Source organism: Lynx canadensis, chromosome A1 (assembly GCF_007474595.2).
Source record: "Lynx canadensis isolate LIC74 chromosome A1, mLynCan4.pri.v2, whole genome shotgun sequence".
NCBI classification, from domain to species: Eukaryota; Metazoa; Chordata; class Mammalia; order Carnivora; family Felidae; genus Lynx; species Lynx canadensis.
In genome coordinates, this window is record NC_044303.2 from 16,515,239 (window position 1) to 16,659,417 (window position 144,179).

At 37.6% G+C, this 144,179-nt stretch overlaps 1 pseudogene; it reads right to left on the bottom strand.

The window, feature by feature from the left end:
- Positions 1-10,391: 10,391 nt before the first annotated feature.
- LOC115512692 lies at positions 10,392-67,048 on the bottom strand (annotated as a pseudogene).
- Between the last annotated feature and the right edge of the window lie 77,131 nt (positions 67,049-144,179).

Sequence of the window (144,179 nt, forward strand, 5' to 3'; positions counted from 1 at the left end):
TTTTCTCAATTAGATGAAGTTAAAAGTTGTACTTGCTATGCTATGACTGTGTCTGCTTTCCCATCTTGTTGACTTATTTATGTAAAACAATTTACATATATTTAAATTATATAAGCTTTTTATTATATGTGAAGGAACAAAAGCTTCATTTGAGTCATTCTTACCCTGTATTTATTGAACAATATTCGGCCCGGTGAGTCAATGCTGAGGAAGCTCTGTGTCCAAATCAGAAGTGCAGGGCTTACTAACAACCGAGGGAAAGAGGGAAGCTGAGTACAACACAGGTGTGAAACCAGGAATGGGCCCAGAGTAAATGTTACTTGGAAAAAATGTTCATCTGTAAAGAGGAAAAAGGATTGCTTTTGTTCTTTGGTTTTATGTGACATTTTGCAGATACAAATTACTCTCTTTTGCACTGTGTATTTGTATGTGAAACACATGAAATGGCCATGCCTGGATCAAAGGCTTTTGCATTTTGACCATAGTTTCTGCCTGCAGGCGGTCTGCCCCCTTGTCACCACTCACTGCAAAGGCCAACCTGCCTGGTCACATAGTGGCCCAGTAGATACTGAACCCACAGCCAGGCAGTGACTCTGGGAAGGGGCTTTTGACCGAGATGACCGAAAGCTACGGAGGATGCCCTCCCATTTTCTTTTGTCTACTGGCTCATATATTCAAGAGTATGGTGAAAATATACCAGCAATCTTTTGAAAATACCTGATGACTATAAAAGAGTGTAGAAATGACCAAAATGAGCCAGTTATTTTATGAGGCTGATACGCTACCTACTGTGCTAACAAGGCACCTTGAACTTGTTATTTTAAAGGGAACAGTTCATTGAGTAGATGAAAATAATAATTAGGAAACACAGAGTGTTTTAAAAGATTGTTACGTTCATCAAACAAAAGTAAGCCAATGTAAAGGTTTTGTAGTTTCAGATTTTTGATTTGTCTATTCATTTTTTAAAATCTCTGCCTATTTTGTATTAAATTCCTGAATATTTTATTTTGAGTGAGGGAATAGTTTATATATTTTTTTAACAGATTGTTTTCTTTGTGAGAATTCTTTATATATTCCAGAAAAAGTGCATTGCAAGATACAGATTTTAAAAGTACATACTCTCAGGTATGACGCTGAGCCTGAGTCGCTCAGTCAGTTAAGTGTCCAACTCTTGGTTTTGGCTCAGGTCATGATCTCAAGGTCGGTGAGATTGAGCCCTGCGTTGGGCTCTGTGCTGACAGTGCAAAGCCTGTTTGGGATTCTCTCTCTCCTCTCTTTCTGCCCCCGCCCCCAACTGAAAATAAACAAACATTAAACAAACAAACAAACAAGCAGACAAACTATGTACTCCCAGGGTGTGGTTTGCCTTTTCAAATTCACTATAGTGTCTTTGGGTGACCAAAGTTTTGATTTTGATGAACTATAATTTTTTTTATCTTATAGTATTTTTTTGTGCTGTATTTAAAATTTAAGAAATTCAAAGCCATCCAATTTCCCCCTTTGTTTTCTTCTAAAATTTTGTATTGTTAGCCTTTATCTCTTTGAAGTAATTTATATATGTGGTATATTTGATATGTAATTATGGTTTTAGTTACATTTCTCACATTTAATAAAGACATTGAGCATTTTTATATGCTGCTTGTCAAGTTGCATCTCTTCTTTTACTATTACTTTCCCCCTTTTTTGCCATTGGATAATTTATATTTTTGTTACTCAGTTGTAGAAGTTTTTTTTATAAATTCAGAAACCAGACTTTGTTCATGTTTTGGGGGGATGAATATTTCTGTCTGGTCTGTCTTACACATTTTTTTCTAATTTTTACTTTCTTAATTTGATGCAGATTTTTCTATGATGTTGATGAAGTCTAATATATATATATATATATATATATATATGTATATATATATATGTATATATATATATATATACATCTATATCTATCTATTTATCTATCTATCTACGTCTATATGTATGTATATATACCTATAAACAGATACACACACACACACAAAAAGTTGTTGCATTTTGGAAAATGACCAAAGCAAAAACAAAACAAAACAAAATCTCTTGTCTCCAAAGTCATGTAGCTAGGTGCTTATGTTTTTCTTTAAAATTTCTATGTTTAGAGCTTTTATCTTTAAATCTATGATCCATATTTAATCAAATGTTCTACATCTCATATAAGATAGGAGTCCAATTTCTCTCCATTTATTTTTTCCATGTGGACATACAATTTCTGTAGCAAACTTTGTTGAAAAAATTTGTTCCCTTATTTAACTGAAGTGATGCCCTATTTAAAGTCAAATGTCTGTATAAATATGAATGTGTGTTTGAGCTATTTAGTTACAGTGAATTTTTTTGTCAATATGTATGCCAGTACCATACTATTTTATAGCTTTGTAGTAATTTTTGAGTCAGATAATATAAACTTTCCAAACTTATTTTTCAGGATAACTTTGGTTAATCCACATCTTTTAATTCCATATAAATTTTAGAACTTTCTCATCAATTTCTATAAAAAAGGTAGTCTAGTGTTTTGATTTAGATTGCATTGAATTTATAGGCCTATTTGGATAAAATCGACATCTTAACAATATTGACTATTCCATATATAAGTTCAATTACTTAGATTATATTTAATTAGGTCAGCAATCTTTTATATGCTTTAATGATGCGGCACTGCATATCTACTATTAAATTTATCGAACGGCATTTTATGTTTATGAGTGTTATTTTAAATGGTATTTCTCCTTCAGTTCCTTTTACATTTATTTACTGCTGGTATTTATTAACCTTGTGTCATGAAACCTTGCCAGATGTATTCACTAGCTCTAATAATTGTTTTTAGGGTCCTCAGAATTATCTGTGTGAATAATCATGTCAGTTGCAAATCAGTTTTACCTCTTCCTCTTCAGCTTTCATTCTTTCCTTATTGCGTGAGAGTATATTCAGTATATTGCAGGATAGAAGTGGTGGAAATGGGGATCCTTTCCTTTTCCCTGATCTCTCTAGGAAAGGTTAGGAAAAGTTTCAATAGTTCAATATTAAGTATTACTTTTTTCTTTAAGTATTTATTTGAGGGAGACAGAGAGAGCACAAGCAGGGGAGGGGCAGAGAGAGAGAGAGAGAGAGAGAGAATCCCAAGCACACTTTCCACCACCAGCACGGAGCCCAATGTGGGCTTGAACCCATGACCTGTGAGATCATGACCTGAGCCAAAATCAAGAGTTGGACGCTCAACCAACTGAGCTACAGTATTAAGTATTACTATTAAGTATTACTTTTAACTGTGGGCTTTTTATAAATGCTTTTTTATCAGATTGTGGAAGTCTCTTTATATTCTGACTTGATAATAATTTTTTATCTGTTGAGTTTTGCCATATGGTTTTATAGCATGTATGAAGGAAACACAGGTTTTTATCCTTTATTCTTTTTATGGTAAAATATACGGATTGATTTTCAAATGTTAAATAAACCTTGAATTGTTGGAATAAAAGGTTTTTGTTCATAGTATATTAAATATATACTACTTATATATATATTAATTATATATATTAGTTATTTAATATTTTTAAATATTGCTGGATTTGATGTGCTAATATTCTTTTCAGCAATTTTACGTTTATATTTATGAGAGATATTCTGTATGTTTTAATGTATTTTTATTATCTCTGTGCTTTTTGTTCATTTTGTTATATCTTGTTAATTTTAGTGTTAGAGGGATGCTGGTCTCATTAAACATGTTTGGAACTCTTCCTTCCTCTTTTGCCTTCTTGGAAGAGTTTGTATGGTGTTTGTTGGTGAGTTTTTAAATGTTTGGTAGAAGTCATCAATGAAGCCACCTGGGCCTATCATTTACTTAGCTGAAAGAATTTTTGTAACGTATTACATTTCCCTAATGTGTCCAATGATGTTTTCATTTTCTTTCTTTCTTTTTTTTAATGTTTATTTATTTTTGAGAGAGTGTGTGATTAGGGAAGGGGCGGAGAGAGGGAGACACAGAATCCGAAGCAGGCTCCAAGCTCTGAGCTGTCAGCACAGAGCCCGACACGGGTCTCAAGCTCATGAACCATGAAATCATGACCTGAGCCGAGTTGGACACTCAACCGACTGAGCCACCCAGGCGCCTCTGTTTTCATTTTCTCTTTAATTTTGTATCAGTTTGGGTACAGTGTGGTTTTTGAGGAATTTTTTTCTTATTTTATTTAATTTGTCAAATTTATTAGCTAACAGTCATAAAGTTTCATATTGTCCTTTTATTGTCTGCAGTATCTATCCCAGTTCTTAAGCTTTTATTTGTAAGGTTAGTAATTTCTAATTTGGCTAGGTGGGAGTGCATCATTTTTATTACTCTTCCATGAAAGCATTTTTGGTTGTTAATTTTTCTCTATTATTCATCTTTATTAATATCTCTATTATTCATCTGTTCACTGATTCCTTTTTTAAGTCTATTTATTCTGAGATAGAGAGAGACAGAGAGAGAGAGAGAGTGCTGGCAGGGGAGGGGCAGAGAGGGAATCCCAAGCAGGCTCTGCAATGGCAGCACAGAGCCAGAGGCAGGGCTCGAACTCACAAGCCTGAGCCCAAACCAAGAGTTGGATGCTACACTGACTGAGACACCCAGGGGCACCCTATTCACTGATTCTTATTATTCTTTATGATTATTTATTTTTCAGAGACAGAGAGAGAAAGAGAACACAGCAGGGAAGGGACAGAGAGAGAGGAAGATACAGAATCTGAAGCAGGCTCCAGGCTCTAAGCTGTCAGCACAGAGCCTGACATGATGCTTGAACCCAGGAATCATGAGATCATGACCTGAGCCGAAGTCAGAGGCTTAACTCACTGAGCCACCCAGGTGCCCCCACTGATTCTTATACTTATCTTTATTTTTTTCTTTTTTCTATGTTTTCAGTTTTTGCTTTGCACAGGTGCGTCTAAAGCCATACATATATCCCAAAGCACTGCTTTTCCTGTATCTTGCAAATTATGAAATTGTATTTTCAATATCATTTAATTAAAAATATTTTCTAGTTTATTTTGTGGTTTTCTCATTATTATAGATTTGTTGGAAGTATTTTGTTTTATTTCCAAATATTTGATGTTTTCCTGGATATCATAAAATTATTGATTTCTGATTTCACTTCATGATGGTCAGAATATCTGTATGATTCTGTATGATTTTAATCTTTCAAATTTATGGATATCTGTTTTATTGCCTGTCTGTGGGCTTTCTTAGTGGATACACTATGTGCTGCTGGAAAAAATATTCTGTACTTCTAGGACATATTGTCCTGAAGTATTAGTTTGGGCAAGGTGGTTAGTCATTTTGTTTAGATCATTTCTGTCTTAATGATCATTTTTCTTTCAACTACTGAGAATACGGTGCTAAAACTCCCACCACGATTGTAAAGTGAACCAAATTAAATTCTTTTAATTGTATACTTTTTAAAAAATGTGTTTTGAAGTTATTTTTTAAGACACATACACTTTATGGTTTTATGTTTTGATGAAAAATCTCTTTTTATCATTACAAACTGTTCCTTAATTGATATCACAATATACTTGGCCTTGGATCTATTTTATCTCATATTAATGTAGGCAACACTTACACAGAAAAGCCTTATTATCCTGCTTGAATGCTGTACACTTCCATCAATTTTCTTTCAACCTCCGCGTGCATTTATATTTAAAGTCAATTTATTTAGAAACCATATTGATTGGTCTTTATGTGTATATATATATATACATATATATATATACATATACATATATATACATACATATATACATACATATATATATATACATATACATATATATATATATGTAAAATTCATTCTGTCAGGCTCTGCCTTCTAGTTGTGTTTCCATTAACACTGAATGTGATTATCAATAAAGTTGGATTTTATTCTGCCATTTAATTATTGGTTTCATTTGCGTCTCTTTTTATTTCAACTGTTTACTTTATTACTAATAAAATAAATTGTTTATGATTATTTCTTACTAACTTATTTCGTTTCTTTTAACTCCCTTCTCTAAATTCCTGAGTTGAATAATCAAGATCATTTGTTTTCAATTTTTAATTATTCTTGATAGATACTTAGGATTTAAATAATGGAGTATCCTTGAAGACATTTGCTATCTTGGTAATTACATTTGGAATTGCAGTATATCTAGGCCCTTTATAGCACTCAATTGTATCTAGTATGAGATCTCATGATGAATTTAAAGGACTTTGTCAGAATTATACACAAAACCAATGAGTTCGGAAAAATAAGATGACAAATTCAGTATATTATCCTCTGGGCATGAAGAGAAGCAGCAATAATTAATTGTAGGCACAATATTTTAAGCATCACTTTTTATGCTATTTTACAGAATATGTCCATTAAAGCCACTGGCTTGCCCTACTTACTAATTGTCTGCCCTCCATGATTTATTTTTTTCCTCTCTCCTTTGTTTTCTTCTTCTCAGCTCTTACATCATTTAAATACTCAGTGATTAGTGCCATCATCACCTCTTTTTCTTCCAACATGTTGATTTAATTTAGCATGTGCAGTTCACAGCTGCATGGTTATTGATACAATTTTGAAAAACAAGGACAGGTTTATTTTAGTACTATACAACTGATAGACACTTTACAGTTTTATGTGTTTCCATTGCAAATAAACTGCCAACAATCTTATTTTTCAGTTGCATTCATATTTCTTCTACCCACAGCGTGTTTAACATTCTAAAACTCACCTAAACGGTACCTTCCCCTAAAAGTTTTACTTCTGAAGTTAAAAAATAGCCTAGAAAACTCTGCTGGATTATGCACATTATTTAGTGACAACTTATTTTTGTCAGATACATGACAGAATAATCTGTTCCCTTTTTATGTGTTATTTGCTTGTATATTAATATTCTATAAGGTATTGCTATCAATACCTTCCCAATTCATGAGTTCTAAAAATTACATAGATATGATTTCATCACTTCAGTAATTTCAAGTTATGCTTTATGACTGTATAAAAAACAATGGCTAACTTCCTAGAATAAGCAGGTTGGTGAATGAAAATAAAGACTAATTATTCTGACTTCTTGACATCAGAAAGTGCATCATTATTAAAATAAAATGGTTATTCTGCATTGACTTCTTTTCAAAATACATTTTGTCATATTCAAAGCTTGGAGGCAGTTAAAGAACGAATTAGAGAAAAAGATCAAGTAAATTGGGAATTCAGAATTTCTCAGCTTTCACTCATATCCACATTTAAATCTCTCTGAATGTTTTTCTTTTACTTCAACAAATTCGAGAAAGTGTGTCAACCAAGTAATTCATGCATAACATTTTCTGTTGCCTTCACTTATTAATAGAAAACTGCATTTAGATATCACTTAAGTTTTGCTGTGACCAATAATAGAAAATCAATGCAAAAGCATACATAAAACAGAAGAACACCAAAATCAAGATCTTATGTAGATTTCTAAAGTGCATTTATTCTGGGGCGCCTGGGTGGCTCAGTTGGCTGAGCTTCCGACTCTTGGTTTCCGCTAAGGTCATGATCTCACCGTTGGTGACATTGAACGGGGCAACAGATCAGCACAGAGCCTGCTTGGGATTCTTTCTCCTTCTCTCTCTGCCTCTCCCCCACTAACTTGCATGTATGCGCACACACTGTCTCTCTGTCTCTCTCTCGCTCTGTCTCTCTCTCTTGTTCTCTCAAAGTAATAAATAAACTTTAAAAATAAAGTATATTTATTTTCCGTTTTCTTAAGGTTATTAAAACCAGTTAAGGGGCGCCTGGGTGGCTCAGTCGGTTAAGCAGCCGACTTCGGCTCAGGTCATGATCTCGCGGTCGGTGAGTTCGAGCCCCGCGTGGGCTCTGTGCTGACAGCTCAGAGCCTGAAGCCTGTTTCAGATTCTGTGTCTCCCTCTCTCTGACCCTCCCCCGTTCATGCTCTGTCTCTCTCTGTCTCAAAAATAAATAAACGTTAAAAAAAAAATTAAAAAAAAAAACAATTAAGGAAAAACTATAGATAAAAATAGAAATATCACAAAGCAAAAAAGAAATAACGGAAACCAGCACTACGTTTTCTATATTCTGAGCATATTACCTAAATAATAATAATAAATATTAATTTAATCTTTACCTATTCCTCACAAAAACCAATGCATAGGTACATGCCTATTTTACAAATGATGGTAAAATTAATTTCATAGAGGTTAAGTGTTGTTCAAGTCACATTACTGCAGGTGATAGAATCAGGATTCAAAACAAGTCTTTCTGTCTCCAGTCCATGATGTGTCCACTGTACAGTAAGGGAAAGGGAAGAAGAGGTATTGGATGGAAAGAAAGACAGATAAAGGGTACAAGTAAAGCACAAACTGAAGTGCCAGCCAATTTTACGTACAATGATTCATTATTTTCAATTTAGTTTTGTGTTGGCACTTCCATTGATTTTCAACAAATTCAAAAACTGAAATTCAAGAATTAATCGTTGTGTCCTGGGTCCAACCGTTGGGACAGGGTGGAGCTAAGGTTCAAAAGCAGATATTTCTGCTCCTGTATCTTGACGTCTTTTTTTCCCCTAAATTCAAGGCTCACATACCAATTAAAACTCTATAATGCCTCATGTGGTTCAACATAAATATGTCTTAAACCATCTCCACATCTGAAAACTCTCACCGTCCTCACTGTGTTTTCCCTAGTTTGGCGAATCATATCATTATTTACCCGGTGACACAAAATGTGAGCTGCACATGAATTTCATGCCTGTAAGTTATATATATGTTTTTTATTTGAGTATAGTTGACACACAATGTTACATTAGTTTCAGGTGTGCAACTTAGTGATGCAACAAGTTTATAAATTATGCTCACCACAAAAGTACCCTATTTTCATAATGTCACCCTAAGAAGATAATATAAAATGTGAATCCAAGCCCCTCTTGAATCCTATAAAATTTGTCTTACCTTTCTACAAACAGAGAAAAATATGTCAAGGCACATAATCACTATACACGAAAGTAATAACACTAATAATATGCTAACACTTATAAATTGTTTGTTGTGTGCCAGATACTGTACTTTAAGAGTTTTATTTCAATAATTTTCATATTACAGTAAAACCTTGGCTTGCAAGCATAATTTGTCCTGGAAACATGCTTCTAATCCAAAGCACTTGTATATCAAAGCAAATTTCCCCATGAGAAGTAATGGAAATGCAGATGATTCCTTTCACAACCCAAAAATATTCTTATAAAAATGATTTCAATGCTGTAATATAATACAAAATAATAAAGGAAATACAAAATATAAAGAAAAGTAAGCAAATTAACCTGCACTTACCTTGGAAAACCTTCATGGCTGGTGTGATGGAGACAAGAGTGAGGAAGATTATTGTGTAGAATGACTTTCACTATCAGTAACAGAATCACTGCTATCTATTGGCTCAATGGAATCTTTTTCCTTTTGTGCAACTTTAACAAGGAACCTATCCAATGACACCTGCTTTTGCCTCTTTTGGAGGATTTTATGTATCTGTGACATTGCATTGACAATAACCCACAATCCCACAGTGAGAGAAGAACTAATTGTGATCATGTGACATTCAGTGCCACATACTACTTGTATTGCAAGACATCGCTCATTTATCAAGTAAAAAGTTGTTAAAAATGTTTGCTCATCTTGCAGAACACTCACAGAACAAGTTACTCACGATCCAAAGTTCTACTGTATTACAATTTTGCAGATAAGGAAACTGAGATAAGATTGAGTTTAAGTAGTTTGCTCAAAGACAAACTTCCTAGGAGGTGAGTGGTCAAGATCAAAATCCAGACCATTAGCCTCAAAAGCCTATGGTTTAGCCTCTATGCCATACTGATTTAGTGATTCGAAACAGGTTAGGTTGACAAAATGGCCCATTCTAGTTCCAGGAGAATAAGAATGTGGAGTCTATTTCTTTTGAACTTAATATACTGAGTAGAGGACCAGGGAAAAAGTCAATATAACTACAGAGTGAGCGCTTGTGTGGCTTTAGGGAAGCTGCTAAATGTTTCCTAGTTAGCAGTGTCATCATATGTAATATGACAGATTTGGTCCGATAACCTTTATGGTACCTCTGTGTACGAAAATTCTGTATTAAATAAATATATTAAGTCTATTATTTTCTTAAATCAGTCAATACAGGCATACATCAGAGATATTATGAGTTCCATGCCTGCCAGACCACCACCATAAAGCAAAATCACAGTAAGCACCTCAAACGAATGCTTTGGTTTCCTAGGGCATGTGAAACCTATGATTATACTATTAGGTGTGCAATAGCATTAAGTCCAAAAAAACAATGTAAATGCCTTAGTTAAAAAATACTTTATTGCTAAAAAGTGCCAACCATCATCTGAGCTCAGCGACTTGTAACTTCCGCTGGTGGAGGGGCTTGGCTCCATGGTGATGGCTGCCGACTGATCATGGCAGTGCTTGCTGAAGGATGAGAGACTCATTTTCTTAAAATGAGACAACAATGAAGTTTGCTGCATCGATTGACTCTTTTCTCATGAGTGATTTCTCTACAGCGTGAGATGCTATTTGATGGCATTTTACGCACAGTAGAACCTCTTTCAAAATTGGAGTCAATCCTCTTGAAACCTGCCACGGCTTTATCAACTAAGTTTGTGTGATAGTCTAAAGCCTTTGTTGTTGTTTCAACAATCATCACAGCGTCCTCACCAGGAGTGGATTCCATCTCAAGAAACCACTTTCGTTCCTCGTCCATAAGAAACAGCTCCTCATCCGTTCACGTTCTATTATGAGATCGCAGCAAAGCCATCCACCTTCACACACCACTTCTAGCTCTAATTCTCTCGCTTTTTCCACCACATCTGCAGTGACTGACTCCACTGAAGTCTGGAAGCCCTGAAAGTCATCCACGAGGGTGGGAATCGACTTTTGCCAAATTCCTGTGACTTCTTCCCATGAATCATCATTGTCCTTAATGGCATCTGGGATGGTGACTCCTCTCCAGAAGGTTTCCAATTTACTTTGCTTTGATCCATCAGAGGAATCACTCTCTCTGACACCTATAGCTTTACAAAATCTATTTCTTAAACAATAAGATTTGAAAGTCAAAATTATTCCTTGACCTACGGGTTGCAGAATGGATATTGTGCTAACAGGCATGAAAATAACATTAATCTCATTGTACATCAATGAGTGCTTGGACCAGGTGTGTTCTCAATGCACAGTGAAAAAGAATCTTTTTTTCTGAGCAGAAGGTCTCTTCAATGGGCTTAAAATATTCAGTAAACCATGTTGTAAACAGATGTGCTGCCATCCAGGCTTTGTTGTTTCATTTATAGAGCACAGGCAGAATAGATTGAGCATAGTTTTTAAGAGTCTTGGGATTTTCTGAATGGTCAATGAACATTGGCTTCAACTTAAAGTCACCAGCTGCATTCGCCCCTAACAAAACAGTCAGCTCATCCTTTGAAGTTTGAAGCCAGTCATTGACTTAGCTTATGCTGTGAAAGTCCTAGATGATATCTTCTTCCAGTAGAAGGCTGTTTCATCTGCACTGAAACATAGCCACCTTCACTAATTGCCTCAGTGAGATCTCCTGGGTAATTTATTACAGCTTGTACATCAGCACTTGCTGCTTCACCTTGTACTTGTACGTTGTGGAGATGGCCTCTTTCCTTAAGCCTCATGAGCCAACCTCTGCCAGCTTCAAACTTTTCTTCTGAAGCTTCCTCATCTCTCTCAGCCTTCACAGAAATAAAGACGGTTAGGATCTTGCCCTGGATTAGGCTTTGGCTTAAGGGAATGTTATGACTGGTTTGATCTTCTGTCCAGACCACTCAAACTTCTCCATATCAGTAATAAGTGTTTTTCACTTTTTTCATCATTCATGTGTTCACTGGGGTAGCACTTTTAATTTCCTCCAAGAGATTTTCTTTTGTGTTAACAAGCTTGGCTGTTTGGCACAAGAGACCTAGCTTTGGGCCTCAGTTCTCAACATGCCTTCCTCACTAAGCTTCATCATTTCCAGTTTTTGATTTATAGTGAGGGATGTGTCTCTTCTCTTCACTTGATACTTCGAGGCTGTTCTAAGGTGATAACCTTATTCTGGCCTATTTCCTTATTGTGTCTCAGGTTATAGGGAGGCCCAAGGAAAGAGAGACGAAGAAACAGCCAGTCAATGAAACAGTCAGAACACACACATTTACCATTAAATTTGGCACAAGGCTCCTCTCTTAGTCCGTTCAGTGTGTCATAGCAAATACCACAGATTGGGTAGGTAGCTTATAAACAGCAGAACTTTACTTCTCACAGTTCTGGAGGCTGGAAAGTCCAAGATCAGGGTAACAGCATGGTCTTACAAGAACAGCTTTGCCAGTTATTGTCTAGTCTGTATATTCTTTTTGGGAAAGATTGTTCTGCAAGATGGAAACAGTTGTTTAAGTGTGAAAGCACTCAATGGTCTCCTACCCACCGTTTCCTCCTTTCAGTGACAGCTGGCACTGAGACAAAGTCATAAAAAATATAAACATGTTTTTATACGAAGTCATGTACAAATTTTGGTCTAAATAATATGAACTTTTAACAACAACACCTCTTCACCTGGTGTAACTTATTAATTGACCTCACGGACATCATCTCAGACATAAGAAAGATAGGTTCTATTTTCCCCAGTCTTTTTTACAAAACGGAAACAAATATGTTGGAAGACCACTATGTACTGGGCATAGTTGCTGTTGAAGAAATAACAAATCAAGTATCAGAGTAGTGACTAGTTTTGAGAGTGAAAGTGCTCAGTTCATTCTGTGCTATCAGTGTGGATAGGGAAGGATGCAGAGTCCACAGGGGAACACATCATTTCCACACTGCTGATTGTGTTCCTGGGTGTGAAGGAGGTCACTCTTTGTTGAAATTAATGAGGTCACACCCTGAGCTTCCAGAACCTGGAGCACCATCGGTTTGATATCTGGGCAGAGGCTCAGGTAAACCTAACAACATGGGGAGAAGGAAGAATTTTGCTCCTGTCTGTACACATGAAAGGGTGCTCAAAACACTCAGGTTGCAAATGAGTGATCAAATCTGTGAACATTTATTTGGAGATAGAGGAGATTCATTCAAAGTTTCAAAACAAAGGTGCGTGCGTGGCTCACTCAGATAAGCATCCAACTCTTGATTTTGGCTCAGTCATGATCCCAGGATCCTGGGATCAAGCCCTGTGACGGGCTCTGCGCTGAGCACGGAGCCTGTTTAAGATTCTCTCTCTCACTCTCTCCCCCTCTTCCCTGCTTGTGTGCACTCTCTAAGAAAAAAGAGTTTCAAAACAATATATTTTATATTAATATTTTTATGGATGTAACTATATATATAAATATACATATATTACTAGTGGTAATAATTATGAACTATCATATCCATTTATTAATACTGTCTTACACGCTTACCTACATAAGTTATAAGATAGAAGAGCAGGTTAGCTTTATATATCTGTAAATTTCACTTATAGTTTTAGAAAGATGTTTTATTGTTTTGTGATATTATTCCGGTCCTCTCTGTTCCAAGATTGGTTTGGGTTTTTCTCCCACTGTATTTGTTCATGACACATTTGTATATTGCGTTTTTGAAACAGAAATTTGATGACATAATATCATACTTAATTGTTATGGCCATTTGGTTGATACACATTATCATTCATATCATCTTTACCTGGGATTTAAATTTAACAGTTTCAAACTGAAAGTAAGAATCCAATAACTTTTGTTTTTTTTTTTTTAATAAGGAGCATTCTGTACCCTATAGATTACATTTAAATGACACTTTCACAAGTTCACCACCTGACAGTTTCCTACTTCAACACATTTTAAAAATAAAGTGATATCTTCTATAGTAAGCTTTATTTGGAATGTACAGATCCGCAGAATGTTTAAAGGATTTTCTTTTAGTTTTTTTTTACCTTAATTTTAACTTCTACATGCATATATATTATGTCTCCTTATAATATGGAATTAGAATAATGTAATCATTCCCAGATATTTAATAGGTTCCATGTGTGAGATACTAAGTAATGTGATTTTCACATATTTAAGCAACAGAAAAAAAATAAAAAGAATTGAACAGTCTTTTAAATTCAGGATATTTATAGCACAAAGACCTTGCTTGCCTTTTAGGATGATGATTTAGATATTTTTTCTTCTGAATACCTGTTACTAAAATATTTTACCAAATTTGTTCTGGTGAGAAAAATCAAGAAGGAATATGATTATTTTAAGGAGTTTGGGAAGAAACAATTCCTATGCCATTTGGTTTAAACTAAGACCTTGAGTAACAATGAGCAATTTTGCACTAAAAAGCATCTAAAAGACCAGTGAGAAGGTTTTCATCAATGTTCATACGTGCCAAATTGGAATTATGCTAGGGATATTTAAAGTACTATTTCCTTTGATCTGCAAACGAGCCCTGAAAGGTAAATAGATTCGCCCATTTTACAGCATGAATCTGAGGCTTAGAGACACTGCGCATCTTGTTTAAGGTCAAGTGGTTGTCCAAGTACAGCCGGAACTCCAGCCCAAGTTCTAACAAACCCAGAACATTTTCCACCATGTCATAACCACCTGCTCTTAGGAATTGCTAACATATCCCTGGGTATTAGGACTATTAAGTTAGAGTTGCTTAAAGTATTATACTTTCCAAAATTAAAGGAGAGGATAGAGCTTTCTTTTATTAGAGTATAAATGCAAATGCTTTTCCAAATCATATACCACCAACAGGAAGCCTGCAGGAATTAATAATTGTGCCAGCTATCAATCTTTTCATGCATAAAATTTAAAATTTGTTACTCTGCCTACAGATGAAATGTCATTTTATAAAAAGCTAATTATATGCACCCACAAGTCTGCCTGTCAACACCAAGGAGCCAATGGCAATCTGCAAGACTTAAAGGTGAGTATAATATTAAAATCACTTGAACATAGACATAAAATTACATAGTTTATTCAAACCATGTTGAATATCAATAGAATTTAATTTTAGAATGAATCATAGGCTTTCGGAGTCACACAATGAAGGATAATTTGAATGACACTAGAGCTCATCCTGACTTACCTAACTGCAAGATCAAGGACTCTGAGGGCCAGAGAGAAAGTGAATTGCTCCTGCCTGGGTAGACGTGGGCTGACAGGCAACCTTTTTTGGTACTTTCATCTCAGGGATTAGCCAGTATTTACTTCACCTTTAATCCCCACTCGGTGCCTGAAGTTGTATAAGGATTATTCACTTATGTATTTAAATCGATTGTAAGTCATTCCAGGAAATAGCCAAGAGAGTTTACAAACACAATTTTAAAATATGGAATAAACTTAAAAGTAGGCGTAAAAGAAGAGATAAAAACAAGGATTGATTTACAAACAGATCCAGGAACGAGATAGCAAAACGCATGCAATGAAGACCTACGCATGTTTTATTTATTTATTTATTTATTTATTTATTTATTTATTTTTTTAATGTTTATTTATTTTTGAGACAGAGAGAGACAGAGCATGAACGGGGGAGGGTCAGAGAGAGAGGGAGACGCATAATCCAAAACAGGCTCCAGGCTCTGAGCTGTCAGCACAGAGCCCAACACGGGGCTCGAACCCACAGACCGTGAGATCATGACCTGAGCTGAAGTCGGACGCTTAACCGACTGAGCCACCCAGGCGCCCCTACACATGCTGTTTTAAATTGACTTCAAATTTGGCTGTAAACTTCGTGGTACAAATGCAAGAATTAAAAACTGATCACGGGGCGCCTGGGTGGCACAGTCGGTTAAGCGTCCGACTTCAGCCAGGTCACGATCTCGAGGTCCGTGAGTTCGAGCCCCACGTCAGGCTCTGGGCTGATGGCTCGGAGCCTGGAGCCTGTTTCCGATTCTGTGTCTCCCTCTCTCTCTGCCCCTCCCCCGTTCATGCTCTGTCTCTCTCTGTCCCCAAAATAAATAAACGTTGAAAAAAAAATTAAAAAAAAAAAGCTGATCTGGTAAGTAGTTTACCGTATCCCTGAGGCAAGATGCATGCTTACTCCTGATGACAGTGACGTGCAGGAGCTGAATCACACCAGCCCAACCACGTCATGGGACTCTGTTACAAGCATCTTTTCCAAACTCTGAGGCCAGTGACGTCACACTGGTATCTTGGAATCAGCTACCGTGAAAGAATCGGCACATGCTGCAAATGAGGGGTTCTTGTTCCCTAGAGAGATAGGTGTCAAACATTCACCAGCACACCACTACTTAAAGGTCTTTTCAGGACACACACAGACGCACACCTTATAGTGTCCTTTACATTAGCGTAAGTCAAAGAGACAATTCAGTAAAAAAAAGTCTCGTGGGGCGCCAATGTGTTGTAGCCTGGATACTCTCATCATGGTTGTAAGAACTGAAGCGTAGATGGTAGATTCCGTGGAAAAAAAGTGATGAAACGCATGTGCTTCTTTAAATGTTTTCCTCTAAGCTGAGTATCAGTCAATACCGGGCAGTAATCAGTTCACACAATATCTACCTGTGTGTGTGTGTGTGTGTGTGTGTGTGTGTGTGTATCAAGTTGGATTGGATAACACATGGATTATGTATGGAAGGCGACTTTTATTTTTCTTCATTTTAATTTTTTTATTTTTTTATTTTTATTTATTTATTTATTTTTTTTATATATATGAAATTTATTGACAAATTGGTTTCCATACAACACCCAGTGCTCATCCCAAAACGTGCCCTCCTCAATACCCATCACCCACCCTCCCCTCCCTCCCACCCCCCATCAACCCTCAGTTTGTTCTCAGTTTTTAACAGTCTCTTATGCTTTGGCTCTCTCCCACTCTAACCTCTTTTTTTTTTTTTTTTCCTTCCCCTCCCCCATGGGTTCCTGTTAAGTTTCTCAGGATCCACATAAGAGTGAAACCATATGGTATCCGTCTTTCTCTGTATGGGTTATTTCACTTAGCATCACACTCTCCAGTTCCATCCACGTTGCTACAAAAGGCCATATTTCATTTTTTCTCATTGCCACGTAGTATTCCATTGTGTATATAAACCACAATTTCTTTATCCATTCATAAGTTGATGGACATTTAGGCTCTTTCCATAATTTGGCTATTGTTGAGAGTGCTGCTATGAACATTGGGGTACAAGTGCCCCTATGCATCAGTACTCCTGTATCCCTTGGGTAAATTCCTAGCAGTGCTATTGCTGGGTCATAGGGTAGGTCTATTTTTAATTTTCTGAGGAACCTCCACACTGCTTTCCAGAGCGGCTGCACCAATTTGCATTCCCACCAACAGTGCAAGAGGGTTCCCGTTTCTCCACATCCTCTCCAGCATCTATAGTCTCCTGATTTGTTCATTTTGGCCACTCTGACTGGCGTGAGGTGATACCCGAGTGTGGTTTTGATTTGTATTTCCCTGATAAGGAGCGACACTGAACATCTTTTCATGTGCCTGTTGGCCATCTGGATGTCTTCTTTAGAGAAGTGTCTATTCATGTTTTCTGCCCATTTCTTCACTGGGTTATTTGTTTTTCGGGTGTGGAGTTTGGTGAGCTCTTTATAGATTTTAGATACTAGCCCTTTGTCCGATATGTCATTTGCAAATATCTTTTCCCATTCCGTTGGTTGCCTTTTAGTTTTGTTGGTTGTTTCCTTTGCTGTGCAGAAGCTTTTTATCTTCATAAGGTCCCAGTAATTCACTTTTGCTTTTAATTCCCTTGCCTTTGGGGATGTGTCGAGTAAGAGATTGCTACGGCTGAGGTCAGAGAGGTCTTTTCCTGCTTTCTCCTCTAAGGTTTTGATGGTTTCCTGTCTCACATTTAGGTCCTTTATCCATTTTGAGTTTATTTTTGTAAATGGTGTGAGAAAGTGGTCTAGTTTCAACCTTCTGCATGTTGCTGTCCAGTTCTCCCAGCACCATTTGTTAAAGGGGCTGTCTTTTTTCCATTGGATGTTCTTTTCTGCTTTGTCAAAGATGAGTTGGCCGTACGTTTGTGGGTCTAGTTCTAGGGTTTCTATTCTATTCCATTGGTCTGTGTGTCTGTTTTTGTGCCAATACCATGCTGTCTTGATGATTACAGCTTTGTAGTAGAGGCTAAAGTCTGGGATTGTGATGCCTCCTGCTTTGGTCTTCTTCTTCAAAATTCCTTTGGCTATTCGGGGCCTTTTGTGGTTCCATATGAATTTTAGGATTGCTTGTTCTAATTTCGAGAAGAATGCTGGTGCAATTTTGATTGGGATTGCATTGAATGTGTAGATAGCTTTGGGTAGTATTGACATTTTGACAATATTTATTTTTCCAATCCATGAGCAGGGAATGTCTTTCCATTTCTTTAAATCTTCTTCAATTACCTTCATAAGCTTTCTATAGTTTTCAGCATACAGATCCTTTACATCTTTGGTTAGATTTATTCCTAGGTATTTTATGCTTCTTGGTGCCATTGTGAATGGGATCAGTTTCTTTATTTGTCTTTCTGTTGCTTCATTGTTAGTGTATAAGAATGCAACTGATTTCTGTACATTGATTTTGTATCCTGCAACTTTGCTGAATTCATGTATCAGTTCTAGCAGACTTTTGGTGGAGTCTGTCGGATTTTCCATGTATAATATCATGTCATCTGCAAAAAGCGAAAGCTTGACTTCATCTTTGCCAATTTTGATGCCTTTGATTTCCTTTTGTTGTCTGATTGCTGATGCTAGAACTTCCAGCACTATGTTAAACAACAGCGGTGAGAGTGGGCATCCCTGTCGTGTTCCTGATCTCAGGGAAAAAGCTCTCAGTTTTTCCCCGTTGAGGATGATGTTAGCTGTGGGCTTTTCATAAATGGCTTTTATGATCTTTAAGTATGTTCCTTCTATCCCGACTTTCTCAAGGGTTTTTATTAAGAAAGGGTGCTGGATTTTGTCAAAGGCCTTTTCTGCATCGATTGACAGGATCATATGGTTCTTCTCTTTTTTTTTGTTAATGTGATGTATCACGTTGATTGATTTGCGAATGTTGAACCAGCCCTGCATCCCAGGAATGAATCCCACTTGATCATGGTGAATAATTCTTTTTATATGCTGTTGAATTCGATTTGCTAGTATCTTATTGAGAATTTTTGCATCCATATTCATCAGGGATATTGGCCTGTAGTTCTCTTTTTTTACTGGGTCTCTGTCTGGTTTAGGAATCAAAGTAATAATGGTTTCATAGAATGAGTCTGGAAGTTTTCCTTCCCTTTCTATTTCTTGGAATAGCTTGAGACAGATAGGTATTATCTGCTTTAAATGTCTGGTAGAACTCCCCTGGGAAGCCATCTGGTCCTGGACTCTTATTTGTTGGGAGATTTTTGATAACCGATTCAATTTCTTCGCTGGTTATGGGTCTGTTCAAGCTTTCTATTTCCTCCTGATTGAGTTTTGGAAGAGTGTGGGTGTTCAGGAATTTGTCCATTTCTTCCAGGTTGTCCAATTTGTTGGCATATAATTTTTCATAGTATTCCCTGATAATTGTTTGTATCTCTGAGGGATTGGTTGTCATAATTCCATTTTCATTCATGATTTTATCTATTTGGGTCATCTCCCTTTTCTTTTTGAGAAGCCTGGCTAGAGGTTTGTCAATTTTGTTTATTTTTTCAAAAAACCAACTCTTGGTTTTGTTGATCTGCTCTACAGTTTTTTTAGATTCTATATTGTTTATTTCTGCTCTGATCTTTATTATTTCTCTTCTTCTGCTGGGTTTAGGCTGCCTTTGCTGTTCTGCTTCTAGTTCCTTTAGGTGTGCTCTTAGATTTTGTATTTGGGATTTTTCTTGTTTCTTGAGATAGGCCTGGATTGCAATGTATTTTCCTCTCAGGACTGCCTTCGCTGCGTCCCAAAGCGTTTGGATTGTTGTATTTTCATTTTCATTTGTTTCCATATATTTTTTGATTTCTTCTCTAATTGCCTGGTTGACCCACTCATTCGTTAGTAGGGTGTTCTTTAACCTCCATGCTTTTGGAGGTTTTCCAGACTTTTTCCTGTGGTTGATTTCAAGCTTCATAGCATTGTGGTCTGAAAGTATGCATGGTATAATTTCAATTCTTGTAAACTTATGAAGGGCTGTTTTGTGACCCAGTATATGATCTATCTTGGAGAATGTTCCATGTGCACTCGAGAAGAAAGTATATTCTGTTGCTTTGGGATGCAGAGTTCTAAATAGATCTGTCAAGTCCATCTGATCCAATGTCTCATTCAGGGCCCTTGTTTCTTTATTGACCGTGTGTCTAGATGATCTATCCATTTCTGTAAGTGGGGTGTTAAAGTCCCCAGCAATTACCACATTCTTATCAATAAGGTTGCTTCTGTTTATGAGTAATTGTTTTATATATTTGGGGGCTCCGGTATTCGGCGCATAGACATTTATAATTGTTAGCTCTTCCTGATGGATAGACCCTGTAACTATTATATAATGTCCTTCTTCATCTCTTGTTACAGCCTTTAATTTAAAGTCTAGTTTGTCTGATATAAGTATGGCTACTCCAGCTTTCTTTTGGCTTCCAGTAGCATGATAAATAGTTCTCCATCCCCTCACTCTGAATCTAAAGGTGTCCTCAGGTCTAAAATGAGTCTCTTGTAGACAGCAAATAGATGGGTCTTGTTTTTTTATCCATTCTGATACCCTATGTCTTTTGGTTGGCGCATTTAATCCGTTTACATTCAGTGTTATTATAGAAAGATACGGGTTTAGAGTCATTGTGATGTCTGTATGTTTTATGCTTGTAGTGATGTCTCTGGTACTTTGTCTCACAGGGTCCCCCTTAGGATCTCTTGTGGGGCTGGTTTAGTGGTGACAAATTCCTTCAGTTTTTGTTTGTTTGGGAAGACCTTTATCTCTCCTTCTATTCTAAATGACAGACTTGCTGGATAAAGGATTCTCGGCTGCATATTTTTTCTGTCTAGCACACTGAAAATCTCGTGCCAATTCTTTCTGGCCTGCCAAGTTTCAAAAGAGAGATCAGTCACGAGTCTTATAGGTCTCCCTTTATATGTGAGGGCACGTTTACCCCTTGCTGCTTTCAGAATTTTCTCTTTATCCTTGTATTTTGCCAGTTTCACTATGATATGTCATGCAGAAGATCGATTCAAGTTACGTCTGAAGGGAGTTCTCTGTGCCTCTTGGATTTCAATGCCTTTTTCCTTCCCCAGTTCAGGGAAGTTCTCAGCTATTATTTCTTCAAGTACCCCTTCAGCACCTTTCCCTCTCTCTTCCTCCTCTGGGATACCAATTATGCGTATATTATTTCTTTTTAGTGTATCACTTAGTTCTCTAATTTTCCCCTCATACTCCTGGATTTTTTTATCTCTCTTTTTCTCAGCTTCCTCTTTTTCCATAACTTTATCTTCTAGTTCACCTATTCTCTCCTCTGCCTCTTCCATTCAAGCCGTGGTGGTTTGCATTTTGTTTTGCATTTCCTTTAAAGCGTTTTTCAGCTCCTGGTGACTGTTCCTTAGTCCCTTGATCTCTGTAGCAAGAGATTCTCTGCTGTCCTGTATACTGTTTTCCAGCCCAGCGATTAATTTTATGACTATTATTCTAAATTCACTTTCTGTTATATTATTTAAATCCTTTTTGATCAGCTCATTAGCTGTTGTTATTTCCTGGAGATTCTTCTGAGGGGAATTCTTCCGCTTGGTCATTTTGGATAGTCCCTGGTGTGGTGAGGACCTGCAGGGCACTTCCCCTGTGCTGTGGTGTATAACTGGAGTTGGTGGGCGGGGCCGCAGTCAGTCCTGATGTCTGCCCCCAGCCCACCGCTGGGGCCTCAGTCAGACTGGTGTGTGCCTTCTCTTCCCCTCTCCTAGGGGCGGGATTCACTGTGGGGTGGCGTGGCCCGTCTGGGCTACTTGCACACTGCCAGGCTTGTGATGCTGGGGATCTGGCGTATTAGCTGGGGTGGGAAGGCAAGGTGCACGGCGGCGGGGGGGGCAGGCTTAGCTCGCTTCTCCTTAGGTGATCCACTTCAGGAGGGGCCCTGTGGCAGCCGGAGGGAGTCAGATCCGCTGCCGGAGGTTTGGCTCCGCAGAAGCACAGAGTTGGGTGTTTGCGCGGAGCGAGCAATTTCCCTGGCCGGAACCGGTTCCCTTTGGGATTTTGGCTGGGGGATGGGCGGGGGAGATGGCGCTGGCGAGCGCCTTTGTCCCCCGCCAAACTGAGCTCTGTCGTCCGGGGGCTCCGCAGCTCACCCTCCCTTTGTCCTCCAGCCTTCCCGTTTTCCGAGCAGAGCTGTTAACTTATGACCTCCCAGACGCTAAGTCGGGCTTGCTGTCGGAACACAGTCCGTCAGGCCCCTCCGCTTTTGCAAGCCGGACTCGGGGGCTCTGCTTGGCCGGCGAGCCGCCCCTCCGGCCCGGCTCCCTCCCGCCAGTCCGTGGAGCGCGCACCGCCTCGCCGCCCTTCCTACCCTCTTCCGTGGGCCTCTCGTCTGCACTTGGCTCCGGAGACTCCGTTCTGCTAATCCTCTGGCGGTTTTCTGGGTTATTTAGGCAGGTGTAGGTGGAATCTAAGTGATCAGCAGGACGCGCGGTGAGCCCAGCGTCCTCCTATGCCGCCATCTTCCTGTCGCCTCCCATTTTAATTTTTTTTAAATATTTATTCATTTTTGAGAGAGAGACAGAGTGGGAGTGGGGGAGGGGCAGAGAAAGAGGGCGACATAGAATCCGAAGCAGGCTCCAGGCTCTGAGCTGTCAGCCCAGAGCCCCATGCGGGGCTCAAACTCATGAACCGTGAGATCATGACCTGAACCGAAGTTGGACGCTTAATGGACTGAGCCACCCAGACACCCCTGGAATGCAACTTTTAAAGTATATGCCACCATGTTTTTTATCTCCAAAATAAATAATCCAATTAAAAAATGGGCAGAAGATATGAAAGCACATTTTTCCAAGGCCAACAAAAACATGAAAAGATGCTCATTGTCACTCATCATCAGGGAAATACAAATCAAAACTACAATGAGATATCACCTCACATCTGTCAGAATGACTAAAATCAACAACACAAGAAACAACCGGTTTTGGTGAGGATGTAGAGAAAGAGCAACCCTTAGGGGACCTGGGTGGCTCAGTGGGTTAAGTGTCAGACTTCATCTTAGGTCATGATCTCATGGTTCGTGGGTTTGAGCCCCATGTCAGGCTCTGTGCTGACAGCTCAGAGCCTGGAGCCTGCTTTAGATTCTCTCTGTCTCTCTCTTCCTCTCCCCCACTTGCAATCTGTTTCTCTCAAAAATAAATAAACATAAAAAAAAAAAGAGCAACCTTCTTGCACTGTTGATGGGAATGCAAACTGCTACAGCTGTGGAAAACAGGATGGAGTGTCCTCAAAAAGTTAAAAATAGAGCTTCGCTGTGACCCAGGAATTTCTCTACTAGGTAGTTATCCAAAGGATACAAAAATACACATTTGAAGGGGTACATGCACCTTGATGTACATAGCAACATTAGCTATACTAGCCAAATACAGAAAAAGTCCAAGTTCATCAACTAATGAATGTATAAGGAAGATGTGGTAATTTATATATATATAATATATATATAATATATATATAAATTATATATATATATAAATTATATATATATACACATATATACATATGTGTGTGTGGTGGAATATTAATCAGCCATAAAAAAGAATGAAATCTTGATATTTGCAACATGAATGTAGCTAGAGAGTATTATGCTAAATAATAAGTCAGAGGAAGACAAACATTATGTGGTTTCACTCATATGTGGAATTTAAGAAACAAAACAAATGAACAAAGGGGAAAGAGAGAGAGAAGCAAACCAAGAAACAGACTCTTAACTAAAAAAAAAAAAGAAAGAAAAAAAGTAGAAGCCACCATGTCTTTAACAGACACCCTCACAGGAGTGAAAAGACAATCCACAGAATGGAAAAAAATATTTCCAAATCATATATCTGATATGGAACTTGTACCTAGAACATGTAAGAAGACCTTATAACTCAATAATAAAAAAAGATCTAAAACTCAATTTAAAAACGGGTAAAATATGCAAATAGACATTTCTTTAAAGAAGAGATACAAATGGTCAATAAGCCTATGAAAATATATTCAGCAATATTAATCATTAGAGAAATGTAATTCAGAACTATGAGATACCACCTCACGTATACTAAAATGGCTATAACAAAAAAGATATTAACAAATGTTGACGATGAAGTGGGGAAATCAGAACCCTCGTATGCTGCTGATGAGAATATAAAATGCTCCAATTCATTGGAAAACAGTCTGGAAATTCCCCGAAAGTTCAAATCTAGAGTTACCCTATGAGCCAACAATTTCACTTTTAGATATACACCCAATTGGAATGGTAACACGTTAACACAAAAACTGGTACATGAATGTTCATAGCCTCATTATTTATTAAAGCCAAAAAGTGGAAACAACCAAAACGTCCATCAACTGAACAGGTGATGAAAATGTGGTATATCCATATAGTGGAATATTATTTATCAAGAAAAAGAAATGAAATACTGATACAAGCTATAACATAGATGAACTTTGAAACTATTGTGCTAAGTGACAGAAACCAGTGACAAAAGAAATCACATTGTATGATTCCATTTATATGAAAAGTCCAGAATTGGCAAATATAAGACAGGAAGTACATTAGTAATTGCCTATGGCTGGAAGCAAAGGTATAATGGAGGGTCAGTACTAATGGATATGAGGTTTTCTTAGGGATGATGAAAATATTTTAAAATTTGTTTTAATGATGGTAGCTTACCTTTGTGAAGATATGATGTCTATGTATACTAAAAAGTATTGATATTACCCTCTAAATGCATGAATCATAAGGTACATGAATTGTTTCTCATTAAAACCATTATTTATTATTTTTTTAATTTTTTTTTTAAATTTTTTTTCAACGTTTATTTATTTTTGGGACAGAGAGAGACAGAGCATGAATGGGGGAGGGGCAGAGAGAGAGAGGGAGACACAGAACCGGAAACAGGCTTCAGGCTCCGAGCCATCAGCCCAGAGCCCGACGCGGGGCTCGAACTCACGGACCGCGAGATCGTGACCTGGCTGAAGTCGGACGCTCAACCGACTACGCCACCCAGGCGCCCCAAAAACCATTATTTAAAAAAGAGTCAGTGCCATCAGTCTTCCAAGGAACTTACCGTCACTATTATGGTGATTCCACTCAATTCACATCATTATGTTCTTGAGTCAACCCTGTGTTTCCAGATAAGGTAGACATAATGACATAGAAAGCACAACATCTGAGGTAGAGGAAATTTATTTTTTATCCTGGCTTTTCTGCTTAGTATTTGTATTGCCTTTATACTCATCTTTGTAAATTATTTCCCTCCCTTGGTCCACTCAAATGGAAAACAGGTCAATTAAACTACATGTTTTCTAAGATGGCTTCTAGAAGCGTGGAATACCATAAAGGATATGGTGGATGACCAGAGTTAAACAGTGGATATTTTATAGCCTTCAATAGTAGATCTATATCAAAAGTGGTATGAAACTGATATAGACTCCTCATTCAGATACGTTAAGAGGCAACGTTATTTTCTTGTCCCTGAACAAGTGATAAGGATATTTTTAAAGATAAAAGTTAACTTCTTTGTCCATTTATTTGTCCATTTATTTTTTTCCTATTTTCTTCCGTGTAGATCTCATCTCTGCCATTTGCCATTTGCATGACTACCTATTAAATGGGGATATAATTGTACTTGATGAATTATCATGATGACTAGTTGAGATAGTCCCATTACCTGAGAAAGGGTAGGTTTTTGAGAAATGTTTGTTTTTATTACAAAAGAAAAATCTTCAGTCCTAGGCTGTCCAGTACAAAAAAATAATTCCATCCTACATAGGACATTTCGCACTCAGTTTCACTTACTGGGGACCAAGCTGACTTCTAGGTTTGCGACAAAATCTGAGCTAAACATTAACATCTGTAGGATTCCAAGGACCTAAGCCAAAACCTCTCTAACTGGCCTCCGATCCAGTCAACTATCCAGCCAGCATCTTGGCGTGCTTAAAGAATACTTATATGAGTTTACAGAGGTTGCTTGGGTATTTATATTTATTCTTTGGTTATTCAACAGTTCCATGCGAATCAAAGCTGTGCCATATTGTAAAAACTTTATATACTTCCTGACAACTTTTTCAATAATTAGTCATAACTTCAGATATTTAACACTTACATCAATAACTGAGAAAATTTTAAATACATTTTGCAATCACATGGAATTGGAACTATTAAATAATAATAGTTCATTTATAAAAACATAAGTGTGAGTATATGTAAATACTTTGAGATCCCCGTTTCAATTCAGTACTATTGTAGATCCACATAAATGGTGTGTTTATTAATCAATTTTATTGGACTTTCTGTATTTAACTGCTTAAATGTTTCTTTTCCTCAGCAACGTTCTTTTTTTTTTTTAATTTTTTTTTCAACGTTTTTTATTTACTTTTGGGACAGAGAGAGACAGAGCATGAACGGGGGAGGGGCAGAGAGAGAGGGAGACACAGAATCGGAAACAGGCTCCAGGCTCCGAGCCATCAGCCCAGAGCCCGACTCAGGGCTCGAACCCACGGACCACGAGATCGTGACCTGGCTGAAGTCGGACGCTTAACCGACTGCGCCACCCAGGCGCCCCAGCAACGTTCTTGAAAGTGAGATTTCATGTTTTAGTTTTTTTTCAAAATGTTGCATATGTTTAATTATTAAATATATTTAGAGATAACACGCATCTTCTGTGTACCACATAACTTGATGTCTATTTGATGCACAGTAAATTAAAAGGTAAGCACGACTATCTCTTTGCGATGTCTACCCTATTTCTATAGATCAAAATTGTTGAGTGCTTAATTTGTTAGAAAAAAATCACTAAAAATCTACCAAAATTAAACTTAGTATAATTTATCAGTGACATAAAATGTTCAGGGATATTTTATATGTAAGAAAGAGTAACTTTATTTTTGAAAATAAAAAGAGGCTGGAACGTGATCCTCTTGAAACCTATTTGGTTTTTAAAGTAAAGAGCAATATCAATGGAGTTAGAAAACATGGGTCTTAGTGTTGATTTTTATCACTAAGTAGATGTGTATCACTGAACTGATAAGTGCCTCAGCTTTATTATGTGTAAATGAGAGAATTAGACAAATTCCAAATTTCATGCTGCCTGTAAAATTTTTATTATTTGATATAAACACTTTCTTAAAAAATACTCTTTTTCAGTTTCTTTCTAAAAAATTTTTTTAAAGTATTTATTTATTTTGGGGGCACCTGGGTGGCTCAGTCGGTTTAGCGTCTGACTTTGGCTCAGGTCATGATCTCACGGTTCCGTGAGTTCGAGCCCCGCGTCCAGCTCTGTGCTGTCAGCACAGAGCCCAGTGCAAAGCTCCAACTCAGGAACCAGGAGATCATGACCTGAGCCACCCAGGCACCCCACCCTTTTCCAGTTCCCTCCAACTAAACACTTGTCCCCACTTCTCTAGCTACATTGGCTAAAAAACAAAACAAAACAAACACAAAAACAAAAAAACCAAAACAAAACCAAGAAAATTCTCCAGTTAGTTTAGATCTCTTTCATCAGGAAAAGAAAACCTAAATGGAAATTGCTTATCAAAATATGAGCAGGGGCCACAGCACGCTATGACAGGTGGCACTTGCCTTCCAGAGAAACGAAAAGCAGCTCATACTTTCATTTTTAAAAAAAGGTGGCAGGTCACAGTTGCAAAGCCAACTTTCGGACTTTTGAAATGCTTTCATTTTGGAGCTTCCCACGAAGAAACGCAACCATCTTCCCCGGGAGCTATAGCCGCGGGGTGTGTCTACTCAGGAACACAGAATGGAAAAAATAAAGGTACATGTGATTGCGTACACAGAATGACAGGCTTCATGCTGCCTTATGCACTCTGCTGCTGTAAACAGAACCTATAATCTCAGGTGGTGGAAAGGGGAGAGAATACATGCATGTTTTAGGAAGATCTTTAGATTCATCCCCCAAATACATTTTTGGTTTATAAGGCAAGCTTTAAACGAAGCTATTTAAATGTGCCACATGACTGTATTCTCATTAAGCATACCCATACATTTCATATCTAATCATTTTCATGTTGAAAATTCCCAGTTTAAAGCGAGAGAGTGATGATTTTAAATATCTTTCTGCTGTTTAAGTTGGATTCTTTTCCAGATCATTAATGCCTCCTGGGGAGGAAAAAAGAGGAGTCAAAAAAAAAAAAAAATCTTATTGAAGCTGTTCTTGTAATTAGGGTGAAATATAAAGTTTACAATACCACAAAGACAAATGAAAGAGCTAGTCAAAAGTGAAGGAGTAATACCATTCATTAAAAATAAGCCTCAAAAAAACAAAAAACAAAAAACCAAACAAAAAAAACAAGCCTCAGCCCCTTACACCGCAGCCCCTACGCAGTACTGTGGAAATTTCCTGGAAGCCTCTTGAAGCAGCCTCCCGGAACCCCTGTTTGGACTGTGGTCTAGAGATTCAAAGGTTTCCCATAAAACCCAGCTAACGAGAGTCCTTTGGGATCCACCGTTTAGATGAGGTTCCTTAGTTATATGGTTAATTATAACTCTTTTATCCCTCACTTTGATCCTCCCCCCCCCCTTTCCTATGCATGAACACACAAAACTTCATTAAACATAGGAGTGTGGTACATCAGAAAGTCATACAATAGAAATTTTTAAATATGTGGATTTTTTACTATTTTATTCATCACTAACCAGGCGTGATATTTACTACAAGCAAACTAGCTCTTTAAGCCTCCTTTCCTCCCTTCAAAATAGAGACATATTTTACATTCCTTCATTAGGGTGTTGTGAGGCATGCCTGATAATATGGCATTACTGAGAACCCTGAGTCAAAACACTCATGCCATAGAGGAGAAAAAAGACAGTGACTCGTATTCTCAGGATACAAATACAAAGGCGGTTAAGCTTTTCCAATATTGTCTCTAATAGAGTATCAGTAAAATATTTCTATAGCTTAATAAGTAAAATCTACCGGATACTGCTTAATTTTGTTTTGGTGATTCAAGGTTTGTTGTGCCGAGAAATCATAATGGTGACTGTTAATCTTTCTTTTATAATTCTGCAGATGTGAAAAATCACTGGAGATTGGATTGGATATGTATGGACTCCAGGTCGTATGCTGAAAAATATTTCTCTATCACTATACAATGTGCGCTTTTTTCCTTCGTATTTATCTCTTTCCTCTGAAGACCTTATTATTTCAAACCACATAGGACTAAGATTTTCAAGCCACGTAAGACCTGGCATATTAAAATATATGTCTTGGATATCATTAGATTTTCCTTAATGTTGTCACAACCAAAATGTATACAACGACTGCTTGTTGGTATTGGAAAGCAATCAATGCAGGATTATGGTTTTGAAAGAAGGAAGCATTGGAGGTTAGGACCACATGCATTCCAGCTTTCCTTCAAGATCATTTTTCAATTATTAAGTTGCTACATAGAGCCCAAGAGTGGAAGTCTCACTAGGCAGAGGGAAGAGAAAGAGTGTTCCAAGGTGCCCAAGTCGTTGGAATAGTAGGGGAAGGATGGGAAAAGGAGCCACAAATTCTCCTTGGGTCCTTGGCCAACTGGTAAATTGTTAATGCACAGTGAGAAATTAGAGAAGGCCTAGCATAGAATAGCTTCTAGAAGATGGATATCCTAGCAAAGATCACAGAAACAGTACCTAGGGGATGAAAGATGGCCTTGGTCCCAGCTACAATGGAAAGAATTTGATGAATACCCTGATCTTTAACTTGAGACCCAATAGGACCGTTTTATGAGAGTAAGAACCAGTTCCTTGGAATAAGGGCAAAACAGAGAGAGTGTCTCTCCCCCCATCCCCTCCCCACTCCCAGTAGAATGCCTTTCAAAAACCCAGAATAAAATCTTGAAAGAATCAGGAAAACATGCTTGGATTCAACTGTTTGCCAGTACAGAAAAAAAAAAAAAAAAAAGTCAAGAGAAGGAGACCCAGAAATGAGCCAGATGGTGGAATTAGGATAGAAATGACTTCAAAATAACTCTGATTAATATATTTTTAAAAACCTGAGGAAAACATAAACAATATAGAAGAAAATATGTGAAGTCATTCATTAACTGAATTGATCTGACAGCAGATTGGATACAGCAGAATAGTTAGTGAATTCAAAGACAGACTGATAAAAATTATACATACTGAAGCAGAGAGAGAAAAAATAATGAAATACAAAAGAAAGCACTAAACATATGAACCATGATCAAATAGTTGAATTGTGATTGTTTCTCAGAAGAAGAGGATAGAAGACATGAAATAGAAGACATGAAATTTCTCCATTTGGAGAAATGCTGGTCTAGAATTGTTTTGATTTTTTTTAATGTGTATTTATTTTTAAGAGAGAGACAGAGTATGAGCGGGGGAGGGGCAGAGAGAGAGGCAGACACAGAATCCGATGCAGGCTCCAGGCTCTGAGCTGTCAACACAGAGCCCGACGCGGCGCTTGGACTCACGAGCTGCCAGATCGTGACCTTAACAAACTGAGCCACCCAGGCGCCCCTGGTCTAGAATTTTTTAAAATCAGATGAAAGCTATCAACTTACATGTTTATAAAGCTTAGTAAGACCCAACCCAGTAAAACTGGGATAAATGAAAAGATAACTACATCTAGTCATATCATCGTCAAATCCTGAATATCAAAGACAAAGGAACATTTTTTAAGTGGTCACAGAAAAACGTCATCTTAAAAGGAAAAATAAGACCGATGGTTAAATTTTACCAATAACCACAGAAGCCAACACCTAATAAAAAAAATCTTTAAAATACTAAGAAGTAGGGCACCCGGGTGGCTCAATTAAGCGTGGGACTCTTGATTTGGGCTTGGATCATGATCTCACATTTTGTGAGTTAGAGCTCCATATCCACTGACAGTGCAGAGCCTGCTTGGGATTCTCTCTCTCCCTCTCTCTCTGCCCTTCCCCCACTCGCATGTGCTCTCTCTCTCAAAAATAAATAACCTTTAAAAAATACTAAAATTTGGGTGCTTCTGTGGCTCAGTCAGTTAAGTGTCTGACTTCAGCTCAGGTCATGATCTCCCGGTTCATGAGTTGGAGCCCGGCCTCCAGCTCTGTGCTGACAGCTTGGAGCCTGGAACCTGCTTCTGATTCTGTTCTCCCTCACTCCCTGCCCTTCCTCTCCCCTCTCTCTCTCAAAAATACATAAACATTAAAAAAAATACTAAAAGTAAACATCAATAACTACCCTGACCACCTAGAAATCTATACTTAGTGAAAATAGTCTTTAAAATGATAGAAACAATTTCATACTTGAAATAGTTCATCACTAGACAGTCTCCAGAATGAACACTTAAATGGCTGAACAAAAAAAGAATCTCAGAAAATCAAAGCAGTCAAAAAAGCATGAAACATTATCAGGAAGAGTAAACGTATTTAGGCATATGTAAATTAATATTGATAGATCTTTAAAAATGAAGGATAAGGGATTTATATAATATGTAATGTAAAATATAAGACAATAGTCGTATGATGGGAGTGGATGTTAAATAGTACTAAACTGTTTTTGCATTTTTGTGCGCTGGCAAAGTATCAAACTAGGCAGTGATAAATCAAGGCTCCTTTTTAAAAAATCTTCATGATCACCATTAAACACAAAATATAAAAGTTACACCTAAAAGGCTAAGAAAAAAGTAATTTTCCCTATATTGTTTGTATTTTTCTCCAAGTGGTTATTGCAAATATCTACAATGTTTTCCTCAAGTTTTATAGTGTTTGCAGAAGATGTGTAATCACATTCATAAAGGATATCTAGATCCTAACATCTGCTGTCCTAACATCTTCCCAAAGTACAGTTTTTCTTTGTAATATTTGCAGTACCCTCTTCCAACATCTATGAAATCCCTTTGAACACAAAGTGAACAGTTGTCTTCTTTATTTTATTTCCTTATGCTTGCTTATTTTTGAGAGCTAGAGAAATAGAGATAGTAAGCATGAGCAGGGGAGGGGCAGAGAGAGAGGGAGAATCCTAAGTGGGCTCTGCACGGTCAGCACAGAGCCCATGTGGGGCTCAAACTCACGCACCATGAGATCATGACCTGAGCTGAAGTCAGACACTTAACCCACTGAGCCACCTATGTGCCCCAAGTTGTCTTCTTATAAGAGCCACTGTTCTTGAACAGATGGTCACATCTGGGATTTTTCACTGCACTGAAACAGCGTTATGTTTCCTGGAGAGGTGGGTAGTGCTCCCCAAACTCCTCTCCCCCTCAGCAGAACTGTGTCTCAGTGAGTGGCCCCTCTCCCATTGTAAAACTGAAAACAATGCTTCTAGTCTTAACTGGTACACCCTTCTCTTTCTAGGACTCACACATGCGCCATGGGTAGATTACTATGAAAACACATCAGATAGATTGGTTTTCAACAAGGAGTGATTTTGCCCCATCCCAGGGGAAGTTGCTACTGGCATCTAGTGCCGTAGAACATTCTATAATGCCAGGACAGCCTCTGCAACAAAATGTTACCAGTCTAACATGCCAGAAGTGCCAAGACGGAGAAGGTCTGTAATTACACCAACCCCAAACTCTACCCTGAATTACTTATGGCTGAGGCTTCCTTTCTTTTTGATTGTTCCTCTATTTCCTCAGGATTAGTTCTAATCTGAGAGGCTCCTCATTCCCTCAGCATAAAAATACATCTTAATGAACCCTTCACGTCAGGATCCAACTAGTTAGTTCTGCTGATAAAGAAGTATATAAATATCTATACATTTTACTTATGCTTAGTGGCATTCCAGTTGAAAGGTTCCAGTGAAATACAATCTTTGAAGTTAATATAACGCCATAATTCAGCTAAATTAGTACATTCTACATTCAAGAAGCATTTATACTTTTTTGTGTATAAGCAACAGCTGATTGAGTACATTTCAGTAGCATTCTGTAGAAAACTGTAATTAATTTTCAAACTCATGTTCAACTGTCTAAATTAAGGTTTTGAAGAAGAGTAAGAACAGTTCATAATGGGGAAAAATGAAATGTAGTGGCTTGGAGTGCAGAATTTAGAGCCGGATAGGCTTTAACTCAAATTATCTCTGCCTCTTTTGAACTACAGAACCATAGAAGACTTTGTTAACACTCAAATTCTCAATTTCTCATTTGTAAATAAGGATAGTAATAGCTATCTCTTAGGGATGAGGCAAGGGATTGTTTTGTTTTGTTTTAAATAATAAAGGGAGAAAACAGGTACAAGATCCATGGAAAGAATTTGCAGTATCTCTTGCCTTCAATAGGAAGGTTGAGCAAGAGGCTAATTCTTAACCCAAAGCAACTGACTTCTTGAACTGTTAAGTCTTATGACAGACTATTTCTTTTGTGACCAGAGTATTGTGTATTCTTTTTCATATATATTTCCCATTAGTTTTTTTTTTATTTACTCTATTTGCACCAAATAATTCTTACTGACTGATAACTTCCAGCTTCTACCTTACTTTAGGTTGTATGTGACATGACATAGGTTCCCAGGTTTGTTTGTTTGTTTGTTTCTTCATGACTGTAGAACTGCTGATTCCAATGAACTGATTTCTCTCAATATGTTCTAGCTTAATTTCCTAGACTAAGAAATGTGACTTCCCTAGCTCGTGTTTTGCCAAAATACATAATTAAGGGTGACTTCCTAAGATTTGGACTGAATGTTGAGTCACAAATCCACACTTGGGCCAATCAGTAGATGTGTGTGTGTCAGAAGGAGGGAAGATACGGTACCATTGCTTTCTCTGACTGTCCCTTGAGTGGGGGGGTTGTAGGTGGGTTCGGGTTTTCTCAGAATTAGCTTATAGGTATCTTGACTCGCAGATATATTGAATAAATGTTAAATGAGGTAGATAATCTATTATATTTTAAGTCTATTTGTACAAGTCACCCAATAACTGTACTTATTATTATTACTATCGCAATGGTTAAAATTGCTAATTGATGAATGTTTCAGTTAAAAACTATTGTAGGAAAATACTCATTAAAAAATGTAGTTTATTTTAAAAGAGGTGGTAGATATTTTTATGCCTAAGTATGAATTTGAAGATGAATTTATCTCCTAGTGAATTTTATATTCATTCACTGAACATTAGGGAAAAGAAAACTTTCAAAGTGACTATTCCATGTACTTCTTTACTTATCTGTAAGAAGTTGTAGCTATAACTTGACGTATGATTTGTACATGTTCTTAATTTCTGGGGAACTCTAGGAAACAGCATCTTCTGGTTAGTCTGGAAATAGATAAGAAAGAGTACTTTCACCATTCTTCCAGCAGAAAATCAATTTGTAATTATAGAGTAAATATACCAAGAGTAATTCAGAGAAGGAAAGAGACATAGAATGCTCATATTAGTGAATATTTCTGTATATATAAATCAGGCAGATCAAAGTTGAATTGCCTCCCAGAGATGGTGGTAGGAACTCCCTGGAGTTATGTCCGTGCTTGGGAAATGTTGATTTTGTGACTATAAAGCCCTGTGTTTGTTGTGTCCCTTGGAACAACTGATAGCCTGCCAGTTTTCTCTGGAACGTTTGCACCTGCCTCCCCCTCACACTGCTCCACCCACCAATCAACCCAGTAGACACACAATCCTTAGTACCAGAAAAAAAATCTAGATTCTTTATCAGTTTATTTTCAGCATATTGAAGAAAGCTTGCGTTCTGAAGCCTGGTAGACATCTCCCTCCCACTTAGGTGCACGACATTGGAAAAGCCCTATAGACTATTTTGGCTTCAGATTTTCTTTTTAATCTATAAGACAATGTTCCCTGATTTATGGGACTTTTATAAAAATCAAAGTAATAAAACACACAAAGTTCCTAGCCTTCAGTAGATTTCCTCTCTTTTACTTTTCAAGGATTTGTCAGAGAGAGAAATGAAAAGTTCTATCAGAATACATGAATACAATCTGTTCATGCTTCTGGTCACATCTCTCTGATTCTGGCAGTTACGGTGTCAGACAGAAGAGACTCTAATACCCACCCCAGATATTTCAACTAAATGTTTCTACCATATTCTGCTTGGCTGGAATATTAAAGGAAGGATGTTGTCAAACTAAAAGAAAGATTTTCTATCAAACAAAGTTCTGGAGCTTTATTACCCACTAAATCAGGGTAAATAACAAGTTTTATCTAGTATCCCAGACAACAGCAAATGTTTATTACTTAGCTTCCCTGAAAAATAAACTCCATCAGGACAGAGAGGCTCCCCACCTGCTCACTGATGCAACCCCAGGATCTAGAACCGTTTTTGACACATAGGTAACACTTGTTGAATAAATGCATGAGAGCTCCAAAAAATATCTGCAGTAATTTAATGAGAAATTAGATCTCCTAAAAAGAGCAGAGATGTTTAAAAATATTATGAAAGTCTAACATTAAGAATCATTAGGATCTGGACCACATAATAAAGAGGCAAAAAGGTTTTTTTTTTTTTTTAACTTATTTATTTAAATTCAAGTTAGTTAACATACAAGTGTACTATTCGTTTTAGGAGTAGAACGGAGTGATTCATCACTTCCATGCCACACCCAGTGCTCAGCCCAAAAAGTGCCCTCCTTAATGTCCATCTCCCCCCTCACCTCCCCCAGCAGCCCCCAGTTTGTTCTATATTTAAGAATTAGAGACAAAAAGTTTTAAGTGTCCAACTTGCCTGTATTAGCACAGAGCACAATGATTGAAATTCATATTGATGAACCTGAGTCATTCAAAACGTTGGATTATATTAAGTATCTTTAATGTTTAAATCAGAGAAGTAAACATTTTATAAAGAATTCTACAACAGCTAATTTACAAAATAAATTCAAGCTTAGCTATTTAAGGGAAAAATCTTTAGTCAACACTCCATGCCTTATTAATGTTAGATAGTTAATTACAGAATTTCTGGTTGTGTGTGCATGTGTGTGTATAAAATACTTCTAAATGCAAAATGAAACGTTGTGTAACGGATTTTTACCTTAAAATAACAAGCTTTCTGATACTTCTGATGTACCGCATACTGATATTAATTACAATTTAAATTAAAATCTGGGTATTAATAATTGGAGAATTAGAGATATAGTCACACATATTTCAAATAGTACATGTGTAAATATGCAAATTATATTATTTTTTGAAATGGCAAAAAGTAGAAGAAACCTAAAAGTCTAGCATTAAGGAACAGATCAGATCAAAGACTGAAACATCCACACAAAGAAATACTGCAGCTTAAAATTTAAAAGATACCTCCAAATATATTGTTATTAACAACTGCCCTGGTCAGTCTTTTTTTTTTTTCTTTTTCCTTCTCTTTTTTTTTTTGCCCTGGTTAGTCTTAAATAAAATTACAGAGTACTAGCCAATGTGTATAGTATGCTATAATTTGCATGAAAATGAAACATACTATATATGAAATACGTCATATATATTCGCATATATGTTTCCTTCTGCATGGTCCATCTCTGGAAAGAAGGATCAAGAAACCAGTAACTTTGGTTGTCTCTGGGTACTGAGGCAAGTTTAATTTTCATTTTATACTCTCTGACAATTTTTTCTAAGTTGTAGCATGTATGTGCATTACTGAACCACATGTGGCTTATGTCCCATATTTCTAAGCCCACGTCTGGGTTCACAGGCAGTTGCAGGGAGCAGTTTTGGAGCAGAATGACAGCTTCCCACCCCAGACATCTGGATGTGTCTGCTTCTTAATTGAAAGAGGCAGAGACAGAGAGACAGAGAGAGAGAGAGACAGTGCATGAGTGGGGGAGGGGCAGAGAGGGAGACGCCCTCTGAAGGCAGGCTCCTGGCTCTGAGCTGTCAGCACAGAGCCGAACATGGGGCTCAAACCCATGAGTGAACTCATGATCTGAGCCGAAATGGGACATAACTGACTGAGCCCCCTATGATGAGCCATTCTTAAAGGTCCATAAAATCCTTATGTAATTTGTACTTCAAATAAGTGGGAGTCACTAAGGAGTTCATAAGTTTTATAAAGCATTTGCATTCCATAAAATGTGTCTACTTCTGAAAAATGGATTTCTGAAATCTAGTTACATTTAAATAAATAAATAATAAATAAATAAATGAATAACATTTATTTAAATAAATAAATTATAAATAATATTTGTACATAAATATTCTGAAGTTTATAATGGAATGCTTTCTATGCTAAGTTATTTACATTATTTCCTTGATTTAAACTGAGTTATCAAGAAAAAATAATCACAAAAATGAGTGCTACTTATGAGTGGTAAGTTTTAATTATTTTAAAATCTATCTATTTAATATAAATAGAGAGATAGTAGACATATTTCAATGGTGCATAAATAACACCACTATATCCACCACTTAGATTAAACAGACATTAATATTTTATCACAGTGACATTAAAATTATTTTTGCATTTTTAAAAATAACAAAGTTACAAACTTATATAAGTCTCTACCCCTTCTCCCTCCATTCTTTTGCTCTCCCTTAAAATTGGTGTACTGCATTTTCTTGCTTGATTTAATACTTTACTATATATGAATGATATATGTAATTTTTGTTTTTTACATATACATAAATATTATTTTACTGTGATATGGTTTTTCTTTTACTATTATGCTTTTGAAGTTTATCTCAATTGATTAATGTAGGTATAAGTCATTAATTTTCACTTATACACAATTTTCCATGAATAAAAGAGTCCAACATATAACTAATGTTAGTCGACATTTTGATGTTTTGTGTAAACTTCTGTTTAGTTTTTGGGTCATATTTACTTGGCAAATCTAGTACTACATCCTAGGTCTCCTCTCTTCTTTGGGGATGTATACTGTATTTTTTGCAAAAAAAAAAAAATGCTCATTTTCATTCCACAGGATGTCAAACATATTCACATGACACTGACAAGTAATATCAGAGATGATCGTACATATAGCACTCAGTGTAACCGCAAAAGCATCTGTAATTTGCTTTAATTTGGGTTCTGTCCATTCCTACAGTGCCTCTGCATATTTCTGGAGAGGCATTTTCCCAGGATGAATAGAAATGATGTCTCCAGACACCTAAATACAGATCTGCCTTTTTTTGTCTTGCTTCTTTAAGCCTTGCTTTGGGCTTGTCTTCGATGGTGCAATTTCTCCTTGGCAGATAACTACCCTCTTGAGCACATTCATCATCAAATAGGATTCGCTGAGCAAAGCATACTGAACAAAAGTTTTAAAAACTTCACTAATCTGGGGCGCCTGGGTGGCGCAGTCGGTTAAGCGTCCGACTTCAGCCAGGTCACGATCTCGCGGACCGTGAGTTCGAGCCCCGCATCAGGCTCTGGGCTGATGGCTCGGAGCCTGGAGCCTGTTTCCGATTCTGTGTCTCCCTCTCTCTCTGCCCCTCCCCCGTTCATGCTCTGTCTCTCTCTGTCCCAAAAATAAATTAAAAAAAAAAAAAAAAAAAAAGTTGAAAAAAAAAAAAAAACCTTAAAAAAAAAAACCAAAACTTCACTAATCTGAACACCTTCTGCAGAGGTGTTCATTAATGAGTGAAAAATGTTGAAACGGGAAAAGGAGATAGGGAAAAATCTCTCAGAAACTTTATAGTGATTCCCATTACTCCTTCCTGTACCCCAGTAATCGTCAGGATTCAAACTCAATTATAAGACGAACTTAAAATATCTGCTGCACATATGAGAGGAATACAGTAAATATCTTGGAATTAAAGAAGAAAGAGTGTTCCTATTATGATTTTATTCCTGATATGCCTGGACCTATGAAATCTATTTTCACTCTCATGTTTAATCAAATGTAATCAATTGAAGAATGTTGAGTCATGAAGCTTAACATTTGTTGAATGGAGTACTATGGGCAAAATTTGCATTGCTGTCTTTTGAAAAAATAGGGGATGATAACCTTCTTTCTAGCTTGACTAGTATCATGGCCGCTGCCCATTTGGGAAATAGGAAGCGAACCCACTTGCTCATTCATGCATTCCTTCATGCATCTGTGGGTTGATTCTTTATGGCATGCCATAGGAATATGTTGAATACAGGTGATTTAAAGCAGAATAAGAGACACAGTTCCTGGTTTTACACTTTATCGGGACAGAAATCATTTAAATAAATATTTGTACATAAATAATATAGTACAATCATTGCTCATCTAAAATGAACACAGGTTGATGTGAAAATATATAAAAATGTCAAATGATATTAATCTGAAATGTTGGGAAAAGTGCCCCTGATGCAGTGTCATTTGAGATGTGACCTGAAGAAAAGTAGCAGGCTGTCATGTAAAGAATACTTAAAGCAAAGGGCCAACTTCTTATATGAAGACCCCAGTGTAGGGAAAGCTTCTTATTTAAAAAATTTTTTTAAAAATATTTACTTGTTTTTGAGGGGGGGGGGCAGGGGAGGGGCAGAGAGAAAGGGAGATATCCAAAGCAGGCTCCAGGCTCTGAGCTGTCAGCACAGAGCCTGATGCAGGGCTCGAACTCACAAACTCAAGATCGTGACCTGAGCCAAAGTCAGATGCTTAACCAACTAAGCCACCCAGGCGCCCCAAAAGCTTGTTATTTTTGAGGAATGAAACAGAGGCTGTCATTTTCCTCCTGCACAGAAAATCTTGATTCTTATTGGCATTAATATACCTTATTTGAAAAGTTAAATAGCTGGTTTCCAATCTTGTATATAAGGAGGCTGGAAATCATCATGCTCATCCTCACAATGAGAAATAAACTGAACAAATTGAAAATCAACAACTTTTCCTAAGTACACTGGAGGACCGAGGTCATGGGGCAAATTGGAAAGGCTGGTAGGCAGACACAGAGATCACAGCTGGATGGAGTAGAAACCTAGAGCAGCAACTTTCATGGGCACCAGTACTGGGGTAGAAAAACAAACCATGATTTGCTCAAAGCTCAGTGCAGCCAAGTTTGAGAGTAAAACCCCAGGCTGAACTAGTCTTAAGGGGAACCCCACACTTCTGTGAGCTTTATCTCCAGGAACCCTGCTAAGGTCTCACAGTGATCAGGAAAAAAAAAAAAAAACAAAAACCTCATTCTCACAGGTGGATAGAAAATTGGCCATTTAAAATGGCCTCAAAGGAAACTTTTTTATCGGAGCCTAACTGCCTGGAATTTTACTATATAACCCAACCAACCTGAGAAACAGAAATACCTAAATTTAGCGTTTTCTGGTCTTCAGCATGGGAGAAGGGAAATACCCAACATAGCCTCTTCTAGCCTTTCATGTGGGCAAGGGAAATGCCCAGGTCTAGCCTTTGTGTCCAGCTTAAGGGTGTTAAAAGCAAAAACAAAAATAAAACCAAAAGCAGGACCCTGAGAAGCACTTGTGAAAGAAACAGACCAGATTCAAGGAAAGAATGGGATCTCTGTAGGAGAGCACACAAGGAAAGTCTCTAAGGAAACACAAGGACAAGAGGGAGACAGACAAGAATATCTGAGGACATTTTAGCCTCCGACACTTAAAAGTACTGCAAACAGTAAACACAGCTAACTCTTAGTGAGATACATATAAAACCTCATGCTAAAGGTCTATTTACTACATTTACCTTTACCCAGCACATGTCTGGGTAGAATAAAAATTTTCAAGAATATAAAAAAAACAAAAACAAAAGCAAAATGAAATAAAGCAACAAGAACAACCCCTCCCCCCCCCCAAAAGGGGTTGAACAAAAAGACAGAGCAAGCATCAACCCCAACTCAGATACAGAAGAGATGTTGGAATTATCAGATGAAATTTAAAATAGCTATGATTAAAATGCTAAGGGATCCATCGGGAAAAAAAAAGTATACAACCTGCAGGAACAGATGGATAAAGTAAACAGAGAGGGGAATGCTGAGAAAGAATCCAAAGAAAGTGCTAGAAATCAAAAACACCGTACAGAAATGAAAAATGCCTATGATGAGCTCTCAATGGATCAGACATGGCCAAGGAAAGAGTCTTGAGCTTGAAATAATGGCAATAGAAATGTTCAAAACGGAAATACAAACAGATACAAGAATTCAAAAGACTGAACAGAATATCTAAGAATTGTGGGATAATTTCAAAAGATAAGTTGTATATGTAATGGGAATATCATAAAGGGAAGAACAGAGGGAGTGTTTGAAGCAATCAGGACTGAGTTTCCCCAAATTGCTAACAGACTGAGACCACTAGGAAACTTAGAAAACACCCAGGAAAATAAATATTAAAAACTCTACATCTAACCATATTATATTCAGAAAATCGAAGACAAAGAAGCCAGGGGAGAAACTTTACATATAGAAGAGGAAGAATAAGAATTACATGAAACTTGTCTTCAGGACACATTCAACAAGAGAGAGGAGGGGCTCCTGGGTGGCTCAGTCAGTTAAGTGCCTGGCTCTTGATTTTGGCACAGGTCATGATCTCATGGTTCATGAGATCAGGCCCTGCGTGGGGCTCTGTGCTAACAAAGTGGAGCCTGCTTGGGATTCTCTCTCTCCCCCTCACTCTCTGCCCCTCTCCTGCTCACTCATACACATGAGTTCTATCTCTCAAAAAAAAAACAAAACTAAAATAAAAAAAAAAAAAAAAAAAAAAGAAATACAGCTGATTTCATAAAAAGAGAGATAAGAGTAAAATATTTAAATTGTTGAAAGAAATTTAAAAAAACTCATCAACCTAGAATACTGTATTCAGTGAAATTATCTTTAAAAAGTGAAGGAGAAATAAAGACTTTTCCCAACAAACAAAAATTGAGTAAATTTTTTGCCAGGAGACCTGTCTTGCAAGAAACATTAAAAACAATTCGTCAGGAAGAAAGAAAAAAAATATGTCACTCACTCAGAACTAAATAGAGAAAAGAATATCATTAGAAGAATATGAAGTAAAAGAAAACCCTTTATTTTCTATTCTAAATTGTTCTAACAGGTAACAGTTTGCTCAATATAATAATAGCAACAAAGTATGTGGTACTTACAACTGGTAAATAAGTTAAATAAATGACAGCAAGGGATGGGAGGGAAGAATTGGGTATATTTTGCTGAGTTACTTGTACCGCCCAGGAAATGCTGTAATGATATTAGAAAGAAGTCTTGGATTAGTTGGAAACACTTATTGCAAACCCAAGAACAACTAGTTAAAAAAGTAGTAAGAGATGAATAATTGTCATGCTAACAGGGGAGATGAAATGAATCATAAAATCTTATAAAATGCATAATTAAAACCAGAGAAGACAGAAAACAGAAGACACAAAAGAAAAAAAAAGCAAAAGAAAGAAAGAAAGAAAAAAAGAAAGCAAAAGAAAGGGCAACAAGAGAAACAGAAAAGTGTAACAAATATGGCACATATTAATATTTACCTGTTGTATTAACACGTCCAACTATATCAATAATCACTTTATGTTAGTTTCAAGTGTACAACATGATTCAATATTTATATACATTGCAAAATAATTACACTCTAAGTCCAGTTAACATCTAACACCGTACCTAGTCATACATTTTTTTTATGATGAGACGATCATAAGATCTTCTTTAAGATCTACTCTCTCAGCAACTTTTAAATATGCAATACGGTATCCCTGTGATTTGTTTGTTTTATACCTGGAAGTTTGTGCCTTTAACCCCCTGCACCCATTTCACTCACACCCCATCCCCCGCCTCTGGCAACCACCAGTCTGTTCTCTAAAGCCATGAGCTCTTTTCTTTGTTTTTTGGTTTGGAGGTTTATTTCTAGGGTCCATATAGAAGTGAGGTCGTATTGTATTGTCTTTCTCTCTTGGATTTGTTTTGAAGTAATCTCTGCTAGAAAGACAGATATATGGAAGGATAGGTGAAAAAATACTTGGCACATTTTGCAGCTTGTAACTAGGATCCTGGCAGAGCCCTTCTGCTACTTATGTAACAGGTGCTTTGGGCCACCCTAGTAACAATGCGTCCACCTAGAAATGTCTTTCTTTAAAAAAAAAAAAAAAGGAAATTAAGAAGTGAACATGTGTGCTCACTGCCCCCGCACGCACACACCCAGGTACATACACACCCGGGTACAAGTTGGTTGGTGCAGTGATGAAATTCTCGTATTTCAACCAGAGTAGGAGCTTTCATGTCTGAAGACCATAGCCCTAGTCCATGGCTAGCCATCAGTCATAAATTCTTATGAAACAACTTATACAAATATATAATTCATCTTTTAGGGCTCTTCTCATTTCAAAATAAAGTCAACTGAAATGGAAAAAAATGAATATTTAAACATTTTTTTCTCTTTCAAAATAATGGGAGGAATGTATGAACATTTATAGGAGATTCAGGTACAAAGTAAACAGTGCTCAATGTTCCCTCCTGAAGAACAAAGCGAAATGAGTAGAGGGCAGTGTGAAACTGACATTTCCCAAAGAAAAGCTCCTCTGTTAAAAGCTGTGTGGTTCCATCAAATTTACGTAAAAAACAACCCAGCGATGAAGAAAGGTAACAATTTGGTCATCACTGCCCGTTCTTTTGAGTCAGAAATAATGGTCTTTAGGATTAAAAATATCTTTAAGCTTAACTTTAAAATATTTAACAGAATTTCTGAGATTCCCTCAAACCTCTTCAGCTCAGCAAAGAAGCTTTGCTATTCTATCATATCCGAATTTCAGCCATGATAACAATGTGTACTAAGTGCTCCTCCAAAACATTGGGGGTTCTGCAAATTGTTACTATGGACCTGATTAGTCCATTATATCTACCATTTTCTTTGATGTGTCTTGTTTTAAAAAATATCCTATGGATGCCTGGTGGCTCAGTCGGTTAAGCGAATGACTCTTCGTTTCGGCTCAGGTGGTGATCTTCCAGTTTCAAGAGTTCGAGCTCCACATCAGGCTCTCCATTGACAGTGTGGAGTCTGCTTGGTATTCTCTCTCTCCCTCTCTCTCTCTTGCCCTGCCCCACTTGTGCTGCTTCTGTCTCTCTCAAAATAAATAAACTTAAGAAAAGGAAATACATCTAAAAATATTCTATATTTCAACTCAAAAATACAAACTGCAAGTCATAAAGGAAACAGTCATCCTTTCCAGAGAGACTTAATCATTGCTTTATTTGTTTATTCTGTATTCTAGTGCCTGAAAAGATGTAATGGATTGGTTAAAATAAGACTATTCATCATTTTTAGGAAATGTCTCTGATATAAAGTGGGGTATAAGTGTATTTTAGAGGACTAACATCCACCCTGCATTTCATTGATATAGGAGGAGAGGATAGCTGAATGGGCTGTATACACAGGTTCTTGAGTTCTATTTAATGGGTTTGAAACCAGACTCCTTCCACTTACTAACAGTGTGAAATTGGACAAGTTACTTTAACCCGGCTGTGCTTCAATCACCTGTCTGTAAAATGAAAGCAACAACAATATCTACCTCATAATGTTGTCATGAGGATTAAGTAAGGTCATATAAAGTGCTTAGGTTAATTCCTGGCACATAGTAAGCGCTTCATTAACATCGGTTACTCTTACAATCTCTGCTATTTTTGCTATTAGCACTATCGGTGTATTAAGTGTGAAAACTAAGAAATAGGTACATGCATATGGACATACATAGTTGATCCTCATTATGCATGAGTTCCATTTTTTGTAAATTTGCCTACTTCTCAAAATTTACTTGTAACCCCCAAATCAATATCTGGGTTCTTTTGCTTCATTCATGGAAGGCATAGAATACAAAAACAATTGAGTTGCCCTGCATACACATTTTAGTATCCATTTTCACTTTTAAAATGGTATCTTTTAAAAAATCTTTAATATTGTCCAGTTTATCTTTTTTTTTTTTTTTTCCTTTTTGAGTAAATGCTTTTTAAATCGTGTTTAAAAAATCATCGTGTCCTTGAGTATCATGAAGATACGGGTCTTTGTTGTCTTCAAAAAACCTTAGGTTTATATTTCAGATTCAGTCTATACTTCATATTTTTTATCTTTATTTATTATGAAAGAGAGAGAGAGAGAGAGAGAGAGTAAATGGTGGGGGAGGGGCAGAGAGAGAAGGAGAGAGAATCCCAAGCAGGCTCCACACTCTCAGCATGGAGCCCAACTTTGGGTTCAATCCCATGAACCTTGAGATTATAACCTGAGCCGAAACCAGAAGTTGGATGCTTAACCAGTTAAGCCACCCAGGCACCCGTATACCTCATTTTAAATTGACTTTTGTGTATGGTATGACTATGAGGGAAGAGTCTCTCTTTCGCTCTCTCTCTCTCTCTCTCTCCACACACATACACCCATACACATAAACCTACGTATAAAACATTATATTTCCATTTAAATATAAAATTGACATGGCACCATTTATTGTAAAGACCATACTTTCTCCTTTGTATTACTGTATCATCTTTGTCATAAATTATATTATAAATGTCTGTTTCTAGATGATATTAGGTTTCTGTTGATAGTTTATCTAGATTTGAATCAATATCATACCAAATTAATAATCCTAGATTTCTAAGTCTTGATATCTCTATTGTAACACCTTCAGCATCATTCTAATTTCTGAGTTTTAGGTATTCTTGCCTTTGAACTTGCACGTGAATTTTAGAATTGACTTGTCATTTCTACCCAAAGAACACACATTGTAATTTTACTTGTAAATGCATTAACTGTAGGGAATAATTTTGAAAGAAGCAATATATTAAAATAATTGAATCTCCCAAACAGTGCACATGGTATAATTCTCTAGTTAGTACTTCTTTTCTTTCATTCAATAATATTTTGTATTTTTTAGTAGAGAGCTCTTGCTTTCAATATACTAGATTTATTCCTAGCTAGAGATATTTGTTAATATTAGCATAAGTTGTATAAATTCACAATTTTCAATTTTTTTGTTCCAGGTATATTAAATAAATTATCATTTTTAATCTTGCTATATTGCTAAATACATTTATCATCTCTGTTTATCTAGAAAATTTTTTGGATTTCTACACACACCATCAACTTTTGATGAGTAATGCCAATTTATTTTCTTTCATCCCAATCATTATAAATTTAATTTTTTCCTATTATTGTGCTCTGACTAGACTGTCCAGCGAAATGTAAAATGAAGGGAATTATAATCTTTTCTCTTTCCCTATCTCTAGGAAGTGTTTTCAATAATTCATCACTTAGTATAATGATTCCTGAAGAATTTTTGTACATAATCATATTCAGATTAAGAAAGTACTTTTCTATTCTTGGTTTGTTTATATTTTCATTTTCATCTTTTCTGTAACATGAAGGATTGTTATTTAGTATTGAATTTTATCAAATTTCTTACATAATATACTAATGTGTAGTGTTAGATTTTAACCAGTCTAACATTTGTCTTATAATTAGGGGATTTTGTCCATTTACATTCAAAGTAAGTTCTATACTGAGCTTGAATCTATTATCTTACTACTTATTTTTTATTTGATATATCTACTACATATGCCTTTCTTTTTTTTTTTTTTTTTTCAACGTTTATTTATTTTTGGGACAGAGAGAGACAGAGCATGAACGAGGGAGGGGCAGAGAGAGAGGGAGACACAGAATCGGAAGCAGGCTCCAGGCTCTGAGCATTCAGCCCAGAGCCCGACGCTGGGCTCGAACTCCCGGACCGCGAGATCGTGACCTGGCTGAAGTCGGACGCTTAACCGACTGCGCCACCCAGGCGCCCCACATATGCCTTTCATCTATCTTTTCCTCTTTTGATTTAATTAATTATATTTAATTATTTCTTTCCTCACTCTATTAGCATATTGATTGTACATTCCTTTGCTATTTGTCCAAAGGTTAAACTAAATGTTATATCATGCATTTTCAAACAATTAGAACCTAATATAAACAATTAAATATTTCCCGATTTTTCTAGATCCTTAAAGTACTTAATCCATTTACTAGCCTCTCTTTTGTGTCACTATCTTGCAATTTAATTGTATGTAATTATTTCAATCCTATGACATTATCATTATTATCACAACTACTGTGGTTTTGAATTGATATTTATTTAAATTTAGCCATCTATTTAACCTCAAAGAATTGCAACGTTTTGTCTAAAATCCTTTTTCTTTTTATTAATGAATTATTTTAATATTTCTTTTGGTAATGCCATGGTAGCGATACATTCTTTGTGTTTGTTGTTCATTGTTTTCTTCAAACATTTTAAAAATATCATTCCATTAGCTTTGGGGTTCCATTATTGCAATTAAAAAAAAAAAATCCATTCTTGTTATTTTAAAGACAATGGATTTTTTTCCTGGCTGCCATTTTTGCATTTTTATCCTGATGTGCCTCCGAGTGATTTACTTATTCCATCTAGGGTTTAAAGAGATCCTGAATCCTACCTTAACGTCTTAATTTAGCTCTGGAGAATTCTTGGTGATTTTCAATATTTCTTTGGTACCTTCTTTTTCTCTTCACCTTTTAAAACGTAAATCGATCATAAGTTAGACTCTTTCATTTTGTCCCATATATTCCTTACTTTCTGTTCTGAATTGTCTATACAGTTTTTTTCTTTGGCCTAGATTCTAGAGTTTTTGAATGATCTGTCTTCCTATTTATTAATCAATTATTCTATCTGAACTATTAAGTTCTTAACTTCAATTATTTTATTTTTAAGCCCTAAAATGTCTATTTTACTAATTTTTATACATTTCAATTCTCTGATGAAATTCCTCCTTTAAACTCTTTTCTTTATTGTTTTCTTTATACTTTGACCATATTTACCACAGTTATCTTAAGATTATTGTTATTCTTTTCAATATCTACATCACGTATGGATGGGGCCATTAATTTTTCTATTCTTTCTGTGTTTTTAATTATCTGGCCCTGTCTTGGTGTCCCTGTACTAGTAAAATTTCATTGAAATTTGAATATTGTGCATAAAAATTATAGTGTCTTAACACTATTTTCTTATTCTAGGCAGAATTTATGTTTTTCTCTAGTAGACTTTGGGGCTATTCATCTTAAACCAATTAGAGATTGAATTGTCATGAGGCCAAATTGCTGTTTTAGTACAGCTCCGTCTACTTCTACTACCTGACTGCCAAGGAATAACCTTCTAGCACTTCCAACTCTGAGCCTGAGCTATTAACTAGCCCTTTCACGTTATGAATTAGGAACTGTGCCTAAGCACAGACTACAAGACTACAAGAGTCTCCTTCTTCCTTTGCCAAGCCTTTTGCTTAGTTTCTAGACTCTCATCTTGTACTTTAGATAATGGCAAATAAAATCTGAGGAAAAAAACTGACTGTATTGAGTTAATCATGAATTCCTGAGCCCTCAAAAGTTCTTTTAACTGGACTAAAAATCATATTGACATGAAACAGAGTAACAGTAGAAAATACAATTTAATAGGCATACATTAATCTACATAGACATGGAAATTCCAAAGGCAGACAAAGTGAGGTATATATGTCATTCTGAACTCAGGAGAGGGAGTAAGGGTCTGGGATTTCAGAGGAAAGGAATGCACTTCACAGGATGATAAGAAGAGGGTATGTTTGGGAGTTAAACATTTGCCCTGCCATACAGATGGGTCACTATGATAAAATTTATCTGTTAATAACAGAGATATTCTGATACTCTGCAAAAGACCCCCAATTTAGATTCTTCTGTGTGGTTAAGGGAGGGACAAAAGTTTCTCTTGAGCCCACAGTATCTCAAGTTGCTTCAGGTCAAAATAATCCACATGTCAAAGTGGCATATTCTGGGAGGGACTGTCCTTAACCCTTCATGTGTCTTTTTTTTTCTGTATTTTTGGTGCTTTGACATGTTGGGAACCTGCTGAAGGACTGCTCCTCCCAAGACCAGCCAATTCCTAGAGACAGTAAAGGACTCACATACAAACACGTCTTTCCTATGCAAATAAACAAATCCAGAACTCACCCCGCCCCCCAGACAAATTCCTTACTGGGCTCTTACACTCTGGGCCTCTGTCCCTCTGCCCCAATCACTCCAGCGTCAAGTACCAGGCAACTAAGGACAGCCCTTACACCCCAAACCTTGCTGATATTATTCAAACTAGTCAATTCTAAACCTGCTTCCCCTTTCTTGCCTGTTCATTCGCATGAAAGCCACAGTGAAGTCTCTTGAGGATATTTCCCTCTTACTCCCTCGGCCCTCTGACCAATTCCGGTGCTTCTCCATGTGTGCCCTTTCCCCGTGACATAGCGTCGCCCCTCTTTTAAAGATCTGTGAGTATAACAAACTATCTTTTCAGTGGAAGGTATTCCCTGATCTCTTGGCCCCACCATATGTGAATAATTATAAAACCTACATTTTAATATATGTATTGAATCCTTTCTTTCCTCCTCTCTTCACATCAGACTCCTAACCCCTAGAGATTCCAATTCTTCTTCATTTTTGTGAGAACAGAGACTCGGATATTTTCTGTGCCTTCCAGGAACAATCCTTTGTCTGAGTCTTTCATTCAAAAGTTCACCCACTTATTATTTTTCCAGACCTGGAAAATGTTCCAAGGAAATGGTGGCTAGAAAATGTATGGCTGCCCCGACAACCACTCATCAGCCCTGAACTGTCCTGCATTTTGGCATAATAACATTTTCCTCAAGTATCTGAGTACTAGGTCTATTACCAATTTTCCCCATATGTTTCAAACACTATTCGGTTATATAAGCCAGAGTTTCCCCTTCTACGTGACCCCACCTCCATCCACCATAGATGAAAATGTCCTTTGATCAGCATTCTAGAATTCCCAACTATCACTAGCATTAGTATTTTTGTTACCATCTGACTGATGAGTAACACAATTCCAGAATCCTATTCTCAGGATATGCTACCTAGGCTAGTTTTCAGTGTATTTTCTCCCAGCCCATATCAGATTTCTTATTTCACTTATATCACTAATTGATGGCATCAGTTTTTCAATTAAGAAAAATACAGATTCAGAGAATGGTCACATATCCCTAATATTCACAGGCTTGTATCTTAAATGTAACATAGCAATCCTGAACATCTCACTTCTGTAAAATCTGTTGCCTAATTTTGTTACTTTTCCATGTGTAATTGATACTGACACCCCTTTGGCATTATCACAGTTGGTGTACTAAACAATTCATGAGCACTGGAAATTTGGTGCCCTTGAAAATCGGTAGTCAGTCACTCTGAAATTATTACTTAAGCTGTCTCCCTGCTATAGCAGTAGAAAAATTTTTTTAAGTTTTTTTTTCAGCGTTTATTTATTTTTGAGAGACAGAGAGAGACAAAACATGAGGTGGGGAGGGGCAGAGCGAGAAGGAGACACAGAATCCGAAGGAGGTTCCAGGCTCTGAGCTGTCAGCACAGAGCCCGATGCAGGGCTTGAACCCACAAACCATGAGATCATGACCCAGGCCAAAGTCAGCCACTTAACTGACTGAGCCACCCAGGTGCCCCTAGACAGTAGAAATTTTTAATTATATGATACTTTTTCTTGATTGCACCACTTAACTTCAGGGTGAAATGCCTTATCCGTTTATACTTTGCTTCGTGTTGTAAAATAATTGGCTGGGACAGGCAGAAATACACATTTGCTGTCTTTTCCTAAAACCATGTTCACTTTCCTGCTCATTATCACAGTGCAATCTAAAGGAAACTTTATTATTTGATATTCCACAGCTAAAGCTTGTGACAGGGATTTGAAAGTACTGATTTTATGGTAAGTCACATGCATGCCAGAGGTTGGGATAGATGATAACACATCAGGAGGGAAAACGTTTTCTTCAAAGTCGAAGACAAGTTATCATACCTTGCATCTCCTACCCTGAAATAAGGCACAGCACTTCATTAGCCTTTTTGGATTCTGGAGAATGCATATTCCATACTGTATAATACTTCACTAACTACTTACTGAACAATAGAAGACTTTTAGTTTTGAGTGGGTGTCAGAACAAGGGGCTCTGTAGCAGCTTCAAGCTGAAGTGCAAACAGCCTTACTTATCAGATAAGTAAGTAATGTGGGGCATATGACTTATCAGATCCAAAGGTACATGAGGTACTTGTAATCCCTCATAGAAGAGGTACAGCATGGGACGAGGTGCCGCCACGTTCTCTGTACCATTTTAGAGGCAATGTATGGTGTGCTATTGGGCTCTAGCAAAAACTGAGTACCTGACCACGGGATGTCAAGCGACTATGTGATCGGAGTGTCCACCATGAGCTGAATACTGTCAGAACCACCAGATACGATATCATGCAGGGATGCTAACAATACAATATACAAGAAAAGCAAAGCATTCATGATCAGCCTCAACAAGATTTGGAGGGCACGAGTCAATTACTTATTCTGGTGTCCCAGACATAAAGATGACATACAGTTGAAACATATGTTTCCTAGCACATGACCTTTGGTCATTCATGGGGATGAGTTATCTATACCTACCACAACTAGCTAAAGAAAAAAGAAAAAAAGAAAAACAATCCCAGACTTGGACCACGGATGGATAGGCTTGATTTGCCAATGTGAGCCAGACATGGACTGCTATCACGGCTACATTCTGTGGTGATTCTAAAGGATTTGGTGAGAGAAAGTCCTCTCTCTGAGCAGAGATTCTAGCAAGATACATAGTTACCAAGCTAGTGCAGTGGGAAAAGTTGTCTGAGATAAAGATAAATATGGCCACTGGGCAGTTGCAGATGGCATGGTTGATTGGCCAGAAGACTGGAAGGAACAAGTTTTAAAGACGAGAGACAAGGAAATATGGAGAAGAGACATGTAAATGAGCCATGGGAAAGGTCACAAATTGTGTGGCTCTTTGTTCTAACACGAATTCTTGCTGGATAGTATACTCCACAGAGAAGGATCTGAACAAACAACAAGAACACTGTATGGTTTTTCTAGGGGAATTCAGACAGTCTCTGTCCTTGGAACACCATTGTCGTCACAATGAGCCAACAAATGGAGTAGCCATGACAGCAGGGATGAGAGCAACATAGGTATTCAGAGCATGGGCTTCCTCCTACCGAGACTGACCAAGCTACTTACTGCCTTTGTTGAATATACAAACTGTCAGTATCAGAGATCCATGATGAGTCCTTGCAAGAGTATTATACCTCAAGACAGTGAACAAGCTGATTGATTCACACAATTCTGCCTCAAAGAGGGAAACAGATAATGATACTATTTGTTTCCAGGAATTTTTAAGGTGTTTTTAGCATTGATATACATTCTGTGTGGAGGTTTGCCCTTCCTGTCCATAGTAGTTTAGCTAGAATTACTATCTAAGGGTTTGTGAGGAGTTGTATTTACCATGATGGTCTATAGTATAGACCAAGTGACATTCTTTATAGTGAAGGAAGTATGAAAGAAGATCCACTATTTCTATTAGATCCTCTTATACCACATCACCAAATCCTGATAGACTTATGGAAATAGACTCTTGAAGCCAACTTAGTTGAGAACCAACTAAGAAATGACACTCCATGGTATTGTGACACTGTTTTGTCAGATGTGGCACATATTTGAAACCCAAAGCCATTGTATGAATCTGTTTTCCTTAGAGCTAGAATTCCCTTCTCACCAACATTCCCAGTGGCATATATGAAGAATTTATACTTCTTGCCATTACAATAGAATGTTCTGGATTAGAGTTCCTAGTTCCTGGAGAGAGATGATATATGAGAGAACACAATGAGTGTTCTGCTAAACCTGAAGCTACAGCCACTGCATCAGAGTCTTTTCATGTAGACAGACCAGTAGACAAACATAGGAATTTTCTACTGGAGTGGGTGATTTACCACAGTGATCTTCAGGACATAAGGTTTTACTTCTGTAATGAAGCAAGTTTGAATATTGCTGGAATACGCATTGAGGTGACCCCAACTGCTTACGTGACCTCTGAAGACTACAAGTAGAAATTTCAGCAACTGTGGCCACACAGGGTCATGGTAACCAGGAGCATGGGCCATTCAGAGAGGAAAATCTGCCCTGTCAATCCACAAGTCAAACAGTTTCGATGAACTGAAATGCTGGCCATGGATGAGGGAAATGAAGAATGGGTGACCAAAAAGGGTGATAATAGTGATCAGTTACTGCCTTGGGCCAACTGTGGCAGTGGGGACCATCGCTCTGAAGCTAAGTCTTATTTTTATTTTTTTATCTTTATTTTTTTTTAATATTTATTTATTTATTTATTTATTTTCTTTTAGAGAGACAGTTGGGAAGAGGGGCACGGGGCGGGGGGGGGGGGTGGTGCAGTACGGCGAGAGAAAGAGACAGAAGAGAGAGAGAGAATCCTAAGCAGACTTCATGCTCAGTCCAGAGCCGGATGCAGGCCTTGATCCCATAAGCCAGGGACGACGGCCTGAGCCGAAATCAAGAGTTGGGTGCTCGGGGCGCCTGGGTGGCTCAGTCGGTTGAGCGTCGGACTTCGCGCAGGTCAAGATTTCGCGGTTTGTCAGTTTGAGCCCCGCGTCAGGCTCTGTGCTGACAGCTCAGAGCCTGGAGCCTGCTTCACATTCTGTGTCTCCCCATCTCTCGGCCCCTCCCCTGCTCATGCTCTGTCTGTCTCTCTCTCTCTCAATAATAAATAAACGTTAGAAAAAGAAGAGTTGGGTGCTCAACCGACTGAGCCACCCAGACTCCCTGTTGAGTCTTATTTTTAAACTGTTATCACTTAGAGAATCAGAGACGGGCAGAAGTAGTCAGTGTGGGGTCCAAGTGGATCTGAGTAGCTCCGGGGATGGTCTGTGGCCGATATCGCTAATGCCTCATCCTCATTCCCTTGACAACTTACTCTCGCATTGCCTACCAACAGCTTCTTGATGTAAGAATCTCCGACTCTGAGCTGAAAGGGTTTTTGCAGACACATGGGAGTATGCTTCACCCGTGAGTGGAAGGGTCTTAAGTGCCAAGACAACACCCAAGGGGCAGCCCTCAATCAAAGCTGAATGCAAATTGGTCGATGTGACCTAGCTTCATCGCACGGTTGGTTGTTGTGTACTTGACCACCCACCGCATTTCCCGTCCCTGTATTTGCCACTCTATTCACCTGTAGGAGGGCCTCAGGGTCGCCTTCCGCATAAACTACTTGAACTCAACTCTTAGTCTTAGCATTTGCTTCTGGGGGAACTTTAAGGCAATGACTAGAGAGATTGAAGTCAAGAGACAAGTAGCTCATCGCAGTGCTCTTTATTTTGTGGTTATACTGTGACTTTCTTCTTTTTCCTAATTTTATAATATTGAAAAAATTATACTCTTTGTTTTCAGGAAATTTTAAAGTATTTCTAGAATAGAAATGCTTTAATATAAAATAGAAGTACTCTGACTAATAAACAAATATATATATAATAAATAATAAACGTAAATAAATAAATACTAAAATAGAAATAGAAAATAGAAATATTCTGAATGGAAAACCAGATGGACTTTTAAAATACACACACTCTACTCATTTTTTTTCCTTTCCAGTAAGATTATTTCCATTTTTTTTCATCTTCTCATCAGACAATCCTATTGTTTTTTTGTGTTTTTTTTTTTCAGCCTGAAATCAGGTCAGAAGGAGAATAGTAGTTTACTAGAAATTTAAATTTTAAATGTATAATCCATTTCCTCTGGCCCAAAAAGAAAAATAAATGAGCTCACTAAATATGTCAGTTCAGGGGGAATTTTTCAAAATCATTTATTACATTGTTCTGTTGAGGTTGATAATGGTTGTATTTCTAATGTTGATAATAATGGAGACAAACACTTTGAAGTTCAGAGAAGGCTTCATAAGAACTGCAGAATGAGGGATGCCTGGGTGACTCAGTCAGTTACGTGTCCGACTTTTGATTTCTGCTCATGTCATGATTTCACAGTTCCGTGGGTTTGAGCCCTGAGTCAGGCTCTGTGCTGACAGCAGGGAGCCTGCTTGGGATTCTCTCTGTCTCCCTCTCTCTGACCCTCCCCCACTTGTAGGCTTTCTCTCTCAAAATAAAGAAATAAACTTTAAAAAGCCCCTGCAGAAAGATTATTATAATGCTCGCCAAAAGGAAACAGAACATGCAAGACAGATGACATGATTAACTAAGATGTGTTCAAGTCTCTATTCTACCAAATAATAAAAATAAAAATATTCAGGGGCACTTGGGTGGCACAGTTGGTTAAGCGTCCAACTTCGGCTCAGGTCATGATCTCACAGTCTGTGAGTTCGAGACCCGCATGGGGCTCTGTGCTGACAGCGCGGAGCCTGAAGGCTGCTTCGGATTCTGTGTCTCCCTCTATCTCTGCCCCTCCCTTCCTCATGCTCTGTCTTTTTGTCTCTCAAAAATAAATAAACATAAATGTTTTTTTTAATAAAATAAAAATATTCAATAGCAAACATTCATTAAACATCAATGTTTTACCAGATACTCTGCTCAGTTTGGTGAATATAAAAATTACTTATGTGTGGTTCCATAGCTTATGTCACACACAGTGGCTTCATTTCTTTATGAAGTTTATCTTTGCTTTTTTATTTATTGACAGACACTTGAATGACAAGAAAGTACAACAAGACTGCCGCTACAATATTTACCTGCAACTCATGCTTCTGATGCTCTAGCAAAATGAATAACAAGCATTTTCAAAATTTGGGCAATGCAATTATTTCTTGTACAAATCGTTATAGCTACTATACCTAGAGCTGACCTAGATGTGAATAGCTTGATAACTCCAGAGGTAAATTTAAAAAATGTATTACAAATTATTAATGCATGAAATAAGGTGTATAAGTGACATTATTGTGTCTAGGAATTGGTCCCTCACTGCAAAATCAGGGGCAAGGATTTAACTGCGGATAGTTTATTTGAGGTGCAATCCCAGAAGGCAATAAGAGCAAAACATATAAGGAGTGAATTATTCATTTGCTCGTAAGAATAGAAAGTCATACAGACACAATAGAAGGAAGCATAGCAATTTCTTAATGACCTAGACATTCAACTAGGATAAGACTCGGCAAATGCAATCCTCAGCATTTATACCAGGGAAATGAAGATTTGTATTCACACAAAAACCTGTGCATTGGTGTTTATAACAACTTTCTTTGTTATAGCTGAAATCTGGGGACAATTCAGATACTTTTCAGTGAGTGCATGCTTCAACAAACCGGTACCTGCGTACCATATGAGACTATCAGCAATGGTAAAGGAGCAACCTCGATAACACAAACCACCTGGATGAAACTCCAGGGAATTATGTTGTGTGAAAAGAGGTCAACCTTGCTACGATCCCATACATGTAACATTCATGCAATGACAAAAGTATAAATACGGAGAACAGGTTAGCGGTTTTTAGGGGTTGGGAAGTAGGGAGTGGAGCCGAAGCGGAGGTGGTCATATAAACGCCAATGTGAGAACTCCTTTTGGTGACGGAAATGTTCTGTGCCTTGGCTGTATCAATGTCCACATCCTGTTTTCCAAGATGTTACCACTGGAGGAAACTGATAAAAGGTACATGGGAATCTCTCTGTATTATTTCTTGTATTTTAAAACGGCATGTGAATCTACAGTTGTATCAAGATTAGAAGTTTAATTTAACAAAAGACACAAATGCCTATACACACAGTTTACACTCTAGTGAAGAAATAGACAATAGACCAAACAAACCGATGAACATGTGGGATGTTAAAACAAGATAAGCAATAAGGACATAAAATATGGAGAGAAGTGAGTTAAAGGGTACGAAGAATAGGGTGCAATACTAAATGAGTGAAAAATATCAGAGAAAGTGATAAAGTGATGAATTCCTGAAAGTAAAGGAGTGAGTTCTGGATTTATCTGTGTGTAGAGCTGTCCAGAAGGAGGGAACAGCACATGGAAAGATCCTAAACAGGATATTCTGACCAGACAAACATAATAGAGGGACAGAGTAATGGAGGAACCTGGGAGTAGATCACATAGGGTTTTCTAGGATACTGTAAAGGCTTTGGCTTTTTCTACCTGTGAAATGTGACAGTTAAAAGGAAAGAGGTGAGAGATTCAAAGAGGGTGCTTAAAATCTAGAATTTATCCTGATCCAACGGCCAGTTCCCCAGACTAAGATCCAGTTTAGGTGATGTGAGGCCCCACTCTTCCTGTTAGATTCCCTCTTGTTTCCACACGCTTCCTTATAATACCCACCGTATAACCTCACCTGTTCTTGCGTTTCAAGCAAATCTCTGTGCCTCTGTGAGCATAAGGACTTCAAACAAACAGGCAAACTACCACAATAAATACAATATAAGGGACATCATGACGCACAAGACAGATTTATTTTTTTTTCCAATAGCATTCTATAGTCTGGTAGAGAAAAAAATTATAAAAGTGGAAAAAAGTGATAAAGCAAAATGTGGAGGTGACCTAACAGATATCAACCATATTCTCCAGTGGGAAAAAAAATAGGAAAAAATGATTAATTCCAACAGAGTAAAATAGGCAATTCTTCATGGGAAGCCATTCAAATCGAATCTTAAAATGTATGCAGGATTTCACCAGGCATAGATGAAATGAAAGCATATTGAATGTGCAAGTTTTGCAGAGATGAAGGGTTGGAAACACAATTACTTTCCAGAGTAAATTTGGCTAATATTAATTTTGTCATACATTTTTGTCAGCTTTGACATTTTCACTATAAGATTAGTGTGTGGATGTTAAAAGTAAATTAGGTAGAAATAATGACAATTACAAGAAATACTACTTTGATGAGTTGCTAAGTTTGAGAGAAACCTTAAAATCTTTACTTAAGAATAACTGTTAAAAATATTTGCCTTGGAGAACAAAATTGTGATTCATGGAAATTTTTTTATAAATATAAGAATTTGACGAAACAAGAGCCTGAATATGGTAGCAGAAATATTGCTCTGTTTATGCAATAAATATAATATGCCTTGTTATGACAATATAATTAACTTTCATGTAATAGCTTTAGGAAGTAATTCTAAACTGCACTGTGCAGAACAACACAGAAAGATGCCATTAATCCTCCTTATGGAGTAAATTCCAGAATATACCAAAAAATACACTAAACAGGAGGAATTACAATCTTTAAAAATTCATTCTTTTATAAAACCATTCTCTCCTGATGCCATTGTAATATTCTAATTAGTTATAAAATACATAACAGAAACTTTCCCTTTAAATTTATTTAAGAACGACCACTAAGTCTGATGATGAAAAGTGACCTGAGGCAGCTTGGGAGAAAATTCTCCATCACTCTCTCTGACATTTACACATTTTGTGTGCAAGGCAGTAGCTGCTTTGTTTCTGGTCATCATTTCAAGAATGTTTGTATAGCAAATAATCTTAGAGGAAATAAATAATGTCTCCCTTCAGAGCAAAGGGCAAGTTTATTTACAGGCTTAGAGATATAGATAATGCCCCCCTCTGGAGCGAAGGACACTGTCCAATATAATAAAGACAAGTCCTTTTGGAAGATAAGTAAGGTGTTTTCTTCTGTCCATTAAAAAAGATTTGGGGCCAGGATTCCTCCCCTGGAATACAACCCATTGTCTATGCAGGTGCTAACTGGTCCTTCCCATGCCACTTGGTGGGAACTGGGCTCTGCAAACGTGTACAGGAAAATTCGAATACTCTGGCTACTGCTATTGCTGTGAGTAATAAAGCCCTTTGTCTCAAACCCAGGAGTCTTATATCTTCTGCCAGTATCCATAAAACTGGAGCAGGCTATTTGTTAATTTCCAAGTAGGGTGAAAATCTCAGACATTTCACTGTTCTTGACAAGGTAATTTCTATCTTGGTATTGAGAGGTTTTTTTTTTTTTTTTTTTAATTGAATTATCTTGATATACTTTCCCCAACACATTATCAGTTCTCAAATTGCAGCAATAATGCCCTTAGATTTCTCTGTCATCCAGGGTTTTAGTTATAGGATTCAGACCCACTTGCTTCCGACTTGATGAAATGGCACCACAACGGGTTTTAAGGATTAGCTGGCTTTAAAATAACACCTCCTCACTTTCTGGCCTAAGGCTCTTGATCTGTAACAGAACCAATTTACTTTCTAGGAGATTTTCAGCCCACTGGCCTTGAGGAGTGAAGGACCAGAACTTTCCCAGGCCGGGAAAGCCAGCAAATCTGTCTGAAGCTATCTCAGCTTTCTGATGAACCCAGCATTTCTTAGCAAAATGTTTTTCTTTTTCTGTAGATCACACAAATGATTTTTCTAACATCTCTTTGTGTATCTGTGGACCTTGACCCTCCTTTGCAAAAAAGAGCAAAGTACTCTTGCACATCACAAAACAGAAACCGGGCCTCCCTGAGCTCTGAGATAATGTCTATAGTTGGCATCATCGAGTCTGCACAAAATCAAGAAATGTTGCAGGCCACAGCACTCCCTGGACTGATTACCCTAAAACCCCTTGGATACTGTGGGGGGAAGCAGAAATCTCAGAGTTGGATTGTGGACATGAGTTCACCTTCTCCCCAGGTGGCCAGCCTCCTCAAATTCCTTTCCAGTCAAAACTTATCTCTTTAGTACTGACTTTTTGAGCCATCAGCACCCAAACTTGGGTTAGGTGATACTGGGAATATTGAAGACGGGTAAAATTTAGTATATGCAATACTCTTAATGTCAAAGAAACCTACTATTTCCTTATTGCTTGACCAGTGTTCTTTCATTTATAAGAATTAAATATTTGACAACCTTGTGAAGAAACCAATGACCTGGTCATCAGAGATTGGCCCAACGTTTATTAGGTACTTAAAGGCCCTAAAGAAAGAGAAGCAGAGTTCTTGCTAAGAATTTGCTAATAAATAGCTTATATATAGAATTTGTTAGCTTTTCTTAAGTTAAAAAAATTACAGTACACTAATTTCTATCTCATCTCTATCAACCATAAAAACACATTTCACAGACATAACCAGATTAGAAATTCTCCATTCCTGTAGATTTTTAAAAATCAGGGCATTTAGGATTTTTCCAGATTAGGATATGAAACATATGCTTCTAATTTAATCTTTCCTATAAAATTACAATAAAGAGAGGGGTTTTTTTTAAGACAAAACTGAAAAGGAAGGGCATCACAGAAGAGCAGACAACAGTAATAAAATTCTAGAAACAGGTATGCAGATGGAAGTATTAATATACTTTATTTAATAAACAAGAGAAAGTTAAATCCTAAAGAAGTCAGGAAATAATGAAAACCAATTCAAAGAGAATCCTTAAAATATTAGGATACAACAGTTTCAGAATCAATCAAACCTGGAGAGTTAGGTCTAAAATAAATCCAGGGGCGCCTGGGTGGCTTAGTCACTTAACCATCAGAATCTTGATTTGGACTCAGGTCATGATCTCATGGTTCTGGAGTTCGAACCCCACGTCCAACTCTGTGCTGACAGCAAGGATCCTCCTGCTTGGGATTTTCTCTCTCCCTCTCTCTCTGCCCCTCCCCTGTTCTCTCTCAAAATAAATAAATAAACTTTTAAAAAACAAATAAATCCAAAAGTTGGGTTTAAAATAAATATAAATGTTTAAAAAATGATTGACAGGAGTTGGTTCTCACGTGTCCCTTTCCCATAGGCAATCATGGAGGCTCTTCCTGGGCAGGGGTTCCCAGTGGAGTAAAAGGCATGACTGTACCGAGTTTTGTGGCTCCTCGTCTTCTGTCTCCAGTGAGCTCCCAGAAAGCCACCAGCTAGACCTTTATCCTATAGTAATAATACACAGAAAAGTGAGAGAAAAGATCACATCAATGAAACCAAAAGAGAATTCTACTCCAAAAGAAGAAAATAAGTTTTTGGAAACTCATTTGGCCAGCTCATATGGAAACCCTAATAGCAAAAGAGAAAAGTTAAAAGAGGTATTCAAAGAGTTTTAGGAAATATCTCTGAAACTAGAGCAAAACTGTGAGATTTGAAAAATCATAGAGAAAACTGAAGAAAACGTAGAGCTTGTCTACGTGTCCAAAACTTGAACCAGAAAATTTCCTCAAAGACTAAACGGAGGGGGAGGAATTGACAACACTGAGGTAGATAACTGATTTGGGTGCAAGTTATATTTCAAGAATGTAGTACAGGGAGCTGTCTTTACCAGGGGTCCCTCCCACCCCCGTATTCGTGTCATCTTTAAGCTGGGAATATTAGTCTTGGCAACATAGTGATAAACGTTGGGTCCCTTCACTTCCCATTGCTTTCATCAACTGAAAATATGCCTTTAATTCCAGTGAGGTGTTTCATTTTGACCTTCTCATAAGATCAGGCCTTCCCCACAGTAAACTTAGAAGCAAACTACGTAGAGTAGCCTAGCCTTACTGAACTTATTAGGACCATCTAGCCAGCATTTTGCTGCCTCAACAGTCTTAAAAATGTTTCTACTGTGTTGATTCATATGATTCACAAGACTCCTCGATGATACTGACCATTAACTTTTCCAGAAAGGGCTTCTCTATCAGTTGTCAGGGAAGCTGAAGTTAGATTATGCTCCAAACACTGGCTTACCCTCCCCGGAGTGTGGTAAGTTGTCCTTTCCTTACAGAGTTAAACTTGTGAGGGCTGCTCAGCTCATCGCAAGTAAACAATGTATTTTGCTGTGGGAAGAAAGTTTAAGAATTCTGTATGCTTCTACCAATGGGCTAACAAGGCTTAGGGCAGAAAGCCACCTACCGAGGAGAAAAGCATCCGAGAACAGTTAGAGGTGGGAAGCTGCAGGAGGGCAAAAGCGCCCAAGGTTAGTCAACAAATAGAACCAAGTGGAAAGCGGAAAACCGCTAGGGGGTGAAGACGCCCAAGGTTAGCTGGTGGGAAGGTGCCTTGTTGGCCTTGAGGCAGCCAGCTCAGGCAATCTCACACTTCGGAGACAACAGCTACTTCGCTGTATCACCTACAGAGAAACACTGTCCATCCGGCGTCTGGTGCCAGTTTGTCATTGTGCTTTAATCTCAACTTGGAACGCGGCTCACCCCCCAAACCCTTTGCTTCTTATGCACACAAGCTCTTGATCACCATCTTACTGTTTTCTTCTGCATGTTCACATGTAAAACCTTGAGAGCTCAATAAATACAGAGACGAAACCCCAGTTCTGGGTTCTTGTCTCCTCCCAGATATTAGCCTCTCTCATTTTCAGTTCTCTGTCGCTCTCTTGCTGGATAAGAGAGAACTCCAGACTCATAGTCTGTGACATTTTGCAAGTGTAGCTACACTGGACATAAATTATAAAGGAAAACAAAAGAATGAGCATCAGATTACTAGTTGTCCCTGGGAGTGGAGGAAGGCACAGTGCTTCTCCACATTGCTGACCTTCCACTTGTAACCTACTTAGCAAGTACATGTATAAACCAATTAAACCATGCTTATACATTCACACACTTCTCCAAACGTAAGTTATTTCAAAGTAAGACTTTGTTTTTCCCTATAAAAAGGCACTCATTTTCTGTTTCCATTCAAGTCAAGAAGGTAAATTAGGGTACTAAAATATCTCACTTTCTTTTTAGATTCTATAATTATGTTAAATAAGATCTTAAAAAAAAAAAGACAACTAGAAGTATGTACTGGCTCTTACACTTGCCAAAGAAAATCTATTGGAGATTAAAGTTAATCTATTTAATGTATAGGTTTGCCTCCATGACTTTTTGTCATGTGTGTGAACTAACAGGATTTTGTTTGTTTGTTTGCAGGCACTGAATATATGTGGAGAACAATAGAAAAATGTGGTGAACATTCTGAGGGAGGAGGACAGTTGACTTTTGCACAATATGGGAGTTAGAAGTGCTAATCCCCATGCAGTTGAAAACCCACTAATAACTTTTGACTCCCCCCCCAAAACTTAACTACTAATTGCCTACTGTTGACCAAAAGATTTACCAATAACATAAACAGTCGATTGACACATATATTGTACGTTGTATGTATTATATACTGTATTGTTATAAAAAGGACCTACAGAAAAAGAAAAAAAATGTTATTAAGAAAATTATAGGAAAGAAAAAATACAGTTATAGTATCCTATTCTGTATATTTGACAACATTTCATATAAGAAGACCCACGTTGTTCAGAATCATGATGTTCAAGGGTCACTGTCTAACTAGGACCAACTAGAATTCAATAGTTTGAATTTTTCCAGATAATGTGTTTATTATTTGTTAAAAAATATTTTGCATCATATATTTTAGAACGTTTTCTGCTCTAAAAACGTGTGCATCAATTACTGCTATAGACTAATACTGTCACAGTTTGGTAAATAGATATAAATTTAATTATTCTGACCTCTGCATAAGCACGTAATTACCTAATTAGGAAAAGCAATGGTTCATTAAGCAATGCAAAACCTCATGTCTTTCTGCTTTATTAAAAACCTGTTTTGTTTTACAAAGAGTTAATTCAAATGCCATCATAACATGTTTTAAAAGGGTTAGGGATGCTATTGTCATTTTTAATTTAAATCTATAAGAAAATGGATTTACCACTGATAAGTTAAAATCATGACATATTTGTCAAAAGTGTCTTTTCCAGTACAACTTATTATTTTGGTGGAGGTATTCAATGGTCGAAAATCTACTTGCATCTATAGCACTAATTGTCTTGCCGAGGGTGGTGGAAAAGTACTAGGCTTTGAGGGAAAGAAAAGAAAATTCCATTTTACATATTAAGAGTAACCAGATCAGTAAGAGCTTGGAATAAACTTCCAGATGAAATAATTATTTCCTTATGCCATTTGCAAAGAAATATAAGATGGGGCAAGATGATATTTAACCGATAGTGTAACAGGGAGAGAATGTATTGAATGCCCAGGGACATGTGAAATGGATTGTGTTAGTTTGGGTTTGGCCAGGAGAAAGAACTACCCTAGATGATATAAGCAGCAAATTAGAGAAAATCATATTATCGATTTCAATATTCAATGATTTTTGAAAAAAATGAGGGGGAAATTACCAAGGAATGCCTCTGCTGGTTTTAAAAACACAGGAGAGAAGGGAATGGCAGGAGGCAAATGCCAATTCTCTCAGCTGCCTGTCAAGGGACAATGCCGGGAAACTGCTGGCAAATCCTCACCTCACCAAAGCCCACGCACATTCCTGGAGGGGTTCTCTTTGCGCGCCTTCCAAAATTCATGTAACTCACATTGGTGGAATATAAATGGGACCCTGTTGGCCAGGGATAGGTAGGAAATATTTAAGATGCAAATGCACAATGATGAGCTGCGATTCAACACAAAGATAAATTAAACAGTTTTCTTGGTTAAGACTACTAAGCCACCAGTTATCAAATATAGCAAAATCCTGCCTCAGGTACTAGATAGCATACACAGTAAGCTCTTATAATTTCTAAATTGAGAACTTTGTTTGATTGAAAGCTTGAGCAATATTTTATCTCAGGCCATGAAACTCATATTGGGAAATATAAAATATGATTAATTAAAATATATCTCCAGATAGCTAAGAGCTTTTTTTAAACTTAATTATAGATAATAATACTTTTTACCAAGACAAATTTGGTATAAATTTGATATACATGAGTCCTCTTAAAACAGACATAGGAACAGGATTCTAGTTGATAAATTTAGTAATTATTATAGTCAATCGTCTTAGACATTTACGACAATATTTTAATGACCGATCAAGTGACAGCCAATTAATACAATATTATTAAACAGGCTTGTGGAAACTATTCCTGGTCATTTAGAAGGTGGCATCCTAGTCCAAATGAATTAGGAACACCATGAATGTTGTTTATTTATGGTTTTACTCATACTTCATTTTTATTTTTTTTAATGTTTATTTATTTTTCAGAGAGACAGAGACAGAGTGTGAGCAGGGGAGGGGCAGAGAGAGAGGGAGACACCGAATCCCAAACAGGCTCCAGGCTCTGAGCTGCCATCACAGAGCCCAAGGCGGGGTTCGAACTCACAAACTGTAAGATCATGAACTGAGTCGAAGTCAGACGCTTAACTCACTGGACCACCAAGGCGCCCTGGTTTTACTCATACTTTATTGTTTTCTTTCATTTGACCAAATGATTGACTATTTAACTGGCTTCTGGCCCTAATCCTCCATTTTTCTTTACTTTTTAAAAATCTGGTCTATCATTGGTATGACTATGCTGACATTTATTTTCAAAGAAAAAAAGTCTCCTGGGAATCTACTTCACCCACCAGAGGGAAAAGATCACACAATCCCTGATGCTACTCACCACGGAAATGCAAGGATGCTCAGATTCTTCTGAGAGTTCAAATTCTCACAATCCTTTCTGCCTGTGGATCCCTGATTCGTGTGATTAGTGTGAAGAGATTGCTCACTTCAAATCTATTGAAAAGAAACACTAAGTTTTAAAAATGAAGAGAAAGACTAAAACCAAGGGGGAAATCAAGGGACATAATTTTGTTTCTTAAGTTTGTTTTTATTTAGTTTGAGAAAGAGAGAGAGAGAGCATGAGCAGGGGAGGGGCAGAGAGAGAGGAAGAGAGAGAATCCCAAACAGGCTCCGAGGTGTCAGTGCAGAGCCTGATGCGGGACTTAAACTCACGACTGTGAGATCATGACCTGAGCTGAAATCAAGAGTCGACTGCTTAACCAACTAAGCCACCCAGGCACCGCAAGGAACATAAATTTTTTGAAGAACTAAAATAATCTACCCTCAGTTCTTAAGAAAAATGAATAGAGGAGCCACAATCAAAGATACGTTCAGAACTCTGGATGGGAAATGAAAGCTCTTTAGGGATACTTCAAGTTCAGAGCCGAGAGTTGATGTATCATTATTACTCCTATGTTCGTTTTTTTTTTTTTAAGTTATTTATTTTTGACAGAAACAGAATGCGAGCATGAGCTGGGGAGGGGCAGAGAAAGAGGGAGACACAGAATCCAAAGCAGGCTCCAGGCTCCAAGCTGTCAGCACAGAGCCTGATGTGGGGCTCGAACTCACGAACTGGGCCAAAGTCAGACGCTTGACTGACTGAGCCACCCAGGTGCCCCATTACTCCTATGTTCTTACTCCTCTGTATTTTAGTTGTAGTTATAGCTTCTGTGGCATTTTCTATATTGTGGAGAAAGCAAAAACTCTACCTCAGCCTTTTCACTTTGCCCAGTAGGGATGAGTATCTAAGTTTGCTCTCTCTCTTTTTTTAAAGTAATCTCTACATGCAACGTGGGGCTCAAATTCCTGATCTCAAGATCAAGAGTCACATGCTGCAAGGACTAAGCCGGCCAGGTGCCTCCTGACTCTTCTCACTGAATAATACCCTAGGTCCTTTCATTCGAGGGAAGGTTCATAACTGTGTTAGTTTCTGTCTCCTAAAACCTGAAGTCCTCCGAAGACATAAAAATGAAAATGGAGGCCTTTAGAGGTCAGGTGAATGATCTCAATAGTGCAGATTCATGCCAAGCAGTCTTCAACTGTGTATGCAGAGTGCATGGTGGGTCTTACAGAAGAGCAGTAAAGGTTGCCTCTCATCGTTGGCAAGTTCCTGTCGGAACTCCAAAAGCAATTTTTCCTATAAGGGATTTTGGCAAACTTTAAAAATGATGTGAGAAAGCCCTTGGTGAGGGAACATAGTGGTCTCGATAAATGCTCCCAAAGCTCTTGATCGGAAATAGAGCATAGATGTGCTCACTAATTCTGAAACCACCTGCCAGAGAGACCCTCTTCACATAAACTTACCATAGGAGATACGCTGTTTAGAATACAGTGTGTTTCACATCAGTGTGTCAGAGTTCTGCAAAAAGTTGCTCGTTTGCCTGCTTCCTTTGGAGACAGATTTTTCAAGATTTTGCAGTTGAACATTCTTTTGCATACACTAGTTTTATCCTTTAGCATCTGTAAACTGAGAACTTTACTCATAGTCATGATTGTATGAAATATTGATGTCCTATTAAAAAGATCCCCCCAAATAAAGATAAATGAACATTTAGGCTCCTAACTGAAATTTGTGCAAGTTCCAATTAAAAAGTAACTGAGCGGAGGGGAAAACTGTATCGAAGAATCAACTCTCTTTTGGAATAATGAATGCCATATCCTGAAATGACATTTTTAGACAGTAATAAAACACATTATTAGAAGTTAACTGTGGTCTTTTGTATCAGGCTCTCACTCCTCCTTGCCATGGCATCAGCAGTGAGCCTCAGGCAGAAAGGAGCTCTGAGGATATACGTGGAGTGCCCATCTTGTCCTGTGTGCCCCATATTCCGCTAATCAGCACTGATCATGGTCTCATCTTTTTTTTTTTAATTCAGGGTCTAGAATAGAGATCCTTGCCTAATAAACCCAAAGAAGCTCTATGTGGGAAAAATGCAACGAAAACAAGCACATCACAGTAAGACTGCTGAAAAGAAAAAAATGAAACCATTTCAAAAGCTGCAGTTGAATCAATATATTAGTATTTATTTCAATGCTTCTGGCAATAAAATCTCTCTGCTTTTGTTTGTCTGACCTTGTTTCTATTCCTAGGGTTTACTGGGTATGGTATTCTATATGGGCAGTTACTTCCTTTCAACTTTTCGAAGACATCATTCTGTTTTCACTAGTCTTACATTGTGTCTGCTGGGAAGTGAGCTCTTTTATTGTCACTCCTTTGGAGTTTATGACACATATTTGCTTTGTTGCTAGTCTGGTATAGCGACTACAGTATTGCTTTCCTCCTCAGAAGATCGTTCTAGTAAGTTTGTATCGAGCCCTGAAAACCGCCCAGGACTTTTCTTCACACTTTATCAAACACTTAAGCAAGCTCATTTCAGTTCATAAGGCAAGGTGAAGCAATTTCTGTTTCTTTGAAGTTACTTAAAAATTTTTTTTTGGTCTACGAAATGCTTCTTGTTCGATATTTGAGTATAAGATGCTACATAGTTTTTTCTATTATTCTTTCTGAGACTATCACAGGTTTCCTCTCATAAACCATAAACTGGGAAATATGGAAATGGAAGTATTTTTAGAAGCATAAGAAAGTGGAAAAGATAACTTTTCCCATTTTATTGCAGATATAGTAGAAACTCTTTCTTGGGGTAAGTTTGCCTCAGGTGAAGTGGCAAAAGCGAACCTAGGAGGCACTATCTTTCAGGTGGAGTGATTATTTGCCTTCTTTTTAGGAGAGCTAGGTATCCACTCTTCTAGTCTCTGTAAGGGCACTCAGTTTATGCTCGTAATGGAGCTAATAATGGTGGTAAAAAACGATTACAATGACAAAGAAATTTGAGGAATTTGGATGGCTCAGTCAGTTGAGCATCTGAATTTGGCTCAGATCATGATCTCAGGGTTCGTGAGTTCGAGCCCCGTGCTGCTGTCAGTGCAGAGCCCGCTTGAGATCTGTCTTCCCCTCTCTCGGCCCCTCCCCTGCTGGCTCACAAAAACAAATAAACATTTAAAAAAATTATGAAGAAATTGGAAATAAAAATAAGAGGGAAGGTACCAGCTTATGTAACTGTATGCTTGGTGGAGTCATTTTCCGAGGTAAAACAAAACAAACCAACCCCATCTCACCCCCCACCCCCAAAAAAGACAAGTACTGACATGTTTTCAATTAGTATTAGTTTTTTAAGAGGAAGAGAATGAGTATTTATTTTGGACAAGATTTATTTGAATTGCCTCTGGGACAATCAGGAGTTGAGTCCAGAAAAAAAAAATGTCGGTCTCAATTGAGTAAAATCTAGGATTTCATTTTGGTCAGCATATAGGTAAAAGGCAGTGGCATGGTTTCGGTTTCCCTAGAGGAGTCTGCATTTAAAAATTTGAAGAGAAAAGAAAAGAAAAAAAAAGGAGAAGAGAAAAAGAGATTCCTGGTGGGAGCAGAAGAATGGCGTCAAAGCACGACATTGAAGAGAGGAGACAAGAGGAAAATAATTAAGCTGGTCTCAGAAGAACACATAGAAATTAGTTTCAGTTGCAATTTGGAAAGTTTAATCAGGATCATGCCATGTAATAGATAATGAGAACATGAAAGGAGTTCTTTAATAAAAGCAGATTACCATTAACTGGTAAAGTCCGTCCAAACAGACCTGTCTCTGCAGTAGCATTATTAGTGTGGCTTGAGGTATGAACAGGATGTGAGGAAGGAGAGAGATCCAAAATGGAGCACTGTGTCGAGCAGTTTAATTACAACATAAAGATTAGACATTGGCTAACGATGAAGTGGAGAAACAAGGTTGAGTGATTTTTCTTTGTTTTGGTATATTTTTTAAGTATTTTTGAAGCAAAGTGTAGATCTACATAAGGTCTATGATTTTCCTACCATCCACACTGTGTGACCCAAGTCTAGTGTCCAGTCATACCTAGGTCACCGCCTCCAGTTTCTCACCAATGTCAGTCACAGTCAATCAGTCAGTTTGGTTTCCTTCTTTTGGTATTGCATTCTTTTCCATTGGTTTAGAAATACGCAAAGCATTTCAGGTAATATTCTTTGGTAAATGTGGTCTCGTTGATTCTCAACCTACACTCTAGCCTTACAATTATGCCCCCATCAAAGAGTAGCTTAATAAAATGCTTAATATAAAATAATCAAAGAAGGAAAGAGGTCTGACCCTTATTATAGTCCCAGTCCTGCCCAAGACCCTATGCAAGCTTAGGCAAAGTATAACCTCTCTAAACATCAATTTATTCATCTTGAAAAACAATAGCCACAAGGAAACAAGAATGTTGGATTACATATATGAAAGAAATCTCAGATTTTTTTTCAGTATGAAATTCTAACAGTCTATTAAGAAATTATCTAAAGTACTCTCGGGTTGCCCCTGTGTTCTACCTAATGAAAACATAAATCACATTGTTTTCCATGGAGGCCATATGGAGTGCTAGTAACAATTAAGTGTTCACATGCAATTACATTTTATGTTTTGTTACGAGTTTACTTGATAGCTGGATCCTGGGTCAGAGACCTTGGTCTAATTTATGCTTGCTTACACTGAAGTTTATTTATGGCACTGAATAAATGATAGTGTAACAACACATTTGAAAATATCTGCCTCAGAGACAAGAGTTATTGCATGAATTTGCATTTTTCTTTCTAAAATTTGGATAAATGTAAGTATTTATGGAAAGAACAAATGTTACGTGTTGGCTCTAAGATCTGTCTTTGGTATGTACTAGGGTGTTTATCCTTCATGTTACCTTGATGCTGAGTTCTTTTCGAAGAGTTGCAGGGTGATTTATGAGGCAGATATGAAAGCAATGTTGACTCAGTTACATTTTCTATAATTTTTCCTGGTAGTTTGCAAAGAAAAAACAAAAACAGCTAAATCAAGCCAAATTCTAAAATTGTGACAGCCTGTGAAGAAAATTAGTGATTAATTATAATTCAGATTTACAAGACTATTTGTTTTTGAATGAAATAGATTTCCGCTAAAATGTAAACCAGGATCAACCCAAAAATTTTTTTTGATGTGTGTTTTATAAAGAAAATAATTGTTACAATTTCTAAAACCTTTGGCTGGCAGATCTATAGTGAAAAAAATCTGAAAGTGGTATTTATAACTAAAAATAAAACTCAAAAGCTTAATTTCTAATGCTTTCTCTTCCAGAAATCTCAATTGTATTCTCTCAATTGCAATACAAATTAAAATATTTCTTTTTGTGAGGCACCCAGTGTTTTTTGAAAGGAAAATGAGCTTTTATTTATTTTTTTTTAATTTTTAAAGTTTATTTATTTTGAGAAAGAGAGCAGAGGAGGGGCAGAGAGAGAGGGAGAGAGAGAATCCCAGGCAGGCTCTGTGCTGTCAGCATGGAGCCTGATGTGGAGCTCGAACTCATGAACTGTGAGCTCATGTCCTGAGCCAAAACCAAGAGTCAAACGCTTAACTGACTGAGCCACCCATGCACCCTGAAAATGAGCTTTTAGTCTAAGTACACAATAAGGGGCACTAATCCTGGCTTTGCCACGTATCAGGTGAGGGACTGTTGAAGGCACTTGGCCACTTGAGTTTACAGCTTCCTCGTGCATAAACGTAAATAATATGCTTACTCAATGGGATTATTGCATTGGTGAGCGGTGCTCTGTTTGTAAAGCATCTGTGGTAGAAATCGGCACCTAACATGCTGGGTCATGCTGGTTTCTTCCACCTTTCAGTTCTTTTGTACCCCAAATTCTCCTCTCAACCTAACCTCATGGGATGTAGACTTCCTCTTATTTTCATTGCTTCTGCTGTGACGTATCGGTTAAATATATTATTATAAAAACCGACTATATAGCAACATGTCAGCATGCATCAGATGAAAAAGAGGTGAGCGTGGGTGTCTCAGTTGGTTAAGTGTCTGGCTCTTGATCTTGGCTCAGGTTATGATCTCACAGTTTGTGAGCTCGAGCCCCATAGCGGGCTTTGTGCTGATGACGTAGAGCCTGCTTGGGATTCTGTCTCTCCTTCTCTCTGCCCCTCTCCCTGGTTGGTCTCTGTCTCTCTCTTTCCCTCTCAAAATAAATAAGTAAACTTAAAAAAATTCAAAGATGAAAAAGGGATAATGACTGGATTTCTGATGTCGATGTGGATGAGACACAGAATGAGGGAATTTGTAATGGTGGCCTGTTTAGGGTGTTAAGATACTGGTAATTATTGTTATTTATAATTTTAATACCCTGACTTCACAGTAAATACATGGTTTAATCCTTACCATCCAATGAGAAACTCAGAGAAGGAAGCCTGTTCTTAAGACCAAATGACTGGGGGGTGCCTGAGAGGCTCAGTCAGCCAAGTGACTGACTCTTGATTCTGGCTCAAGTTATGATCTCGTGGTTTGTGGGATTCAAGCCCCATGTTGGGCACTGCTCTGACAGAGCAGAGCCTGCTTAGGATTCTCTCTCTCTTTCTCTTTCTGCCACTCCCCCACTCCCATATGCATGTGCTCTCTCTCTCTCTCAAAATAAATAAATTAAAAAAACAACAACAACAAAATGACTGAGATACACAGAAGTAGGTAATTTAGTGCTACAGAGACATAGTAGTGTTATTCCATAAATGTAAAAATCAGAGATTATGGGATCAATTATGGAAGACTTCATAAATGAGATGAGTTTGAGATAAATTTTATGGGAATGAAAGATATTCTTGTAGGGTAAAGAGCAATGACAAATTTATTCAGAAGCCCTCATTGTTACTGTGCTTGGAAAAGTTCTGGCAGAAAAATCCCATGTCTTGGAGAATGTTCGCTGCTGGCCTTGTGTCCTATAGGCTAAATCTCAGTGTAAAATGGGGGAAAAAAGTAGGAAAAGTTCACAATAGGATCATTTTACCAAATTCATTAAAAAACCCCACAAAACTTTCTTTTCCTTGGTTTTAGCTCACTGTTGAGTCACACACAGTCTGTTGTTCATAAAATGTTTCATTTTCTTTCAATTTCACTTACTTGTTATTTCTTATATTTAATGCCACCTTTATATGAATAGCAATTGCTGGCTATGAAATGAATGTGACAGTCCCCTCAGACACAACACACTTTTCCGCGGCTGTGATTAATGCTGAATGATTCACTGATGTTAGATGTAGTACCTATTAATTAATATCTTTCCTGTGAGATTAACTCCATGGAGGTAAAAGCAAAGCGGTAGTTACCCTTCAAGTGCTTTTTTGTTTGTTTGTTTGCTTGTTTGTTTTTCCCCAGAAGCCAATAAACTAAACTCTAATTAAAATTGTGATGCAAGATGATATTTTTTATGGCAACTGTCGATTCCATTTCTGTACCCTTTTTGTTGTGCCTCTAGGACTAAGGGAGGGTGGCCTTTTCCAGTAGGCTATCGAAGCTACACCATTATTTCCATCTCTCCTCTCTTGCATCAGAATGCATGACTCTATGTTCACTTGCTCTATCATTCTACTTCACAAAGAGCTAATATTTAAACGAAGGTATCAAAACTGGGGATGAGATTTTATTTATTCCATGGAAGAGCATCTCATTAATTCAATAACTGTCATATAATTTTCTAATATGTTTTCACTCAGCAAACATTGAACATTTAGAATGCATGAGAATAAAACCAACTCAGGAAACGCAAAGATGAATATTACATATTCCCTGACTTCATTGAGCACAAAATGCTGTAGAAGGAAATATTTGTGAACAGGTTAACTATATTATAATATGAACAGTAATGGGGTTATACAAAAAGACTGTGGGAGACAGAAAAATGAATGTCTCCATCTGTATCATTTCAATATTTTTAGGTGCATGTGTGTGAGAACCGTGGGTACCGAAGTAATCCTGAAGGGTCAGAACTGGGCTGGTGAGAGGATGTTCCCCCAATGTAGATGAGCAGCTAATCAATCAGTACAGTATTATCCTTACCAAATAGTATAGTTTTCACATATTATATATATATATTTTTTTTAAATGTTTTTTTGTATGTTGAATCATCCTTGTATTGCAGGGGTAAATCATGCCTAGTCATGGTGTATGATCCTTTTAGTATGCTGTCCAATTCAGTTCTCTAGTATTTTGTTGGAGATTTTAACCCCTCCTCTCTTTTTTTTTTTTTTTTTTTAATTTTTGGGACAGAGGGAGACAGAGCATGAACGGGGGAGGGGCAGAGAGAGAGGGAGACACAGAATCGGAAACAGGCTCCAGGCTCTGAGCCATCAGCCCAGAGCCCGACGCGGGGCTCGAACTCACGGACCGCGAGATCGTGACCTGGCTGAAGTCGGACGCTTAACCGACTGCGCCACCCAGGCGCCCCTCACATATTATATTTTAAAAATTAGTATAAACCAAGTGTTATTGGGACCATAATTGTGTTGCTTTCTTTTTTTTAAGAGTTTTTTAATGTTTATTTTTTTAATGTTTATTTATTTTAAGAGAGAGAGTGAGCAGAAGAGGGGCAGAGAAAGAGAGGGAGAGAGAGAATCCCAAACAGGCCTCACGCTGTCAGCACAGAGTCTGATGTGGGGCCTGAACCCACGAACCCTAAGGTCCTGACCTGAGCCAAAATCAGGAGTCGGATGCTTAACCGACTGAACCACCCAAGTGACCCCATGTCTATTTATTTTTGAGAGAGAGAGCACAAGCAGGGAGGTCCAGAGAGAGAAGGGACACAAGATCCAGAGTGGGTTCTGCGCTGAGAGCAATGATCACGAAACACGAGATCATGACCTGAGCCAAAGTCCGAGGCTCAACCTACTGAACCACCCGGGTGCCCTCCCATTAATCATATCCAACCACATAACTTTTAAAAGACTTTTATTATTGGAATGTTTGCATGGTTGACCAAAGGTAAAAACGAAGCCTATGAGAAGTGGACTGGCATTGGTTCCTCTGAGACATCCTTTAGTACTCACAGCAGATGCAAATTTGGAATTACTCTCTGGTTAGAAAGTTACTGAATAGATTTCTGCATTAAAAAATGGACTATTTCTGGGGTGCCTGGGTGGCTCAGTCAGTTGAGCATCCAACTCTTGATTTTGGCTCAGGTCATGATCCCAGGGTCATGGGGTGGAGCCCAGCATCCAGCTCCACGCTGAGTGTGGAGCCTGCTTGGGATTCTTTCTCTCTCTCTCTCTCTCTCTCTCCTCCTCCTCCTCCTCCTCCTCCTCTGCCCTTCTTCCCTGCCTGCATGTGCCCCCCCCCTCTCTCTCACTTTTTTTAAAAAGGACCATTTCGAAAAGAAGACAAGAAACTATAGGTAAACTATGAAAATGAAAATCCATAAAATGTTGCCTTTTTGTCAGTGTAATTTTCATTTTTTGTGGAAATTGCAATGTTAAAAGCAAGGCTTAGTCACTGATCCCCCTGACTTGCCCCACCTTTCAGTGTACCAGAACCACTGGTTGAAATCCATTCTCCCATGTATTGGATTATGAATACTGAATGGGGATTTTCTTTATTTTATTATCAAAGGTTCTATTTCATGGCTTTTTAATTTGTGGGAATTTTGAAATTCCCTTTGTTTTAATAATCTAAGTGGTCATATTTCTTTGGGTAGCTTTTTGACACAAGGAAGTCTCAAAACCATCAGAAATCTGAATCTACCTCTTATCATGTAAGTCATTAAGAATTAGGGGCGCCTGGGTGGCTCAGTCAGTTGGGCGTTCGACTTCGGCTCAGGTCATGATCTCATGGTCCGTGAGTTCAAGCCCCATGTCCGGCTCTGTGCTGACAGCTCAGAGCCTGGAGCCTGTTTCAGATTCTGTGTCTCCCTCTCTCTCTGACCTTCCCCATTCATGCTCTGTCTCTGTCTCAAAAATGAATAAACGTTAAAAAATAAATAAATAAATAAATAAATAAATAAATAAATAAAATAAAAAATAAAAAAAAGAATTAAACAAATAAGAGAGAGACAACTAAGACTAATAGTCGACATTTTAGAATTGTGTTCCTTTTTAAATAATGAATATAGTTAGCCAGATAGAATTAATTCCCAAAGCATATTTTCTTCTTAGCACAGAATCTACCAGATGCTTACAAAGTCTTTTTATTTTTCCTTGCTGATTCACTTGTCTTTGATTTAGCAACCTTCTTATGCTTTTTTTTTTCATTTTTCTCTTCCCAACTCATAGTATCTTGGCCACATAAAATTTTTAGCATTAAATTTCTTGTTCATTTTCCCCCATTCCTACGTATATTTTATAGTCATGTATGACACAGCCATGTAATTCTGAGGTTTTATAAAAGTATAAAAACTCTTTAAATATTTGGCTTTAAAAATGAATACATTTAAACATTTGCAACATGTTATTTTAACAACTTAAGATACATAATTGTTATTTTTAAAAATACAAATGTTATTTATAATCACAATCATTTCTCACTACTTATAATACATATTTGCTAAATTCTATTGTTTGAAAAGCCAAGTTATCTTTACGTTTTTGTATTTTTCGGGAAAACCCACATGGTCACAATGTATCACACAAACCACACATTTTTTAATGAAGCCAATTTACTAGTATTTTTCTTCATTGAAATACAATCGACATAGAACATTATAGTAGTTTCAGGCGTACGACGTAATAATCATTTGATATTTGTATATATTGTAGAATTAGTAGATATTCTAAGATGATCACCACAATAAATGTAGTTAATATTCATCACCACACATTGTTACAATTTTTTCTTGTGATGAGGCCTTTTAAGAGCTACCCTCCTAGCAACTGGTATTTATGCAAAACAATTGGAAGTAGATTCATTAAATCTTGGATTTGTCTGTTTTATGTGTTTTTAAAGAATTCACTTAGGGTTTTGTTACTTTATCTCTGTTTCTTATGTCAACACTAATTTGTATGTTAATTAGCATTCTTATATTATGGACTTAATTTGCTAGCCTTTCTCTAAAACTTTGAGTTGGACATCTTTTCTAACACATGCGTTTAAATAAAACTGATCTTTGTTAGCCTACTGTAGTTGTCAAAATATTTAAATCTTCTTATTCAGATATATTGAAAGCCATTGTCTGAGCCACTACCCCTCAGTTCATGCAAGTCTTGAGCCGTGTAGACTACTTTCCTGGACTTTCCACCTCCACCAGACCCTGAATCGGTGTGAGACAAATCACGTACTTGCCTAGGGGACGATATTTAAGAAGACTCCAAAAAACTCAGTAATTAAGATAAAGAATATTTCACACAATATTTTAGAAAAACAAAATTGATAAAAATCCATGGAAAACAAAATATCAAAATTGTAACTTAAAATAGTCCATTATCGTTTCCTTATTTTAAGGCCTTGCAACAGGAACATTCATTCCCAACTGGCTTGAAGTTCTCAGTCAGCCGGTCACCAGCTGGGTGAGTTTATGAGTGTTGATAAAGGCATGCAAACAGATCGAGTGTTGATAAAGGCATGCAAACAGATCGAGCAACACATAGCATTAATATATATACATATATATACACATATACACTACCTATACACACACAGTAAAACCTTGGTTTGTGAGCATAATTTGGGAAACATGCTTAGAATCCAAAGCACTTGTATATCAAAGCAAATTTCAAGAACCTTTGGCTCAGTTGTGATCACGTGATGTTCGCCGGGCACATACTACTCATATTGCAAGACATCGTTCTTTTATCAGGTTAAAATTTATTAGAAATGTTTTCTCATCTTGCAGAACACTCACAGAACAAGTTACTTATAATCCAAGGTTTTACTGTAATTATATTTTATTGTAGAACATTTATTAGCTCTTTTCCACTTGGTTTAAAATATGGGAGAATATTTTGATAAGCCTATAGATGGGCCACAACTTTTCCTTTTGCCTCAGCACAGCTCTACCTTCTAACCTGCCTTCTAATGCCAATCAATTCCCAGTGCCCTAAGAACCCCCAAATTCTCACTTCCTAGACATTGCCATTTACATTCCCCAAGCACTTTATACATATGACCCCAAGAAGCCACTGGTAGACAACACAGAAACACCAACTATGTCACTGGTGGTCTTGCACACTGACCACAGTCTCCAAAAGTCTACATAGTAAGACAGAGCCTGGCATCACTCATAGCAGACTTTGCACCCCTGGAGGAAAAAAAAAAAAAAAAGAAGAAGCCTATCTGGCTTCTCCTCTTCAGTTTGGTTCTGAGAGATATTAGGAGGGACCAGAAAAGCTCATGGCTGATGTTAAAGATCCACCATGGGCTTTGGCCAGCCTCCGTGGTGTCCACTACCATAATGAACATTCCAGCAACAAGAGGAAGACCACATATACTGAAGGAGACTTTGGTGAGGTTTAGGACCATGAACGTGAAGGATGTGGGCTAATGTTGAATTTCATATTCATTTAATTGCCCTGGATCACGAAAAACCCTCCATCATTAACCTATCATAGGTATTAACTACATTTCTACCAATGCATAGAGAATTAATGCCTACACAGCACCTTCCCTATGCCAGGCATGATTCTAGATGAACACTAACCTATTAGGATGATGTAACTCATCATCTTCATTTTAAAGATGAAGAAACGGAAACTCTGATGGGTCATTTCACACTTGGGTGGTAGACCAACAGAACCATGTTCCCAATTATCCTCTTAAGCCACCTGTCACCTGGCCTGAAGAATTAAATGAGAGTCGAATCCATGATTCTCAAGACACGTTAAAAAATGGAGATACCAGTTATATAAAGATTTCAGATGGTGTTGTAAGTATTATAAACTTGATGAAGCTTTTGTCAGTACAATTGTTGTTTTATAGGTAATATTTCATTCCTTTCTGGGTGTTTTTAGGACTTCTTTATTTATCTTTAACATGTTTTTGGCTCAGGGGCACCTGGGTGGCTCAGTAGGTTAAGCATCCAACTTTGGCTCAGGTCATGATCTCGCAGTTTGTGGGTTTGAGCCCCGCATTGGGCTCTGTGCTGACAGCTCAAAGTTCTGTGTCTCGCTCTCTCTCTGCCCCTCCCACGCTCATGCTCTGTCTCTCTCTGACTCTCAATAATAAATAAACATTAAAAAAAAAAACTTAAAAAATGATAAATAAAACATATTTTTGGCTCAGAAAAAAGCAGAGACAGAATGCAGTAACATCAACAATGTCATTGATTTTCAGTGAATCTTTCTCTTGAACTATTTACCATGTAGTGATTATCGATTTAATTTGGGGTGGTCGTGAAAGAAGTCAGTGTTGTTTTTTAAAAGAAATCATGACAAGAATGGAGGAAACACTTAGCAAAAAAAGATTCTTCAAACACAACATCATACTAAAAATATCACTCTAAAAATCAGCAAATGGTTTGGAAATTATTAGAATTATCAATGGATGATTGCAATATAAACTATACCACTTGGTAAGCAAATTTGAATATGTAGTTTAGTTCAGAGAATGAAAAGTAATATATATTTTAAGATCTAATTTGTATGTTGGTTTTAAATTAGTTTAAAAATCCAAACAAGTCATTAAACAGTTGGACTTTCACACCAGCATTAAAGGCTAAAATTTCCCTATCATATATTAAATTATCATATTCTAGTATTGACCAGTTTTAAATACTCTTCAAATTGGTTAGGGTTATTTGCCTTATTGATTTGCAAAATCAATTCTTGTTTAGATTTAAATATATGCGTATATTTATATATATTTTTTGTTTCTGGCATCTTACTGCTTTCTGGTTCAACTTCTTTCTTCCTGAAGTATATATTTGGCAACTCTTGCATGGAAATCATATAATTCAATTTTTTTTAAAGCTCTGCTTCTTTTCTTGAAATTCTCTTTATTTTACTCTCACTTTTCAGTGATAGTTTACTTTCTCCCACAACATTGAAACTATTTCATATTATTCTGGTCTCTCCTTCAGCTATTAAAAAGCCTTTCACTGTTTTTCAAATTGCTTTTTTCTTTAAATTGTTGCTTTGTAGGGGTGCCCGAGTGGCTCAGTTGGTTGAGCATCCGACTCTTCATTTCAACTGGGTTCATGATCCCAGGGTTGGGAGATCGAGCACCACATCGGACTCTGCTGAGCATGGAGCCTGCCTAAGATTCTCTCTCTCTCCCTCTTCCCCACTCATACTCACTCTCTCGCTCTGTCTCTCTGAAAAACAAACAAACAAACAAACAAAAAAATCAAATTGTTGCTCTGTAGGTAGTCGTTCCTTTCTTTCTGGGTACTTTTAGGACTTAAGTATTTGTCTTTAGTGTTTTACAGTTTTATTATAATGTGATTATGGCATCTTGAAAAATCTGTTCAAAATGCGGAGTGATTTTCAATTTTAAGATCTATCTTTCCGCAGTTCTAAAAAAAGATTCCAAATATTTCTTTGCTTCCATCATCTCCAATCTTTTTTTCTCTGGAACTGAAAAAGGTTCTGGAAAAACTAAATACATGATTTTCAATAATTGTCCAAGCTCGCAATAAAGGAAAGGAAACATGTAGGGTCCAGCAATGAAACTGGAACTTTTTCTCTGAAAATTGTGTATTTATTTTTTTCCTGAATCTTTTGTTTTTTTTATATGGGGAAAGATTCTGGCCAGCCTGGTCTACCATTTTGCCAGAATCAGACAGATTTCTTTTTACGTTATTTTAAAGCAGGTTTTCTTCTATACTTGGGTAGATGCCATCATCCCTAATCACAGAGTAATTTGCAACGAGGCTTATTTCTGCACATGGGGCTGAAACTCTTTACATAGAAAAACACCATAATATACACATGCAAAAGAGAGTCAGATGGTGAGAGGAGAGACAATTTAGCATATTTATAACTTGCTCATACTAATGGGCACAGCATTATGTTGGGGAGACCTGTGGTGACTGCCAAGAGAAGCTGGTCTAAGAGATTGGGACTGTCACAGGAAAGCCTGAAGGGAAGGGTATTATGCTTCAGAGGCTGGTATGAGGGGAGCGCCCTGATAGGAGATAGTGCTTTTGGAAAGGAAGTCTATTGGAATCACTTTGGGAACTTCGTAAAAATAGCCATTCCAGGCCCCGAAAATTCTTTCATGTGTTCAGCTGGACCTAGGAATCCATGTTGTGATAAGTTACTCCAGGTGACTCCACACAGTGGTCTACTGAGCTGCTTTGGGAAACCAGTTGGAACAAGCAGAAGAAGAAATTAATAGGGGGGTAAGAAAACTGGTTCATAAAGTACTTCGGGGGCACTGGGGTGGCTTAGTCAGATGTCTGACTTCAGCTCAGGTTGTGATCTCCTGGTCAGTAAGTCCGAGCCCCGTGTCGGGCTCTGTGCTGACAGCTCGGAGCCTGGAGCCTACTTCGGATTCTGTGTCTCCCTCTCTCTCTGCCTCTTCCCCACTCATGTGCTCTCTCTCTCTCCCTCAAAAATCAGAATTACACCCCAAGGGCCAATATTGCATGTGACTTGTTTTTGTAAGACCAGTGAGCTAAGAATGGTTGAAAGTGTTTTAAAGGGGGAAAAAAAAGAATATGTGACAAAAATCATACTTTGGCTCCCAAATCTTTAAATACTTCATGTCTGGCCTTTTACAGAATACGTTTGTGGAGTCCCTGAATTTAGACAAACTGAAGGTTTTCCATGCAATGGTGGCAAATTAGCCACAGCGTGATGGGGGAATATATATGGAGAAGCAGCTGTATGTGAATAAGGCAAAGACAAAGTAGAACTTGACTAGAAGCCATGGTCCAAAGCGCTATCAAAACAAGATCATCAGAGCATTCAACTGAGTCACCAAAGTATCTTCCATGGCATGACACAGTGACCTTTATACAGTGAGAATTTAATCATGTTCAAGTTGAAATTCTTCATTAATTTCTAATTACCCTTAAGATAAGGTCAAAACACGGCATAGTACACCAAGCTCTTTGTGACCTATTCCAAATTCACATTCTTCAAGGTGTCATGACTGATCTACCATAATCCATTCCCATGAAAGTCCTCAAGATCCAGTGAACACACAAAATAGGTCCTCGCTGGTTTTATTTTATTTATGTACTTATTTATTTTTTGGTTTTCACAGTAATGAAGTATATAGTTTAAAAATCAAATTATACATATGTCATTATGAACATCAACTGTTCCAAACTCTACTCCCAATTAAACTCCAAAAAAGGTCTTTCTTTGTTTCCATTTTTTCCCTGATTTTACCTCCATAATTCTAATGAATTTCCTTATACTTCCTTTTTCTAATATTCTATATTAAGTATTTCCACTTAATTCTAATTGAGATCAAGATTTAGCACTCTTCCACTATTCACTCCCTCCACACAATCCTTTCCCTTTCTCCCAGTATTATTTTAGCATTTTGATACTCAGCGTGTGTGTTTGTGTGTGTGTGTGTGTGTGTGTGTGTGTGTGTGTAGGTATATAGTTTACAATCTGACACATAGTCCACATGTCCTTCCTTCTACAAAGCTTTATTATTTTTTGGTATTTATTTTTTTAAGTTTATTTATTTTGAGAGAGACAGAGACAGTGTGAGTTGGGGAAAGAGTGAGGGAGAGAGAGAATCCCAGTGCAGAGTCAGATGCAGGGCTCAAACTCCTGAAACCACGAGATCTTGACATAAGCTGAAACAGAGAGTCAGACGCTCAACCGACTGAGCCACCCAGGCACCCCACCTCCTGGCATTTAGCCCCACCTCCTGGCATTTAGCCCCACCTCCTGGCATTTAGCCCCACTTCCTGGCATTTAGCCCCACTTCCTGGCATTTATGATTGCCTCATTTTTTGGTGGCTGAATACTGTGCCTTTGAAACAAAAATTCTTCCTATGTAAAACTGTCATGTACCCCATGGGGCATCTGGGCGGCAGTCGGTTAAGTGTCTGACTTCAGCTCAGGTCATGATCTCGCGGTTTGTGAATTCCAGCCCCACGTCCGGCTCTGTGCTGACAGCTCAGAGCCTGGAGCTTGCTTTGGATTCTGTGTCTCCCTCTCTCTCTGCCCCTCCCCTGTCTCTCTCTGTCTCAAAAATAAATAAAAAACATTTAAAAAATTAAAAAAAAATTGTAACGTACCCCCAAAGAACTCCATATATTAGAGAATCTACCAAATCCATTTCTATATTTTTGGAATTATCCCTCCTGGAACTTTCTATCATCTTGCACAAACCTTTGCAAATTGCTCGCTAAGTTTCCTGTACTATTTGTCACTCCCCAGTTTTTGAGAAATTCACTTTGCTTCTCTCTTGTTCGTTGCTTTATTAAATGTTTTGCAACTACATAGCATGGATATCCAGCCATCTGTCCTGCTATATAGCTATATTTTCCACCTTCAACTAATGCATATTTTTTATCATGCTCTTCATGTATCTGTTTTTCCCTTTTCACTCATTTTCTGGCTCATATCATCCAGAAGCTGCTGGAGAAATAGAGAATGGAGGCACATTTTTAAGAATCCGCATTCCCAAAATATTTTTATGCAAGCTTCACAGTATGGTTGGATATAGAATTCTACATCGTTTTCCAAAAAAAAGTTTGGGGTCTTACTATTTTCTAATTTCCTGTATTGCTTTTGAAAAGTTCAGTGTCATTCAGATTCCTTTATATGAGAGTGTTTCTCTTTGTCTTTCCAGAATTTTTAGGACCCTCTATTTATCCTTGAATATTCTGAAATTTCATACTTACGTGACTTGATATACACTTTTTTTTTTGATACACACATTTTTTAAATTATCACGCTGGGAACTGTATTCTTCATTTTGGAAAATATCTATAAAATGTTTCCTCAGTGCTTGTGCCACACATGTAATCTTTTTGTCTTTCTGGAACATCTATTTTTCTAATGTTGGACATTTCAGATAAAATCTCTGATTTTCACATTTGCTTAATTTGCTATAATATAATAAATTTGTGCATATATATATTTGTATATGTATATACACACATATATAAAACACAGGAACAGAAAGACTAAACACAGGATCACAGATTTGATGGAACAGAGGTAGGTCTGGTAACATGAGAAAAGGTTGACTCTGCCAAGAAACGGTGATGTCGTACCTTGATTGATTGATGGAGACTCCTCAGTGTCCTAAATCTGTTCTAGATGGCAATAGAAAGGGGTGGAGTGTGGGGCACCTGGGTGGCTCAGTTAAGCGTCCGACTTAGGCTCAGGTCATGATTTCACAATTCGTGAGTTTGAGCCCCGCATCAGGCTCTGTGCTGACACCTCGGAGCCTGGAGCCTGCTTCAGATTCTGTGTCTTCTTCTCTCTCTGCAACCCCCCCCCCCCCCCCGCCCTCACTCATGCTCTGCCTCTCTCTGTTTCTCAAAAATAAATTAACACTACAAAATTAAAAGAAAAAGAGGGGTAGAGTGTGAACTAAGGTTAAATCTGATTCTTCCTATAACATGTGATCCTTTTGGATTGGTTTATTGTTTCAGTCAGTGCTCATCTGAAGTCCTGAGGGTTGCCATGATCTATTGTGAGCTATTTCTATAATTAGTAAAGTGTTAGGGGAAGAAATGAATTAGTATCAATGGAAGTTCAAAGCCAGAAAATGAAGAGGTAGGCTTTTTTTATGTGATAAAGGATGGGAATTTACTACTGGAGTAGGCAGGCTGTTAATCAGTCATTCACTAAACAATGAGTATAGTTTATCTGGCTTGTTTCGAAGCTTCTAGACCACGGCTCACTCTCTAACTTTATAGATAATCATTTTCAGGTGATCTGGAAGAGCAGTTGGGTTTCTCACCATCTTAGTCTGATATTTGCTCCATGTAACTTTATTCAGTTGAGAAAAATGTTTTTAGCCCCAGGCATTCAAGGCCTTTCTTAAGTTCCATTTTTCAATTTGGGGGGATAAAAATGATCTCTTTTTCAAAATATGCAAGGCCTTGAATTCTTGGACTTCTTCATTACCTTTCATTTCTGATTTCAAACCGGGCAATTTTTTACCAAGCTCATTTCTTCTTTCCTGTAATACTTTGCCAAATGCAGCCAACAGTCAGCAATACAATACACACTATTATGGTACAGTTTTCCAAATGTTTCCCCTAGAGCTAGAGACAGAGCAGGCACATTATCTGCATTACGAGTTACAGCAGGTAAGTTATTAAATGTCTGCAACAACATAACATGAAAACGTAGCCATTTGTCCTGGCACGTCTCTTTATTTGCCACCTGCAAGTAACTAACACTATATATTTTATATGTTGGCTATAGCAAATGCTATGTAGTTCACTTTTTTTTTTCCTACAGTAGTGTCCTAATTCAAGGTAGTAATTACTATACAGGTAATGATAGCACATAGTCTATACTATGGTAACAATTATACTTTGAAATATTAGCGGTTTATGTCAGTAAAGGTTGATATCTGCCTCACATTACAGACTAAAGCAGGTTCTCTCCACATGATGACTCAGGATCTGGGGTTCTACCAACATGTGTTTCCAAAGTAACGAAACCCTTTACATCCAGCTGCATTAATGAAAGAGAGAGAAAATACGTGGAAAGTTACACAGGGGTCTTACGCAAGTATAGATGTAACATACAATAGTTGCCCACACATACTACTAGCCGGCACTACTCAAAGAGCCCCCCTGATTGCAAAGCCCCTGGATCTGCGATTTAAATATGTATACAGAAGCAAAATAAAAATATTTTAGTAAACACAGAACAAAAATAAAACTTACAAAAAATGATTTAAGCAGTAGAATACCTGAATAATCCTACATCCATTAAAGAAATTGTAGCAGTAGATTAAATTTGCCTATGAAGAAATCTCCATGTACCAATCAATCAGAAGAATAATTAGAAACAGGCAAAGCAGAGAAGCAGAGATGGGAAAGGGTGGTGATATTTCCCAATTTATTTTTGGAGAATTTTATTACCGTGCTATTAAAACCTGACAACAAAAGGATGAAAAATGAAAGTTGTACATCAATGTTACGTATTAATATAGTTAAAATTATATTGTCAACAATAATTCAAGCATACATAAAAATGATGTCTTGGTCAAGAAGTGGTTTGCTATAGAAATCCAATGTTTACATTTGAAAATGGATTATTCTCACCTCATTACCATACAAGGAAAAATCATATGTGACCATTTCAATTTTTTTTAATGTTTATTTATTTCTGAGAGAGAGACAGACTGTGAGTGGGTGAGGGTCAGAGATAGAAAGAGACAAAGAATCCAAAGCAGGCTCCAGGCTCTGAGCTGTCAGCACGGAGCTGGATGCAGGGCTTGAACTCATGAACTGTGAGATCATGACCCGAAAAGAAGTCGGACGCCTAACTGACAGAGCCACCCAGGTTCCCCATATATGTGACCATTTTGAAAGAAAAGAAAGATAACCATTTATGAGGAAAGCTTAGAAAATTAAGAACAGAGTGAAATCTCCTTAATCTTATAATCAATATTTATAAGAAACTCAACAAGAAATATCATATTTGTAAACCATTCACATATATTTGTGAAACATTTTCCTTTGATATTATACTAATGAAGAAATCTTGAAACTCTTCTTTTTTGAGGTCAGGAATAAGAAAATAATTGTATTATCACCATGACTATTAAATATTTTTTCATTATATTACTAAGCAAAGAAGGAAATTATCAAGAAATGTGCATAAAGATTGTAAAGGATTATAAAGTCACTAATTGAAGATGTTATCATTGTGTATGTAGAAAATACTTTAAAAATCTACCTGCAAATTACTAGAATTAATAAAAGGGTCAAGTAGCCATATGTAAAACCAATATATGGAAATAAATTGTATTTTAAAGTTTATTTATTTATTTTGAGAGAGAGAGAGAGAGAGAGTGAAAGCATGAGCAAGGGAGGGACAGAAGGAGAGGGAGAGAAAGAATCCCAAGCAGGCTCTGTGCTGTCATCACAGAGTTCTATGCAAGGCTTGATCTCACAAACCATGAGATCATGACCTGAGCTGAAATCCAGAATCTGACGCATAACAAGCGAGCCACCCAGGTGCCCCGAAATCAATTGTATTTTAAATATCATTTTATTATAAAACGAGATAAGAAGAGACCATTTAAATAATACCAAAAATGAACTATATAGAAACAAATCCAATAGAGAATATATAAGACCTTAGAGAAAAAATGATGAAGTGTTTTAGAAAAAATTTGAAGCACATATTTGGATAGAAATATATACCATGATCATGGTTTTAAAAAAGCAAAAAAAAAGTGATTTATATGTTTAAGGCAATCCAAGTGCAAATACAGATTTATTTTTGTTGCAGGTGATCCGATTTTAAAATTTTTATGGATGTGCAGTGACAAAGATACCATTGAAGAAAAACAAAATGAGAGGCCTTGCTCAACCAGGTAGCTCTCTCTCTATTTTATATTTATAGGAATAAAGACAGGTTGGTATTACCAACAGCATAGGTGAGTATCCAACAGAATGGACTAGCGTGCTCCAAAACAGATCTATTCATATTTGGATACTTGATATGAGAAAAGCTAATCTTTATACACCAGATAAATGATGTTAAGAGTTTGAAGATTCATAACTCATACCATGTGAAAAATAACTCCAGTGGTTTGATGACTTAAGTGCACCAGTCAGAACTGTAAAGATTTTATAAAAATTAAACATAAGAAAATGGATTCATAATATCAAAATATGGAGGACTTTTTTCAACTATATGGGAAAATAAATGCTAATGTTAAAGAAAACATTGTTAAGTTCAACTATATGAAAATGAGGGACTTCTGGTCATCAATATATATCATGAAAAGAGTGAAAAAGCAAGAGAAATGGACTAACTTGACTGCACAGTTTACAAAGGAAAATGTTTAAATGCCGAAAACCCACAAGAAAACACGCTCAACCACGTTGCATTATTAATGGATATGAGAATTAAAAACACATCCGATAGGTGGGCAAAAATTTAAAAGTCTGACAATCAGCAAAGCTGGCAAGCATGGGAACAAACAATATAGCCCAAATGTACTAAGGGTGTGTACATAAATTCACTTAAACACTTTGGAGAACAAATTGTCATTATTTAGAAAAGGTGAAGATGTGCATATCCTATAAGGCAACAATTTAATTTTTGTTATATATCCTAGAGAATGTCTTTTCTGTATTTGCACCTTGATACACTTATAAGAACACTTTGGGTAGCATAGTTTCTGGTACACAAGAACTGACAATGAAAAAAAGAAATCACAGATTCATAAATAATAGAATGAATTTATAAGCTGTTGCATATTTTTATAATACAAAATTAACATGCAATGAAATAAATGTATCATGAATGTGACAAACTGAATGTTGAATGAAAGAAAGAAATAAAAGCATATGTACGTGCAGTGTTATTCCATTCATATAAAGTTTAAAAACAGGCAAATTAAAATATGTAATCTGGAATCCATACACCTAAAGAAAAGTGAGAAACTGGTTTTCACAAATTCAAAATAATAGCTCCAACTAGGAGAAAAAAGTTTGGAGGAAATTTGGGGGACATTATGGTTGCTAATTATGTTCTCCTTCTTGACATGAGTAGGGTAAGATATATTTTAGTTTCATAACTATCTGGTAAAATTATATATCTATGTTTTAGTTAAATTTTTTATATATGAAAATTAAAAATGAAAACAAACTAGAAATCTAAAGACGTATAGTGAAGTATTTTTTAATGTCATGCTAATGAGGGGCGTCTGGGTGACTTAGTCGGTTTGGGCTCAGGTCATGATCTCCCTGTTTGTGAGATTGTGCCCCATAGAGGGCTCTGCACTGATAACAAGGAGCCTGCTTGGGATTCTCTCTCTCCCTCTGTGTCTGCTCCTCACCTGCTTGCTCTCTCTCTCTCTCTCTCTATTTATTTAAGATAACTAAATAAACTTAAAAAAATATTATCATGTTAACTAAGAATCTAATTGCAAATGAAGAAAACTAGTTGCAAATGAGAGCAGTAAAAAAAAAAAAAAACTGCCTTTTTTTTCTTTTTTTAGTCAACCTTGTTTTTCTTTGTGTTTGTGTATAAGTGTGTATAATGTGTTCCAAAGAACTAACTATCCTAAAGCAAATGTCAGTCCAGCCTGTTTCTCTGGGGTAGTGTTTCTTCACTTTTATTGTACATATGTTTCAACCTGGGAACTTGTTACAAATACAGATTCAGACTCAGTAAGTCTGGGGTGGAGCCTCAGATCCTAGCAAGGATGTGTTCCCACTGGTAGCCCAACAAGGCTGAGAATCAAGGCTCCCAAGGACGTGTGTTATGGTTGACACTGGATGAATTAGAATTCAGTTCTTAATTTATATGTAAAGTGACTCTATATTTTTTCACTCAACTGGGACACCTTTGGGAGTGAAACAGAGCTTACATGAATAACGGTGCTTGCCATAAGGCATAAACAGGAAATTACCCCAGAACCTGGGACATATGTTTCTTCCATCTTTCAGTTGCAATGATCTTTTATGCACTCTACAATTTAGTATATTGCATTCTAGGAAATTGAGCACCGTAAACCCTCCTTCAATATCATACCAACATGAGAAATTACTAACTTGAAATGCATTAAAAGCATTCTGAAGAAAGGCCTTTGAGTTAGTGAGTAGAAGTTTATATTTTGGAAAATGCACACTAAAGAAAAAGTTATGCCCCAGTTGAAGTGGGTGGAAATTTCCCATCTGCTGCTAGCTAGACAGTCTGGACCTCAGATTCTTTTTGCTTCTGAAATGCTTGTAAGACATGATCTTATTCCATTTTAATAATATAATCTCTACTTATGGCACGAGACACTGTTTTGTTTTATCCCGTCCACATGTTTATATTTTGATTTTGTTTGTTTCTAATTTTCTTCATATTCTGTGATTTCAAAATCATTTATAAATCAACATTTTAAAAGAAGACAATAATTACCTGTGATTCAAAAAAACTCAACAATTTTAGGTCCCATGATGAAATGCTTGTATTTTTATAAGTAACTCATAATATATTTTGGGATTCTTTTCAACAGTGTAAGTATAAAAAACAGGGGTTGGGATTTTCAATTATCTGATTAATTTAGTCATATGATGCTTTTGTTGAAAATTTTAAATGTTTAACAATGACGCAAAGTTCTAAGGGACAAAAAAAGGAAAGAGCAACACAATAAAAAAAAAAGAAACTGCATTAAAAAAAAGAAACTGCATTTTTATAAAATAAAATAAAAGTAACATACATGCAATCTGAAGTTATGCCAATGAAGACTAATGCATGAATTTCAATGTATGGTAAAGTTATTTATACAATATTTCACTAAACTGACATCGGGAAATAAAGAGGGTTCAAAGATGACAATCATAATTAAAGAGTAAAAACTAAAAGTCCCTTTCGTCTTTGAAACACCAGGCCTTTCCGTCTTATCTATTAAATGTCATGGTGAAAATTTTACTTCTGCCGGTATGAAAGAGGATGTCTATGAGCCTCGTTTAATATCTCCATCCATATTCATGCAAATGTTCTTAAGTAATGGAGATGAATATTATGGCTTAAATAATTAAAAAGTTAAAAATAATGAATCATATTCAGTACTGAAAGAGCCTTAAACTTGAAGTATGATTCTTTTGATAATGACATATGGTTTTCAAAAAGAAATAGCAGAAACTGACATTCTAGAAAAACAAAACGAGTGATTCACACCCCAGCAAAATTTAATATCACTTCCAGGATATTGAAGGCTTCATGTTAGGCCAAGTTAGTCATAGATTCTGGCCTTACGGCAGGAGGCACTACTGATGTTCCTTGTTTTTCAATTTTATTATCATTATTTTGTAATTCTTATGAATCCATGAAGATGTATTCACCTATAAAGAATTCATAATGAAACAGCCTTATCACATCTGATTCATTGATTCTTCACGGAGTCGACATAAAGACTTGGTGCAGAGAGCTTCTAGAATGAATTCCCAACTAAACTATTGGCATTATTCACCTTCACAATTGTGCTCTGATTGAGAGGAACTGGGGACATCCTACCTGTAATGCCTCTGCTCAGGCTTTTGGATGTCTTTATTTAAAAAAAAATTTTTTTTTAACATTTATTTATTTATTGTTGAGAGACAGAGAGAAAGCCAGAGCGTGAGCAGGGGAGGGGCAGAGAGAGAGGAAGACACAGAATCCAAAGCAGGCTTCAGGCTCCGAGCCGTCAGCACAGAACCCAACGCGGAGCTCGAACTCACAAACCGCAAGATCATGACCTGAGCCGAAGTCGGATGCTTAACCGACTGAACCACCCAGGCGCCCCTTGGATGTCTTTATTTATTAAACAATCGATCCCACTCCATTTAGCACACATCTCTCCAGCATATTTACCAGAATCCATGGTGACTGTGAAGGGTTAACATGAGAACAAAGCGCAACCTCTTTCCTCAAGAAGCTCGCACTCACAATGACAGAAAAGGGCACATCACCACAGTTTGACAAGTGCTAGAAAGAAGTAGAAGTAGGTGCTCGAACAAAAGGGAAAACGAGTTCAGCTCCTGCCACTTTTAGCTAAAATCCCATTTCCCACGATGTACTTACTTTGGATCCATGTGTACATTGTCGTCTATAGGAAGTCAAACATCTTTTCCACGTGGCAAGTCTTTGAATTTTGTTGCTGCTGTTGGTTTGTTAGTGTTTATTTGTTTTTTTTTTTCTTCTGGCCTGACTGGACCCCATTAGACACCTAACTGGATACCAATGTCACCACCTTCTCTGAAATCTCATCACCTACTTCTCTGATAAAAAGCAGTCTGCATCTTACTTTTTTCTGAATATACTTTGTGCTTCACGAACTCCTTAAAATAGAATTATCAAAAGCAAACAGAATACCATAACATGATATGAATAATATAATTCTATAAAGACAGTTTAAGATATTATTATATTTCTCATAGTCAGTGTCGTAATACTATATTCAACCAATTTTTCTCTTCTCATCTATTTTTTAAATATGGCAAGGCCATGTAAATGCAGTGACTTCTTGTTTGTTCGCTTGCTTTAAAAAATCCTGATTTATTCCTATTAGATTACACAGACACATTGGAATCTGTTCAATTATTTGAATTTAAATTCTAACACAAAATATTTTAACTCTCCTATCAGATTGAGAGATTTGATTAGCATTACTTATATTTTGGTCCAGGCAATTATAAAAGTGCTAATTAATGTAAAGTCAAGAACAGGATCTCCTGGATTTCTAGTGCAACATAAAATAAATATCTCCAGGGAAATGCTTGCTGACTGTCTGTTCCTGAAGAACCGACTCCTACTTGGGGAGATGTCTTCTACAGGGGTCCCCAAGATACTAATCAAGACTGAAAAGTTCATCAAAGATGGAATCTACTTTCCGTATGTTTCCACTTCTAGTCTGTGTTACATCCGGTCTCTGTTTTCTCCTTTGTTTTTCCAGAGGCTTCTATTGTGTTTCCGCTCTGTTACAGTGTGTAGTTCATGTGGCATGCTCTGCTCTGGTCCCTCCTTCATCTTCTGAAACTCTTCCTTCTTATACACGTACGAAAAATACATCCATCAAATATTACGTCTCTTTAACTCTCCAGAATGACTTTGGATTTAATGATCTGAAGATTGCTCTTCATTATGTGCCCTGACCCCTCAGTTCCCACGTCCTCATTGCTTCCAAAATGATAAATGGTAATTTTTAAGAGGCATTGAGTATTTGATATGTGCAAGCACCCCCGTAAGTCTCCCTTAGGTATATTTTCATTTAATCTCGATAACAAGTTACAGACCACTGCAATAAAGCAACTGTCACAATAAAGCAAGCGAAGGGGCACCTGGGTAGCTCAGTGGGTTAAGCGTCTGACTCTTAGTTTCAGTTCAGGTCATGATCTCCCAGTTCGTGGGTTCAAGCCCTGCATCAGGCTCTGAGAAGCCTGCTTGAGATTCTCTGTCTCTGCCCCTCCCGTTCACGCTCTCTGTCTCTCTCTCTCTCTCTCTCTCTCTCAAAATAAATAAACTTAAAAAAAAAGGTTTGTAATGGGAATGCCCATCTCAGCATTATTCTCTTTTTTAATTTATTTTTTAACATTTATATATTTTTAAGAAAGAGACAGAGCATGAGTTGGGGAGGGGCAGAGAGAGAGAGGGAGACACAGAATCTCAAGCAGGCTCCAGGCTCTGAGCTGTCAGCACAGAGCTCGATGTGGGGGCTCCAACCCACGAACCATGAGATCACGACCTGAGCCGAAGTCAGACGCTTAACTGACTGAGCCACCCAGGTGCCCCTCAGCATTATTTTGTAATAAAAACCAGGAAATTCTCCAAGTGTCTATTAATAGGAGAATGAATAAATTAAACTGTGATGTTACATAAAATGGAACACTATTCAATAATGAAAGGGAATGGGCTTCTGCTACATGCAAAAACAAAGATGAATCTCACTGAAGTTATGCTGAGTATAAGAAACCTTTCACAAAAGTTAATTTATACCAGAGCAACGACATTCCCCTACTTCACTAAGGAGAAAGGAAATTGTACTTTGTACCATGCTTTGTTCTTCATGAATTCATACTGGAAGCTAGGATTTGCTTCATTCCTCTATGTATAGTACTCCAAAACAACCCAAATAATTGAAATCAAGTTCCCATACATGTCATCTACTTCCTTTTAGGAATGGGATTATTTCCCTGGATTCTGCTCATGTATCTCCTTCTCTGTGGTTTGCAGTGACTATGAAACCTGGTTCCGAACATTCTTTCTTTCCACACTCTCATCATTCTAACCTGGAGGTGTCCTGGTGGGGAAGTGCTGAAGCTCTGTGCCGTCCCCCTACCCGCCCAGCTACACTGGGAGGTAAACAGCATTGCCTCTTCCCCTAACAGTTTCAGGGAGACAGATTCCTCTTAGGAATAGGACAAAGGCAAAATGGCAGTTAAATTGTTCTGTTAACATTAGACCATCTGTTCCAAGGAACGGAACTCGCTCTTCCGGGTTCCTCTTGCTGTTTTCAACCTGGCAAAAATGATCTTTTTATTATTGTTCCTAGCATATTTTGCAAGGCTCTGATTTTTTTTTTTTTATTAGCTTTCCTATTCGGTTTCATGCAACCCTTACATGTGTGTTTAAATCACTTCTCTGCTTTTTTCTTTCTAAATATACAGTCACTAAAGAACCCTGCAACATCACAGATTTCCTTAGAAACTATCACATTTTCTTCTCTTGAGACTTTTTTTCTTATGCAGGCTCTAACTGTGAGATGCCCCACCTTTTCTCTAAGGTTGTATTTTTTTTTCTCCAAAATTAAAACAAACAAGCAAAAAAAATTATAGTTGGAGACTTGAATGGATGTGTCCAGTTGAAATTAGAATGAAGTCTGAGAACTGAGAAAGGCTTTCATAAAATTACCTTTGATCACTCCTCCCTGTTCAAACCAATGATGGGATATTTTCTCTCTAAAGGAAGAAATTATTTTGTAAGTTTATGATTTCTTGCTGTTTCTTTCTTTTTTTACTAACAATGACTAAGAAATTTTTCACTGAGATTTAAGTATAGGATCTGATAAGAATGGGTTTATAAATTGTCTTAGCAAAATAAATGGATAATATTTTAATATATTTTAAGCAAAAATGGTATAATGATGCTAATCAATTCCTGTGTTGTTTGTTTATTTGTTTTGGATTTTTTTAGTTGTTTTTGTTTGTTTGTTTGTTTGTTTGCTTGTTTTTTTACCTTATAGTCACAATGGTGCAAAACTCTATCAGTGTCACTGCACTACTGTCAATGACATGTTATGTGTCACATTTTCAGGATTAAATAGTAATGTTGTAGGGACTATTTAGAATTATATCAAATAAAATGTTGACAAATGTGCTGTAAATGGAACAGGGCAAGGAGCTATAAATTTCTTCCCCACTCATGCCAGAGACAGCTGAAATCAGTAGGTAGGATTTGAACTTTCACCTGTTGGTGAATTGGTGATGTGGTTTAAAATAGGTAATTTCATTAAAGCTTGTGAGAAAGAAGTCCTTCACAGTTAGGTATTCAGTTAGACATCTCTCAAATATGCCATCAGGCCCTCTTTATAGGTAATTTAAGTTAATACGATAACCTCCTAAATAGTGTCTCAAACGTCAGTGTCCCTAGTCTGTCCCTCCATGTTGCTCTAGAGAATAAATACAGTCCAAATCTCTAGGTTGGCATTCAGGATCCTTCACGATCTGGCTCCAGTCTGTCTTTTCGCAGTCTTTAAACAATTTCCCATAATCCCGAAACAATTCTATTCCATACAATCTGCTCTGAAGCTCCCTCTCAACTTCTTTAAACATAGTTATGTATAATTAAGCATATATATAGTTAAACATGCACATAGCTGAGCATTGTTACATCTCCTGACATTAGGAAGGGCAGTCATGCAGTAAGGAAAACCAAATCCATATTGTACTTTGGAAGGATGAAACACCTATTACAAACACTGCTGAAATCTTCATTATTTTGAGTAACACCATTACTATCATGAATATAGTCATGGGTCTCTCTCTAATGCTCTCCTCCCTTCAGATGTGGACTGAGAATCTGGGAGCAGAAACTGCATGTGTAGCCAAGTTCCTTTCAATCCGATCATTCCTGGCAACTGGGCACATTGCAAGAGTGCACTCTCTGTTCCTTTCCTTTCAGATATATGTTTTCAACGATGCATAGGGAGGCATGTGGTGACCCAGTTCTACCAATAATTTGGAAAAAAACTCCATATACTTTCTAGGATTCAATATGAGGAAGTCCACATGCCTCCAAATAAAGGAAATACTCATCACTGGCACTTCCCTAAAAATGAAAATGACCCTGTTTCTCCATACACTTTATATTTTAGACATATTTACTAACTGATTGAAGACATAGTGGAGAAAATGGTCACTGAATGGATTCTCCTTCAATCTCAATAATATTTCTCATTAATTTCCTATAAATATTAGTAGATATTCCCTCTTACAACTTGTCATATATTGTGCCATGTTTAGATTACAGTACTTTTGCCATATTTGTCTTCAATAACATTTTTTTGTCCTCCTTTCATGATCATTTTATGGATAGTTTGGATTTGATGTACCAGTATGGTAAAGTCTGCCACTCTAAAATACTATTTCTTGATCCTTCTTAGGTAAAACATGGAGGATTTTAGATTTATAATTATGTGAAAATCTGGAGTAAGAAAATGGAGATTGTCTTTGTGTTGTTTTTATTTTATTTTATTTTTTCTGAAACTGTTCCTGGATGAAGCAAAGTCGATGCTATTTATCTCACAGTGATACCTATATTTTAAAAAGGTGTATAAAGTCAAGTCTAAATAAAAGCTTGTGTGACTATCTACAGATAAGCAGGTAGCCACCTTAGCACTGAGAATGTCTCAAAAAAAAAAAAGCAGATGTGACTGCCATCCATGAAAAATTACATAGGCTCACACTCCACTATAAACATTAAGAAACATGGACAAAATACATGAGAAAAGAAGTGTTTTCAGACATTGAAAAACAGGGAGATGGGTGAAGGGATAGGTGAAATAAGTGAAGGGCATTCAGAGTGCACTTATGATGAGCACTAAGTAATGTACAGAATTGTTGAATCACTATATTGTACACATGAAATTAAAATAACCCTGTATTTAATTATACTGGAATTAAAATTTTTAAAAATCCCATTATTTCCCATTATTATATAATATATTAGCATACATCATGAAAAAGAAAGAAAGAAAGAAAGAAAGAAAAACAGACCATATAGGGTTGTAATGGCAAGTCTTGCAATTTTGGTTTCTAGGTTTCAGCACTGGGAGGCAGAACCCAAACAGAGCCCAGTGGTCTTACTGAGTTGAGGAGAAAAAGATCGCAGCTAAGGCAGACCAAGGCAGCTACACTGTATGTGACAATATAACTGATAGGAGGGATCTATACGGAAAAAGACCTCTGGATTCCTGCAGAAATGTCTTGGCAATTCTTTGGCACATGTGAATATAAGTGGGAAATTATCTCTAAAAAGCAACAAATTGGTTAATTCTTAGAGCTCAGTAGGTCTTGGAGTAGATTGATTTCCACCCATTTGGAATGGACAGGCCACATAATACAATACAAGCATCGTTGGGTAGAATGCCCAGAACAATATGGCCGCTTCAATGGGTTAACTTAGGCTTACATTAAAGTCTGCTCTGGATAGATCCATAAAAATCAAACTCTAAAAAAATCAGCCATGAATAGAACCAAGAACATCTCAAATAACTGCATAACAAAAAAGTCCGATGATCTTTTTAAAAAGTGCAACAAAATGCAGCACACAGAACAGAAAAAAAATTCAGTGTGTTGTATCTGATCAGAAATGTCAAGACCTGAGGGGCACCTGGGTGACTCAGTCAGTTAAGCCTCCGACTTGGCTCAGGTCATGATTTCATGTTCGTGAGTTCGAGGCCCACACTGGGCTCTGTGCTACCAGTGCGGATCCTGGAGCATGCTTCAGATCCTGTCTCCTTCTTTCTCTGTCCCTCCCCTGCTTGCGCTCTGTCTCTGTCTCTCTCTCTGTCTCAAAAATAAATAAATGTTAAAAAAATTTTTTTCAAGACATGAAAATAAACAAGAAAATATGTCTTTTAACCAGAAGAAAAATCAATTCATAGATACAAACACAGAACTTAAGGATGTGATGGAATTAGCCAAGCATTAAAAGAGCCATCACTAATATGTTCTATATGTAAATACTATAAATTCCACAAATTTTGATTATGCATAATTTTTGTTTAATCCAAGATATTGCTGAAAATTAATGATAAGGGATGAAAGAAAATCTTAAAAGGATCTCAAGAATAAAGACATCATGTACAAAATAATAAATCTAAGTATCATAACAGATTTCTACAGAAACAATGCAAGCCAGATTAAGGTGATAGAGAGGCACTTTTAAAATACTGAATGACAAAAAAAAGGTCAACATAAAATTCTAGAACAAGAAAAAATATATTTCAAAAATTGAAACAAAATAAGAACGTTGCAGACAAACAAAATCTGTGAAATTTATTCTCAGCAGAACAAATACGATATATTAAAAAGAATGTGCTAAAAAGAACCTCTGAAAGCAGAAAAAAATGCAACAAGGTGGAAAGTTGGATTAACACAAAGAAATGTGGTTACAAGAAATGAAAAGTATATAGGTAAATATAAAAAACTCCTATTTCTTTCAGTTAATCTCTAAAAGATTAAGAGATAATTGACTCTGTAAGCAAAACTACTGACATCGTTGTATAGGATTCATAACATATGCAGAAGGAAATTGATTAATAACCATAATACAACAGTTTGGAGCAGAATATGGAAATTTATTCATCTTAAATTTTTGTGGTATAGATGAAACACATAGGAAACAGTCACTGAGACAGATAATATTCTATGCCATTGAAAGTCATCATAAATGTAAAAGTAATGAAATCATACAAAGTATATTCAATGACATGACAGAATATAGCTACATATCGTTGCTGGAAGATACATTGAAAAATCCACTTTTGGAGATAGTTCAGGTAGGTTTCTAAATAAACAATTAGTGGCATAACTCAAAAATATTAAAGGAAATTAGAAAATTATCTTGGTATAATAATAATTAAACACGAAAATCTGTGGACTTCTTCTAAAGAGGTGATAAGAGAGACATTGTGGTATAATGTTAGAAAAACAAAGAGATCTCAATTCACTTAATGAGGGCAATGAATAGAAAATAGTTCCAAATATGATGAATATCAAAGCAACTATATAAAAAAATCACTTTAATATGAATGGTCTAAGTACACCAATTAAAAGACAGATTTAAAGTGGACTAAAAAACAAGGCCCAACTCTATGTTCTACAAGAAACTCGCTTTATTTATTTATTTTTTTAAGTTTACTTATTTTGAGAGAGAGAGAGAGTGCAAGCAGGGTAGGGGCAGAGAGGGAGATGATCAATCCAAAGCAGGCTCCAGGTTCTGAGCTGTCAGCACAGAGCCCAACACGGGGCTTGAACCCACCAACTGAGAGCTCATGACCTGAGTCAAAGTTGGACGTTTAACCCACTGAGCCACCCAGGGACCCCTGGAAAGGTATTTCTTTTCTTTTCTTTTCTTTTCTTTTCTTTTCTTTTCTTTTCTTTTCTTTTCCTTTTCTTTTCCTTTCCTTTTCTTTTCTTTTCTTTTCTTTCTTTTCTTTTCTTTATTTTTTATTTATTGTTAAAAAATATTTATTTATTTTTGAGAGAGAAAGACAGAGTGTGAGTGGGGGAGGGGAAGAAAGAGAGGAAGACACAGAATCTGAAGCAGGCTCCAGGCTCTGAGCTGTCAGCACAGAGCCCAATGCAGGGCTCGAACTCATGAACTGTGAGATCATGACCTGAGCCAAAACCAAGAGTCAGAGAAGCTCAGCCGACTGAGCCATAGAGGTGCCCCAAAACTCACTTTAAATGTAAAGACACCTATGCAATGAAAGTAAAAAGGTGGAGAAAAATATACAAAGTTTACATTAGTCAAAAGAAAGCTGAGACAGCAATATGAATTTCAAAGCATATATTGGAGCACAGAAACTTATCAAGAATAAAGAAGAGCACCACTTAATTATAAAGGGGTCACTTCTCCAAGAAGACAAAACAATCCCTAATGGGTTTGCACTTAAAAACAGAGTATCAAAATACATGAGGCAAAAAAAAAAATGATAGTTTTAAGAATAAACAGACAAATCTACTCTGACAGTTGGAGACAGTAAGACCTCTGTTAGCAACTGACATATCCAGCAGGCAGAAAATAAGTAGGGCATAGTTGAACTGAACAGTACCATCAATTAACTGGATCTACTTGACATGTATAAAATACTTCATTGAACCACAGAAAATGCACGTTCTTCTCAGGCTCACATGGAATATTCACCAATATGGGCAATATTTTGAGCCATAAAACACACCTTGATAAATTAAAAGTAAAACAAAATATATAAAGAATGCTTTCAGGCCACAATAGAATTAAACTAGAAATTAATAACAGAATGATATCTGGAAATTCCCAGAATATTTGGAGACTAACAGCACACTTCTAAATGATAATATGTCAAAAAAAATCCCTAGAAAATTAAAAAAAATTTTTTTGAATGAAATGTCCCGTGATCTAACTAGTCAAATGATCTAGGATAAAGGGGCGAAAGCAATGCGATGTAGAAAGAATTGTCCTTTCAAAAACTGGGACTGAAATAACTGAACATCCACATGTAAAGAAAAAAGAATCTAGATACAGACTTTATACCTTCACACAAAAAAATTAACTCAAAACAGATCATAGACCTAAATAAAAAATACATAACTATAAAGATTCTAGAAGATAACAGATGAGAAAATCTAGGAGACCTTGGATTTGGTGACTGCTTTGGTATCTGCAATGCCAAAAGCAAAATCCATAAAAGAAAAAAAAAAAAACAAACATTAGGTTCAACTTCACTAAAATGTAGAATGTCTGCTCTATGAAAGACACTTTTATTTTTTATTTTTTAAATATGAAATTTATTGTCAAATTGGTTTCCATACAACACCCAGTGCTCATCCGTGCCCTCCTCAATACCCATCACCCACCCTTCCCACCCTCCCACCCCCCCATCAACCCTCAGTTTGTTCTCAGTTTTTAAGAGTCTCTTATGCTTTGGCTCCCTCCCTCCCTAACGTCTTTTTTTTTTTTTCTTCTCCTCCCCCATGGTCTTCTAAGTTTCTCAGGATCCACATAAGAGCAAAAACATATGGTATCTGTCTTTCTTTGCCTGACTTATTTCACTTAGCATAACACTCTCCAGTTCCATCCACGTTGCTACAAAAAGCCAGATTTCCTTCTTTCTCATCGCCACGTAGTATTCCATTGTGTAGGGCCACCTGGGTGGCTCAGTCATTAAGCGTCTGGCTTTAGCTCAGGTCATGCATGATCTCACGGTTCATGGTTTCCAGCTCCAAGCCAGGGCCTGGAGCCTGCTTCGGATTCTGTGTCTCCTCCCCTGCTCTGCCCCTCCCCTGCTCTCTCTCTCTCTCAAAAATAAATGAACATTAAAAAAATATTTAAAAGAGAGAGACAGAAGATCTGAGCAGATACCTTACAAAAGAACATGTAGTGATGGGGTTTAAGCATATGAAAAGATGTTCAACATTAAATGTCATTAGGGAATTGAAAAGTACAACAATGAGATAGCACTATACACCTATTAGGATGACTAAAACCCAAAACCCAATGTATTAGTTTGCTAGGGCTGCCATAGCAAAGCACCACAGACTGGGTAGTTTAAATGGCAGAAACTTATTTTCTAAGCCTCGGCTACAAGTCCAAGATCAGAGCGTTGATTTCTTCCGAGGCCTCTCTCCTCCACTTGTACACAGCCTCCTTCTTCATGTGTCTTCATTGTGTGTGTATCTGTGTCCTGATCATTTTGTTGTAAGGACACCAGGCATGTGGATTAAGGCCCGCTCCAATGACTTCATTTTGATTTAATTTCCCTTTAAAGATCTTGTTTCAAAATACAGACCTATTTTTCTCATTACTGGAGGTTAGGATTTCAGCATATGCATTTCAGAGGAAGCACAATTCAGCTCATTACACCCTGACAACATCAAATGCTGGTGAGGATGTCGGGAGCATCAGGAACTCTCATTCATTGCTGGTGGGAATGCAAAGTGATACAGCCACTTTGGAAGACAATTTGGCCATTCCTTAAAAAGCTAAACATAATCTTATTGTATATTCAACAATCAGACTCTGATACTAACCCAAAGAAAATGCAAGTCATACTCACACAAATGTTTATAACAAACTTGGAAACAATCAAGATGTCCTTCAGGAGGTGACCATTCACCTAAATGAACTGAGATACATCAGAAAATGGAAGAATATTCAGTACAGAGAGACATGAGCGACCAAGCCATGAAATGACATGGGTGAAACTTGAATGCATATTACTAAGTGAAAGAAGCTGTTCTAAAAAGTCTACATACAGTATAATGTCAACCATATGACATTTTGAAAATGGCAGAACTGTAGAGAGTAAAGAGATCAGTGGTTACCAGTGGTTGGTGGGAGAGGGCAGAATAGGTGGGGCACAGGGAATTTTTAGGGTAGGATACTATATGTTCATCAATAACACACAGAACTATATACCACAAAGAGTAAATCTTACTGTGAACTGTGGACTTCTGGTTTAACAATAATATATCAATATTGGTTCATCAATTGTCTCAACTGTACCACACTGATGCAAGATTGTAATGATAGAAGAAACTGAACGTGTGTGTCTGTGGGATGGGGGTGAGGCTGCTGGTGAAAGAGGAGCGGTAAAGGGGACTCTCTGAACTTTCTGTACATTTTATGTATTTTTTTATAAATCTAAAACTGCTTTTAAAACTAAAGCCTATTTTTTTAAAAAACCTTAAAGAACTAAGAACAAATAAAAAGTCACTAATACTCATAAATGAATTTCGAAAACTGCAGGGTGCAATGGATATTTACAAATCTATTGTATGGCTATGTATTAGCAATCAGTATTTGGACACCGAGATTTTTCACAGCTTTAAAATCACAAAACAGAAATAAATTTAACTTAATAGGCACAAGATCTGTGCCTCAAAAACTACAAAACATCATTGTAATAGCTAATTCTGTGTCAATTTGACTGGACCATCAGGTCTCTAACTCTGGTTGTCAGACTCTGGTTGTGTCTGAAAGGATATTTCTGGATGAAGTTGACATTTTCAATGGGTGCACTTGGTAAAGTAGATTACCTTCCCCAATGAGTAGTGTTCATCAAATCATCGGAGGCCCTGGCTAGAACAAAAAGTGGAAGAAAGGAGGATTCACACACTTCCTCTATGCCTGTTTGACAGGGACATTAGTCTTCCCCTGCCCTTGTTCTGAGATTTGTACCATTGTCTCCTCCTGCTTCTCAGATCTTCTAACTTGGACCGGAATTACCCCTCCGGCTCTCCTGGGTCTATAGCTTGCAGCCTGTAAATCATGTGACACTCAGCCTCCATAATTGCCTGAGCAAATTCCTCATAATAAACTCTTTTATATAACATCTATCCTATAGGTTCTGTTTCCCGGGAGAACCCTGACTAATACAATCATTGAAAGAAATAAAAGATGAACTAAATATGTACTATGTTCATGGTAAAAGACCCAGTATTATCAAGGTGTCAATTTTTTCCAAAGTAATCTGTGGCTTTATGAAATTTGGAGAAAAGCAGCAGAGATATTTTTTGGAGAAATTAATAATCTTAAAACTATGTGATAATAAAAATGACCTAAAATTGCTTTAAAAATATAGAAAAATAAGAACAAAGACAGAAGGGTTTACACTACTGTACTTTGAGACTAATTATGAAACTATACCAAACAACTTGGTGTGGGATTGACCTATAGAGTAATTTATAGATAAATAGAACAGAGTCTAGAAATTCTCATATAGGTCAATTATAGATGATCAATCAATTTTGGTTTGAATGAAAAAAAAATGAATCACAAAAGAAATAAATGATAAATTAGATTCCATTGAATTTAGAAAATATAAAAAAGCCACAAACTGCTAAACTACCTTTAGAAAACTTACATGTGTTATAATGCTTGTATTCAACACCTACACAAAGAACACTTAACATTTATTAATAATAAGATAAACAACTTGATTTTTGAAATGTAAACAAACATTTCTCCAAAGATGATGTGGAAAATAAGCATGTAAAATATGGTCAGCACCATTAGTCATTAGGGAAATGCAAATTAAAATCACAGTGATATATGTCTCTACAAGACATATCACTATAATACTAGAAAGGCCAAAATTTAAAATTCTGAAAATATCAAGTGTTGGGTAGAATGTAGAGTAACTGAACTTCCCACACATTGCTGAGTATAAATGCAAAATGGTATAGCCACATTGGAAACAGTCTGGCGGTTTCCTTTAACACTGAAAATTCACTTTTCTTAAAATTCAGCATTCCCACTCCTAGGTATTATTCAAGATAAATTAAAACATTTCTACACAAAAACTTGTATGTGAATTTTCAAAACAGTCCTATTCATAGAGCCCCACCCTGGAAGCAATTCAAATGGCCAACTGGTAGAGAGATACAAATCATTACATGCCTATTCAATGGAATGTTACTCAGCAATAATAAGGAACAAAATTTTGATATAGGCAACAGCTTGATGAATCTCACAAGTATTAAGAAATTTGAAGGAAAGCTGATATAACACACTACATACTATATATATGATTACATTCATAAGAAATTACAACAAAGACAGGGGCACCTGGGTGGCTCAGTTGGTTGAGCATCTGACTTCAGCTCAGGTCGTGATCTCACAGTTCATGAGTCCAAGCCCTATGTTGGGTTCTGTGCTGAGAGCTCAGAGCCTGGAACCTGCTTTGGATTCTGTGTCTCCCTCTTTCTCTGTCCTCCCCTGCTCTCTCTCTCTCTCTCTCTCAAAAATAAATAAACATTAAAAAATTAAAAAAAAAAAAGAAATTATAGTAAAGACCAAACTTGTCTACAGTGGTAGGATATCTATTGTTGCCTGTGGCCAAAGATGAGTGGAGCAGACTGACCATAGATTAACATAAGGAAATTTTGAGGTGATGAAAATGTCCTGTGCCTTGCTTGTGGATATTGATAAGGGAGGCAAAAGCAAGCTGAGAGCAAAGCACAAGCTAACAACTCCCCTGCCCCCACCTGCAACCCTCTCCAGATATGTGTGACATTCCTCAGGCCCCTCGTGGAGCCCAAGAACAAAGCAAAGGAAGAAATAAACAGTTCACTGATAGAGATCGCTGTCATGCGGGACATAAGTCTCCAACAATTTACAAGTGTCTTAGTAAATTACAAGAAAAAGGCAGTCTTATCAATAGCCTAACCTCCAGAAACCTATAGACTCAATTTCCAGGTGCCCTAACATCACCCTCCCCTCCATGGTGATGTGGAGAACAAAGGCAAGATGAAAATATAAATAAAACTAAATTTCTTTATAACCCAGCCCATTGACAAATACTTGAAATAGGCAGAATAAAACATTCCTCCAATAAACTCCCAACAGTCTTGTCTAAATGTTAATGCCTTGCTAGAGGGAAAACAGCCTTAGCCTGACAATAGCTAGGCCTCCAGTATGATTCCTCTTTAGCATATAAAAGTCCTTTTGGAAACCTCCCTTTTGCCTTCACCTCCCCCGTTCCACAGTCTGTAGTCAGTCACTCCTTACAACCCTTGTGCGGCTCTTTCTGCCCAAACGTACTATCCCTGTGCTTCAATAAAATCACCTTTTTGCACCAAAGATGTCTTAAGAATTCTTTCTTGGCTCTCAGCTCCAGATCCCCACCTCTCCAAAACCACATCAGTATGGCTACACTACTCTAATACATTTGTCAAAATTTACGATATTGTCAAAATTTACAATATTAAAATTAGTGGATTTTATTATATGAAATCTCTGGTGGCAAATACAATTAAAACTATATAGACAAAGAGAACAAAAATAGAAGTTTTGGAATCTAGCCCTGCTTCTTAACTAGCTGAATATTAAAATTATTCTCTTTCATCCTCATACAGTTCATCTATAAAATGGTAACAAAATTGCTTCCTCAATCTGACCCATCAGTTAAAAAAAGCAATCTAGCTTCCATTTTCAGAAAACATACCTTCCATGAATGTGTTTCATAAACTAGAAAATATCCCTTCACACATATTTTGATTATTGTGTAATATGTGTTTAGTGAGTCGTTGAGTAAGATACCTGGGGCTATGTTTGTGCTTGTGGGAAATGATGAATGTGTGGCAACCATTCATTTTCCACTTTTTCTCACATTTATAAAACTGATCTGTGGATTACAGCCACAGGTGTTATTTTCAAATAACTTCCTGTCTGAAAAAGCTACCATCATCCCTTTCCAATTAATTTGAATGAAACCTTTGTTTTAAAAAGCTGTCCCTTTCCTGATTTCCATGCCTTGGGCAGAGTTACTGATGCTTTGCCCCTAAGTCGCTCACACATAATTCACTGCTTCCTTGTAGTTAATCAGCTAATGTTGAGCACCTACGGACAGGCGCCCAAGGTTTGAGAGATACAAAGGAGAATAAACAATCGTGTGTATTTGTCTTTTCACTAAGTTACCTTTACTGCACTCCCTTTGCTTTCCTATTCCACTGCTAAACCTTCATTCAGGCTTCTGTTATTTTTGTCCATTTCCTCTCCTGGGAACCCCATCTCAATTTCCCTGAAGGTTACTTCACACATCTAACTAAAGCTCCTTTGTGATCATTCCATTCTTCCCTTCACAACCTCTCAGAGAATCTCCCACTGCTTATTGATGCATAATGAGCCAGTGGAAAGGAAATTTATCTTTGGATAAGATGAATCTGAGTTTAAATTCTGATTCCTGCTGAATGACTCTATGGACAGGTAGCATATTCTTTCCAGGCTTCAGCTTCCTTATTTGTATAAAACCAACGGTAACACATCTTGTAGCAGATACTGTACATCTGAAGAGCTCGATACAATGTTTGGCCCATATAGTAGGTATCTGGTAAGTGACAGTTATCATTTGAACAAGCACTTTGCAAGTCTTGCAAAGTTTATCATTAAAATTTGTTTGGCCAGGTTTGTGCCTCTAACTAGTCTTTATGTTCAGCCTCCTGAGTTATGAAGAGATACAATATGAAGTATTCTAGAGCTATTTATGATCCCAAGGATGTACATACAATGCAACGCAATGCACACGTCAAGAAATTAGTTATCTTTTTATCTGGAGGGTTTTTTTTAAGTGTACTTATTTATTTATTTATTTGAGACAGACCGAGACAGTGTGCGTTGGAGAGGGGTAGAGAAAGAGGGAGAGAGAATCCCGAGAAGCCCCAGACACAGGGCTCGAACTCAGGAAACCATGAGTTCATGAGCTGAGCCAAAGCCAGACGCTTAACCGACTGAGCCACCCAGGCCCCCGCAGGCATCCCTATTTCTAATGGGAAGGGACACCAGTCAGCAACCTTGTGAAGGGGAAATCCCTACTTGTCACTGTCTCTTCGCCTTCACTACAACTTTGTCAAATCTCAATTACTGACTCAGCTCTCCCAACTTTTATGTTTCCTTTCTTCCTAACAAGTCCCTTCTGACCCTTAGTGTAATGTGAATTTGCTTTGTTATTTAAGCCCATTCAATTCTGTAAAAAATAAGAGAACAACAACAAAAAAAAACTGCTGATAAATAAAAGTAAATATAGAAACAAGTAGCTTGCGAGCCAGTCAGAATTCATGGGACATGTTAACTACAGGTAAGTAAATCAGTAAATATGACAGATTAAGCATAGATAACACAGGTAAACCATTATGTGCGAAACATACACATGCAAAGATCAAGTGGCACTCAATATTCATAATATGGTAAATATACTCAAGGCATGTAATATTGCAGATACACGAAAACTTCATGAGGCTCATGGAAGCATTTATCCGTTTTGAAATCGGCCAACCATCCCTACCCATGGCCCTACCCATGGTCTCCCAAGACACATAAATAAAATCCACAGCTTCCCATCAAGCTAAATGACAAACGGCAGATTGTCTCTATCTCTCTGATAAAACACATCTCAGGACTCAGTTAAGTTCTTCCTACCCTGCTTGTACTCCATCCTAAGTGTGTTACCCTACCAGTAATCTTTCCCTTTGGCTCACATTGTGTGTTTTCTTTGTTATTTGAAAATCTCAGTTTGGTCAATGAGTCTTCCTGTTCCTTGAACTCTAGGATAGATTTCCTGGTGGTATAAATAGAGGACACCTATGCATTAAAGGAAATCGTCACACGAGAGCTGACATGCTCATTAATACCGTAAGCCACATTGGACTCCTTGAAAACAGCAGTTGGAGATTTACAATGGTTCCTGTGGGTTTCTGTCAGATCCAGTGGGCGACGAGAATGTAAAGACGAGCTTCCCAGAGGCTTCAATCTGTCTGTACCCAGAGTCCGTAACAACTTTGCTCTGGTTGGCAGAGCTCACACAGCGTGTTTTCGTTTGTTTGTATGTTTGTTTGTGTTGGTGTTGTCACCCTAGATGTGTCTGAGCGGGCCCAGACAAACAAGGGCCCAATGCACTAGCCATCACTTTAACTTCCCTTTACCACTTGGTTGTATCTGTCCTTACTCCTGATTTGTTTTCTTCCCAACATAGAGCTCCCTAAATCTTAACATATCATGGGTTTGTGAATACTTTTCTATACTTCATTGTCTGCCTCGGTCTTGTCTAGTGAAGCTGGGCTTCAGTAGGCCCTGGTGAAGTGATACCAGCAAAGGCGAGAGATGGTACAAGACCAAAGAGTTACCGCGGAATCAAGCTGAACCTGCATCTCACACAGACAGGCTTTTATTTGATCAATACTTCTGCTTGCTCAGCGGTGTCTGGTGGGCCCTGTGGCAATGTGACCATTTCCCAGGGCTTTAGTGCCCCTAAATGACTTGACATAGTCGGTGACAAAATTTTAAAGCCATCTCCTAGATTCATTGTTTTCTTTTCTAGATTCACTATTTGTGATGTTTCTTCTTTTCCTCCTTCTGTCCCCGCCTCTCACTGTACTTTCTCTTTCCTTTCTTTTCTTCTAACCCTTTCTCATTTTCTTCCTTCTTACATCCCTGCCCATTTTTTCTTTGCCTTTTCAAAATATTGATTTATTTCTTTTCAAATGTCAGTGTTTCCAGTCCTCTTTATGTATTCTCTGGTATAAAACCCTAAGATGACCAAGAGCTAGGCAGTCACAAAAGCTGAAAACGTGTAGCATTTTAAAAGAGAATTTATACAAATTCCAAAGAAAGGTTTAAAAGAAAAAGCCACTCGGAAAAGGCTTACCTTTGTGTTTTCTTGTGCGCTTACACTCTGAGACAAGGAGTTACTTTTACTGAATTTGTACTTTTGCCGATAGCACTGGCTAGCCAAGAACAAGTAGAAACTTTAAGACTGAGTATTGTTTTCTGTTTTAAACACACCGCGGATCGACTTCTATATTTAGCAACTTTGTTATTTTAAATAACCTCTCTTTCCTGGGGGCATCAAAGGGGGTGTCAAACACAATACTTGTGCATATTAAAAATTGTTGGTTCTAATGATGATAATTTCCTCTTGAAAGCAGCGTCATTAAGAGGTGCGTTTTCACGGAGTGGTTTTCCAAGAAGTGTCCTTTAAAGTGATGATAACAGCTGCTGGTTGTATTTTAAATCTATGCTTTGGCCGTCTTGTTAATCAGGGTCTACAGTAGGAAAAATTAGAAAAGAGGCAAGTTTCTTCATGATTTCTTTGGTTCCCCTTCCATTCTCTTCCCGTGATTCTTCGGTATCATAACCACCACCCTGAATACTTCCCTCTCAGCTCTGCTTTTAGGAAAGGGTCAGACATGTATCATTTAAACCTATACGCTGCCTTTTGTCTCATTTACAGGTGAAGCATCCTCAATACTTAATCTGATATTTCAGTAGATGTTACTTGATCAACTACCAACCAGGAGACACTGCCTTTTGGGATTTCACAATCCTATCAAGTCATAAGGAAGAGTTCCTGCCTTCAAGGCACTTCAAATGCACAACACAAATGCGGAAAAAGACGACGGCCCCACCAGTCATAAAATAATGGGTGATAAGTTCCTGGTAAGAGGCAAAAAATATGGGTTTTTTTAATGTTTATTTTCCAAGAAATATATTTTCTCTGTTAAGGGAATTTCAGACCTCGGATAGTAGCTAACGTGAAAGCAGGGTTTTGTTTCTGCTGCAAGCTCCCTTGCCTGTGTGCTTGGCTGTGTCAGGAGTGAGAAGAGTATTGTTCAGGAACACGGCATAATGGAAGACAAAGAGCTTTGGGCACAACACCTGAGAATTTTATCTTAGTTTGCTAGTTATTAGTTGTATGACTGGGGAAAATCCATCTCTATGAACATTAAAATTTTAATTAATTATCTAAAAAAATTTTTAACATTTATTTTTTGAGAGAGACAGAGCATGAACAAGGGAGGGGCAGAGAGAGAGGGAGATACAGACTCGGAAGGAGGCTCCAGGCTCTGAGCTGTCAGCACAGAGCCCGATGTGAGGCTCTAACTCATGAACCGTGAGATCATGACCGGAGCTGCAGTCAATCTCCAACCTACTGAGCCACCCAGGCGCCCCTTAAAATTTTAATGTATAAAATGAGGAAGACAATTCCATCTCACAGGCATTTATAGAGCATAGTAAGTTCAATAATTAATATAAATAATATGTGTTTAATAAGAAGAAGCTTTTTTCAACAAATGACAACAATTATCATTAATTACTGCTTCTCTAAATGTAAAACGTCACTTTGAGCAGAGGGGAAAACTTGATACAAGACATATGTAAATACATTCAGTGTATTTCTATATTAGAAATAAATTGTGAATTTTTTTTTTGAGACAGAGAAAGTGAGATAGAAAGAGAGAGAGAGAGAGGGCATGAGTGGGGAGGGACAGAGAGAGAGAAAGGGAGAGAGAAATTATCCCAAGCTGGCTCCACACTCAGCATGGAGCCCAGCTCAAGGCTTGATCCCAGGACCCTGGGATCATTACCTGAGCTGAAATCAAGAGTCAGATGCTCAAGTGACTGAGCCACCCAGGCACCTCATAAAAGACAATTTTAAGATTATGTGCCTGTTCATGCCCTAAATAAAAACAAAAAAGAGTTTTACTTTAACAAATATACTTGAGTTATTGATTGATTGATTGATTTAATGGTCCATGAAAGTGTTGACATATCTTTCTAGGTCCAACATACAGCTGCTCCTGCCCAAGGTGGCACATCAGCAAACTGAAACTCAGATAACTTTCATGCCACTGTGGATATTTGCTTGACTAGAAATGTAGAGCTGTAAATCCAGTTAGCCAATCCCTAAACACAAGGCCAACTCTGGGCTCCATAATTACTTTCTGGTTCCTTCTCACCCCAAACAAGGTTGACTATGTGGCCCCAACCAATCAGATATTTTTTATTTATCTCTTCCTTTATTGTTCATTACTCTTTATCCTACAAAAGCTTCCTGCCTTCCTCTCCTTCTGCAGTTCTCAGAATGAAGACTGCCGTTTCATGAAGTATTAACTAACGTTTGCTTACATCAAGATAAAATGAAATAATACAATACAATACAATACAATACAATACAATACAATACAATAGAAAAATTAGAGAGAAACACCCATCTAATCAAGTTTCTATCAATACCGCTATCTGTCCGCCCTCTGAATTCTATTCACTCACATCCTGTCAGGGATCTTGCCTTAATGATTACATTGTTTCTTCTGCATCTTCTTTCTTTTCTTTCCTTGACCATTTTGACAACACATTAAAGATGTCTGCCTATTTAAGTCTCCTCCATCTTATAAAATAAAATAGTTTATAAAAATAACTCATGCCACTCTGCCCTCTAGCCTTTGTTCCCCCCACTTCTCCCTCCTTCTCTCTCTCTTTCCTCACTAACAAAAGTTAATCCACACTCTGCTTATTTTCCTCGCAACCTATTCCTCCTCTACCATGGATCACAACAATACCTTTTTCTGGGCTTCCTTATAAATTTCTTGCTGATGCATCTAATGACTGTTTTTTCATTCCCATTGGACTTGACATCTCAAAGGTATTTGTCCTTCTGACCATCCATTCTCAATGTCTTGCACTCCTTTGTGCATCTTTGGACATAGTCTTCTGTTCTCTTTTTTTAAGCCTTTCTTGCTGCTGCTTTTTTGTGTCATTTTTTACCTTTTTTCTAAAATCGTTCCCCAAGTATCAGAGTATCTCTGGGTTCTGTCCTACGCCTTATTGACTTCTCACTCAGCAACTCTCTATGAGTACAAGTACTATTCCCATGGCCTCCAAAACTTTCTAGCTAATGATGGTGCCCAAATATCGATATATTTTCCAGATTTCTCAAATAAGCCTCAGACCTACATGTCCAGCTGATTTCTGGGCATCTCACCAAAAGGCCCACAGCAACTCAGACAGAACTCATCATCTCCCTCTTCTAATATATCTGTTCTCATAATGTGCTTTCTCTTTCTTTTAGTTAATGAGTATACCAGACTACCCTGTTTCCCAATCCAAAAGAGAGTCTCATCTTTAATTTCTCCCTTTTATTCACCCTGTATTCAAATTATCAATAAAGTTGATCCAAACTTCAAAATATTTCTTGATTCTCTCCAGTTCTCTCCAGCTCCTAAATCTTTATAAAGAGCAGAGTCATGTCCTGCTTTGTCATAAGTGGATATGAAAGTATTACCATTTTTCCCTGTGAATCCGCATTTCACTCCCTATTAAATAATACAGTACTTGATTTCAACCAAATACCCAGAACTGCTTCTTGATTACGCACACCTACTCTATTATTATTCACTTTCACATTTAAAGTTCCTCTTGAGATCAAGTGCTGATCTCTAAGCCCACTACTGCCACTCCAGTCCATTTCTTATCAGGACATCTGCAACAGCTCCTAATAGGACTCCCTGCTTCCATTGTTGCCTCTCAACCCGTCCAAAGGTTAATCTTCTAAAAAATGCAATGTCATTAACCTTTTCCCCAGTCACATTCTCCATCGCTTACTCTATCTTAGCCACACTAGCTACTTTCTGTTTCTTACAAAAACCAAGCTTGTTTTTGTCTCAGGCTATTTCCTATGCTTTGAATCTCTCTCCTAAGATCATCTCTTCATTCTTTCATTTAATTCAGAATTAAATACCACTTTCTCATAGAGGTCTTTCTAAGTATCTTATTACAATGTTCCACCCCATTCCATTGTAACCAATGCACTCAACTCTTGCCCCCTTATCATGCTGTGTTTCTTTCATAGCACTTAACAGCACCCAGAACTTGGTCATTCATTTTATACTTGTTTATTGTCTATCTTTGGAAGATAACGATTCACTCTTTAGAAGGTGAGCTCCCTGAAGGAGAGATGGTGTCCATCTTAATACTGCATCAGTGATAGAGTGCAAAGCCAAAGTCTAACGACATGGTAGTGGGTCCATACACTTTTAAAGGAGTGAATGTTAATTGACTGAGATGTTGAATAAAGATTTTAAACTCTCTTTGTTTTGGATTCGTCTCTTGTAAAATAAGAACATTGGACCAGAGGATCTCTGAAGTTTCCTTCCAGCTCTAAATCGCCATCTTCCAAGGCGCTGTGGCAATTTCCTCTCCAAACAGGTTCCTTTGTCACGGTCAAAGGCAGACACAGGTCATGCAGATAAAATGCGTAGAGCTTTTGAAGCAAGGAGTCTTAGGTAATGTTATCTCTCAATCTACTTCATGAACATAGAAGCAGTTTCTTTTATTGAAATAGTAAATGGAAGTCCTCAGGGACTCCTTCTCTCTGCATTTCCTCACCGGATGCTACATCACTGCGGCCCTTCACAACTCTGAGGAACAGGACTTGAAAATGACTGGCCTACAGGGACATTGATGTATTGTTGGACATCTTGCAATAAATTTGGTTCACAATCTCTCAAAAGCGGAATAGAGTAACTGATCAGAAGAACCATTCTTGGTGGGGCGCCTGGGTGGCACAGTTGGTTAAGTGTCCGACTCTTGATCTTGGCTTAGGTCATGATCTCACAGTTTGAGAGTTCAAGCCGGAGTGGAGCCTGCTTGGGTTTCTCTCCTTCTCTCTGACTCTCCCCAGCTTGTGAGTCCATGCTTTCTCTTTCTCTCTCTCAAAATGAAGAAAGAGAAGGAAGAAAGAAAGAAGAAAGAAAGAAAGAAAGAAAGAAAGAAAGAAAGAAAGAAAGAAAGAAAGAAAGAAACCGTTTTCGGGTACACATGGAATTAGTAGTTAAAAAACAATACAAAAATAGTGAAATATTCGCTGCCTTGGATAGCCCATAAGTAACTACTGGAATCTCTCCATTTAGAGTAATAATTTCCATCACTCATTAAAAGTTTTAGACAATATAACTATAACAATGTGCTGGACCTTCATTTGGTAAAATTCATGAATTATTCTGATTTGTATTTTATACTTCCATTTTGAAATGTATGATAGCTCCACTTTTTTTCTATAATTTACAAAATCAATACCCAAAACAATGAAATGAAATTCTTATTTTTCAAACCTAAAAAGGTATTGGCAGCTATGACTAAAATGGGGTGAGTCTAGAGACTGTGATGTTAATGAAGACTTAAGTTATGCCAATGGCAAATTTTGTCAAAATGTTAAAAAGAAGCTTGTTAAGACAAAACAGATAGTTCTTGTGACAGAATATATACTACCTTTACAATGATTTTATAAGGCATTTTCACATCACAAGAACTAAATAATAGGGCCATGTCTTTAATTCTATAAATCTGATTTCATTTAATGCTTATTATTTGGAAATATTAATGGTTCCATTTTTGTCTACATTTAAAATATCCAGACATTTCCTTTTATTTCTGTTTATATTTATAAACTACATCCTAAGAGATCCAAAGGTTAATGATTTTTTTCAATATGAAAATGTGCAATGTATTTTTAGTGATACTTAATGCATCAACATGAAGAATTCTGCCAATAATATAGATTACACTACAGCAGATTGTACCATTATTTATAGGACAACTGTCTGAGGATCCAAATAAACCCTTAGAACATTTGCCACCACAATAATTTGAGATACGCTGAAGTGCACAATTCTGTACATTGATCGACTAGATAGATAATAGATAGATGATAGATAGATAAATACTTGCATTTGAGCCAACCATCTAAATGACGATGACTACAGAGATCACTAAACCGGCAGGCATGAGTTGGCCTCTGTTGAGGACAGAGAGTCAATGAGTTATATCGGGTGGTCTTTATTATACACATACTTTTTAGTATTAATTGATTATGAGGAGACAAAGGATATTTCATGATATTTGACAGTGATTAAAATCTCCTAACCAATTTTCTAACTTTAAATAATGCCCTCTAATAGTGTGTGGGCACACACAAGCAAATGCATAAGATGACTTTCTTTGCTGTTCATGTCTGAGATTGTAACTTGGTAGTTTTTCCTAAAGGATTTTACTATATATATATATATATATATATGCGCATATATATATATATAAGCATATATATATATATAAGCATATATATTTAATGGTCATATATACAATTCTAATTCAGTTGTGACAGGTATGTTTATTTTCTATGATTTAGGGCCCTTTCAAACAGCAATAGGTGGAAGAAAAGCAAAAACATCCAAGAAATGGGGTGGGGGACTGTTGTTGAAGAACCGTGAGTATGGTTTCCTCGCTGCAAGACTTCTCCACGGTCATTGCTGAAGGTTCTATCCTGCTTGCTGAGAGACCCCTGAGGCTGCCAAACACTGTAAATGTGCTCTCCCGGTGCTTCTGGATATGTTTGTCTGGTGTACAATTGCAGGACAAGAGCCTCACAACCAACTCTGAGAAGGAACATTTTGCAGTACGGATCTCTTGCCAAAACCGGTGGTGACATTTGATTTATCATCAACCCCAGATGCAAAGCTCTGGCCCCATTTGGTGACTGATTTGAAAAAGATAGCTGCTCTGTGACAATGTCACAAGTTGCCACTTGCAAGAGTTTGACTTTTTGGCAAAGAAGAGCAGTCAGTTGCTGTTGAATTTCCTTAACAATCTGGATGCTGTTTTGAAAACTAAAGCAATGGCTTTAACTATCAAGCCTGGGATTTGTTAATAAATTCAAAACAAAATAACGAGGGCAGTTTTATAGTTATTAATGCAAACACCAGTCTAAATTTATGGTTACAAACTATTTCTTCTCATAGCATTTTGTTTGTTTGTTTTTCTGATTGATAAAATCGTGTTTGTTCAATGCAGAAAATTTAAATATTTGGCAATTACAAAATATTGGGAAAAATAAGGTTGTACATCATTCCTCCACCATATATATATATATATAATTTACATATGAGTGTATGTTTTCCTATTCTTTTCAGTGGATTTGTGGATGAAATGGGTGTGTAAAATACCTAGCTATTTATCAATACATATTTTTATTGAAAATTGTTGGTCTATGTTCTCAATATAGTGTCACATTGTCCATTTTTCATGTGATAATGTTTACTCATGGTATTATGTTTAATTAAAAAAAAACAACTTTTTTTGTTGCTGTAATAATTTTCCAAGTGATATCTACACAACACTTGATTTAACCAATCTCTGTTGTTAAACTTTTCTATTGTTTCCTTTTTTTTTCTTTTTTTTTTTTTTTTTTTCTTTTGCTTTTGAGTACACTGTTTTTTGGTTTTTTTTTTTATTATTTTTTTTTAAATTTTTTTTTTCAACGTTTATTTATTTTTGGGACAGAGAGAGACAGAGCATGAACGGGGGAGGGGCAGAGAGAGAGGGAGACACAGAATCAGAAACAGGCTCCAGGCTCTGAGCCATCAGCCCAGAGCCTGACGCGGGGCTCGAACTCACGGACCGCGAGATAGTGACCTGGCTGAAGTCGCAGGCTTAACTGACTGCGCCACCCAGGCGCCCCGAGGACACTGTTTTAATACATATATTTGTATAAACTTTCTGTACACATGTTTATTTTCCTAGGAAATTATCTTAAAGAGAAGATATTAGTATTAAAGAAGGTGAGTTGTTTAAAAATGTATGTGCTTTATTTATTTATTTATTTATTTATTTATTTTTGTATGTGCATTTTAAAATTCTTTTCCATACAGGTTGGACTAATTTTTATTTTGACCAGCAGTGAATAGCACTGCTTGTCTCACTGCCATGAGAATCATCTAATCTTAGCCAACTTGATATGTGTAAAATGGTGTCTCAGTACTATTTTAGTCGAATTCCTTTGCTTACTAATGAAGTAGCACATTTTCCACATATTGAATAGTTATTGGCTTTAAAACTGATTAGCACATCTAATGTTCCACTTCCCTTTTCATTTTTATGTTGTCTTATAAATATGTGGAAGTTCAATGTATTTACATTCATTTAGGGGTATTGGATATTTTATTTTATCCATATAGTTTAGAGATTTGAATTTCAAATGGACAAAACAAAAATGAGAAGAATGTCTTCACAGGTTGGTATTTTATGATGGTAATTTGTGAACTGGGACAGCCTAATCCTCTGCTGTACAAATATGACCATAATTCTTTCCTGCTTTCATTTGCCCACTTAATTTCATTTGTCCAATTAGTCACTTAAACTTTCAACAGATTTTTTTTTTTTTAAGCAGAAAGCTCAATCTTTCTCAGGCCAAATCCCTCTTTTGTTTAATTGTGCACAGTGCTCACTGACAACTTACATCTGCTCCAGTCATGTTTCCAACACCAAAAGGAAGCAAGAGAACCGGAATATCTCATCGGTCCATTAGAGTTTTTTTAATCAGTTCTGGCCACAGCGAGTATTCTTGAACATTGACCCTACTTGATATAGTGATACTTGCCCCGCACTGGAGGTATACCATGGCTATCTTGGATTTAATGCTAAGCTGCAAGTTTTTGACTTGTATACTTCACACTCGCAAGCTTAATCACTTCCGAAAGCATCACCATATGCCAGGTAGATGGGTCTGGAGAGGGTTACAAATCTGATTGCATGCTGAGTCTGGACAAGCACTCCTGAGAGTGTTTGTGGTTGATTCAGATCAGAGGGGCCTCTTTTTTGGTTGTAGGAGGGGCCAGATGTGATCCCCTAGCCTTCACCTTGAAAGGGACATCTCAACATGCCCCCAGACCTCTAGAAATTTAACTGAGGTAGAAAGACCCTGAATTTTTGTCGTATTTATTTCCCACCCTCTGATGTGCCGATTTATTACCAGTAAGTCTGGAATAGTTGCTACTTCTTACTCAGCAGGTTCAATCAGCATAATTTCCTCAATGTAATGGGCCATGTGATATCTCCCGGAAAGGAAAGGTGATCAAAATCCCCGAGAACTAAACTATGACGGAGTGCTGGAGAGTTGATATACTCCTGAGGTAGGATGGTAAAGATGCATGTTGGCTGTGCCAGTTGAAAGCAAATTGACACTGATGGTCTTTATTAGGAGGAACAGAGAAAAATTATTTGCCCAATCAATAGCTGCATACCAGACACCAGGGAACATGTTAACTCGCTCAATCAATAAAACCACAGGTGACACAGGAGCTGCAATTGGAGTCACAGATTGGCTCAGCTTGTGATCATTCGCTTCATTCTCTAGGATTCCCCTGTCTTCTGCACAGCGGAATAGGAAAACTGAATGGAGATGCGGTAGGAATCGCACCCTGTGGCTTTCAAGTCTTTGGCGGTGGTAGCAATCTCTGCACTCCTTCCGGGAATGTGGTATTGTTTTTGCTTTACTATTTTCCTGGGTAAAGGCAGTTCTGGCAGCTTCTATTTGCCCTTCCTACCTTAATACCCCTCACTGTCACATCAGGGAACCCGTGTTACGATTTTGCAGGTGCTGTGTCCGTCTGTTCCAATTGTGAATCTTAAAACTGGACAAATAACCACAGAATGTGTTGGGAACCCACTGGGATGCACTGTACAAAGCATGTAAACTAAAACCATTGATAATCTGATCTTCACGAACCACTACTCTGATGGGGCACAACAATGTTTTACATCTCTCAGTTCTAAACCAGTATCCAATAGTGCCCCCCCACCCCGTCTCCCGCCACCAAAATCTGATCATTGACTTTTCTCCAATGCACAGTTGTTCAAAAGTTGTATGTTCCTTGGATAAAGGCTGTGAGAGATATAAACAGTATAAATTTTTGATGGTGCATGAGGTCATTTCTTCAGAGGACCTAGCCTCCCCTTCGTTCAAGTGACTTTGGATCTATAAACTGGCGCAAGTCTGGGAGTTGATTGAGGGCATTTGGGTCTCTGTTTTTACATTTCCAGTTAAGTTTTATTCACTTGACCTAGAACTTTTTTTGCTTTTAAAGATCAAGAAAGAGGGGCGCCTGGGTGGCTCAGTCGGTTGAGCCTCCGACTTCGGCTCAGGTCATGATCTCACGGTTCGTGAGTTCGAGCCCCACGTCAGGCTCTGTGCTGACAGCTCAGAGCCTGGAGCCTGCTTCGGATTCTGTGTCTCCCTCTCTCTCTGACCCTCCCCCGCTCATGCTCTGTCTGTCTCTGTCTCAAAAATAAATAAACATTAAAAAAATTTTTTTTAAAAGATCAAGAAAGAATGTAGTGGTCTTTCTATCTGTTTCACTTCTAGCCAACATCATAGGTCTCCGCTAGTCAGAATATGCTGATTGCTTCTTTGACTCCATTGTTCCTTGTAGTAACCGCACCCACCTTATCTTCAGTGTTGAATGCTGTCCCAGGATCCAATTACTCCCATTGTATTTATGTTCCTTAATTCAATGGCTGCACCTCCCACTGTAAAGTGGGACTTACAGAGAAGAATGATCACAGAGGATGCTGGACTCCCCTTGAAAACTTACGTCTCAAAGTTGTGGTGAAATGTGTGCCTTCCCAAACCTCCCAGGGCAGGTGAGTTTTAAATGACATATCCACATTAACATACCAATCTCCCTAAACCTTTTTACCCCAGCTTTATTGAGATAAAGTTTACATACAACGGTGTGTAAGTTTAAAATGTACAATGCGCTGACTTGATATGCCTATATAATTCCCTATGATTACCACCGCTGTATTAACCAACACCTCCATTACATCACATAACATTTCTCTTTTTTTGTGGCGAGAACATTAAAGATTTGCTCTCTTAGCAATTTTTAAGTTGTATGGAGGTTTCTCAAAAAAGTAAAAATAAAATTACCATATGATTCAGCAATCCCACTTCCAGGTATACATCCAAAGGAAATGAAAACAGGGTACCATTGAGATATCTGCACTCTCCTGTTCATTGAATTATTATTCACAATAGCAAGATATGGAAACAACCTAAGTGTCCCTCAACAGATGAATGAATAAAGAAGATGTGATACACTGCCCCAACACACACACACGCGCGCACACACACACACACAATGGGATAGTAGTTTGCCATGAGAAAGGACAAAATCTTGCCATTTGTGACAAGATGAATGGACCTTGAAGGCATTATGCCAAATGAGATAAGTCAAATATTGTATGATATCACTTATATCTGGTGTCTAAAATATCTCTGAGCCTTTAAATCCTTTCTCCTACATTAAACCAAGGCAGGTCCGGCATTTCCAATTTGCTACCTGTGGCCCATCTTTTAGTCCAAGTTTCAGCCAACCAATAAAAGCAGATGATAATTCATAAAGCAAATAAGTCTGATACATTTGGTACTCAAAAGAAGTCTTTCTGGTTTTCACTATGAGATTCTATGTCATAATTTTCAGATCATTTTCTTCATATTTTGTTTTTAGAGTCTTTTTAAAAATTTGATTACCTGTGAGTAATAACACTGATGATAATAGCAACGATTGTGACAGGAACAGCTAGCAGGTGTTACTAGGTGCCTGCTCTTTGGTACCACTTTTATCGATGCTTTTACCAGTACTTTATAAAGAATTAACCCATCAGAACTCAACAAAAGTCCCTAGAAGCAGCAACTCTAAGTGTCTTCATTTAAAAAAAAAAAGTGTATTTCTTTTGAGAGAGAGTGTGTGAAATTGGGGGAGGGGCAGAGAGAGAGGGAGAGGGCAAATCCCAAGCGGGTTCCCCACTGTCAGCATAGAGTCCAATGTGGGGCTCGATCTCAGGTCTCGCAAACTGTGAGGTATTGGCTTGACCTGAAATCAGGAGTCGTGTGCTTAACCACCTGAGCCATCCAGGCACTTCTGCCTTCTTTCTATCCATCTTCGTGGCACGACTGTAAGAAATCTGCTCCACGTCCTACAAGTAGTGTGGCACACCAACTGAGAAGAGCACGCAAACTCACACTGAAACCTCACAACCTTTCACAAGCACCCTGTGAATATGAATAAGGCACAGCGGTCATCACTAGTTTGCAGCAACAGCAAAAAGGCATTAGGTTTTACAAAGGTTACGTCACCATCCCACTGTCACTAAGCGGCAGAATTTGACCTGAAATTGTATCCTCTGGCTGGAGCATCTGTGTTCAACATCTCCACGTAACACTTCCTGCCTTGAGGACACAGAAGTCGGGGCGGGGCCCACATTAAACAAAGGCACAGGTCAGCCCACTTTCCATGAAAAAGACCAGAGAGTAAATATTTTAGGCTTTGAAGATCAGTGTCTATCACAACTACTCAACTCTACCATTGGAGCATGAAAGCAGTCATAGACAATAAACAAACAAATGGCCAGAGCTGAACTCGGATAAAACTCTATTTACAGAAATAAGCACTGGGCCAAGTTTGACCTGGGGGTGACAGTTTGCTACCCATGCTTCACAGCACTGAGAATTAACAAACCGTCACTGCATGCCAACAGTAGGGAAGAATCTTGTAAATATAATGAGTAAATGGCCAGATGCAAAGGAGCACATACAGTTTAAAATCATCCATAAAAAATTCAAGAGCAGGCAAAACTGACCCGTGGCTATAAAAGTGAGAAGAGTGGCTATCTTTGGGAAGAAATATGACTGAGCAGGACTAAAAGTGGGACATTTGAGATGCTATAAATATTCTATTTCTTGGTACAAGTGATGTTTACATGACTCTGTTCACTTTATGAAAAGGAATTTATCAGTTGACTCAGAATATGGGCACCTTTTGAATGTACACTTTAATATTAACTTAAAATGGAATTAATAAAAAAAGATGTGAAGTCTTAAAGGAATTCAATTATTCAGAATACCAAAGCCAAGAATATGAACCAAAATGAGAATGTAGGAAATGTTAGGGGGAAATATATATATATATATATATATATATATACACACACACACACATACAAAATTCTCACTGTAAGAATAGTAGCTAATACATTTTGAGGATTTATTAGTTCCAGGAATTATATTAAGCACCTTATAAAGATTATCTGAGTGAACTCTGACTATAGCCCAAATGGTAGGAAATATTATTAATGGCATTTTTTTTCCAGTTAAGGAAGTAGAAGCACAAAATGTGGAATCGTTTTCCCATAGTTACACAAATGGTTAGTAGTGGAAGGAAGTGCAAACCTCAGTCAAGAGAAACAGTAAAAGAAAAAAGGAAGAGAAGAAGAAACTCAGCATGATTGGAAACTTGTGAAATATGAAGACATACTTCAGTTAGGGAAATTCCAGTTGTTTTAGAAAACTAAGATTGTAGGAAAACCCTGTAAGCAGTTTTAGGGAAGAAACCATGTGTTTACAATGGGCCATTCATTTCTGGTCATCAATTCCTTTGGTTCGGCAAATAGCAGAGGAACCTCTATACCACCACTGGCCCATAAGGAGGAGAAAATTATCCAGAAACACGATATCCTCTAGTAAATCATGCAAGAATATCAGAGTAATCTTATTTAAGGGTTTGTCATCAGAACAAGTCCCTAAGTGTTTTACATCCCTTTTCATTCAGTCAACAGTAGGAATACAAGCTTCTGAGGCTGTACATAATAGCTTTATAACCATCTTCATACTGCCATTAAGAGATGGGCATCATTTAAACTGATCTAATCACCACATACTTGGAAATAGTAACCTTGTTTTTAAATCCTTCCTACTTGACTTTCTTCTCCAGGTATTTGCTTATGTTTTCCATTAGCTTCGAAAGAAATCCAGCTCGTTCTACCTAAAGGGACGCTCCACACAAGTTACTTTCTATCTTGCCACATTGTTTATTTCAATACATCCACATATCACTGTTTCTTATTACTTATTTGCTTTCCTATTTCTTTATCATTATTATTATTATTGTGAGAGAAAGAGAGAATGAGCAGGGCAGGAGTAGAGAGAGAGGGAGAGAATGAATCCCAAGCAGGCCCTGTACTCAGCGTGGAGCTGGATGAAGGGATCAATCCCAGGACCCTAAGATCATGATCGGAGCTGAAATCAAGAGTGGGAAGTTCGAATGACTGAGTCACCCAGGCACCCCTCCTGCTTCTTTATCATATGAAACTCTGGCTGTAATATGAGCCCAATGTAGTCACTTGTCTTGCCTTATTTACTCCTATAATGTGCTTTTCAAAGTATCAGGCAGATATATGGATTCAGGAAATCAAATGATTCTTAAATGCATGCATGCATGCATGAATGAATGAATGAATACCCTGAATAGTTAAGCCGTAGGTATGCTGTCTTTGCCTTTTGTCTTCTCTAAGAATCTTAAATTCCATCAATTGCTTGCTATCTTTATGGTTTGAGTCGCAAATAAAGGGATGTTTTAGAGATTATGAAGTCTTTGGCAATTAATAAAGACAAGTATTCACAGGTGGTGTTTTCAGTTATTGTTCCCCCTGGCAATTGGAACTCTGGAAGAGAATGAAATTTATGGGAACAAAAACACTGGGTATGAAAATGGAATTTTTTAAATGTGCATTTCCAAATTATGACTCAAGATACCAGACTGATACATTCTGTCCCTTGCCAATAAGCTATGTCATTTATATAGAAAAAGTATTATTTCAGCGATAAATGGCTTGATAATGAGGAATTTAAACCAAATTTGTAGACAGATGGGAAAAAATACTCTGGGTAAACACATCAGTCTAGTTTCTAGGCAAAGAGCAAGTTTAACACAGGAAGTAAAAAAGAGGAGAAGCAAAGAAATTCATACAAGAGAACAATATTATCTGATATTAACTGAGTACAGATAGGCAACTTCAATTCTAGATAGAATGGATAATATACAAATGCAGAGTCCATCACAGCAGTGCTCATGTTGTTCTCTAGGGATCAAGAAATCTAGAAGAGTTTTGACTGGGTGCTAGAAGATGGCAAGGAGAGAACATGCAGAATTGCAAAGAAACAGCCCTGTTAAGAAAGGACAAGAAAGAGAACTGAGGTCTTAGTTAAAAAAAAAAACATATAGACATGCAGGAAAATTAATGCAACTAATAGTGAAATCAACCCAGAGACTATGGATGACACCGAAATAGAAAGGGAAAGAAATAGTATCGTATTAATGTTAGTTTCTTGAGTTTGCGCTGCAGTTACAAGAGAACGTACTTGTTTGGGGAAAATAGACACTGAAGTATGTAGTGGTAAAGGAGCATCATGTCTGCAGCTTACTCTGAACCGTTAAGAAAACAAATCTGTATTTTTGCAGAGACACATACATATGGAGATAGGTTTTCTTATACTATTGCTGCAGTTTCTCGATCTCAAAATATTTTTATTTTATTATGTAAAAATAAAAAAAATTTAAGCAGAGCACAGAATTTAGAGAAAGAACCCTGTGTTCATATTTTAGATCATGAGTTACTAGCATTAGGATATGAACAAATTCTTTCGCCTCCTTGAAACGCAACTACAAAATGAACTTCAGACTTATTTCTAGATTCACTGTGCTAATCAAATGAAATTGTACTGTGCCTTTGTAAATTACAAAGAATAGTGTTAACAACATTTGTTATTATTATAATGAAAGTGTGATGGAAATTACAGTAGACCCAGAGGGAAGATAAAGTAGAATCGGGAAATTTTAACTCCCTAGCTATCTTCTAGGATGTTTTCAGATAAAAGCAGTTTTGATTTGTGTGGTAATAGTTTAATCGCTCTAAGAATAGAAAAAATGACTAGGGGAACCTAATTCCAAACCAAATGGAAAACAATTCTAAAAAAAGTAAAAAGAAAAGATAGATAATACTTGCTAAGTTAGACACAGAAATCCCTACCATTTAATACAAGAAAGGTAAAGGATAAGCATGTACAAACTCCCTATGCATACCTTGTGAAGGCAAAACTTACAAAATACTTTAGATTTTGAAATATAGAATAATACTATGAAAAGGAGGGGTGATTGTCCATGTGTCTGCTCTAGCCCAGCCTGTACAATTTCAAATTGTCTAGATGAGGAAGAGTGATATAAAAGAATAGTGATACAAAAATCTGGCATCAGGAAAATACATTTAAGTAACAGATGTCTAAGAGTAAAAGATCTCTGATAATAGCACCTGCTATAAGCCAGGAAATATGGTAGGTGCAGAAATCCAACGTTGAAGGAGGGTCTTGGCCCCCATAGACCTTGTCTCCATCTCACACACATCATCACCTGTTAGCTTCTATATATTTTTATTTCCAGATGTAATAGAGAGCTTGAAAAATGTCTCCATGTGCCAAAATCCATATACTTTTAAACCTCAAAGAATGAAACTGAATGCGTGTGTGTAAATTTCTAAAATTTCATATAGGGGAATAAAATGTGAACTGTCACAAATAATCCAGTTTCATTACAGGTACATGACATAACCTCACTGACATGGGTGAGGAAGAAGACATGTTGATTTAAGTAATTTGGAAATGACTGGAAGCTATAAGACTAAAGCAAAAGGAAATGTAACAAAGTGCTTTCTTCTAATTGGTAAAGTTGTTTCTCACAAGGGTAAGGGTTTACTGTTTTGCAACCACTGTGCACATATATGGCATTGAGCAAGTAAGTAAATGGAGGGTGAGTAGAGTAGACAGGTTCCCACTGTTCGTATGGGTGGATAGAGATTAGCAAGGAGATAAGTTAAAACGAACCATGTGGGACTGGAATAGAGTTGGTGACATCAGAATAAACTCTTATTTAGTTTTAAATAGATACTACTGGATAGATGCAAAAATACAGATTTGCAGGTATACGTGAGTTTTATGCATACATATAGTTCCTAGCACTCTCTACTCAGATAACCTGAAAGCAATGATGCCCCAATAGCAAGGGGTACATCAGTGCCCAGGTCTTGGTTTCCAAAAACATTCTTTGATGAAAAGAACCAGGGCTTCTTGGAGAAATGGCTGATTCTAAAACCCAGGTAAGAAATATACAAAGGAAACCTAGTAGTGTCAGAAAATAAGGAAGGGACACAGGATCTAACTGAAAGATTCCCAATGGCCGGAGCTGGAGAAAAAAGAGGAACACAACAAATGAAATATAGAATTATAACCCAGAGAATAAAATAAATATCCATGAGTCCATACTGACAAAAATAGAATGATTAAGTAAAGAAATGATGGAGAATAGACAAGTCTTTTTTTTTTTTTTAATTTTTTTTTCAACGTTTTTTATTTATTTTTGGGACAGAGAGAGACAGAGCATGAACGGGGGAGGGGCAGAGAGAGAGGGAGACACAGAATCGGAAACAGGCTCCAGGCTCCGAGCCATCAGCCCAGAGCCCGACGCGGGGCTCGAACTCACGGACCCCGAGATCGTGACCTGGCTGATGTCGGACGCTTAACCGACTGCACCACCCAGGCACCCCTAGACAAGTCTTTTATACAGAAGAATTCCAAATAATTATGTAGATAATCCTTCACTGAGGAGGTGGAACATAACTCCCCACCTCCTAAATTTGGGCTCCATTTAGTAACTTGAATGCAAAGCATACAGTATGAAAACTTTACAGTGGAGGGACCTGATAATTAAGGTGAACCTGACCAGTGATAAGTCATGATGATACCATGTACCCTTGACATAATATCTTGAGAATAGCACTTCACCTCTGTGGTCTTTCCCCACATACCCCTCCCCTCCAAAAGCCCTCATAACCCTGTCCTCTCCAAAGGAAAAAAAAATTAGAAAATCCCAAATTTAGGGACAGTCTAACAAATTCTTGACCAGTGCTCCTCAAAGCTGTCAAAGTCATCAAAAGCAAGGATAGTCTAAAACTATTATAGCCCAGAGAAGCCTAAGGATGCATAATGACTAAATGTAGTGTAGAAACTTGGATGGGATCCTGAAACATAAAAAGAACATTAGGGAAAACTAATGAAATCTTAATAAAGTATAGAGTGTAGTTAATAATATTGTGCCATTACTGGTTTACTAGTTATAACAAATGTACCATAGTAATATGGAAACTGGGAAAACTCGATGCAGAGTATAAAGGCACTTTCTAGAATATCTTTGCAATTTTTTGTCAGTTCTAAAATTATTATAAAGTAAAATATATATTTAAGTACAAAAATAACACATTCAGAGCTATAGTTTAGAAAAATAGCTTATCAGATTTCACAACATGGGTTGTCTTTTTTTAAGGACTAAAATCTTAATGAAACTGACATATATAGAACAAACAAAAAAATAATAGTAACTTTTGTGTTAATAGTGTAATGATGATGGTTAATACTGAGGGCTTTAGTCTATGATCCACACTGTATACAATTATTCCCGTGTGTATGTGTGTGTGTGTGTGTGTGTGTGTGTGTGCACCTACATATTTAGCAAAATGGTTAATACAAGATTCTCAGGGGTGTTTCAAAAGTATAAGAAAGGGTTAGTTGGATTGGACAATTTTTAAGCTTTCTTGCATCTCAATAACTTTCTGATCCTAATTCCAAGCTATGAAGTGATCTTGTGGCTCCCACAAACGCTGGACTCTTACTATAGAATTCTCACGTACCAGGTAGACTCCAGAACCTAAAATTATTAAGACAAAAGATAAATGGAAACTTGAGATGTTATATATAATACATAATTATCCAAGAGGTTTGTGTTTTAAACCTGGTTTTATGACTTACGAACTAAATGTACACTGGCCAAAAGATCTTTTCTAAAATGGAAGTGACCAATTTTATAGCTTTGTGACAAACAACATTCAGAAAGCTGTTAAATGTGATTGATACATGGGGTGCCTGGGCGGCTCAGTCCGTTGAGCATCCGACTTCGGCTCGGGTCATGATCTCATGGTCCGTGAGCCCGAGCCCCATGTCGGGCTCTGTGCTGACAGCTCCAAGCCTGGGGCCTGATTCAGATTCTGTCTCCCTCTTTCTCTGCCCCTCCCCCGCTCATGTCTGTCTGTCTGTCTCTCTCTCTCTCTCTCTCTCTCTCAAAAATAAATAAACATTAAAACTATTTTTTTAATGTGATTGATACATAAGACACTATCTCTTTTTAAAAAAATTTTTTTGAAGTTTATTTATTTTGAGAGACAGAGTGAGCGGGGAGGAGCAGAGAGAGAGAGAATCCCAAGCAGGTTCTGCACTGTCAGCGTGGAGCCCAACGTGGGTCTTAAACTCTTGGACTATGAGATCATGACCTGAACCCAAACTGAGCGGGATGATTAACCAACTGAGCCACCCAGGCGCCCCTTATATTGGCATGCTGGTGTCATGCTTTACAGAAATCCTTTGTAAAATGAAGTTATATTTTAAATGAAGAAGCATTGTATTTGCGATTATCCTAAACAAAATGCTAACAGAATGCTGACAGAAATTCTCTTAAAAATCCAAAAATGATAAAGTGGATAATATAAAGAGTACCTACAATACCAGAAATAGAGAAGAAAGAAAAATTTATGTGCAATATTAATCATATCATTTCAAACAGAGAATTTGGCAAGATTTCCTCAGACTCTAAATAATATATGCATTTTTCTCTTTTAAAATCATTCTTCCTGGGGCGCCTGGGTGGCGCAGTCGGTTAAGCGTCCGACTTCAGCCACGTCACGATCTCGCGGTCCGTGAGTTCGAGCCCCGCGTCAGGCTCTGGGCTGATGGCTCAGAGCCTGGAGCCTGTTTCCGATTCTGTGTCTCCCTCTCTCTCTGCCCCTTGCCCGTTCATGCTCTGTCTCTCTCTGTCCCAAAAATAAATAAACGTTGAAAAAAAAAATTAAAATCATTCTTCCTGAGAGTAATTACTTCTTTAAGCCCTGCAAATGACATATTAAAGCTCTTGTGTTTCTATAATAATCAAGAATATTTTATACACTAAAACTTCCTTAAACTTTCTAGATATATTTAAAAAAATTTTTAAATGCACTCTTATTTTTTTAATTTTATTTATTTTGAGGCGGGGGGAGCTAGTGGGGGAGGGGCAGAGGGAGAGAGAGAGAGAGAGAGAGAGAGAGAATCCCAAGCCCTGGTAGCACAGAGCTCAATGGGGGACTTGAACCCAGGAACTGTGAGATCAGGAGCTGAGCCAAAACCAAGAGTTTGACGCTCAACCCACTGAGCCACCCAAGAACCCCAATGCACTCTGATTAATGTTCCTGCTTAAATGAATCACCTCCAACAGAAACTAGACATCCCTCCTCACAGGCAATCAGTTGGTGGTTATGTGTTGAGCCTGGACAACTGCAGTAGCTTCTTTACTGCCCTTTCCTTCTGCCTGATAATTCTGTCCCAGAGATATTTTATTTGTTATTTTTCCATTAACGCTTCCATTCATGCTTAATGAGGAACTTTGCTGTAATCAGCGCATACATCCGATAGGATCACATACCTGGTCCTTGTGTTATTCTCCCTTTTGTGGATACTGAAGAAAGAAAGTGAGATCAGATTCCTTCACTGTCAAAGTCAAATTGAGGGCTCTATGGACTTACTAAAATTACATTAGTTTGAAAAAGGAGTTCATTAAACATTCTAATCCTAAAAATTTATGAAAAATATAGAGGCATTTCCAGAGTTAAATAAGCAAGGGAGACTAATCAAGACTATCATACAAGAGAAAGATGAACTCAACTTTGCTGAAACAAAAGGCAGGAGAGTTTCTAGGGCTTGGGTTGAGTGGCAAATATGTGAAATAGAGGGAAAATACTGAAGGGTACTAGGGGTGAAGTTGATCAACGTAATTAGGTCATCTCTGCTGATTGCATTGGAGCTCATCAAAATAAGGCTCCCACCTTCCCACAGAGACTAGGGGTGCTATTTTCCTGAGGATTACATTTCAAAGGGTTGGCTTCCAGGTCCTCCAAAAAGACAAAAAAGACATTCCTGAGGTGTAGAACTGTCAAGAGCTGGAAGAATATTTACAATTCAATGGTGCAGAGAATAGTTTGTAATTGCAAGTTTTCTAGAGTAAATGTTCTAAGAAAAGGGAAGTTGGTCTGGTCGGTAATTGAGAAGAATCTGTCTAAAGTTCTGTCAAACTGAGGGGAATGTTCAGGCCAACCTGCTCTCTTCTTCATTAATCCTTATTTAATTCTACCCTGTATTTTAAGGGGGGATGGGGCGGGAAGAGGAGAAAATCCCCACAGACGGTGTATTTCCTAGAGATGTTTCATTTCCCTAAAGGTAGGCTATTTAATTACACAGAGGTTCTGGGAAAGTGCTGTGAACCAGGGCATGATAATCTCTTAGACTGGGTTTTCTGTAGAAAAATAAAGATTCACAGATCAATAATTCTGAGAGAAGTGATCAGTACTTTATACTTTTAAAAAGCTCCTCTTGCGTTCCTGGTTTATCATCAAAATGAGAGCCACCGCACTATCAGTTATGAATGTCTCTCGTTCTAATACAAGTGAACGGGAGAGAAGTTAGATGCCAGCATGAACTATTATGGGGGCAGAGTATGCCAAGTTCGGGAGAGGATGTGGAACAGCCAGAACTTGTAAAGCTATTGGTGGGAATGAAAATGGTACCCCTACTTTAAAAATACCTCTGTGTTACACCAGCATACGCTAGCCATTCTACTTCTAGGCGTTTACTCAAGAGAGACGAAAGCATGCACACATATAAACACTTTCACCTGAATGTTCACAGCAGATTCATTTTTAACAGCAAAAACCCAGAGGCAACCCAAGTGTCCATCAACAGCAGAATTGTAGAAAAGGTGTTACGTATCTGCACACTGGAATGTTATACAGGGTTAACAAGGAATGAACTAGAGACACACGCGATAACAGAGATGACTCACACAAACATGTGTATCTACAGTATGTTTCCGCTCGGATACAATTCTAGAAAATGCAAACTGATCTAGGTGACAGGAAGCGAATCACCGTTTGCCTGCAGGTGAGAGCAGAGTGCTTGATGGAAGAGACACACAGGGGCAGGAGAAAACTTTGAGGCCGATAGGTATGTTCCTTTCCTTGATTGTGGCAGTGGTTTTCACTGATTTGTCAATAGGTCAAAACCTCAGACTGTGCATTCTAAATATGTACAATCTACAGCTTATAAATTATATCTTGCTGAAACCATTTACATAAAATGCATTTGGAGGAAAACCACACAGCTTTTAAGGAAAATTAAAGGGATTATGACTTTTTAAATTATACCTACCTATAGAAAGATTAACCAAAAGGAAAAAAAAAAAGCTGAATTTATTCTTCCTATTCTTTCATGTTCATGAAAAGGCTGAGACAGATTGCATTTCTAGAAATTTATTTGTTTATTTATTTTTAATGTCTAGTTATTTTTGAGAGAGAGAGAGAGAGAAAGAGCACAAGCACGGGAGGGGCAGAGAGAGAAGGAGACGCAGAATCCCAAGTGGGCTCCAGGCTCTGAGCTGTCAGGTAGACCCTGATGTGGGGCTCGAAGTCACAAACTGTGAGATCATGGCCATGGCCTGAAGTCAGATGCTCAACTGACTGAACCACCCAGGCGTCCCCATTTCTAGAAATTTAAATGCAGGAAAAAATAAAACTCTAGGAGGAGTTTTCTAGAATTGATGGGAAAAACTAGAGTCTAACATCACCAAACAGATTATCTTTATACTCTATATATGCTATTTATATACTTTGTATTATGTATATACTTTATACTTATGCTATAATATGTACATATCTACATATATGATATAAAGCACATACATAGTCCAAAGATGTTTTTATACTACATATATCTTTATACTATATACATCTTTTATATATGTGTATATATACACACTACACATACCTATATGCCATATACATTACAATGTATACTATATATATTATTCTATCTATAGAGCATTAATCTTTCTCTTTTGCATTTAAAAAAATTATCTAGTTTGTTTTCTATTTATTGCTTAGCAGTTTTCACTTAACATCTGGCCCTCGTTGATTCCTACAGCGCTGTAAACACAGAGAGTAAAAGGTGTTTTTGGAATAATGCACCTCGTGGGTTCCTCTGGAAACTAGGGTACACATGAACAATTCAAAGGTATATGACACTATCTTTTACCATTATGTACTTAGGCATGGATAATCCATTATATCCGTGTCATTTGCCTGCCTAGTCAGTTGGCAAGCTAGCTACCCATCTATGGTTTTGATGGAATGCCTACCATAGGCCAGGCCCTGAGCTAGTTGTTTCAAAATGATACATATGTATATTTAAATCTCACAACAAATTTGAAAAATTGCAAAGCAGTTACAAAGTAAACATGATTTGCCCCCAGATGGAAAGTGGAAAATGATAAGAAATTATTGTATAAAGCTTCTACCAAAATCATATGCACTACTAAGAGATGAAGAAAAACCTTGAAAGCATCTAATCCCTCTTGGTTCATTCATTATCTGTATAAACTGAGTCCCCCAGGAGTTTGATGTTTGCCTGAAATCACACAGTCTTGTCTGAGTCAAGATGAGTTATAACTCAATACCCAGAATTCCTCATCAAGATGGCTTTTCATTATATTAGGTGGCCTTCCTCAGTGACTATAAAAGGTCAACTGTGATATAACTTTCCTAGAAGCTTGAGGGAAGACAAGATTATTCTGATTGGCAATGACTAAGTCAGGGAAAGCTCAGACTTCTACTTGTTACTCTGAATCCACCCATCATACACACCGCATTCGTTTGTTTTTAGAGTATCTTAGTGTTACGGAAACATGAGGGTTTCCTTATCTTTGAGAACTTCATGCAACACACTTTTGTTCTTTTACAATGAGTTCCCCAAGGGCACTAGAATACGTGGGAAAATCTGTTCATTTTATTTTCCATTTTATCATTATCGTTCCTGTGCTCATCAATACGCTTCTATCACCTGAATCTTAAACAGAGAAAGCAATGCAAAACATGGTCTTAAAATATAGCTCTTAAATACGGGGAGAAACCAAATAGTTGTGATGACTGTGGAAGACTGCCTTGGGAGTCTATGAACACCCTACCCTACAAATTTGTGAGTAGGAATAGAAGGCACAGGAAGAGGAAATGTGTTTTGCACCTCGGTGATAAAAAGCAGTCTCCCTTTGGTTTGCACTATCCTCTCATACACTGGCCAGTCACACGTAAGAAGGCTGTCCTTGCTTGACTGACCAAAAGAAAGCTGCATTTATTTCCTATTGCTGCTGTGACAAAATCACCACAAACTCAGGGGCTTAAAACAACACAGATTTATTTTCTTACATTTCTGGAGGTCAGATGTACAAACTCAGGCTCAGTGAACTATCAAGGCGATAGCTGAGCTGTGTTTCCTCTGGAGGCTGTAGGGGAATCCTGTTCCTTTCATGCCTCTTCCAGGTTCTGGAGATGGCCCACATTTCCTTGGCTCCTGGCTGCGTTGCTCAACTTCTGTCTCTCTCGTTATATCTCTTTCTGTGATTCTGACCTTTCTACCTACCTTTTATTAGGACCCTTGTGCCTACATTGGGATATCCACCTGAATAGTCCAAGATACTCCCCTCATTTCAAGATCTCTAATTTAATTACACATACGAAGTCTCCTTTGCTGTGTTTCTCAACTGTGATAACACTGTATTTCTCCAACCTGTTCCTCATGAAGGAGACTATATAACTTCATGTAAACAAGACAGGTATATTTTTGTCTTGCAACAATCTTGTTAAAAAAATAGGGAACTACTTTTGAGTTTCGCTTTCAGGATGATGAAATGCCTTGGACAGACAATTATGAGATGGAGGTTGTATGTGGTGGTTGATTGAGCCCTGGACCCAAGGTCGGTTGTCACAGACCCATCTCCTAGCCCTATGAGAATTCCTCAGCATTTTTTCTGAGGAATAATAAGTGCTCAATAAATATCTCTGGATGAGATGAAAGGGCAGTATAAAAATCAGCCAGTTTGATTCCTTACAAGGGTGAGCACAGTAGATGCAAAAGGAGAGAAGACAAGGGCACAATTTATCTTATTGCTTTTTTTTTAACATATAGTGTGTTTCTTTGAGACTTGTTTTCCAATTTATAGATTTTCCCAAATATTATAAACTATGATGAGACATTCTGATGTGAAATATGAAAATGAAGCGGGTTTTATTATTTAGCATCTAACGAGCCACGAAAGTTGCAAAACTTATTTTTAAAATGATTATCCATAAATACCAGAAAACAGACGATTTGGATCTTAAAGCAAATCGAGCTAATTTGGGAAGGAAATGAAGAGGACTTAACCAGATAATAGTATGGGCATTTTCCAAACATGAACATGAAAATAAGTTGCCAGTGTGTTCTTGGATTGGTGACTGAAGAAAAGGATAATTAAGCAAGTAAAGAATCACACTACTCCGGGTTAACAAAATGTGCACCATATAAGATGTGGAATCGAGACAGTAACAAAGTATTTGTCAATGAAAATCATTGTCAGTACCCTCCTTTTCTGCCCTCACCTTCTCCTGTTCTTTAACGACCATTTTTGGAGAACATCATGGCAGCTTCTTTCAGTGGTATTTCCCAGCAACCCTCATAAGAGTAGTTCCAACTTGCATCTTTTCCAATTACCTGTGGGTGCCAGTAAAGGTGAGCAGCTCAGCACTGCTTGTCCGGCATCACCAGTTAAGGACAGCTTAAGGTAGGTTTCCTTGTAAGTTGACTGTAGCAGCTCACATGTATTAGCAATAACCCATTAAGAATATTGCAGAGAGCATTGACCTTTCTTTTTTAATGTTGAGCAATGCAATTTGTCACATTATCAGGGTCTCCCACCTCTCCATTTTACTGTACCCTGAGGCAAGGTGCATGTCCTTAGGCTCTTTTTTATGGTGTGTGTGTGTGTGTGTGTGTGTGTGTGTGTTTGGGTGTATGTGTTCACTCAATCAGTGGAGAGTGGGGTAGTGAAGGATTCCAAGGGTCTACAATATGAAGTCCCTCCATGTCTCTAAGTAGAGTCTGGTTCCAAGAATCTTGACAGAAGCCCTCAAACGTGCATCTACCTGCACCACCAGGGCACAGAGGCAACTTCACAAATGAACCTCCAGGATTAGTCTAGGTCTCTTATTTCTCCCAGACAAATACTCAAGCTTTCATGTTTTACATCAAGCAAATATGCATGTACTTATTCTAAATATACCTTAAGTGTCAGCTGCCCCAGAAGTCAGTTTTTACTGTACTTAAAATGAAAAAGTAGGGGCACCTGGGTGGCCTCAGTCGGTTGAGCTTCTGACTTCTGCTCAGATGATCTCACGGTTCATGGGTTCGAGGGCAATGTCGGGCTTTGCAGCGACAGCACAGAGCCTACTTTGGATTCTCCGTCTCCCTCTGTCTGCCCCTCCCCTACTTGCTGTCTCTCAAAAATAAATAAACATTTAAAAATGAAAAAATAAACATGGGTTATATACAGCTTACTAATTCTGCCTAAACTTTGAAATTATCCATTAAATCTACTTAGGTGAGAGGTCAAGGCTGAGAGAGGGAACACAAGGGAAGAGAGACACGAAGCCAGAGGGCAGGAAGTGTGGAGACAAATGTTCCCTCTTCTCCTGCCCTGCGATACTTAGATCTTCTACAAGTCAGAGGGCAAAGGCGACTGGACATTGTAAATCATAGAGGTCCACCTCCCAGAAAGGCTGAGGGGACGGACAAGGACAGAGGTGGATGAGGACCAAATGGAGACTAAACAGAAGTTCCTTGTCTTCCGCTTCCTTCATATTCTTCCCCCGAAGCGACTATGCTTGATGTTCTTTGGCTTGTTCATTTGACATTTACCTCCACATGTCTATGAAACTCATTTATAGTATTTGTTCTTAGTTTTCCAACCGGAGACATTTTCTGCTGACCTCCCACTTACAATCCCTCCATCTAATCTCATACAAACATACACAAACACAAACACATTTAATATTTTTATCCTCTCAATATTGCTACATGGTAAATTTGGTAAAATCCACATATTCCACACAGGCATTACTAAGATCACAAAAATGCTACTCACAGCTGAGACACAAACTGATAATAACTAGTTTCCTTTCTTGTACAATTCTGTTTTGTTGCTGTTTTTTTTCCTAGTTCCAATAATGCCCCCCACTCCCGTTTTTTCCCCATTTGCTCTGTTTACTAAACAATCAGTATTAATTCAAGCCCTTGCCTCCCACCAATTGTCTATTTGCTTTAAGCCATTCAGATGCATTAAGTATTGCATTGACTTCTTGGAATCATCTCTCCCAGAGCTGCAGACAAATTGCAGCTTTGTTTCTTCCCAAAGTTAAGTGCATAGCTGTTTCCCTGGGATATCCCTTCATATCCATAATCTGTTGTTTGGGATCTCCTCTTTTGTATGTCTAATGTATTTACCTTTTATTTTTTTTTTTATTTTTTTAAATTTTTTTTTTCAACGTTTATTTATTTTTGGGACAGAGAGAGACAGAGCATGAACGGGGGAAGGGCAGAGAGAGAGGGAGACACAGAATCGGAAACAGGCTCCAGGCTCTGAGCTATCAGCCCAGAGCCTGACGCGGGGCTCGAACTCACGGACCGCAAGATCGTGACCTGGCTGAAGTCGGACGCTTAACCGACTGCGCCACCCAGGCGCCCCTGTATTTACCTTTTAAAACTGACTTCTAATTATTGTGTGACAAAACTTTTAGTAGATTCCTGAGAAAGAATGCATACAAAGTAAAATTTCTACAAGCTTACATATATGAAATCACTACCACTCGGGCTTCATACTCAATTAATATTAGCTTAATATGGTATTGTAGGTTTGGAATATTTTTGCCCCAGACTTTTGACTTTTGAAGAGATATCTTCATTTTCTCCAGGCTGCCTGTGCTGCTATTAGAAAGTACTCGGTTATTGGGCAACAAATCCTTTCAGTGGGACCTGCCTTTCTTCACAATTTTTTTTTTTTTTTTTTTTTTTTTTGTCTTCAGTTTGCTGAAGTTTTCTGAATATGTGCTTTGGCCATTGTACGAATTCATCCATCTTGTGTTTTTCTGACATCATCCCACCCAAAAGAATGCGTTATGGCAAGGATGGCCTGAGTAGTAGTTCAGTGATTCTCACACATTGTTTGTCCTCAGCCCCTCCTGAGAGGAGGATCCCCACGTCACATTTCCACTAACTGCGATCAGTCACCATGGGTGACTAGGTAAGACTGGCTAAAATTGTATTATTGACTACCTACTATTAATACAATGTCTGTCTCTACCTCCCTGGTCATTATCACTAGACTGTGTTTTGAAAACACAGATTCTTTAGGAGTGTCCTCCAAGGTTAAGAGGTCAGAGCCTGATAGTCACGGAGATGGATTTGTCAAAGACCACACAACTAGCATGCGGTGGAGTTAAGATCCCAGCCCATGTACACAGTTCAGATCTTGTGCCCCTTGACCATCTGAGGGACAAAGGAGATTGTTATCTATAATTGGCATCTATGAATTACTTGCGCCTTTGGTTCCATAAATTTCTCATATGTTTTATATTATAGATTCTCAGCTTTTAACACCTTCTGATGTTCTCCCAATGTATAATTGAATCGAAGCAAAATAATACATTTGGGCAAATAAAACCAGCACGTGCCTTGGCTCCCATTATATGTCCTTTAAAATGAATAAATTCTGATTTTTAACTCCTGATTCAAACTGTATTTTGCTACGAGACTATCCCTCGAGGAACCACTGGACCATCTGCTTTAGGTTTCCCCTTCGTAATTAACATTATCGTTTTTGGTAACAAAGGAAAATTAAGCAAAATGCTATAAATATCTGGTGGTGGATAAAAGATGATTATTTACCTGACCTGAGGGTAAAAATTATCATTATATTATCTGCAGGTGTTTTAAGAACATCTATCTGTTTAAGATATACTGCTGTGCCTTATTTTCTTAGAATGCAGTATGGACATAGGATTTGCCTTAAAGATGTCCTCTCCCTGTGGGCTGGAAGTTGAGTGATCACAAAGAAAATACAAATAAATGTATCTGTTCTAACCTGGTGGTCAAAAATAAAAGAAACAAAGGATTATCAATGATATAATCAGGGTATCAGACATTTTAAAGTCACAGTCGACCTTGAAGAAAGAAAGAATAGACATTTTTGAAAGTAACGATGGGAGCACAGAGAATTCCATCCTAGGAATACGATTCTTATTGCTCTAGAATTTGGCAAAGGTCTCAAAAGTCAACAGTAGCACAACTAATTCCAAGTAACCCCATATTCTAAACAGAAGTGCAAGATCATGTGCGCAAGGCACTTAAGAGGTTGAGAGACAGGTTGTTCCCGCATTAGTCTAAACCTATTGGTTTAGAGACTCTCTTCCCGTGTACTGTGTTTTCTTTTCCACTCCCTAGTGGGGAGAGGAAGTGGATGCCTCCTCATCATTAAGTCAAAATTTGATATCTTCAGAAAGACTTCCTGGAGAGATTTAGCATAGATCCTTAGGCTTTGAGTGATATGGACACGGGTATCCATCTGGCTTCGGCCTAATAGATTTGAAAGGCGAAAGACCGCTCCAAAATTGCCTCAGAAAGGAAAGGATTTTCCTGGATCTCTATGCACAGTAATTAACAGTTTTGGTTTTCCCAGGACTGAAGTATTTACCAGGACATGGGCTTTCAGAGCTAAAATAGGAGATGTCCTGAGCAAATCAGGAGTATCACTCACCTTCCTCTAAGACATGATAGTGCGAGAATGTAAGGATATTTCCCTGTGGCCAGATGTAGCCCAGAATGAGTAGTGTTAAGAGAGCTTTGGGGCGCCTGGGTGGCGCAGTCGGTTAAGCGTCCGACTTCAGCCAGGTCACGATCTCGCGGTCCGTGAGTTCGAGCCCCGCGTCAGGCTCCGGGCTGACGGCTCGGAGCCTGGAGCCTGTTTCCGATTCTGTGTCTCCCTCTCTCTCTGCCCCTCCCCCGTTCATGCTCTGTCTCTGTCCCAAAAATAAATAAACTTTGAAAAAAAAAAAAAAAAAGAGAGCTTTATTCCAGATGCCCACTTGAGAATTTCAAATGACCCAGAGAATATGAACGCCTAAGAAACAAGGACGAAGCCAGAATTGTTCATGGTGGGTCAGATGCAGAACTTCCCAGGGAAAAGGAGATGTGAGAGGCATTCAGGGATTAGGAGCATCTCCTGAGAACCCAACAAAAGTAGAAATGATGAGTTTTGGCCATCTGCTGGATCCAGAATGCAACACTCTGGATTATGTGTGTACCAGGCCACTACTTCCCCTTTATTGCTTCTCCCTCCCTCTGCTAGAATCCAGTAGAGGCCCCAAACAGCAGCTGGCATGTGGAGGCAAAGACGCTTCAAGAATAATGAAGAAGCAGGGGTGCCTGGGGGACTAGTCAGTTAAACATCGGTCATGATCTCACAGTTTGTGAGTTTGAGCCCCAGGTCAGGCTCTGCACCTACAATGTGGAGCCTGCTTGAGATTCTCTCTCTCTCTGCCTCTCTCTCTCTGCCCGCCTCCCACTCAAGCTCTCTCTCTAAAAATAAAGAAATAAACTTAAAGAAAATAATTAAGAAACCAACCACAGTTCCTTTTTAACCTACAGATTTGTAAGCCTGAAGTATCCACAAACCAGGAGAGAGAAGTTTTACATTTATGTCATCACTAAACTATACTGGCCGTTACATTACTTGAAATTGACTGGAGGACTATGTATTTGTTATCTGGGGATCACCGGAAAATCTATAGATCCTATATTTTACCAAGAGGCAGGCGAAGATCATTGGAGAGGATGGGCTTGAAGGCACAGTGCGAGAAAGAATGAAGTCACATTTAGTTCATAAAATGGAGTATGTTTAATTCATTCTAGGCTCTGAGGTATACGAGGCACAAGACCATAAACAAATCACTTTTTGAAGAGTATGAAGGGAAAAGACACCCAATCTGGGACACTGGGATTTTATAAAAGGAGGCAGAGGGAACACTCACATGAGAGTTTGAGAACATAGGGGAGCTCTAGAGTGACAAAACTGGAGTTCCAGACAGCACAGAGAAAGGTTGGTGCCCATGGTGCCCTTGGAAGGCTTGGAAGTATGGCGCTGTCTGCGGCAAACATCCATGTGAGTCCTGATGGGATCAGGCCAGTTAGAATCCCACGGGAAGGTGACACGCCATTTAGGACGCAGTCTTCTCTTCCTAGTTGGGAGTTAGAGGACCACTGGCTATTGTTCTATCCTCTTCACTGTGTGATGGTGGTGGGAGGGGTAGGGATGCAAGAGAATACACCACCTCAGGGCAAACAAGGGGCTGTATCCAGGGACTGTATCTAGCTTCCCAAGTGGTCTCATCGAGCATCCTTATTCAGATTTACTTTTCATCCGGTTGTATGCACACCAGTGCCTAAGGAGCATTCGATCTCTTTTACTTACTTGATTTCACTTTGGTTCCTACCATCCACAAGGCCAAGGCAAATGCTAGAACAGAAGACCCATACTTGAAGGCCTTGCGCCGCTTTAGTTCTCACCTATATCTGCGTGCTTTCTGACAGATTAGCTTGTCACTGGTTCCAAATAGATTCACTTCATGCGGCATGCAGGGCGTGCTCTGCAAATGGATGGCTGACGGAGAGAGCAGGTGGAGTCCGAGGTGCAGCCTGGGATGCACTTGTCAGGGCATATGGCCCTGGTACTGCAGTTCCAGGAAGCAGTGGCTTTTGCTCACTCATATGAAAGTGGTTGACAAGCTACCAAAGAAGACTAGAAGCAGAAATTCGAAATTCGAGTCTAGTTATAATCAAGGGCAAGAAACTGAGTCTTTAAACTGAGGTCAGACAGAAAGTATTCTCTGGGTCAAGTCAGGACCCCTGTTGAACTCTATTCATTGGGAATAATACACCTTCTTGAATTTTAGCTTAAATTTGGATAACTTTCTTAACATGCCTTCCTAAATATTACAATAAGCTATAACGCTGACACAAAGAGGTATTAGGTATGCAAAAATTTGCCTGTTATAGATAATTGAATTAATGGTAGTAAACAATGGGAAGTCTCTTAGAATAGTTGCAGAAAATGTCAGGGCCAGGAAAGGTGGGCATGATTGACTCCTACACTGAGAACTATCAGTTAATGTCCTACAATGATCTATCTAAAGTTTCTAGATGACTTTCACTAGAAACTGTTTATATTAATCCAGAAGTAGTTAATTTAGGGAGGAATGAAATCTAAATGGTATTTAAAAAAGGAATGACAGTGTTATTATTTCATATTCCTCAACCTTTTACAGGACCCCCCAGCAAAGCTAAAAGTTCTAAGAGCATAAGCCTGATTTAAAAGGAGCGACGCTGGGGCGCCTGGGTGGCGCAGTCGGTTAAGCGTCCGACTTCAGCCAGGTCACGATCTCGCGGTCCGTGAGTTCGAGCCCCGCGTCAGGCTCTGGGCTGATGGCTCGGAGCCTGGAGCCTGTTTCAGATTCTGTGTCTCCCTCTCTCTCTGCCCCTCCCCCGTTCATGCTCTGTCTCTCTCTGTCCCAAAAATAAATAAACGTTGAAAAAAAAAATTAAAAAAAAAAATAAAAAAAAATAAAAGGAGCGACGGGTTACTCTGCTGTTACACAGTTACCAGAAGAATCTGTACATCTGGAATGAGAAGAAACCTTGAAACAATTACCTAGTTTAAATGACATATATTTTTCTTTAGTTTGACATCTTAATGTAACATATCTTTCTCATTTATACTTTATGTGATATTTAAGATTAATGATAAATGAGTTCTAGTTTCCTTCAGGTTTTATTATTATAGATACTATAGAATGTTGGTATTTCATGTGCTTTGAATATATTTTAAAGATAATCATCAGTGCAAAATGGGCTTAAACTCATAACTGTTGCTTTAGGAAGACATAAGGGAAGGGGGTATATGATTTGCTATCTTACAGAGAGGAAATAGATATAAAAGATATAAAAGTCAGTCAGAGAAAGACAGATATCATATGTTCTCATTCATATGCGGATCTTGAGAAACTTAACAGAAGACCATGGGGGAAGGGAAGGGGAAAAAACAAACAGAGGGGGAGGGAGGCAAACCATAAGAGACTCTTAAATACAGAGGACAAACTGAGAATGGATGGGGGGGGCGGTGCAAGAGAGGGGAAAATGGGTGATGGTCATTGAGGAGAGCACTTGTTGGGATGAGCACTGGGTGTTTTATGGAAGTGATGAACCACAGGAATCTACCCCCAAAACAAAGAGAACACTGTACACGCTGTATGTTAGCCAATTTGACAGTAAATTATAAATAAATACATACATACATACATACATAAATGTAAAAGTACCTGAAATCAACTATTGGTAAAAAATAATTACCAGGAGTGCAAAGGCAGCAAGTCCGAACGTAAGAAGAAGAACTTCAGCAGAGAGAGACACTGGACACAAAGGAATAACCATGACCTATGCTTTCTGGTGATTCAAGTCCCATATTGATGACAAGGATTAGATGTCATCTCCCTCCCCCTGAAATATTTTTGTCAAACTATAATCCTGCCTTGAGCCCTCTATGTGCTAGTCATTTATACATTTTCTAAACGTCTGTCCAAAGTATGGGTGCATTCAGAGTTTCTATTAATTTTCACAATTTGGCAGTTGATATATTTTCAGAAAATCACTCCACTGAGACTTCAAGATGTACTAACAAACAGTTGTTTATCATCTATTACAGGTCTTCTAAGATCTCCTTCCTTCCCTGCAATCTCGTGGAGTCTAAAAATAGACCAGTTGTGCAGACATGTTAAAATAAGTGTAATTTTGTTCCTTCATCTGTAATCTGACTTTCAACAAATGTCATTCATCCATAATGCAACACTTGAAATTGCTGCTAAATTCATATTTTATGAAATAAAGCATAAAGAAATCCATAGGAACATGTCCTGGTAATTTATGGGGCCTCACTCTTCAGAAACCCAATACACATCATGTGAACTGAGAGAAGTCGCCCCTAATTTTTTTTCTCCTCCTAAGATTCTAGAAGTATCAGAAGCACAGAATTAAAATTAAAAAATTTACATTTTATGATACTTATCGACTTTATTTTCCAGGCTATGCAGTTTTATTTTATTTTTTCTAATTTTTCACGTGGGGATCTCTTTGGGGTTAAGGCTCAATCACCTGTGTCACAGGAAGACATTTTATTTTAGACAAAAACTTCTTAATTGTGCCTGAAATCTGCTTTATATACTGTAACATGGATGGAAAAGCTTGTAGAAATTTCTAAATTACTGTAAAATACGCATGAATCTTCTCTTTACTTTCAGGAGGTATTCTTGCCAGTTCCAACCCCACCTGCCCCTTTGGGCGCTTGTGAGAATTTTAAAAGGAGATATTGGAAGAGGTGAGTCCTTCGTGTTTTCATTTATGTTAAGATCTTCCCAGAAGTTCCCATCCTTTGATCTTAAAGATAATTAATTGGTGTAAAATATAAAATATATTATATATACATTCTTTATGTACTATATATATTCTTAGGAGAATCCATGAGGCCATTTTAAGGAAGGCAAATGAAAAGTCTACCTAAAAATATAAATAAATACTTCCTTTTATTTATTTGGGGGTCACCTAGTTGGCTCAGTTGGTAGAACATGCGACTCTTGATCTCAGAATCATGAGTCCAAGCCCCACATTGGGTGTAAAGCCTATTGAAAAAAGAAAAAACAAATAATTCAAGGAAGACAAATGAAACAGAACTGAACAATCACCATAGATTAAATTTATGGCATGCATTCCTGAGAGTCTTGTAGTCTCTTTTACTAAAAATATAAAATATATAAAAACTTTAAATACATACATAAGGAAAAACACTCTGCTCCTTTTCAGATTCTCTTATTCATTAAAATGTGGAAACTGTTGTTTCAACAATGTTCTAAAGTTTTACAAAGGAGTAAAGCAACACTTCTGGAAGAGAGTGTGTTATCTCTGGACAATCTGCCTTAATTACAACTTGATAATAATGAGTAACTCATGAAAATGTAAGGAGCTGGGTTGTATCCACAACCCAATGCATGAGCTGACTTTCTTAAGAAAAAACCTTCAGAGGGGCATCTGGGTGGCTCAGTTTAAGCGGCCAACTCCTGATTTCGGCTCAGGCCATGAGCTCACAGTTCCTGAGACTGAGCCCCTTGTGAGATGGATCCCTGTGTCAGGATCTGGGCTGACAGAAAGAAGCCTGCTTGGGATTCCCTCTCTCTCTTCTCTGCCTCACCCCCCCACCTCGAAATAAATAAATAAACTTAAAAAAAAAGAAGAAAAAAATCTTTAGAGACACCAAAAATATCTTTTTCCTTTATTACTAGGTATTTGTTTCAGGAGTGATCAGAGAGCATTTATTAACTTATCAGAGATAATGCTTATAATGTTTGTAGATAGTAATAATGCCCACAGTACATGGATGGATGGATAGATAGATAGATAGGTATCATATTTTGTTAAGAATTGTTTTGGGGCGCCTGGGTGGCTCAGTCGGTCGAGCGTCCGACTTTGGCTCAGGTCATGATCTCGCGGTCGGTGAGTTCGAGCCCCGCATGGGGCTCTGTGCTGACAGCTCACAGTCTGGAGCCTGCTTCAGATTCTGTGTCTCCCTCTCTCTCTGCCCTCCCCCGCTCATGCTCTGTGTCTCTCTCTCTCTGTCAAAAATAAATAAAACATTAAAAAAATTAAAAAAAAAGAATTGTTTTAAATTTTAGCATTTAAAAATTATATTAGTAACAGCAATTTAGACTTCACACTATGTTTTCTTGTTTTTTTACTTCCATTTTTATATGCTGTTGAATTCGATTTGCTAGTATCTTATTGAGAATTTTTGCATCCATATTCATCAGGGATATTGGCCTGTAGTTCTCTTTTTTTTTTTTACTGGGTCTCTGTCTGGTTTAGGAATCAAAGTAATACTGGCTTCATAGAATGAGTCTGGAAGTTTTCCTTCCCTTTCTATTTCTTGGAATAGCTTGAGAAGGATAGGTATTATCTCTGCTTTAAATGTCTGGTAGAACTCCCCTGGGAAGCCATCTGGTCCTGGACTCTTATTTGTTGGGAGATTTTTGATAACCGATTCAATTTCTCCGCTGGTTATGGGTCTGTTCAAGCTTTCTATTTCCTCCTGATTGAGTTTTGGAAGAGTGTGGGTGTTCAGGAATTTGTCCATTTCTTCCAGGTTGTCCAATTTGTTGGCATATAATTTTTCATAGTATTCCCTGATAATTGTTTGTATCTCTGAGGGATTGGTTGTCATAATTCCATTTTCATTCATGATTTTAT